Consider the following 125,689-nt stretch of genomic DNA (forward strand, 5'->3'; position numbering starts at 1 on the left):
TCCCAGGGTCCTGGGATCGAGCCCCGCATCGGGCTCCCTGTTTGCCCCTAAACTTGGTGGATTTTAAACCGGAGACGCTGGGGGCCATGTCTGCTGTCACCTGGAGAGAGCCTACATCAAAGCCAAAGGCAAAGGAAAGCAGCAGATCCAAGGGATAGAAAGAGATTCTCAGTGACTTTATTTGAGCACCTGGATCAAGCTGTTCTGAATTTGGAGTCTACTCCCAATAAGTCCCTTTATTATAAACATAAGCTAGTCAGCTGGATTTTGGACACTAAGCCATCAAAAGAATACTTACCAATGGAGGCAGGGAGGCAAATTCTGGAAAAGGCATTCTGTTAAGTTTGGCAAATTCTCAGATGTTAAAGTTATAGTTTGTGAACATGTAGAAAAAATGGTGGTCACTAGGTACGGACGTGTGTTCAAAAACACAAGCCAGCGACAAAACAAAACAAAACACAAGCCATGCCAAACTGGACACATTTCTGTGAAAATTCACTAGAATGTGACTTGGAGACTGTTGTAGACAATGTATCTAGAGCTTAGCAACACAAACGACTCGCGCTCTCAGTAAGTTCTTATGGGCAAGTCAAGAAATGTGGGCTAGATAATAATGCAGCGGACTAACATCCCGTGGTTACCTGAAGAGACTAATTTACATAGCAAAGCATTTTAATATTGCAACAATTCTGCCCATTCTTTCATTCAACACGCATATGTTCCAGAGTCAGTAAGAGATGCCAGGTGTGACTGTGGACAGCCTTAGTTCCCACCTCTCTCTCAGTGTGAACACCTTACTGCTCTGAGTCTAGCATGTAAATGTGTACTTTCACATAGCATGATCCTTAAGTCAAGTTGACTACGTCAGGTGCTCAACCAAAAGAATGGTGTGTTCCAATGCTATATAACAGAGTACTATGGGAGACAGAGAGGCAGGAGAGAACACTGTTAAGAATTCCACTTTCCTGACTTTGGAACCTGTAGCCAAGTTGATTTGATAGCTGTTGAACAACTAAACCCAGTTGATTGGTTATTTTCTAATCTGGAATGAATGCCTAGATATTCTATTGGATAAAGGCGTAGAAGTTGTAAGTTATGCTTTCCAAATTTATGCCTAACCCAAGCTGGGATGTAGAGATAAAATATGTCTTGAAGATGAAAACTTAGGGGCGCCTGGGTGGCTCAGTCGTTAAGCATCTGCCTTTGGCTCAGGTCATGATCCCGGGGTCCTGGGATCGAGCCCCTCATGGGGCTCCCTGCTCAGACGGAAGCCTGCTTCTTCCTCTCCCACTTCTTCTGCTTGTGTTCCCTCTCTCGCTGTCATTCTCTGTCAAATAAATAAATAAATAAATCTTAAAAAAAAAAAAAGAAGAAGATGAAAACTCAAAAAAAAAAAAAAAAAAACCACAGCAGACTGCAAGGACCAAAATGAACATGAGAACATTCCGTTATAGTCAGAGTTCAGTGCCTGGGTTAAAAAGAATCAACAGTGCAAGTACACAATGGGAAGATTTAATAAGACTGCAGTTTATGTATACAAGGACTCAGTTTTGAGCTGATTGTTAAGACAAATCAACAATGTGCAGGGGAAAGCATCAGAACAAGGGAGGACAGTGGTAGTAGCTCCATAGGGCCTTGCACCAAGACTATGCCTAAACTTTTGTGTTCCCTGTTGGGTGTCTCCAAGCCTGGACAATGAGGGGTTGCAGACTCCTGCTATAGGAGGAACAGCTCAGGGACCGAGCTGTTTCTTTTAGCCGAAAAAAGAGACTTTACAAAGCACCATAGATATTTTGAAATACTCAAAGGGATCTCACACAGAGGAGGGATTAAATTTACTCAGACTTGTTCCAGAAGGCTAAACAAGAACCAATATATGGGGGAAGTTAGTTAGGGGATGTGGATTCAGCCTAGAATGAGCCTGCTTTAATGATTAAAGCTGTCCAAATACAGAACAGCCCGCCTTTTGCAATCTGCATTGCTCTACAGGAGGGCTGTAGGGGTTTAGGAAGTTGGCTGGGGCCTCCTTTCCAGGTCACTCTTTTTTACTGGGCCTTTTCTGTCTGCCCAGCGTTTGAAACTAGCCTGCCTCTGCCTATCACTAGCTAATGTTCTCCTTTATTAATTCCTTTGAGGTTCTTTGATCAAATCAGCCATCATTCTGAATCACTATTTCTCTTTTTCCTCTCCCTGTCCCCAATTGCTTGAAAATAGCTGCAATCTTTGGTAGACAATAGAGTACTTCCAAAACCCATTCTTACTTTTGTTTTTAACCTTGTTCACGAGAAGCATGTGTGTAGTTCAATGCACAAAATAAATTGAACATAAGTTTATTTCTACATAAGAGAAACTTGACCTTTCTGCCCTTGGGAGTCTGGGTTTATGCTAAATTTTGGCAACCTATGAACGAAAAGTTTCAGAGACACCCACAGGTTGAGGAACCAAGCACATAAATGGTATGACATAAAAGGGGCCAACTCCAGGCTAAAAATCACAGTTTCGGTTTAAAGGAGTATTCCCACCTCCAGTAGATAGCAGACTTGCAAAGAACAGTCTAGGAGGTGATGACAATGTGGTAACAGCCCCAATGTGCACTTACACATCACTCGTCTCTGAGAAACCTTTAATGCTGCCTCTTTTTGTATTCGTTAAACCTGATTAACCTTCACAGCCATTCCCATGAGGCAAGTAGCTTGGAGGCCCTCCTGTTTATTTCACAAATTGGAAATCAGTGAACTTGGGTTCAGCAAAAATTTTTTGAGGCTCCTCCCATGGCGAGGCCCTTCGCAAGTCACTGATAGAGCAGGGATGGTGGGACTCATTCATTGCAACAGTAGGCGTTCAATAAAGAAAGTATACCAGGGACCATTCCACGTCCTGAGGATGGACAAGACAGACAAACCCATATTCTCGTGGAGCTTGTATTCTAGTAAGGAGAGACGGACAGTGAACAGCTAAAGAAAAACACAGTATCACAGATAAATGCCCTGAAGAAAATAAAACAATGAGATAGCAAGGGTGACTGGGGAAGGGTAGCCACTTTAAGTAGTCAGCCAAGACAGCTACGAGGAGATGACATTCTCTCTCAAGGTGAGATCTGAATGATAAGATGGAACTAGGCATGTGACAATCCCGAGAAGGCCACCGAGTACAAAAGCCAACGTAGGGAACCCCTTAAAAACCTCATGATCACACCAGAGGCGCTTACAACCCCAAGCATCCACGGAGCCACGGAACAGAGACCCAAAGTCAAATGGCCAAGATAATTTCCAGGCTCAGATAGATAGCAGTCCTCTTGCCTGTCGTGCTTCTATTGTTGCTGAAAGAGGTGAGGCGAGGCAGAAGCAATGGTGTAGACCCGATCTCAGAGGAAAAAGAACCCCAACCCTCCATTACCACACCCCCACCATGCGATCACGTGTCCCTCCTGGAGGAGGCTCCAACAGGGAGCCTGTGACCTGACCAGTTTCCACCTTGCTTCTCTTAGGGCATTGCCATACGCTAGAATTTTGTTTGTTTATTTCGTGCAGGGTTTTGTTGGTCCTGTTCCAAGTATCAATCAAAACTGCATGCCAGCCTCCACTCCTTGGAAATAATTAAATGACGTGCCCGATTTTTTCAGCTGGGTAATATACTGTGATTTGCATCTGCTGAAGGAATTCATCTTAAATCCTGAGACTGCGCCATCTGGGACAACTGAGGTGTTTTTTTCTCTGCTTTGGCTCATGCGGATGGTACACTATTGCCAAACACAAAAGGAGACTAAATGCTTCATTCTGCAACATACTCCCTTAAGAAAGCCGCTCTTTGTGATGCGACCGTGTTCACCTTTTGTTCATGAATTCAACGCAAAGGTCCCTTCCCCCGTTAAGTAATCTAACTTTACATAAGCAAAATGCCCTTTATTTTGCGGTTACCTAGGTTTTGTACAGACTTCTGGAGCAAGTCATCTCTGGTTTAATAGATTTTGGATTAAAGTCCTTTTTCCTATTGGGGAAAGTGGAATCTGGAAAATAGCCTTGATCTTAACGCCCAAGTGAAGCACCTCCTAGCACAATTCTCGTTTTTAGCATTTACGGTGGCATAGCCTGTGACTTCTAGGCAGACACGTATCAAAAGCTGTGTGGGCTATTCAAATTAAAACCTCCCTGCAGTGGGATTCCTTCGGTCAGAGCACAGACCCCGCTGGGGAAGGGCGGACATTGGTGTGAGATGAGCGCTCGGCTGGGGGTGTGGGATGCGGTGCTCCTGAGGCGACAGATGAGGGATTCGGGCCGTGTGGGAAATGAACTGCGGAATTCCTCCCCTCGATTCCCGAAGGGGGCTCTAAAGGAGACAGATTAGGATGCAGAATGTGGCCCGCAAGGCAGAGGGCGAGGGGGCGGGCGAGCCACGGACACCAAGCCGAGCGCGCTTCGGAAGGCCCAGGGCGGACCGGGTTCTCGGGTTCCTCGGCTTCGCCTTCCCAGACACCCACCCCGGCCCCAGGCCAACCCCGAAGGGCAGGCAGTTTTCCTCGGGGCATCGAGTGCAGGGAGCCCGCTGTGAGCCCTCGACCCCTCTGGGCTCTGTGCCCGCGGGTGGGCTGGGATCGAAGGGCTCTAGCCCGGCGTAGGTTAGGTCTCCACCGGCCCGCGGGCCAGGGCGCGCACTGCGCGGGCGCGGCACGGCGCGCGCCGGCCTCTATCCGGGTTCCTGGGGGCGGTGCGCGGGAGGGGGCGGGGCCTGCGCGGCGGCGTGGGCGCGAGTAGCGCGGGAGGGAGGGAGCCGAGGGGAGGGGGCGGGGCCGTGCCGCCCGCGCCGCGCTGGGCCCTCTCGGCCAATGAGCGGCGTCCACATGCCGCGGCGGCGGCGAGAGGGGAGGCAGCGGCGGATAAATGCTATTAGAGCAGCCGCCGCGGAGCCGTCCCCGACGCCACCTCCTTCTCTTTCGCCGCAGTTTCCTCCGCCGTTGTCGGGGGTGCGGAGCTGAGGGAACAGGGCGAGCGCACCGCGCACCACCCCGCCGGCTCGCCGCCCTCGCTCCTTTCTGCTCTCGGGGGTCGGCCGGGCGCCCCCTCCTCCGGCCCGGGAGGGGCCGCGAATCACCTCAGGAAAGCGGGGAGGGGGTTCGGGGGCCGCGGCCTGCGCTCCCGGCGGGCGGTTGAGGGCAAAGGAGGCCCTCCCTTCTGACGAGGGGAGGGAGGGTCAGGAGCCCCCCACCGCCCAGCTGAGTCCGGGGCGTGCGCCGGCGAGGGCCGGGCTGCGAGAGGGGCGGTTGTCTGGGGGAGGGGGCGCGGGGTGATTCAGCGCCCGGCGAGGCGGAAGCGGCCGCAGGAGGAGGAGGAGGAGGGGGAGAGGCCCGTCCGCGCCTGGGCGCCCGGGGTGGCACGAGCCCGCGGCCCGAGTGCGAGGCGGAGGCGAGGAGGCCGCGGGGACTGGAGGCGAGGCCGGCCGGGCCCCCGCAGCCATGGAGAACGCGCACACAAAGACGGTGGAGGAGGTGCTGGGCCACTTCGGCGTCAACGAGAGCACGGGGCTGAGCCTGGAGCAGGTCAAGAAGCTCAAGGAGAGATGGGGTTCCAACGGTAGGTGCCCGGCGCCGGGACTGCAGGGGCCCCGCGCTGCCCGGCGTGGGCCCGAGAGCCAGGGAAGATGGCTGACCGGGCTCCACCTCGTGGGTCTGGGCTCCGCGCCCGCCGAGGGCTGCAGGCGGCGGGTCGAGCCCGCGCCCCGGCCCCGCGGGAGAGGGGCTGCAGGCCGAGGCTCTGGGGTCTTGTCTGTACCTCCAGGACCCCGCGCCTCGAGCCCTTGACCTTCCTCGCACGCAGCAGCCAGCCCCGCTGGAGGAGGGACGAGTCTCCTGCAACTGGGTTGAACCCTGCGAGACATTTTCTTGTCCCTAGCCAGTTTATGAGGCGTCGTTGCAGTTGAGAAAGCCTCTAACCGTTCTCGGACTGCCCAAAGTTACACATCTGGGAGAAGTCATGACATAGCTGAAATGACTCCTTGTTTCGGGAGCCCGGTTCAGTAGGTAGCGATGAGATTTTACGCTTCGGGATACACCTAAGGTATTGGTTATAACAAATGCTGCATATTTTCTTGGGGTACCATTTGGCGTGGTTCCCATTAAAAACGGTTGAAGGTTCATAGATCTAGGTACGTCTTTCGAAGACTGATAATTGTGGCAATTTATAAAGACAATGCTAATTTTTTTTTTTCCCTTCTTGACACGTTGACTGGCGAATTTCTACATTCTGCAGAGTTACCGGCTGAAGAAGGTGAGTGATCTTAACATGGTCTTTTTTTAACCCCTTTGTGTGCTGATGTTAAGATGACATTTACAACAAATGTTTGTTTCTAACAGGAAAAACCTTGCTGGAACTTGTGATTGAGCAGTTTGAAGACTTACTAGTTAGAATTTTATTGCTGGCAGCTTGTATATCTTTTGTAAGTATAAAAAAAACTTTATTTCTCCCCAAAAAGTAGAGACTATTCCAGAGATGAAAAACCAAGAAACAAATGATGTCTATTGGGTGAGGACATTATATTTAGAGATTTCAGCGGTGTCTTCATTTTTTAAAAATCTGGGTATTTTAAAATTATAAACAAAACACTTGAAGCCATTTGTGTGCAAAAAATTAATGCCTGGCATTTACAGTGCAGTTAGAAATTGTTCCTACATGGGGCAGGGTCTTATAAATTTTTGTGGCTTATCAGATTTTAATATTAAAAAGTTCTTTGTCAGAAGGTCTTCTCTGTTTTGGGTTCTTCCATTGTGTAAGATCATCCTAAGATGATGATGGGCCTTTTGTAGTCTGTAAATAGAACTTACAAAAGGAATATTCCAGTTGCTCTCCCTTCCTGGTAATGGCAAGGTGACAGTTGTTTCTGACAGTGACAAGAATGATGACGGCAGTGATGGCACCACTGTTGACCAAATTTGGTCACTGACCTTTAGGGTGGTATATTTATCTAAATTGGACCCCCGTCTTAAGTGACTCCTAGGTAGAGAGCACAAGGTTCAGTACAATTGGTTCTGGATTTTAAAAGAAAAAAAAAAAAAAAAAACCAAAACCTGTTTTTTCTTATGCTGTATGTGGTTACCGACTTGAGTCCTGTATGGTTGCTAAGAAACTGGTGAAATGCAAAGAACTACAGCAGAAAAAGGGTGATGGGTTGGTGAGGATATTTCTAGGTAATTAACATTTTTTTTCCTGTTCAGTATTAATTTTTTACTGCATTTTTTCTTGGGCAGTGGACTTCTTGGTAGTTTTCCTGAAAATGGTCATGAATAGGACACAGATGTTCCTAATCCTAACAGCATGCGATGACTTTTGTTCTTAAATTACAGTATTGTGTTCTTATAATAACCATGATGGGAAGTGAAATTCACCCAGTGCAATACTTCTTCAGGCTTCACAAAATTGACACCGCTTCAAGGTTTCATTTTTGTGTGTTTGTACATTTGAAAGCCCTAGGAATCTACCTCCGTCTTTATGACAACCATATCCTAGAAGGCTGTTTTGAGAACTAAATCAAAAGGAAGCAGTAGGCACTTCTTTAGGTGAGGGGGGAAATTGGCAAGAGGTGAGCTTTTGGAGTAATACTGTATACAGCTTCTGACATGAGACTTTAATATTAATCTATCATGCCATGTTGGCTAAGTGATATGTAGCTATTAATAATAATTCAGTCCTCACGAATCTTTTCTGTGGTTTTCACTGAATAAAACTGAGAGTGTCATAGCAAAGCATTCAGTGTCCTGAATTACTCCATACCTCTTACATGTCTGTCTGTTCTTGATTAATTCAACACCACCCACTCCTCCCCCCTCCCCCCACTCCTCCTAAATGGCTGCTGCTTTTACTGATTAAGATAAAGGACTAGAGCGGTTTGAGTCTCAGTTTCAGAAGTACATTGTCTTGGGGCAAAACAAATAATACGTTTGGGGTAGTGTAATGTTTATGTTTAAGCTAGCTGCATAATTCTGAAGTAGCCTCAGATTTGGCAGTTAAGATACTGGGGTTCAATAAGGTTATCAGGGACATCTTAGAAGTAAATCATTTGGTGTATACAAGGCAGAGATAAAATAAATTTTTATTGAGTTATTCTGTGTAACTTAAGGCTGTGTTGTAACATCAGCATTATTTCCAATAAACAAGCTATTGAATATTTGGGTTTTATAGAATCTCTTGAGTTGCCAGTTTGATGACTTTGTATTAACATTTTGAATTAGTGATGTGTGTGACTTTTATTTTGAAGAAAGGAGTTTATGGTTTTTAGCATTTTTAAGTGGGTTTTAAAATGCTCTAATTTTATCATAGAGTAGGATGTTGGGTTTTTATAGCTTTATAGAACTATATTTTGGAATTGAAATTTGAATTACCTTTTTGGTAACTACTCGGAGTTAATGCTCAGGAAATGAACTGTGTGACATTTTTATTTCATGGGTTGCTAAACAAAAATAATAAAGGTTTAGGAAATACTGTTAGTTTGCTCTGACTTGTTTGATCAAGACATTTTGGATATCAGACCTGTTTTGTTGATTTTCTTCATGTGGAATTGGCGCTATTATTACATTGTTCTTGACCTTTTCATTGTTTCTTTTATCTTTTAAAAGATCACTGAGTCTTTTTTGTGGTAGTTTATTCCTAATTTACAGGAAAATCATGGTAGAATATTCATGTTCTTTTGGAGAATTGATAGTTCCTACAACATGTACATATGGTCAGGTTCTGCTCAAGTTAAAAAGAAATACCAGGCTTTAGTGATTTATTTCAGATATCAAATAAGTAAACTGTTAACTGTAGGAAGCTGCGTTAATGTTCTGTACTCATGACCTGTTGGGATAAAGTGTAATTGCAATATTCGCTAGATAGAAAGAGTTTAAAGTTTACTTGGATTGGAAGAAGTGAGCTATAATCTCTCCCACTACATATAAAGTAACATTAGAAATTCCTTCATTTGACATTCATGACCTGCTATCCTTTCACTGTCTTTACATCCTCCTTGGTCACAACTTTGCCCTTCATTTAATACATCATATGGTTGCTTACTGGAACACCTTTTCTCTCCTTCGCTACTCATTAGGTATTTATTGAACACCTGGGACATGGCACAGACACTGGGGATACAGCCATTTGAACAAAATAGGCAAAGTCTCTTAACCTGGAGCCGACATTCTAGTAGAGACAGATATAAACAAGTAAAATGTTGAGTCTGTTGGACAGTGATATAGTGCTATGGAGAAAAATAAAGCAGGGGGTAAGAGTATGAGGAGGGAGGGTATAGTTTTCACATAGGGTGGTCAGGAAAGTCCTCCAAGAAGGTTACTTTAGAGAAAAGACCTGAAGTTCAGGAGATGAGTAGGAGGGCCATATCTGCCTCATAGGAATTCGTGAAGTCCTCTGTTGAAACATAGTTTGCAAAAGTTGCTCTACCCTCCATCCCCATTTCCCCACCACAGCTACTTGAAGTGATCCTAAAATGCTGCTAAAACGTGGTGAGACCAAGGCACTTCTCATCTTGTCACTTGTATTTGAATGGTGTCTTTTCCTTCCTACTGGACCCTTTAAAAAGGATTCTTCATTTCTTTTAGAGCCTGGGTTAGTGACACTGATAAAACAAATATATTTGAGTGAGCTTGTGTTAGTAGCATTTTCAAAATACATGAGGTCTGGTTTCTTGGTTTTCTTAGTACAATATAGTCAAGAAGTAGTTTATATTATGTAATGATTTTACTTTTTTCCTGTGTTTTCTTTTAACTTTTTTTTTTAAAGGATAAAATGGGTAGTTCACTGATTGGTCTAATTTATTTAGAGCCTTTCTTTAAAATGTTTTGAGAGGTGAATGTGTGTGTGTGTGTGTGTGTGTGTGTTTGCCTGTAGGGTTTTTGTGTTTTTTTAAATTTTTATTTTATTATGTTGTGTATGTGTGTGTTTAAGAAGATTGTATTCTCAAATCGAAAACCAGTATTTTTAAATTTATGTGTGGATCAGAAGAGAATGTAGTCTAATTCATACCTTTTTTTTTTAATGGCTAAAAGAATTTTGGTTTCCCACCCCAGAAAATTGTCATAACATTTATTGTTGATACATTTTCTTTCTTGTGAAATGTTTAACTTTGATTTCCTCTTTAAAACTTTTTTTTTTAATGTAAATTTCCTCATTCATTGAAGTATTTGAGTACCCAGTGTCCTTGCAAGTTTCTAAGGATACAAAGAGGAATGCAGACAGGTGCCCTCAGTCTTAAAAATGTGCTTATGATCTCTCATGTTCTTTTTTTGGATCTCATTGAGTGCTTAGTACATTATCCCCACATGAAGCTAAGATAATGGAGTCACAGAACTGTGACTGTCTCCCATTGGAACACACATTTTTACCTTGGATTAAAATTTGCTTTTATTCATTAAACTCTGCTCTCCAGCATCTTCTGGTTGTCCTGTCAGAAGTTTGTGATTGGCAGAGATCAGTCTTACAGATAATTAGAAGATAGCCTATCCTACCCTATTGAAGCAGTTTAAGATGTAGTTGAGTACTCATTAGTAAGTGGTTACCTTGAATAGGATTGGTAGATTTGAAACTTTGAATTTGCTGGATTCTGTAAGCCCCAGAAGACAAGTGTTGTTACTGTATTAATAGTGCAAAGCAAAGAAGAAACACTGCCTAAAATTAACTGCAGTAGCTTTTTCTTCTACTTTCCTTTGATAGTGTTGATGAAGTTGGTTACTTCTTGCTCTAGATGTTTAAGTTCAGATAGGCCCTCAGGGTCTTGTACCTTACAGGTTATATGAGATTTTGTTTCATTCATTCATGCTTCTGTACAGTAAATAGTGAGCATCATCTGTGTACCAGAGATACTTCTAGGCCCCTGGGGATACAGTGGTGAACAAAAAGCAATACAAATAGGTAATCATTTATGTTCAATGTATTCTCCAATGAAGATTTTTAGAAACATTTACCCCCCCATATGAACATATTTTGTGTAACTTGATAAGCCGTAATTATGAACTCTATGCTATAATGCTAATAAGGCATCTTTCATTTTGGTAATAATGTGTCTCACACACTTCACTCCCTCATCTCCTGGGACCTTTCATTTGTAGCATCATCATCCTATGTACACTAGGTTTCCTTTCAATAGAACAAACCATGAAGGACTCCATAATATGATCTGAACATAATCAACTGGATTGGTTCTTACCAGTTAATGAAATATGGGTTGATCTTCACTTTGGACTGTAGCATTTGATTATTTGGGTTATTTGTGGTTTCAAAATAGACATTTTATTTTTATTTTTATCTTTTAAAAGATTTTATTTACTTATTTGACAGCGTGCAAGCGCACAAGCAGGGGGAGTGGCAGGCAGAGGCAGAGGGAGAAACAGGCTCCCTACAGAGCAGAGGGAGCCCGATGTGGGACCCAGGACCCCGGAACCATGACCTGAGCCAAAGGCAGTGCTTAACCAACTGAGCCACCCAGGCGTCCTCAAAATAGACATTTTAAAAAGTATTCAGGAAATTGATGGTTGATTTTAAATAGGTTCAGCATCAGCCTTCCACACTGAGAAATCTGCCCACTAGTTTCTCATCAACCAGTAATTAATATACTTGTGGAACCTTCAAATAATTACGAATGCTTGGGTTTCTTTTCTTTTCTTTTTTTTTAAAGATTTTATTTATTTGACACCCAGAAAGAGAGAGAAACACAAGTAGGGGGAGTGTGAGAGGGAGAAGCAGGCTTCCCGCGGAGCAGGGAGCCGGATGCGGGGCTCCATCCCAGGACCCTGGGATCATGACCTGAGCCGAAGGCAGACGCTTAACGACTGAGCCACCCAGGCACCCCAGTGCTTGGGTTTCTTACACATAAACATTTGAAGTCCTGTAGTGGAAGAAAAGGTTACTGCATTGTACAGATTAGGATTTTTACATAATTGATAAATTCTACTTCTGCAGAGGAACCACACTTTTTTTTTTTTTTTTTTAAAGTAGAGATTTGCTCTGATAGTCCTGTAACTATTTGCTGTAGTCTTCCCTTTGCTCCAGCTGTTAGGGGATATTTAAGTTTGTTCCTTAGGCCTAGCTGCCAAGAGGGAAGTTCCTACCCTCTTTAACAAGGTGTGAAGCTTATCTTACAGTTGCTAATGCCTCACTGACCTTTTGCATAGGTCCTAGTTGCTCATCAGGTTGAGCGATTTTTCTCCCCCAAGAGCTAATTAAGTTTCTTATTTCTGATATGCTCTCCTTGGCAAATGTTTGAAAGGCTAGTATCAAAGCAGCTGTGATCTTGCATCTATCAAAATTTATAACTTCCTAGGGAAGTTTTCGTTTTGGCACTAGGCCTGGCCTTAACACCAGGAATGCCCTGTTGAAAGTCTGTGGCAACATTTATATTCATTCTGGTTTTCTGCCTGCCCTAGTTCACTAGCTGTCAGTGGTCACTGGTACCTTTCAGGACCCAGTCCTGGTGTCTCCTGGTTTTTTTCCTGCTCAGGTTGATATTTCTTGTTCATTCATCATTCCCTTATCTTACTTGCAAAATTCATGTTAGGCCTTGTCTTACCTCTCTGGTTGTTTACTGTTTGTATAAAAGTTCACCTTATACTATTCCACTAAGTATAAACTTAGGTGGTTTCATTATTGCCGTGAGCCATATCTGACTATTAAAAAGTATCAAAACCAGTGCTTTGATTGTTTACTAAATTGGTCTTTTATTTATTTATTTATTTTTTAAGATTTTTATTTATTGAGAGAGAGAGCATGAGAGGGAGGAGGGTCAGAGAGAATCAGGCCCCCTGCCGAGCAGGGAGCCCGATGCGGGACTCGATCCTGGGACTCCAGGATCATGACCTGAGCCGAAGGCAGTCGCTTAACCAACTGAGCCACCCAGGCGCCCTACTAAATTGGTCTTTTAAAGAAAATATTTTTTGTGAAATATGGAGACATTTTAAGCAATGCTAAAAAACAAAGGCAAATCTTATCTCCCAGATTGAATCATAAGATACGTTTGACATCCTTTCTGGATTGGCAGTTTTTCACAAAAATTAGTTTTTAACTATTTAGATGGCTCTTTTACCATGTTCTTTATCATTCTTAAAGATTCATTTCTTGGTTTCTCTTATCAACTTAAGTTTGCTCAATTATGAAGTTTATCTTCTCTTAACTTGTAGCTTTTACATCCTGACAAGGTTATGGTTGTGTGAGCTAGAAATTAATTTTCTGCTAATTTTCCTTGGGGCAGTGTTCTGTATCCAGTTATAAATAACATTTGTGGACTTCTGTCCTCTCTAAAGTTCTGAATTGCTATACTAGATGTCATATGGAGGATAACCTTCAAAATACATTCCTGATTGCACAACAACCTTGAGTAATTTTGAGATGACCTATAGTGATACCATTGAAAATAACCGGGTTGCTGTTGTACTCTATAATTTTGAGTGCATGATCAAGTGATTTTTACAATGAATTTATGCCTATAGATATTATTTGGTAGGAATATTAAGCAAATCAACAAAGTTGTAGATGATTGCCTTTTACTTTATTTAAGTTTTATTTCTTCTGAATATATCCATGTAAAATGAATGGGATTTATTTCCCAGAAAGTATTTTATTTGGATTTTAAAACAATTAGTATGTGAAAAATAGCTTTTGAAGAATATTAAGAAGTTGTATAGTTTTGATTCTCAAGAATTACTCTGAACAAGGGACATAATAAACTGGTTGTTGCTGTCATTACATTTTGCCACCATTTGTTTCTAGGGACGGTAAGAAGAGAGATTTTATATAGTGCAGTTCCTTTAGTGCCAGCCACTTCTGTTGTCAAGTGGCACTAAGCCTAAAAACACATTACAGTTCTAACACATGCCATTTCTCTTTTAGGTTTTGGCTTGGTTTGAAGAAGGTGAAGAAACAATTACAGCCTTTGTAGAACCCTTTGTAATTTTACTTATATTAGTAGCCAATGCAATTGTGGGTGTATGGCAGGTAAGCAAAAATTCTGCAGTGCTAGAGTTAGCAATTTATATAAGTGATTTAAACTGTGTTAATCTGTTTTTTTTTTTTTCCTGATGTATTGACTAAAAATATCTCTGGAAAATCTACGTGTGCTTTTTCTTTTGTCTGTTTATTTAATGGCAACATTTTAGACCTCTCCTGCATGTATATACTGTTAAAATTGCTCATCCTTCATGCAGCATGGAGTTAAGAATAATGGATGAGAGAAGCTATTTGAGGAAAACCAGGAAATTTGAGATTCAGTATCTGTATATTTCCTAGCTGCTTCCTGTGAAAAGTTTCATAAATTCAATGTCATTTTTATTCTCCTTGGATTTTTTTTTTTTTTTTTAAACTGTAAAAATTGTTTTCCCTTCACAACATACTTCTGGCTGTTTTCCCTCAGTTGCCCGGGCCTTTCTGACTCACAGAATGGAAGCCAGTTTACAGAAACATAATGGGATTCCTACCCACCCCCCCTTCATGTAATTGCTATTCTGTATATATCTAGTTTAGAGGACTTCAAATTTCCTTTTTTTTTTTTTTTTTTTTTAAGATTTTATTTATTTGACGGAGAGAGACACAGCGAGAGAGGGAACACAAACAGGGGGAGTGGGGGAGGGAGAAGCAGGCTTCCCGCCGAGCAGGGAGCTCGATGCGGGGCTTGATCCCAGGACCCTGGGATCATGATGTGAGCTGAAGGCAGACGCTTAACGACTGAGCCACCCAGGCACCCTGAGTGCATCTACATTCTTAAAGTAGAAACATTTTATAAGCATACTTAGTCCTATTAGAATTGTAAACTTCTGGGGTGCCTGGGTGGCTCATTCAGTTAAGCAGCCAACTCTTGATTTGGCCCAGGTCATGATCTCAGGATTATGAGATCCAGCCCTATGTCAGGCTCCCCGCTCCGCAGGGAATCTGCTTGAGGTTCTTCCTCTCCTTTTGCCCTCCCCCCTACCCCCCCCACACACTTGCATTCTGTCTCTAAAATAAATAAGTAAATCTTTAAAAAAAAAAATTGTAAACTTCTGATCTTATTAATAAACATGAAGGCCTTTATGTAGTGGGCTCATACAGAAGGATGGTCTACTTAGAAAAAAATATTGTGCTATATTTCTCTTATTTTAATTTTTTTCTAAAGTTGTTTATATTTAAGTAGAAGTGATCCCCTTGTGAATAATAAAGGCAAAAGAAACAATATACAGCATTAGATTGTCCTTCTCAAGCTAGTAATATATATTTTCCTATTAAATAATTTATGCTAGTTACTAGGTAGGGTACATACATTCCCATGTCATTGTTACAGTGATGTTATAAGACAAATGATATTCCCATTTGACAGATGTGACATTGAGGTTCAGAGTGATTAAGTGACTTCTTAAAGGCTATACAGGTAGTACAGAGTATCTGTGACTTGAATCTAGGCCCAGGCTTGATCCAAATTTGAAGTAAAATTTTACAGCAGTTTTCACAGGACTTTTATATTTATCTTAGTTTAAAAAATAACATTCTTAGGTTTTAATCTCATTTACATAGTATACAGATGGTATGGGCAATACTGAAGAGTTCTTGCTTCTGGAAGTAAGGGAAATTGTAAGAGTGTAAGGTAGTATTGGGAGGTTGCGGGGGGCACATGCTGCTGACCAGTGTCATCAAAGAAGGTGACAAGTGATTGGCAACTAGAGAAATTGAGAATTGTTCCAATTTTAGTATATATGCTGCTGAAGTGAGCACTTGATAGAACCTGTTTGTTTGTTTTTTAATACAGTGTATTATTTCAGGGGTACAGGTCTCTGATTCATCAGTCTTACACAATTCACAGCGCTCTCACCATAGCACATACCCTTCCCAGTGTCCATCACCCAGCCACCCCATCCCTCCCACCCCCCTCCACTCCAGCAACCCTCAGTTTGCTTCCTGAGATTGAGTCTCTTATGGTTTGTCTCCCCCTCCGGTTTTGTCTTGTTTCATTTTTCCCTCCCTTCCCCTATGATCCTGTCTTTTTTCTCAAATTCCTCATATCAGTGAGATCATAAAATAATTGTCTTTCTCTGATTGACTTATTTCACTTAGCATAATACCTTCTAGTTCCATCCACATTGTGCAAATGGCAAGATTTCATACTTTTTTTTTTGATGGCTGCATAATATTCCATTGTATATATATATATACCACGTCTTGTTTATCTATTCATCTGTTGATGGACATCTAGGCTCTTTCCATAGTTTGGCTGTTGTGGACATTGATGCTATAAACATTGGGGTGCACGTGCCCCTTCGGATCACTACATTTGTATCTTTGGGGTAAATACCCAGTAGTGCAATTGCTGGGTCATAGGGTAGCTCTATTTTCAACCTTTTGAGGAACCTCCATACTGTTTCCCAGAGTGGCTGCACCAGCTTGCATCCCCACCAACAGGATATAACCTATTTGAATTTGTGATCATTTGTTTCCCTTTCCCACCCCTACATTCTAAATATTCCTTTTGATCATTTGAGTTGAGAGGAAGCCTTTTAAAGTAGTTTTAATTGGCATTTTTGTCCTTGGGGTCTGAGATAATTTATCTTTAATGCTTCTAATTTAAATGTACTTTCGCTAATTTTGAGTAGAAGTAAAATCCAGTGCTCCTGGGATATCTCTTAACCTTGAGCAATCTAGTTAAACTCTATCTGACATGACCTTGTAGAGGGAGAAAAGGAATTAAAACTGCCACAGTTAACAAATGGGAGAGGTAATTCTATGGAAAAAAGTGTTTCAAATTTGACTAATTGAATAGCAGCAGTGCTGAGAATTTATTCTTTTACAGTATCAGTAGCATTTGAATTTAAGGACCTTATAGCAATGACATTTAATTAGAATTAAATATTCTAGCATTTCTGTTAATTACAAGGTGATACAGACAATATTCTTTAAGCAAATCTGATATGGGGTTGAAATTATTTTTATCATGAGGTTCCCAAATTTAACATATTCTATACTTTTTCACGGATGTAAACATTTAAAGTGAGACTCATGCCATTAGCTTTCAGTTTTAAGCCCTCTAACTTCACTTTAAGCAGATTTTGGGATTTTTTGCGACAGACCATAATTTTTACACTCAGGTAAAAAATGAGATTACAGGGACACCTGGGTGGCTCAGATCTTGATCTCTGGGTCCTGGGATTGAGCTCCGCATTGGGCTTCCTGCTCAGCGGGGAGTCTGTTTCTCTCTCTCCCTCTGCCCCTCCACCCTGCTTGTGTGCTCTCTCTCTCTCGCTCTATCTCAAATAAAATCTTTTTTAAAAAAATGAAATCATGTAGTATTGTGTGTAAATTCTACCCAGATAAGGTTAAATTGAGCTTTGGGGCGCCTGGGTGGTTCAGTCGTTAAGCGTCTGCCTTCGGCTCAGGTCAGGATCCCAGGGTCCTGGGTTCGAGCCCCGCATCAGGCTCCCTGCTCAGCGGGAAGCCTGCTTCTCCCTCTCGCACTCCCCCTGCTTGTGTTCCCTCTATCACTGTCTCTCTCTCTCTGTCAAATAAATAAAATCTTCTAAAAATTTAAAAAAAAAAGGTTAAATTGAGCTTTATATCAGAAGGCAAGAAGTGAGAGAAATGAATCCTTTCCTTTGTGCTTTGAGTAACCTCACCTGGGCATGCACTGTGTAGATTTGCTCCTTGACTTCTAATTGCTTACTCTCCAAAAGGAGAGAAGACAAATTTGGCACATGTGCTTTTCTTTTTCTTTCTTTTTTTTTTTCTTCCCTTAAAGGAACTTTCCTGTAGCTTTTTTTTTTTTAAACATATTTTGATTTCTACATCTTTCATCTCAAAATTTGGAAAGAAAACCTATGTATGATTAAGGTTTGATATATTTGTATACAGTATTACAGTAAATATGTATGCTATGGGACTGGCAGTTTTTGTTTTTTGGTTTTTTAGGGGGAGGTGGAAGGGAGGTAGAGGGAAATCTAATCAGGGTCCACGCCCAGCACAGGGCCCAACAGGGCTTGATTTCACAACCCTGAGATCATGACCTGAGCCAAAATCAAGGGTCAGCTGCTTGGGGAGCCTGGGGGGCTCAGTCAAGCGTCTGACTCTTGGCTTCAGCTCAGGTCATGATCTCAGGTCATGAGTTCTAGCCCCACCTCGGGCTCTGTACTCAGCATGGAGTCTGGTTAAGATTCTCTCTCCCTCTGCCGTCTGCCCTGCCACCCATGCACGTGCATGTTCTTTCTCAAAATAAATGAATCTTAAAGAAAAAGTTGGATATTTAAAATGACTGAGCCACCCAGGCGCCCCAGGACTGACCGTTCTCTGATGAGATTCCAACCATTTATTAGTCTTCACTACTGCAAAGAGATTTCCCAGAATTTGAGATATAACTTGATTTTCTTAATTTTCATCACTCATAACATGTATTATTGGCCAAAACACAGTCTAAATAGTTTGTAAATCCTCATAGCTCTTGCGGTAGTAGTGTTGGTGTCCAGGTTTTGTAGGCACCAAACCTGTGTGTTGTGTAGCTCATGCACAATCACTTAGCTGTTAAGTGGAAAAGCCTGGGGTGAACCTAGGCAGTCCAGCCCCAGACCATCACTTTTCATGTGAGACAGGATCAATTTTCAGTGGTGTGGCTGTGACTGGAGGTGAGGGCCTTGTTACACAGTGGGCTTGGGAACAACAGATTCTGTAACTGCTTTTTCCTGTTAGGATTTTATTCCCTGTTCAGGCCTGTTAGGGTGCTTAATTCTTCATTTTTTAGCACAAAATTGTAAGATCCTGGTGATTTATCATCTTATGTGAATTGTTTATAAGTATCATTAATGTGCATCTTTTGTGTCTTTTTTCCTAAAGTTTAGAAGTCTAAAATTTGATTCCTTGGACTAAAATACTAATTTTCAGTGGCAAGTATGTGTTTACTACTTTTATCTTTTTTATAGGAAAGAAATGCTGAGAATGCAATCGAGGCCCTTAAGGAATATGAGCCTGAAATGGGCAAAGTATATCGACAGGACAGAAAGAGTGTCCAGCGGATTAAAGCTAAAGACATAGTTCCTGGTGATATTGTAGAAATTGCTGGTGAGTTGAGTTTGTCATTTTTGTTTTATTCTAGATTGTGTATCTGAACGCAGTCCTTTTCTCAAGGCTCATAATTGTTTTAAAAATTGTGCTCAGGGACACCTGGGTGGCTCAGTCGGTTAAGCGTCTGCCTTCGGCTCAGGTCATGATCCCAGGGTCCTGGGATCCAGCCCCATATCGGGCTCCCTGCTCAGCGGGGAGCCTGCTTCTCCCTCTGCCTGCTGCTTCCCCTGCCTGTGTTCTCTCTCTCTCTCTGTCAAATAAATTTTTTAAAAAATTATGCTTAGATGTATCAATTATATTAACAGGTTTGGGTGCCTTCCAAACAAATCAAGTTTTCTGTATATTTATTTCTAGGTGTTTGGCACCTCCCCTCGTGTTGATAAAACTTGTTTGTTTTAAACAGTGTTTTGAACTGTTGTACTTAATACTTTTGGTCCGTGGTAGAACACTAGCACTAGTGAAATAATGAACTTAATCTCTTATTTGACAATTAGTTGAAGTGAGCAATTTAGAAGACAAGTTAAGGGCTGCATAGTTTTTCCTGTTTGGATTCTTGATACAAATGTTTAGTCATACTTGCAACTATCAAACTAAGTAGATGGTTAAGGGTAATTTCCCAGCCCTAAAAAGCTCTGCTTTAAAATACTTCTGCATAACACAGAGCCAGGGGTCTCAGCTTCAAAGACCTTCAAAGAGTTTGTGAATTCAGTGCAAGGCCACAGCTCTCCACAGATCTTAAAGGGGTTTGTATTCTCATTGCTCAAGATCAGTACCATGTTTTTAGGCAGCCCTGAATGCCCAGAACCAATAACAGTCTAGTCTTTTTGCTGGAGAGTTATATCAGATTATTCACACTGTCATGGTTTTTCACACCTTGCTGAGCTCCAAATACTTTGTACCAGTTGATCCTTGAACAGTGAAGGAGTTGGGGCGCTCAGGAATCCATGTATAACTTTTGACTTCCCCAAAACTTTACTGCTGGCCTTATATACAGAACATAGTCAGTTAAGACATGTTCTGTATGTTTATATGTTTTATATATTGTATTCTTAAAGTAAGTTAGAGAAAAGAAAATGTTATTAAGAAAATCATAAGGAAGAGAAAATACAGGGGCGCCTGGGTGGCTCAGTCAGTTAAGTGTCTGCCTTCAGCTCAGGTCATTATCTCAGGGTCCTGGGGTGGAGCTCCGAGTCAGGCTCCCTGCTCTGTGGGGAGCCGCCTTCTCCCTCTCCCACTCCCCCTGCTTGTGCTCTCTCTTTTTCTGTCAAATACACAGGATTGTATTATTTTTAAAAATCCATTTTTTAAACTAATTTTGACATTAAGAATATTGTAAGAATAGTAACAGTTCCCACATATCCTTTACCCAGATTCTCAAAGTGTCAATGTTTTATCACATGTGCATTATCCTTTTTCAGTCGATACCTATACGTTCACACATTTTTGTCTGAACTATTTGGGAATATGTCACAGGCATGATGCCTCTTTATCCTTAATACTTGAGAATTTATAAAATCAAGGGCATTCTCTTAGTATAAGTTCCGTACAATTATCAAAATCAGGAAATTGATACAAAACTTGTCTAATCGACAACCTCATTCAGTTTTTTACTTGTCACAGTGGATTTTATAGCAAAAATAAGAATTAGGGAATTCTGGCTGTGATACGGAAAATAGGTCAGAATGGGGAAGGCTAGAGATAGGCTATTTGATAGTCTAGGCCAAAGGTGATGAGGCAAGAGATAATGAGAGCAGTAGCATTAAGAATAACAAGGGAAGAATTTTGAGTTTATGAATAGTGGTTCTTAAGCGGAGGTACACATCAGAATCATCTGGGGGCGCTCTTTAAAGTTTTGACCAGGTCCTGTCCCAAAATAATTGAATCTCCCTTGGGCATGAAATTATGGCCTTTGTAGTTTGACAGATAGTCTCAAATTTCAATGCTGAGTGACAGGTTTTAATAACCAGATGGGGGGCGCCTGGCTGGCTCAGTCGTTAAGCGTCTGCCTTTGGCTCAGGTCATGATCCCAGGGTCCTGGGATCGAGCCCCACATCGGGCTCCCTGCTCCATGGGAAGCCTGTTTCTCCCTCTCCCCCTCCCCCTGCTTGTGTTCCCTCTCTCGCTGTGTCTCTCTCTGTCAAATAAATAAATAAAATCTTAAAAAAAAATAAATAACCAGATGGGTGTATGGAGCTGACTGGGCTTGGGATGTAGAATCAAAGCCACTGGCAGGATTTCTGATTTAGGTGACTGGATGGTGATGGTGCTGGTAATTGAGGAAGGAAACCTCAGAGAAAGATGGTTTGTCTTTCCAGACGTACGTATGTGAGAGGTGCAGTTGCTGATAATGTCACCTAAATTTGTGTATGAGATTCCATTTGACTTCATATGTTTTCCATTTCTCCAGTTTAATCTGGTAATATACTCATATACTCTTCAGCCTCTCGCACTAAAAATATTTTAAGAGTTTTTATGCTAGTTAGGCTATATCAGTATATTGAGTCTATATGAAAAGTTAGGGAGGGGCGTCTGGGTGACTCAGTCGTTAGGTGTCTGCCTTCAGCTCAGGTCATGATCCCAGGGTCCTGGGATCGGGTCCTGTGTCGGGCTTCCTGCTCCACGGGAAGCCTGCTTCTCCCTCTCATGCTCCCCCTGCTTGTGTTCCCTCTCTCACTGTGTCTCTCTCTGTCAAATAAATTTTTAAAAATCTTTTAAAAAAAAGGAAAGTTAGGGCGCCTGGGTGGCTCAGTTGGTTAAGCGACTGCCTTCGGCTCAGGTCATGATCCTGGAGTCCCGGGATCGAGTCCCGCATCGGGCTCCCTGCTCGGCGGGGAGTCTGCTTCTCCCTCTAGCCCTTCCCCCTCTTGCGCTCTCTCTCTCACTCTCTCTCTCTAATAAATAAATTAAAAAAAAAAAATCTTTAAAAAAAGGAAAGTTAAATTACCACCCAGGCGTTTATCCTGAGTTTGCATCAGTAAGTGCAGTGGTAAATAGTGTCAGAGGAAGCTGTAACCTTGACCCTCAAGGCATCTTCCCTTTTGAAGAGATAAAGGCCAGCTACTCTTTGGATTTGTCTTTTCTTCTCAATCTGGTTGCTGTCCAGGCTTTCCTGTTTCAGTACGTCATTCTGACCACCTAATTAGCTGAGAGAAGCTTGGGAGTCATCTTGGTCCTTCATTCTCGTTATCTTTCTCTAAGACCATTTGATTCTGTCTCCAAAACAAACCCAAATTTGTGAATTTGTTTCCTCAGTCACCAGCTCATACTGGGACTGTCCTTGTGTCCTTACTGGGCTCTGGCTTCCTTTGTCACCTTCTTCCAGTCCTTTCTCCACATAGCAGCCGGAGCAGTTTCCTAAAGGTCCTATTGTTCACTCACCTGCTAAAATTGTTCAGTGGCTTCCCGATTGTACCTGAAATATAAAATGCTTTTCACCTAAAAGACCTTGCATCATATGGCTCCTGCTTGCTTCTATGATTTCATCTCATGCCTCTCCTTATGGGCCTCTATTTTTAGTTTTCAATACCACCGAACTTTCCTGGCCTTTTTTAGGAAGTTAAACAAACTTTATATAATTTATTAATTTGCCCAGATCTCACAGTGGCAAAGCTTTGGTTATAGCCCTAATTTACCTGACTTTTCTTGCCCGCTGTGAAATTCTGTTTCCTATAATGTAGTGTTTTGTATGTTTGTATGTGTTTGATGGTTTAGGAAGGACAAATAATGATTGATTCAGTGTGTGTGACCTAAAACTTCCAGTCTACTGGAATACCCTTATTTGTGTATGTTGTGGTAAAATACACAGAATATAAAGTTTACCATTTTAACTGTTTTTAAATGTATAGTTCCATGGCATTAAGCACATTCACATTGTTGTGCGACCATCTCCAGACCATCATCCATCCATCTCCAGAACTTTTTCATTTTCTCAAACTGATCTTCTGTTCCCATTGAACAGTTACTTCCCTTTAAGCCCTTCTCCAGCTTCTGGCAACTACTCCCTTTCTTTTACTATTCAAAAAACAATTGGTTTAATATATATATATATTTTTAAAGATTTTATTTATTTATTTAAGAGAGAGAGAATGAGAGACAGCGTGAGAGGGAGGAGGGTCAGAGGGAGAAGCAGACTCCCCGCTGAGCAGGGATCCCGATGCGGGACTCGATCCCGGGACTCCAGGATCATGACCTGAGCCGAAGGCAGTCGCTTAACCAACTGAGCCACCCAGGCACCCCACAATTGGTTTAATATTAGAAGATGAGTTTAAATCCCTCATCTTAGGTGAATAGACTTAACTAGTAACTATGTTAAGCAAAAAACACGTTTAAACCCCCATTCTGCTTTCACCTCTTTCTGAAACATTTGTGGGGAGTGCGAGCAGTTCTAATAGTTTAATGCTTTTTCCTTCCTACTCTTTCCCCCACTGTACACGGGTTGCTAAAAGCATGTGCGGTGCTTCAACGCTGGGCTCTTGTATACTACTCTTCTTGAATTTTGACCATTCTGAGGGATGCAGAACATTAGCAGTCACTCCCCCTGCCCCTTGCCGTTAGGCCCCAGCAGCCACAGTTTATTCTGGATATTGCATATAAATGGGACCATACAATATATGGCCTTTGAGACTGCCTTCTTCACCTGGTATATTGTTTTTCAGAATTCGTCCATGCGGCATGGGTCACATATTTTTCCATCATGTGTATAATGTATCTCATTACTTTTTATGGCTGAATATCCCATTGTTTGGGTGTACCACATTTTATTTATCCATTCATCAATTCACCAACATTTGGGTTGTTTCCCCTTCTTGGCCATTATGAATAATGCTACTGTGAATATTTGTGTACAAGTTTTTGTGTAAACGTATGCTTTCAATCTCTTAGGTACGCTCTTAGCCATGGCATTGCTGGGGCATATGACTACTCTATGTTTAACATTTTGAGCAACTCCCAATCTGTTATCTGAAGTGGTTGCATTATTTTTCATTTCCACTAGCAACATTTAAGTTCTAGTTTCTCCACATTCTCACCAACACTTGTTATTATCTTTATTTTCTAATTTTAGCCATGAAGTGGTATCTTCCTAATTTCCTAATGATGTTGAGCATCTTGTCCTATGTTTATTTTCTGTTAGTATGTTGTCTTTGGAGAAATGTCTTTTCAAATTCTTATCTATTTAAATTGGGTTATTTGTCTTTTTAGTCATCTGTAAGGTCTTGTCTTGTTTTTACATATCCTGTCTTACCAGATATGGTTTCCGATAATTTTTCCCATTCTGTAGGTTTTCTTTTTACTTTCTTGGTGTCCTTTGTAGCATAAATATTTTTGATTTTGATAAAGTCCCATTTGTCAGTTTTTTTCTTTTGTTGCTTGTGCTTTTGGTGTCCTAAGGTGCTGTTGCCTAATCTAAGGTCACAAAGGTTTTTCTGTGTGGTGTCAGGTGTGTAGGTGTCGGGCTTCCTTCTTTTGCAATTTGGATATCCAGTTGTCTGAGCACCATTTGTTGAAAAGACATTCATTGAATTGTCCTGGCACCCTTGTCAAAAATGAGCTGACCACATTTTCCACTACAAATGGACTATTATTCCATTGATCTGTGTGTCTATCCTTATGCCAACACCACACTGTCTTGGTTACTGTAGCTTTGTGTAGTAAGTTTTGACATCATTGAGTTTGTGTCTTCTCTACTTTGTTGTTTTTCTTTATGGTTTGGAGTATACTGGGTCCCCTGCATTTCCATATAAATTTAAGATTAGCTTGCTATTTTCTCCAAAACAAAAACCTAGGATCTCGGTAAGAGTTATGTTAATTGTATAGATAATTTTGGGGAGTATGGCCACCAACAACATTAAATCTTCCAGTGCAAGAAAATGCCACTTGGATGATAATGTAGGGTCTCTTTCCATTTATTTAGGTCTTTTATTTTAGCATTCTGTTGTTTACATTGTACAAGTCTTGTCTTGTTTATTCGTAAGTATTTTATGTTTTTTTTGTTTGGAAGCTATGTGTAATTGGGATTGTTTTCTCTATTTCATTTTTAGATTATTCTTTGCTGGTGTATAGAAATACAATTGATTTTTGTCTGTATCTTAAACCTTGCAATCTTGCTGGAATCTTACTAGTTTTTCAAGAGCCCTTAAGATTTTCTGTAAATAAGATCATGTTATCTGCAAACAAATATTTCTGTGTCTTTCCCATCTGGGTGCCTTTAGTTTCTTTTTCTTGTTTAATTGCCCTAAATAGAATCCCCAGTAGAATATTGAATAGAAGTGGCAAGAGTAGACATTCTTGTCTTGTTCCTGATCATAGGGGGTAAGTGTAGTCTTTTATCATGAAGTCTTATGTTAGCTGTGGCTTTTGTAGGTGGCCCTTATCATGTTGAAGCCAGATCACAATTTAATTTTTAGGTTGTCAATATATTGTTTGGTCTGTTTGGTGACTTTTCATGGTGGTTGTATATCTATATCCAAATTAGAAATCATAGTTTTGCTCAATTACTAGAACCAGTGGGTCACTGAACTGGGTAACACGTAATCCTAAGACATGTACAAGGATGTATGGAACCTTTTTGGATAAACATACTGTGCTTAACCTGAGCCAGATAAATAAGCGTTTATTTATTAAAACTATACATGTTGAGGCTTTTTTTTTTTTTAATTAAGATTTTATTTATTTGACAGAGATACAGCGAGAGAAAGAACACAAGCAGGGGGAGAGGGAGAGGGAGAAGCAGGCTTCCCGCGGAGCAGGGAACCCGATGTGGGGCTCGATCCCAGGACCCTGGGACCATGACCTGAGCCGAAGGCAGACGCTTAACGACTGAGCCACCCAGGCGCCCCCATGTTGAGGCTTTTTAACTTCTACTTTTATTAGGATTAATAATCTGATTGACTCTGCCATTTGGCATTTAGCACAGTAATTCAGTTCTGTGAACCAAAGAAATGAACTTGAATTTTAAGTGTAGATCCAAATTATTTCTTGGCAGTCAGTCTTATTCTCTACATAGCCTAAGGGATAAATGGCATGATCTGTGCTTTTAGACATGGTAACTTTTATATTTTCATTTAAATTATGAAATTAAGTTTGAGGGATTCTTTGATGAATTGAAAAACTGGAGAATATTGTGAACTGTTTTGGAGATAAAAGCCAAGTGTGGAGTTACTATTTGGATACTTACAGAAAAAGAGATCTTTTTGTAGCCATTTTTTTGGATATAGGGTTCATCTCTTAAATTCAGGTGATAAAGTCCTTTTTGCTAGCTTTTGGATGAGTACAGAGTAGTTTTGCTGAACTTTCTGGAGGCTAGGCTGGACCAGGAGGTTTTTTGAGGGGGAGATATAGGGATTAAGGAATTTAAATTCCAGATGTTGCTATACCAGCTAATAACCTTTCCAAGGAGACATTGTGTAAGCATGCATAGCAGATGCTATGTAAACCTTAGAAGTATCTAGAATATAGGAGCCAAATAAAATTGCTCTGGCAAGTAAAATACAGGGATAGTTACTACATTTTCATCATCTGAAGCCACAGTACTTTTGTATTACCTTAATGCCAGGAAAATATTTGGATGGCTGGAAACCCAAATTCGTAAAATCAGGTATAATTTTATGAGAAACAAACATCCATATTTTTATGTTTTCTGGATTATCTGTTAATCTTATCAAAGTGAATCAAGCTATGGTAGTCATAAAAGTCTTCACTTCAGAATTTTAGGGGTTCTAGTGTATGCCTGGGCGGGTTATTTATTGACTCTCAACGCCTTTGTTTTCAGGATTGTTTAAAACAAACTTTATGGGGGCACCTGGCTGGCTTAGTCGTTAAGCGTCTGCCTTCGGCTCAGGTCATGATTCCAGGGTCCTGGGATCGAGCCCCGCATCGGGCTCCCTGCTCCGCAGGAAGCCTACTTCTCCTTCTCCCACTCCCGCTGCTTGTGTTCCTTCTCTCGTTGTGTCTTTCTCTGTCAAATAAATAAATAAAATCTTTAAAAAAAAAAAAAAAAAACCAACAAACTTTATGTATCTAAGTAACCTGGAGTTGGTGAATAGTACAAAGATAGAAGTATCCTTGATGATTTCTGTCCTATAGTAAGTATACTTGGGAGCAAATCATATCTTAAGATTATGTGATAGAAATGACAGTCTTAACATAAAATTCCATTTGCTTTAGCTTCTAAAGAAATTGATTTATTTCCTAAAATGAAAAGTTAATGTTCAGTAAGTAGTGCCAGCAGTTTTGGGATTTAGTCAATAAAAAAACTAATTCTTAAACTTGGCAGCTATTTAAGGGAAGAAAAGTTCCACTGTTGATAGTCACCTTCCAGTAATGGAAATTAATAACCTGTGAAGCGGTGTTTCCAAGCAGTTGAGGGAAAGGAAAGACAAAGTTGTAAAATACAAAGATGACTGATTGACAGAAGAACCCGGATTATTATTCTAATTCTGCATGACACTGGACAGATTAACCTCTACAGAATTGGGTAATTGGAGTAGACTTTAAAGGCGCTTTCTGGCTTTAGAAGATGTCTGCTTCTGATAACATGGTCTTACCATTTGTTAATGGGGCCATGAGTCCAGGTGTACTTTTGCTTTTGGGAAAAAAAGGATTTGGAGCAGTCTGAAAGCCAGCAGACACTTTAATCCATAACTGCCAAGCTCCCTAACCGCTGATGCAAATACCCAAGATTCTGTGCTATAGAGCAGAGAGGTGTTTTGTTCTGTTTTGTTTTGTTTTGGCATACAGAGCCTTTTAGTAAATATTTGAGGCTCTGTGGGCCCCACACAGTCTCTGCAGAAAAATATATGTAATTTTTAAAATTAAGCCTCTAAAATTGTAAAAATCATTCTTCTCTTACAGGCTCTTTTAAAGATTTTTTTTTCATTTATTTGAGAGAGCATGTGTGTGCACCCACTTGAAGTGGGGACTGGGAGAGGGAGAGAATCTCAAGCAGACTCCATGCTGAGCTCAGAGCCTGACCTGGGGCTCCGTCTCACGACCCTGGGATCATGACCTGAGCCGAAATCAAAAGTCAGACCCTTAACTTGCTGAGCCATCCAGGTGCCCCATTGAGGGCTCTTTTAAAAACAGACAAAAACAGGCCTTCAGATCTGGCTAGCTGCTTAGAGCAATGTTTTTTAAAAGTATGTACTCCATATGATCCAGTAATTCCATTTCTGGGTATATATCTGAAGGAAAAGAAATCACTATCCCAAAGAAATATCTGTACCCCTATGTTACTTGTAGTGTTGTTTACAATAGGCAAGACATGGAAACAACCTAAACATCTGTTGATGGATGAATGGGTAAAGAAATGTGTTATATGTGTGCAGTGGAATATTACTCAGCCATAAAAAAAGGAAATCATGCCAGTTGCAACAACACGGATAGACCTTGAGGGTGTTATGTTAAGTGAAATAAGTCAGAGAAAGGCACATATTGTGTGGTCTCATTTATATGTAGAATCTAAAAACAAACAAACAAACAAAAAACAAAACTCCTAGAAACAGATCAGATTGGTGTTTGCCAGGGACATCCAGGTGAGGTAACTGGGTGAAGGTGGCCAAAAGGTACAAAATTCCAATTGTAAGACAGATGTTCAGGGGATGTAATGTCAAAGATGGTGACTATAGTTAACAACACTGTATATTTGAAAGTTGCTAAAAGCTCTTACCACAAGGAAAAAAAAATTAAAACTATGAGCTGACGGATGTATTAACTAATTGTAGTAATCATTTTGCAGTTTATACATATATCACATCATGTTGTACACCTTAAGCTTATACAGTGTTATATGTTTATTGAGACATATAACTGGGGAGGGGGAAAAGAAGTATAATTAAGTGGTGTAATTAAGTAAAATATTGTTAACCAATTTACATAGTATTGCTGGAACATTGTTAAATAGCTTTTACCTGTTTCTAAAATGATAAACATGGGGTGCCTGACTGCCTTAGTTGATAGAGCATGAGACTCTCTTGATCTTGAGATCATGAGTTTAAGCCCTGACGTTGGGAGTAGAGATTACTTAACCCCCAAAAAACAAAAAACAACAAACCCAAATGCTCTAAAATGATAAACATGGATCAGAGAAGTAGAAGCAAAAATGTATGACCAAATAAGGTGGGGAGCAGGTTTGCTCTCGTGCCTTTTCCCCCATATGGAGTTGTTTTGCAGTGAGAAGGATAGAAGAAGAAAGGGCTATCTGGAGGTGTAAGTCTGAGCCTCTGCATCCAGATAGTGTAGAAATCATTATCTTAGGTGTTCCTATAAGTCATAATTCTGTTTCAGAATCCAAGATGTTAAGTTCTTAATCTTAAGAACTTGTACATAAGCAGAAGAGCAAATAGTCTTATAGAAATCAGTGCAGATGTATTAGAAGCAGAGAGTTTTGAGACCTAGGGCCCTTCATTCATCAGTCAGGGTAGCTAAGACTTTTAAGAACCTGAGAAACAAGGGACTCAGGAAGGTCTCCTTTGACCCATCAGATCACAATGGACTAGTTGATCTTGAAGCCTCACCTAAATCTCCTGGGGCTGGCATTTCCTGATTTCCTGTAATTACCTCCTCCCCATTCCCCATGACTCAGAGGTAGTCACAGTGCCAGTAAGTACCATCTCCATCCATGTCACTCTGATTAAGATTTTGGAAAAATTAGAAGAAAGCACGTTGTATTGGGAACACATTTCCTAAGTGTGATACAGAACTTCCAAGAGCACCAGATTTGACTATGTAAAAATGTAAAACAACTTTGATCTTGAAGATAAAAGAATTTTGAAAAATAAAGTATTCCAGTGCTCAGAAAAATAGAAGATTGAGAATGAAGAAATGGCAGGGATTAAATTTGATGGGAGTGTATGTGGGAAAATTCTGCTTCTATGAATCTGTCCTTCGGAAGTAATCTCAGTGCACAAAGAGGTTTAGCATATAACAGTGTAATAGGAAAAATAAGAAATGCCTAGATGGCCATGAAAATGGTGACTGACTAACTATGTAGTATGGCTATAAACGCTGTGACCTTGAGCAGGTTTGCTTTGTGTGCCTCATTTTCCTCATCTGTAAACTAGGAATGATGATAACCACCTCTTTCTTAAAATTATGAAGGTTGTTAGTAACCCATAACGCCCTTATGGCAGTGGTTGGTACGGAATAAGCAGGCATTCCCCAAATTTTAGTGGGTGTTAGCACTATGCAGCCATTAAAAAAGCATGAGACAGATAAGTATATATTAATGTAAAAGGTTTGTGATTTCTGTTGTAATAAAGTTTTAGTAAGTGTTATCCGTAGAGAGATGCCTAGGAGAGAAAGATGTTAACAGCTGGTATCTATTTGGATGAGGGGACTGAGGAATGGGTTTTCACCTTTTAAAAGCAGGCTTTATTTACTGCCTGGGTGGCTCAGTTGTTAAGCGTCTGCCTTCGGCTCAGGTCATGGTCCCAGGGTCCTGGGATCGAGTCCCACATCGGGCTCTCTGCTCGGCAGGAAGCCTGCTTCTCGCTCTCCCACTCCCCCTGCTTGTGTTCCTGCTCTCACTATCTCTCTCTCTGTCAAATAAATAAATAAAATCTTTAAAAAAAAAAAAAGCAGGCTTTACTTTTGTAATAATGAGAAAACTGTTGGTGGGTATGCCAGATACTGTGTGCTGTAAGCTTGCTTAGTAATGGGCTGCTTCTGCAGCATCTCATGAGCTGTTACCTTACACCTCCAGTCACTGGAAGTTTGGCTCTTTAGGACCAGCTATGCCTTTTTTAGTCTGTTTTATTATAAAATATTTGCTATTACTAGCTACAATATACTCATCTGTTCTGTACATTAGTTTTCCACTTTTTAGTCACACAAAAGTTTGATTCCTCCTGCCATGATAGCCCCGTTAGGTGGGTGAAGGTAAATTCATGGCCCTTTTAGAACCGGAGGGGAGCTTAAATGACTAGAATCTGGAGCAGTGCAGCTTGTCCAGTCGAAAGAGGCAGTTGTGGTGGAACGGGGAGTCTTGAGTGCTAACAGTGTGGTGCATGCTAAAATTTTATTTTATTTTTTAAAGATTTTATTTATTTATCTGAGAGAGAGAGACACAGCACAAGCAGGGGGAGAAGCAGACTCCTCGCTGAGCTGGGAGCCTGATCCCAGGACCTGAAGATCATGACCCAAGCTGTAGGCAGACTCAACCATCTGAGCCACTCAGGCGCCCTATGCTAAAATTTTAATTTCCAAGCTAGTTTTAGCACTTTCAGCTGTTCATGTAATTATTTTCAAACCCTTTACCATCTTGATGGTTTTCTTTGGTGCCCAGACTTAAATGCCATCATGTAAATGGAGTCTGGTTGATAGTCTAGACACTCCTTAGTCTGCTTTTACAGGCTAAGGACACTTCTTTGGCAACCTTCATCGCCTTACCAGCTAAAGCCCTGCTCTCACATGTGCTCTTTCCCCTACACCTCCAATCTCTGCTAGCATACGTGGGTTTTTTGTTGATAGTCTAAATGTAGAATTTAAGTAACAATCACTTGCCTCATTCGGCTCAACCAAGTCTGAGATCTCTTTGGTCCTGACTCTCTTCCTTGTTCTTTTTGTGATGTTCTTCAACTTGATAATATCATAAATCTGTGATGCTGGTTTATTAAAGGAAATAGTGTGTGCAAGTACTTCATTCGTTGACAGATACGTTACCTGGTGTCCACTGTGCACCAGCACAGTGCTTGGGGCTAGGAAATGAGCAGTGACTGAGTAGGAAGACTTACCAAGCACGTGGTGTGAGAGCCTTGGAAAAGGAAAGGACAGCTGTCTGTGGGCACATTGAAAGGGATAGCAACCTAAAGTGGGAGTTCACGGAGAGGCTTGCTGGGTGGGGCCAGGTGGGGTGAAGGAGAAGAGGGTGTGTGAGACTCAGAAAGAACTTTGAGGAATTGGAAACCATTATGTTGTGTTAGAGGAAGGGGATTGTGGTCAGAAGCAAGCAGCAGCCAGGTCCTGGGAAGTCCTGTAAACCACGGTTAAGATACTAACTTGATCTCCGTTCTGGGAGGAAGAAACTGTTGAAACATTTTATTTTATTTTATTTTTAAAGATTTTATTTATTTGAGAGGGGGAGAGAGAGAGAGAGAGAGCAGACATGAGCAGGGGGAGGGAGAAGCAGACACAGGAGCAGGGAGCCCGATGCGGGGCTTGATCCCAGGACCCTGGGATCACAACCGTAGCCGAGGGCAGACGCTTAACGACTGAGCCACCCAGGCGTCCCACTATTGAAACATTTTAAATTTAAATAGGAGTATTACATTTGCTTTTTTTTTTTTTTTTTTTTTTAACATTTGCATTTTTGAAAGATAAGTCTTTTCATGGGTAATACTCCCAAAAAATGGACTGGGAGCAAACTTGGTATTAGCGATTTGTGATGTTCCTTCCCTGCTCACTCTGAGGCCTGGAGAAGGTAGGCAAGTGGGCTTCTCAAGTGAGGAATTTCATTCACTCTGACTATAAAAATCTATGACTCAAATCAGAAACAGAATTAAAATGTTTGAGTCATAGTTAAATGTTTAAGTAATTTAGGTTAATTCTATTACAGCTTGCTTTTCCTAGGAGCCATTTAAACTCAAAAACAATAGTGATATTTAGGAGGTAATTTCTGATCTTATATATAGTTTTTCCTTAGAAAAGACTTGAATAGCTGGTAGAATTTGTCACAGTAAAGTAGTTTTTTTTCCCCCTACATATAACCAATTCATAAAAAGGCCTTTTCTGTGGGGCACCTGGGTCACACGGTTAAGCATCCAACTCTTAGTTTCAGCTCAGGTCTTGATCTCAGGGTCATGAGATCGACCCCTGGGTCAGGCTCTCTGCTTAGTGTGAAGTCTGCTTAAGATTCTCTCTTCCCGGGCGCCTGGGTGGCTCAGTTGGTTAAGCATCTGCCTTCGGCTCAGGTCGTGATCCCAGGGTCCTGGGATCGAGTCCCGCATCGGGCTCCCTGCTCCTTGGGAGCCTGCTTCTCCCTCTGCCTCTCTCTCTCTCTCTGTCTGTCATGAATAAATAAATAAAATCTTAAAAAAAAAAAAAAAAAAAAAATTCTCTCTTCCCCTGCCCCTTCTGCCCTCCCCTACTGCCAACATATGTGTGTGCTCTCTTTATATAAAATAAATATTTTTTAAGGCCTTTTCTAAGTAATGCTGATTTTAACTATCAGCATTCATTCATTTATTTTAAAGTTTATTTAATTTTTTTTAGTAATCTCAACACCCAGCAGGGGCTTGAACTCAGAACCCCGAGATCAAGAACCACATGCTCTACCGACTGAGCCAGCCAGGCGCCCCCATCAGTATTTATTTTTGATGGAATGGTGTAACATCGTTTAAGTACCATGGCTTACGAACATTCTTTCCCAGGTTTTAAGATAAAGTTTGTGTTCATTTCTAAAATGTGGCAGAGTAATTTCCTTTGACTTTTACTTTCATTCTTGGTGACCTAGCATAAAGTATACATTGAGGATTTTGTTCAGAGTGGAAATCCCTATTGTGGTAGCAGATTAAAGAGCTTACGGACTTACGAAGCCAAGAGCTGAATTTGAAAAGTGTCAGATGTTAAACAAATCTAAGGTATTTATAATAGAGTTTATTCTTTTATTACACCACCAGAACCCAAGAGACGGGGAAAAAATTTCAGAGGAAAAAATTGCAGAGCATCCACTTGGCAAGAGTAAGAATTTTCCACTACCACTTGCCCTAAGGGCATTGACATGCCCCATCAGGGAAATATTACTGGGTGTGATCATCAGGAACAGCACTGCCTGCTCCTCACTCACAAAGCCCTCTGTCTGAAATTCATAGAAGCCTGCAGACAAAAGAAAGTTATGTCTTAGTTTGAAAAGTATCCATTGAATCTTACAAATCTTTTCCTTCCTTAGAGTGTGCTTCTTAATGGATTCAATCCTAAATTGACTCTTAGAAAAATACAAAGAGTCACATAGTAGGTTAAGTCTTTCCTTAATTGAAGTTCCTTAGGTGAAACCCCTTTTACTTTGAACTTTAGTTTCCTAACTAAAATGAGGACATGGGTTGATTAAGATGATGTGAGGGTTTTTCTAGCTAAGAGAATACTAGAACATAGGGGGGTTTTTTTGGTTGTTTTTTTTTTAAGTTTAATTCATTCGATACACAGCACATGAGCACGGGGAGGGGCAGAGGGAGAAGCAGGCTCCCTGCTGAGCCAGGAGCCTGATGTGGGGCTTGATCCCAGGACCCTGGGATCGTGACCCAAGCCGAAGGCAGACGCTTAACCGTCTGAGCCACCCAGGCGCCCCCATAGCAGGTTTTTTAAGACCAGTTTGGATTGATGCTTCTATATGGATTTATGCTGCTTTTTCACAGAGATCAGTTACAAATGGAAACAAATGTAAAACTTTATTTGGGAGAGAGCTTGCACCTTTGCAGATGAGCAGGGGGAGGGACAGAGGGTGAGGGAGAGGGAGAGAATTTCAAGCCAACTCTGCTAATCGCAGAGCCCAACGTGGGGCTCAATCCAACGACCCTGAAATCATGACCTGAGCTGAAATCAAGAGTCAAGATGTCTGGGGCGCCTGGGTGGCTCAGTTGTTAAGCATCTGCCTTCAACTCAGGTCATGATCTAAGGTCCTGGGATCGAGCCCCGCATCGGGCTCCCTGCTCGGCTGGAAGCCTGCTTTGCTTCTCTTCTCTCCCACTCCCTCTGCTTGTGTTCCTGCTCGGTCAAGATGCTTAATTGACTGAGCCACCCAGGTGCCTCCAATGTAAAACTTTAAGGTAATAAATTTCTCAGGTGTTGGGGGAATTAAGGTCTTCTTGGCCTAGAGCTGGCATACTTGGCACATGAGAAACAGCACAAAGTAAACAGGCTGTTCTGAATAAGCCCTTCATGGGATCTGAAACCCATTATTATGCTTGGTTATTGTTGTTTCTTGTATTTTTTGTGTTTGGAGAACTTTTTAAAAGGTGGATTCCCATCCCAAATGCATTGAACCAGATTTTTTTTTTTTTAAGATTTTATTTATTTGACAGAGGGAGACATAGTGAGAGAGGGAACACAAGCAGGGGGAGCGGGAGAGGGGGAAGCAGGCTTCCCGCGGAGCAGGGAGCCCAGTGCGGGGCTCAATCCCTGAGATCATGACCTGAGCCGTAGGCAGAAGCTTTTTTTTTTTTTTTTTAGATTTTATTTATTTATTTGACAGAGAGAGAGCGAGAGCAGGAACACAAGCAGGGGGAGTGGGAGAGGGAGAAGTAGGCTTCCCGCCGAGCAGGGAGCCCTATGTGGGACTCGATCCCAGGACCCTGGGATCATGACCTGAGCCGAAGGCAGACGCTCAACAACTGAGCTACCCAGGCGCCCCTTGAACCAGATTCTTGAAGAGTGGGTCCTGAGGTTGTATAGTTTATAAATGGCTCCCAGATGATATTTTTCTTTTAACTCCTAAATATTTAATTCCCTCCCAGTTAGAATGGCTGTTGTCAGATGGAAGAAGAGTTGAGAAAAGCTTGAGGTCAGTTTTTAAGGGCTTCCCAGTTCATTTGTTCTACTAGCATTTGACAGCTGAGTCATTTCTAAATATATGGCCAACAATTAAATTGTATCCATACAATTTCTGTACAGCAAAGAAATTATTTAATATATTTAAAATAGACCTTTGGAGCAGGGGTGCCTGGCTGGCTCAAGTGCAACTCTTGATGTCAGGGTTGTGAGTTTGATTCCCATGTTGGGCATAGAGATGGCTTAAAAATAAAATCTTAAAAAGAAAAACCTTTAGGGGGGAAAGTAGCTGTTTTTTTATAATGCCAGTTTTAATGCTGCATATATATATAGTAATTGATACTGTCTTAAACTAATAGCTAATATGTTCACCATGTTACCCAGGAAAGAAATTTAATGTTGGTATTTATTGCCTCAAAGATACGTTCCACCTATTTTAAATCCTCTGAGCTTCCAGTGAAACACAGCAAAATAAATGCCAAGATACTTCCTTTGATTCTTCTCATAGTTTATCCTCAATTTGAATATTAGATTGGCTTTAAATCTGGTAGGTATATGAGAGTACATGCTGTGGCTTATACATAAAATTGTTGAACTAGAAAAACAGGATGCAACTTTCAGTATAAAATGAAATGTTCTGGGCACTTGGGCGGTTCAGTCAGTTAAGTGTCTGCCTTTAGCTCAGATCATGATCTCAGGGTCTGGGATTGAGCCCCGTATTGGGCTTCCTGCTCAGCGGGGAGTCTGCTTCTGCCTCAGCCCACCCCCCGTGTGTGCTCTCTCTCTTAAATAAATTTTTTAAAAAATGATTTTTATTATTTTTTTTTTAGAGAGCGTAAAACAGGGGGAGCTGCAGGGAGAGGGAGAAGCAGGCTCCCTGCTGAGCACAGCAGATGTTCTGCTTTTAAATTGCTGGTATATGATCAGCTATTGGAGTGCAGAAGTGTCTTAGTACTTAAAGATTGTGGGGACCCCTGTGCCATGTTAGAAATTTTCCTGTGACATAAATTGCCTATGACAGCAAGAAACATTTTCAAGTAAATTTTCCATTTAGGGTCATAGGTTCATCATTGAACCTTATGTTCTTTTCATGTTCCAGATCATGCGTGATCAAGTTAATTATGACATCCAGAAATAATACAGTAAAAAATTTTAAATGGTTTCAAATTTTCATCTTGATGGGGCATTTTAGCTGTTTAGGTCACTGAAGTTTCGTATATGGTTGATTGTAGTAGGAGCAGAATTAAAGTGAAAGGTTCTCATTTATTCAGTCCGGGAGTATTGCTGTTCATTGCATAAGCATTTCCAGCAGGAATTTCACCTTAACCTAATGTGTCCCTGCAGTCAAATGCAAGGATGATCTTTGCCTCTTGAGATTATATACTGACAGTCTGTTTCTGGGCTGCTTTGTGACCACATTTCCTAGTTAGGCTATAGGGCTGTTTGATGAACTGGAGCTCAAAAAGCAAATAAATCATAATCTGAACTTCAGAGCTCTGAAATGCAGAAAAATCAGAGCTAAATTGAAGGCTTAACAGATGAAATGAATCTACTTGGACAGAAGGCTATTTTGCCAGTTTACATATATAACCAGACGGTTAAAATTCAGTATGTAGAGTAATCATGGAAAATGAACATTTGACTTAAAAATACTATATGTAGAGGTGCATAGGTGGCTCAGTCGTTTAAGCATCTGACTTGATTTTGGCTGAGGTCGTAATCTCAGGGTGGTGAGATTCAGCCCTGCATTGGGCTCTGTGGTGGGCATGGAGCCTGCTTAAGATTCTCTGCCTCTCCCACCCACCCCCCACTCCCTCTTAAAAAAAACAAAAACAACAACAACAACAACAACAAAAAACTATATGCAATTCTAGGGGAGAGTGTACTTGTTCTAATTTTTAGCTCTCCCTTATGTCAGACTTGGAAAACTACCATATTTACCTTTCAGAAAGTCAGGGAAAGCTGTTGTACACTTATTTTAATATCCAGTTGTTTTGGTACTGATAAGTATGTGTTCAACAATATTTGAATGTCTACAGTGTTCTGGACACTATTCTCAAGACCATGTAAAACATTGGCTTTATCTGTTCCTGCATCTGCACTGTGGCATTTACTCTATAAAACTAGAGATGTGGACCCTTTAAGAGCTGTTAAAGGAGCTCTTTGGCCCAGGGAAGAAGACTCATTTGACTTACAGATCCTCTTGATGTGATGCAAGAGGTTTATTCATTTATTTGATAAATCAGATTTCAAAAGTACAAAGTGAAAAGTCTCCCTCCACTCCATACCCAGTTACCTAGCATTAAGATTTTGTAATACCTTCCCAAAGGTATTTCCTTATATGAATGACAGTCGATACAGGTGATGCTTCACACTTGTGTTTTCCCCCTTAATATACAGTATATCTTAGAGGAAATTTTCACTTTAGTATGAATGGAGTTGTCTCATCTTTCTACTGTTAATAATAAAACTACGCTGTGACTAAACATATTCTGCTGAGCCTATCTGAAGAGTAAATTCCTTGTAGTGGATTATGTGGGGTAAAAAGATTGTGCTTTGTAGTTTTTTTTTTTAAAGATTTTATTTATTTATTTGACAGAGAGTGAGAGAGGGAACACAAGCAGGGGGAGTGCGAGAGGGGGAAGCAGGTCCCTAGCCGAGCAGGGAGCCGGATGTGGGGCTCGATCCCAGGACCCCCGGATCATGACCTGAGCCGGAGGCAGACGCTTAACGACTGAGCCACCCAGGCGCACCTCTGCTTTGTAGTTTTGATATATATTGTCAAACTGTACTCCAGAGGTTTTATAACATTTTTTTTCTTCATACTCAGCAGCATATAAGGGTGGTCACAAAGTCTGGAAGCAGAGTTGAATTATAAACACTGAATGAACTGTTACTTTTACATAGACCATGTAATGCGTGACATGCATTTAATTTGTCCTTATTAACTGTGCACTAACACAGAATTTCATTGATCTCTGCTCAGGCACTTGCCTCTAAAGTGATTTAGAACTCTGATTTTTTTTTTTCTCCCTATTTACACCAAAATTTCCAGATTTTATAGTCCCCCTATAATAAGAATCCCTATTTCTATACATCTTTATAAACTTGATGCATTTTCTCAACTCTTGTCAATTTGTTTTAAATTTATGTCTCTGTAGTTTTATTTCTCATGATAATTTTATCTCTTCTGAAGATGGGATAAACCATGGTATATACAACTTGATCCCCCTCACCATGCCATGTGTGTGTGTAAGTGTGTAAATAATGTGTCTTTAGAGTTTTTCCCAAGCATTATTCTCTTCCTTCCTGTGTAATTCAAATCCAGTATCTATTTAGCAAGAGTGTTTATGACCCTAAGGAGAAGGTGATTATCTTGCTTAATTTAACAGATTTTTATGTATTTGTGCTGTATACAGGCTATGTATTTTCTTTAAGATGTGTTTTACTTGGAGACAGATTCATCTCTATGAAACATGAATTGCAAAATTGCTTATTTTAGCTGCCTTTTCTCCAACTAGTTGGTGACAAAGTTCCTGCTGATATAAGATTAACTTCCATCAAATCTACTACTCTAAGAGTTGACCAGTCCATTCTCACAGGTAAGCATTATACATTGGAAGTTCTCTGAATGTTGAAGTCCTGCTCAGACCCCATGCTGAGTGAGTTGGCTCCTGCCCCTCCTGTCCCTTTTTAGGGTTTTACCTTAATCCTGTCCAAGATGGTTCATTCTTTTTTTTTTTTTTTTTTAAGATTTTATTTATTTATTTGACAGAGAGACAGCGAGAGAGGGAACACAAGCAGGGGGAGTGGGAGAGGGAGAAACAGGCTCCCGGGGCTCGATCCCAGGACCCTGGGATCATGACCTGAGCCGAAGGCAGACACTTAACGACTAAGCCACCCAGGCGCCTCCAAGATAGTTATTTCTTAGTGCTTTAGAAATCTGGCTTTTTTGCCAATGTATCGGTTTAAAGAAACTTGGCTTTCATCTCATAAGACCTCTATTTGTCTTTTAATTTTATCAAAAATTAGCTTTCAGGGTGCCTGGGTGGCTCAGTTGGGTAAGCGTCTGCCTATGGCTCAGATCATGATCCTGGCGTCCTGGGATTGAGTCCCGCATTGGGCTCCCTGCTCAGTGGGGAGCCTGCTTCTCCCTCTCCCACTCCCCTGCTTGTGCTCAGTCGCTCGCTCTCTCTCTTCCTCTCTCTTGGTCAAATAAATAAATCTTTAAAAAAAAAAATAGCTTTCACCAAAAATCTTTTTTATGTTTTTACTTTCTAAAAAAAGAAGTTACAAATTTCTACATTAGCAGAGGTAATAATCTTAAGGTTGAAGCGTTGTCTCTCTGATTTATGAAAATGAATTAATTACTTAGTGTTCTTTTCCCAGGCAGGAGAGAGAGGTTCCGGAGCTATAATTTTTTTCATTGGAGAAATGCTGATCTTGCATCTAACATGTTTGTAATGATCAAATGTACAGTTAACAAAAGTTAGCACCCTCCAAAAACGGTGAATGTTTTACTGCCTAAAGTTTGCACGCTTAGATTTGAAATTGTTTGGAACATTTTTCCATTTTTGTTTGATAAAGGCACAGTCTAGGGTGGAGGGTTCTAATTAACTGGAAGTAAGGTGGTCAGAAGATTAACTTAACACAATGCTAACCTGAATTAAATAGGATAAATAGAAAACCCAAAGGTAATCAAGATTTATCTGATTATCAGTTTTGAAAAGCAGCGGAAGTCCTAGGAGGTAGTGCTGTGAGTAACCTGGGCTCTTTGTTTCTCTATGAATAGCTTAGTTACTAAAACTCCCATTAGCAGCAACAAGCTGAAAGCTGATTGAGCCATAAAATGTTGGGAAACTGATTAGGTGGTGCATAGAAGATTTTCATAGTATGCCTACAGAAATAATTATCTTTTAAAACCTCTCATAAAACTTATTCAGTGTTTTTTTTGTTAAATAATGATACTGTAGTTTCAGACTAGAGTGAGGAACCAGGTTTGTTCAGATATCGAGAGGGAAGTTGGCTACCTGAAATTTAAATGAACAACTGGAGCCATATTTCATGTTACTCAGACCAACCCCAGTTATATATTTCATAAGCGATGTTAAGTAAGGTTGAAACCAGATTCAATAAGACATTGTAAAAGTTCAAGTAGTCCTTTATCTACCATGTGATGTTTTTAGTGCTGATTGTTTTTCAGTTTTATTTTATTGAAATAGAATGGTCTGATCACTCATTACTAATGAAGATATTTCTAAAACAATGTTTTCATTTCTCATGTCTGGCATTAATGAACAAAAATAGGCTTCCCAGTACATGCTTCTCATTATATGTATAATGTATCTAGTATGTTCATTGTGTTAAGAATAAATATACTTTGACCTTTTTATGAAGTATTAGAGAGTGTGTATACGTAAGTTTACAACAAATATAAATATATATTCACAGTATTATTAGAGTATAAAGTTGATACCTGAAAATAAACTAGATTTGAATAGTTACTCCGGGAAATACAGGCAGTTGACTGGGATTCTATTTCTAAATTTTACTAGTTTTTCTCCTTCAAGCGAATTGGGTCTTTTATCTCCTTTCCTGAGAGTGGTGGTAGCATGAGTGGATGAGGGCTCAGGGTCTAGGTATGAATTAACAATCCCTTCTCACAACCTGCTTAGGTGAGTCTGTATCTGTCATCAAGCACACTGACCCCGTCCCAGACCCACGGGCTGTCAATCAAGATAAAAAGAACATGCTCTTTTCTGTAAGTACTTTGTCAAATGTATTTTTTTTTTTTTTTAAGATTTTATTTATTTATTTGACAGAGAGCGAGAGTAGGAACACAGGCAGGGGGAGTGCAAGAGGGAGAAGCAGGCTTCCTGCCAAGCAGGGAGCCCGATGTGGGGCTCGATCCCAGAACCCTGGGATCATGACCTGAGCCGAAGGCAGACGCTTAACGACTGAGCCACCCAGGGGCCCCGTCAAATGTATTTTTATTTGGAGACATTCTCAGAATTTAAAATCTGCAGGGTTTTAAGTTTGTTTATTTTTAAGTAAACTCTACAGCCAGTGTGGGGCTTGAACTCAAGACCCCCAAGATCAAGAGTCACATGCTCTTCTGACAGAGCCAGCCAGGCTCCCCAGTGTTGTCTGTTTTAATTAGCAAGTTTTTGAGGGGGGGATAAAAGATCAGGTCAAACATCTTTAAATTCTTTATCTGTAAACCTTGAAAAGTAGATTTGTGTGGAAAAGGCTTATTAAAATGATATGGGCGAGGTATGTGTTTAGAGAGAGAGCAGATGTGGCAAACCATTTAATAACGGTGAGTCTGGATGAAAAGCAAAACGGATGTTCATTGTACTACTTCAGTTTTTCTGTTAAATTTTTTTGAAATAAAAAGTTGAGAAATTTGTATATTTTGCTTGTTTGGTATTTTATATGCTATTTCAAGTGGTAGGTTCTGTGGGTTAGTGTCGGAGACTAACCACTCCCAGTAAGTAAAGTGCTACAGAATCACAGTGGAAATAATGAAGTTGTATCATGCCAGCGCTAGGAATTAAAGTGGGGTGGGGAGAGAGCCCTGTACTTGATTTCATTGATTTTTTGAATGCCAGTGCTTGAGTGGAGATCCTCAAGGTAGCACATGGTGCTGGTTGCCCTGCTTATTGTGGGTGATGAAAGTAGGGGAGGTGGGACCATTGGAGCCAGCAGTGGAGAATGCTTAGGGTTGAGGACTGTATGGAGTTTGAAAAATGAGGAACGCAGAGGGGTTAGAGCACTGTTCAAGCCCGAAGCTAGTCTGCAAGCCAGGTTCGGTATGGTGAATAGAGATTCCAGGGGGGTCAGGGTGGAGCTGCTCTGGGCGAGTGGGGACCACATGAAATGCGAATCAAGGAGAGCTGTACCATGCCGCCTGCATCAAGGTTGGGTGGCTGGTTCTCTGAGGAGCAGACCCTCCAAGGCCCAGTAGAATATGACAGTCTGGGTGCTCTAGTCAAAACCCACCCGAGTCTGAGTTTGCTAGTCAGTTTTAAGTTGGGTGCGATGTTAATCTTATAACCAGTTTCCTCTACTTCTGTCGTAGGGTACAAACATTGCTGCTGGCAAAGCCATGGGAGTGGTGGTGGCAACTGGAGTGAACACAGAAATTGGCAAGATCCGGGATGAAATGGTGGCAACAGAGCAGGAGAGAACCCCCCTCCAGCAGAAACTAGACGAGTTTGGGGAACAGCTTTCCAAAGTCATCTCCCTGATTTGCATTGCAGTCTGGATCATAAACATTGGGCACTTCAACGACCCAGTTCATGGAGGCTCCTGGATCAGGGGCGCTATTTACTACTTCAAAATTGCGGTGGCTCTGGCTGTGGCAGCCATTCCTGAAGGTCTGCCTGCTGTCATCACCACCTGCCTGGCTCTTGGAACTCGCAGAATGGCAAAGAAAAATGCTATTGTTCGAAGCCTCCCTTCTGTGGAAACCCTTGGTTGTACTTCCGTTATCTGCTCAGACAAGACTGGTACACTGACGACGAACCAGATGTCTGTGTGCAGGGTAAGTGGGAGTGATTTAAGATTCTTTGCTGGTGGTGGTCATTGGTTCATCCTAGGAATACGCCCTCATGCCATCAAAACCTTGGATTCGTAATTTGATACCTTTTTGAGTGCTTTAAACAAACGGGTTATGTGTATAGCCAGAGCCCAAGGTAATCTGATGCCCCAGAGGAATTAGTCATCGAATTCCTAAAATTAATTCATGGAATAAAGGGTATCTGCATAGTTGATGTGCTTATGTTGGGGAAGGTGACTATAGGCAATCTATTAATGTGTTAGGTGACTATGTTCCCTTTGTATTCCTGCTCCTCTGTCTCTGAGTGCATCGTGTGTTACTGCACTTACAGCCTTAAAGGAAGAGAATCCTATAAAGCAGCTAGTTCCCTCCCTACCTGCCTAGCTAAACTTCTAACTGGTATTTCCATAACACATTGAATGAGACATGCTTTCTTGAAAGTTAAATAATTGCCTTTAACTTGCTTTGTTGTATGTGTTCATCCTTCCTTTCCTAGGTTATTTTGACCATCACTGGGGGGATAAAATAAGAAACTGTTTAAACTTGTCCTTAGAAAAGTAGTAACTACAGAAACAGACACAGCTGAATTATGTTCTCTTCCTAGGTTTTATTTAACAACTTTGTACAAGTCTTTTCAAAGTATAATTTTCCAGAAGGTACACAACTCATAAAAATATTCAGTGGACACTGGGTCAAAGATTGTTTGGCTTGTTAAATAATGAGGGAATCAGTAAAACTGGTTACAAGAGCATGTGAGGAAGTACTCAATAACAGCATAGAATTGCTCTATGTTAGATTGCAAAAACTGGTTAATATCCAGTAGGGCAGTAAAACTACAGGTTATCTTTCCTACAGGACACAAATCCATAATTTCATGTAACATGAGCTCTTAATAGTAAGTAGCACAGTGGAACAATGTTAAATTTTTCTAGAATACTACATCTTGGAGTGAGCCTCTTAAAAGAATGCTTCTGAATGATATTGAAGGGACATGTGGGCATCCTCTTGGCCTTAGCTCCAGGGTTTTGGATAATATTTTTTTGCATTAGAAATTGTTTTTAATACAGTTAAACCCTCTGAATCTTTATCTTGCCAAATTTAAACTCAGGATGATTTTTAGATACACAGTCATCATCGGTGTCCATCCCATCCTCCACCCCCACCCCCCACCCCAGCCAAACTCTGTGTAGTCCAGATCCCGACTTAGAATGAACTGACAGGTGTTTTGTCTCTTAAGTGGTAAGCTGCCAGTCTGTCCTGGGTTTCACCAGAAGTGCAGGGTTTGACTTGGCTACCTAAGTTTTCATTCCTTGGAATCAGAAAAGGTTGCATAAATTAGCTAATAGCTAGTTGGCAACTAATTTCAAACTGTGGCAGAAAATCAAATTTCAAAATAAGAATAAAACAGAGTCTGGGCGCCTGGGTGGCTCAGTTGGTTAAGTGACTGCCTTCGGCTCAGGTCATGATCCTGGAGTCCTGGGATCGAGTCCCGCATCGGGCTCCCTGCTCGGCGGGGAGTCTGCTTCTCCCTCTCCCACTCCCCGTTTGTGTTCCCTCTCTCGCTGTGTCTTTCTCTGTCAAATAAATAAATAAAATCTTTAAAAGAAAAAAAAAATAAAACAGAGTCCATAGGAAAAATTTTTTGTTTTTATATTTTCCCTTAACTGGTTTAAGATGTTTTTTTCTATTAAAGAAACAGCCTAGCTTGCCTCTTTGTTCTGTTCTCCCTGACAGAAAGCTGATGCTAATCAGTATTCTCCAGGAGGTTTCTTGCAGTGGGTTGCATAACTGCCCTTGACTTAAGAGATACTTTCATCATGCAGTTCCTAAATGGTTTACTTGCTCGAAATCTAAAATGTCCACGTGCGTTCAGATTTACTTAATGTGGATTAGAATTCTGAATATCTTAGAATACTTTGGACTTTGGTATAAACCCAAAAAGTTTCACTTTTTATAAACTGTATCATTAAAGAAATGACATGGCATGTAGTAATAATGTTAACTTGCTTTGATATTGCTTAGTACAGTTAATTTGTTTTCTCACATGTGACTTTATTTGAATCATATGGTAATCCTGCTCAAAAGAGGTTTGAAAAACTAAGGCCCTGAGAGGTTAAGTAACATATCCGAGAGTCACACAACTTCTGATAAAAGGGTAAAGTTGGATTTTCTTTGAGATTGGTAGTTAAATCCAGTCCTCTCTTTTCCACTTAATAATTATATAACCTTGAGCACATGCTTTAACCTCTCTGGTCCTTTGTTCCTCTTCTGTAAAATGTCAAACATCTTTGGAAGGAGCCATTTGACAAGCTTCCTTTTTTAGGTGTTGTATCTGTTAGAAAAAAATGTAGGCGTCACTGATCTTGCTGCATGTGACCTTGGACATGAATCTTTTCCTCATTCGACAATGGTTGTATATGTTTGAACTAGAACCTTTTTTATCAGGAGTCCGTTTTAAATCCCATTATATACTTTTTTTTTAAGCCATTTTGTATGTCTTGCTCATGGCTTTAGTTCCATTCCAAGGTTGATTTATATCTAAGTATACTTTTGAAATGAAGCTTTTTGGGCAACTGGCTGACTCAGTCAGCATACAACTCTTGATCTCAAGGGCTGTAAGATCAAGCTCCATGTAGGGTACAGAGATTACTTTTTTCTTTTTTAAGATTTTATTTACTGGGGGCACCTGGGTGGCTCAGTCGTTAATCATCTGCCTTCAGCTTGGGTCACGATCCCAGGGTCCTGGGATCGAGCCCCGCATCGGGCTCCCTGCTCGGCGGGAAGCCTGCTTCTCTCCCGCTCCCCCTGCTTGTGTTCCCTCGCTCACTGTGTCTCCCTCTGTCAAATAAATAAAATCTTAAAAAAAAAAAAAAAAGATTTCATTTACTGGGGCGCCTGGGTGGCTCAGTCGTTAAGCGTCTGCCTTCGGCTCAGGTCATGATCCCAGGGTCCTGGGATCAAGTCCTACATCGGGCTCCCTGCTCCGCGGGAAGCCTGCTTCTCCCTTTCCCCCTCCTTGTGTTCCCTCTCTCGCTGTGTCTCTCTGTCAAATAAAATAAAATCTTAAAAAAAAAAAAAGATTTTATTTATTTATTAGAGAAAGAGAGCGAGAGCACAAGCAGGAAGGAGAGGGAGAAGCGGACTCCACGCTGAGCAGGGAGCCTGATGTGGTGATCCCAGGACCCTGAGATCGTGAACTGAGCTGAAGGCAGACGCTTAACTGACTGAGCCACCCAGGCGCCCCAATCATGTTCTTAACTGTTCATATTTCAGAGGGATTTTGGTGTGACAAAAGTATAGTTGAAATAGCACTTTTGTTCTTGTGTTCTATGGTAAGATTTTACAGTTTAAATTTACATGAAAACACATATCTAAATCTGAGTCTTCTAAACTGGGCTTCTGAATTATGATAGAAACGCAAACCAAGAAAAAAAAAACCTTGTTTTTAAGAAACTAGCTCATGTCACTTTATTGTATAAAATGAAGTGTCCTTTATTTCCTAAGTGCTTCTGTGTGTATTGTCCTGGTAGCATGAGTTCATTCAGCTCTGCAGCCTCCATACTATACACATGGGGTTATGGAGCTTCATAGAAAATGAGCTATTGCCACAATAAAAATAAGTGGGAAGGAGGAGAGAAGTAATTTGTCTTATTTTACTCAGGGAATGTTTATGCAGTTCTGAAATGTGAGTTTATTCTTCCCAGGCTTTTACTATTAGCTCTGAGGCAGGACTACCTAATATTACTTTCTCAGCCAGCCATTTGAAATTTAGAATTCTGAGCACTCTGAAGAGCACTGCTGTGTCTGTGGAGTTGACTGACCGAGAGTCCTCATAACTCGTGTGTCATGTGGGTTGTCTTCTGTGTCTTTGGTGCCCCTGCTGCTGCTTATTTATTCAGCACCTCAGTGATGCTGTTTCTCAGACTCTTGGATGGATGGGGGAGTGATCTTAAATAACGCCTGGTTGGAATAAGGGACAGTACTTCTGTTGCTGAGCTTCCATTTATAAGTTTGTTTTCTTAAATGAGAAATGCTTTTTGTCATAGCAAAGATTGTTTTTTCCAGCATATTTTTATACCTTAAATTTTAAACATTCGTGCCTTTTTTCTGTAGATGTTCATTCTGGACAAAGTTGAAGGTGATGGTTGTTCCCTTAATGAGTTTACCATTACCGGATCAACATACGCCCCTCTTGGAGAAGTGTGAGTAAACCTGCCTTATCGTTGAAAGGATCCATTGTGGCAGTTTGGGACTTGGATAGATTTGTAGTATATCTAAAAAGTTTTCTGAATGTGGCTCATATTAGTTACTGGAGTAGTAATTTTTTTTTTCCTTTTTTTTTTTTAATTTTATTTATTTATTCATGAGAGACAGAGAGAAAGAGAGAGAGAGAGAGAGAGGCAGAGGGAGAAGCAGGCTTCCCGCTGAGCAGGGAGCCCGATGCGGGGCTCGATCCCAGGACCCCGGGATCATGACCTGAGCCGAAGGCAGACACTTAACGACTGAGCCACCCAGGTGCCCCTGGAGCCCAATTTTTCAAGTGGGGTTTCTGTTTGTTCTGTATTAATAACCTGTGGTGGAAGAATTGCATTAACTAAGAACTTCTGGTCTTTACTGATTGATTCCTGATATCAGAGATGCATTCTTTTGTTATCTCCAGCATCAGATTTCTAAGAGCCATCGCTCAAATTCTTTTGAATACTTGCCAAGGCTCTTGTCCACAAAATTATATTGTATAATTAAGTAAAAATCAATAGAGATGACCACACTGTGCTCTAAAAGTGTTTTCTTTTGATAGGCATAAAGATGATAAGCCAGTGAAATGTCATCAATATGATGGTCTTGTGGAATTGGCAACAATTTGTGCTCTTTGTAATGATTCTGCGTTGGATTACAATGAGGTAAGGCTTCTCATAAGTGAGAAAGTAGACCTGGCTGTTCTAGTTCAAGGGTGGGGTGGGTGGAATGAAAATCCAGCCTTCCTTCCTCCCTTTGGAAAGTAAGGGTTCCTGATTTTATTTCCTCTTTCCATTTTATCCGAGTCAGTGTGACCCAGCCAAAGAAAGCGAGAGCCTTTCCTATGTCCCCTGACTGAGCATTGCAGTCACTTTTCTAAGAGAGTGGACGTGGTGGCCCTTCTGCTCTGGTGCAGCTACAGAACATGAGGAAAACCCTAGAACAGGGCATGTTTTCCTGACAGAATAGGATATTGGTCTTTTTTTTTTTTTTTTTTTTTTTTTAAAGATGGGGACTGTTACGTCCTTGACAAGCTGAGGGTTAGAGGGTTGTTTTGATGATCATGATACCAAATTTAACCAACAAAAATCCTTTTTTCCCCTCCCTTCTTAGTGCTGGTTTCTATCTAAAATTAGACAAGCCAGTCCCCAACAGAAACCCCATGTGAACTCTGTGAAATGGTAATAACACACAGTGACACATGCTCTTTGCAAGCTCTGTTTGAATACTGTGACTAGTGGGTTCTCATGGTTAAAGGAAATAAAAAAAACTACTTACTAGAATAGGATAACGTGCTTTGAGTATATTTTTATTATCTGCATCATGTGCTACAGAGTCAGATAAACATGGTCCCTAGAAGAATGATATGAAGAAGTTGTCCTCTGATGGAAAGTCTTTATTAATGAAAAACTTATTTACTACTTTTGCACTTTCTGTGCTTTTAACCAATACAGGCGAAGGGTGTGTATGAAAAAGTTGGAGAAGCTACGGAGACTGCTCTTACCTGCCTAGTAGAGAAGATGAACGTATTTGATACCGAATTGAAGGGTCTTTCTAAAGTAGAGCGAGCAAATGCCTGCAACTCGGTCAGTATTCAAGCTTGGTGTGTTGTCCATGCTGCCCTTTGCTTCCCCCGCTCGTAGACCGCTAAGGTATATGGATATGTACATTATCTCCTCAAACATGCGGCATCTCCTTCCCCACGTTTGCTCTCAGGTCAGATGATCCGGCTGTCTGACCAGGAACATAGGTATCACTAGATACTTTCCACGCACAGTCACCGTGCCTCCAAGGTCTGTCTTCTCAGAGCCCCTGGTGCTGTGAGTGCACTGTCCTCGCTCCCGGCACAGCCCAGCTGCTCCTCGAGCTGCAAGCCCCACCCCCTCTCCTGCGTTACCACTTTTCCGTCTAGTCTCCATGGATCTTTATCAGCATAGGACAAATAGTAGTACGGTTTTTATCTTAAAACTTTCTTTGGACTTTGTTTCCCCCTTTAGCACCCTGCTGCTTTTCTCTTTTAGTAAAATTTCTTAAAGCAGCCATTTTACTGTATTCTTTTTCTGTTTTCTCAAATCCACTCCACTCAAGCTCTTTAAGCATTTTGGTGAGCGCACCAAATCTCAGGCTGTGAAAGGGGCTTCAAGACCATCCAGTCCAGCCTAGCACTTACAGTCAGGGAAACTGAGGCCTTCAGTGACTTGGCGTAGTCTCACAGCGTGGGGCAGAACTGGACTCCTGCTCCCACACCTTTCTTTGCATCATTTGAGGAAGCAAAACTCACACTAGAATTAAGGATGTAGATCTCCACTGAAGTGTACCAATTCACACCTCACCGCCAGCATCTCCTAGTCCCGAGGGTCTTGGGCACGTCCTGTGGCATCCTGCCCTGACATACATGGCTGCCATAGGATGGGAGAAGTCCAAGCCCCTTATCTCCATTTTAGAGAGCTCACTCCCTGACTGGCGGTAAGGGTAGGGGGCGGTGCTGGTCCTTGCAAAGCTACACTGCCTGACCACTCTATTATTGGTTGGTGTGACTAAGTCCCTAAAAGCAACCTGAAGACTTAGCTTCACAGAGATTGAGGGTTAAAATGGTTTGATTCTAGACCTATAACTACTTGATGAAGGGGAAACAAGTAGTATCATGGAGCTGAAAAGTGGTGTGTTAACTGTCATGATGACCACAAATAAGGGCACAGCCATCTGTTCTCTTACCTGCAGACTAAGCATTTTCTTGCTCCACGGCTGCCTTTGCCTCATTTTTTGTCCGCAGCTGAGCAGGGCATGAGGGGGGTGGGCGGGGTCAGAAATGACTGTCATGGGGCTCCTTCACTGAAAATTCCCAGATCCGAACTCATGCCAGTCCCCGGCCGCCAGAAAGGAGGAACCTGTTATAGTTCAGACGTGAAGTGGGCAGGACCCAGCTTTTGAAATAACTACCACTCTGGACCATTCTAATACTGGAAGAAATGGCTTTATTCTTTTCCTCCCCCCGAACCCCCGGATATATCTGGTGCCTAGGTCCACACCTTGTCAGAATCACTACAAGTTCCATCAGTTTTCCTAGAGTATTTGGTACAAATGCTTGATGGAAACTAAACACATAAGAAATATATATGAGTCAGATAATGCAGAATTCAGTGATGGTCTTTTTTCTGCTTGTGGCAGCTCTGGCTGAGAGGGTGGCTGTAATCCACCCAGCCTGGCGGAGAACCCACTGGCGTCAGTCCACTCATCACTGCCCACATTAGATGCTGAGGTTCTTGGGGATTTCTGTAATTATCATTAGCTCTGTGTCTGAGTGGGGGCTAGGGGAGAATCAGGGTCATTCAAATCAAGACAGAAAACCATAAGATTATTAAGTGGATACAGAAAAGGCATCTGATAAAACCTCTGTTCATGATAAAAACTCAGCAGACTTCACCTTCAAGCTGATGGTGCATTTACACAAAGCCTGTAGTGATGTTATACTTAATAGCAACAGAAGTTCTACCTTCCATGTTTCTATTCAGTATTATATTGGCAACCCTAGTCCATGCAATAAGGCAAGAAAAATCAAAGGTTTAAAAGTCAAAAAGGACACAGTATATGTTGTACGTAATTTGATTGTATACACAGTCCAGATCCAAACAGCATCTAAATCTGAAAGGGTAATTTTCAGTCCTCATTTACCCAAGCTGTCAGTCTCTCCCTCCTTGAAACATTCCTTCACTTGTTCTCCTCGCTCCCGGCCCTCTGCCGACTCCCTTGGCTGGATCTTCCACCTCCCACCAGGGGTGGGGAGGCCCCAGGACCCAGTCCTCAACCTATCCTGTTTGCAGTTACTCCCATGAGGTCTTTGGTCACCGTGCTGGAGTGTAATATGGTGGCCGCTGGCTCCCTGAAGCTCTTTAGAATAAAGAAAACAGCGGCTCTTCAAGTGCGTAGTAGCCACACTGGACAGCTACATGAGCAGCTCTGCCAGAACATTCCCACCACAGTAGGAACTTCTGTGAGGCAGCCGTGCTCTGGACCACCTATTTCTGCCCACAGTCGCCATCATCTCTTGGATTATTTGTACTGAGTGGTATACCTTGTCCCCCTTCAGCTCATTCTTAACACAACTGCCAGACCTTGAAACCCTCCCTTATCTTCCATTTTCACTTGTTATAAATGCCTTAAGGTGTTTTTTAACATCCTACAACCTCTTTCTCACCTCTTTCTCTTGCACGATTTTCTAACTCCTCGGCCTGGAGGCCCCTTGAACATGCCGGGTCATGCCAGCCTGCATTCTGCGCTCCCGGCTCACACATCCTTCACGTTTTTACTCAAATGTTGCCTTCTGGCCATTTTATGTAAAGTTTCGATCTGAAAATTTGTGTATACAAATTTTCCATCCCCCTTCCCTGCCTTACTTAAAATTTTTTTCTCCATAGCACTTTGTTTACATTGCAGTGCGTCTTCCCAAACCAGAGGGCAAGTTTAAGCTTCATGAGGGGGAGAACTTACTTGTATTGTTCATTGTCCATTGCTAAACCCCCAGTGCCTGTCACATAATAGGTGCTGAGTGAATATTTGTTGAACAAGTGAGAAACAGAAATTGTCATCCAGTAATATCCCATGTGTGTTCTCCTGTAGGTCATTAAGCAGTTGATGAAAAAGGAATTTACTCTGGAGTTTTCACGTGATAGAAAATCGATGTCAGTTTATTGTACACCAAACAAACCAAGCCGGACGTCGATGAGCAAAATGTTTGTGAAGGCAAGTGCGGCAGATTGCAATTGAGATGTTCTTTCCAGGATTAGCATCCTGGGTGAGCCCAGTAAATAAAATTGTTGACCTAAATCTGTAACATTTCCAGGGTGCTCCTGAAGGTGTCATTGACAGGTGCACCCACATTCGAGTTGGAAGTACTAAAGTTCCTATGACCCCAGGAGTCAAACAGAAGGTCATGTCTGTCATTCGGGAATGGGGTAGTGGCAGCGACACGCTGAGGTGCCTGGCTCTGGCCACTCACGACAACCCACTGAGAAGAGAAGAAATGAACCTTGAGGACTCTGCCAACTTTATTAAATATGAGGTTAGCTAATGACAAGTTTCTTCCCCCACACCCTGCACATTCATTGTGTTCAAACAGTACTCCTTCAGTAAAAGGTCAAATGAGTCCTGCTTTTGCCAAGAAAGGGGTGTGGTTATTTGTTTTTCTGCAGGCCAAGTGCATCACCGTTCCAATTTGGCCTGCTGCTTCCAACCTATGTAGTTAACAGTTTAATACAAGTCTGTTACTTTCAGGATAGAATAATTAAGACTTAAGCTAAATAAACTTGTAAAGCCTATTTTGCAACTCCTCTGTAAATTAAGATGTTTTAACAATTGGGAATGTTTTTAAAACATTCGTGAGTTATTAAAGGTCAAAATATCCAAGTTGAGAGATTCCTTTCACTTGTCTGCTCATAGAATTCTTTCTTACCAGGTATGTGACTTCCTGAAGCACTGCCTGAAAGGAATAAGGAATAACTTGGGTACTATGGGCCCCTAGAGTGGCCGGTAGCAAAATGCTCTTATTCCTTGGTATGTTTTTCTCTTCATTTCAAAGGATTATCATCACAAAAGTTAAAGGATGATTTGGTTACCAGAATGTAGTGCTATTTTTCATCCTTTCCAGCTAATTGGAATTAATACTATTCCTTATTGGATTTATATCTCTATGAATATTAATCTTAGGTAAGAGTCACAGTTACAGAATTTATTATAGGAAAATGCAGAGACTTTTGCTCTTAATGTATAACTGGCCCTGTTCTACACCATGGGAAAAACTAGGATTTCCTGTTTGAACTAAGGTGATTCTTTTGCTGTAGACCAATCTGACTTTCGTTGGCTGCGTGGGCATGCTGGACCCTCCAAGAATTGAAGTGGCCTCTTCTGTGAAGCTGTGCCGGCAGGCAGGCATCCGGGTTATCATGATCACTGGGGACAACAAGGGCACTGCTGTGGCCATCTGTCGGCGTATTGGCATCTTCAGGCAGGATGAGGATGTGACGTCGAAAGCTTTTACGGGTCGGGAGTTTGATGAGCTCAGTCCTTCAGCCCAGAGAGATGCCTGTTTGAATGCCCGATGTTTCGCTCGAGTTGAACCTTCCCACAAGTCAAAAATTGTAGAATTTCTTCAGTCTTTTGATGAGATAACAGCTATGGTGAGTACCTTTGGACTCTCACTATGCAGACAGAGCAGGTTGTAATTTTGACTGTTAAATTTTTAGTAACCGCTCCCAGATTTAGAATATCTTGATTTTTGTCACAATCAGGGCTGTTTCTGTAGGCTTCTGTTGACCCGTAGTTGGTATGACCTGCAGGGAAGATTCTAGAGTAGTTTAAGAAGTAGAAGTATGCCTTCTGAATCACTTGTGGGGAAATATTTGGTGACATCTAGTCTTTAATCTTGGTTAAAGTGTACATGTTTCTTTGTGTTTTAAGATTTTATTTGAGAGAGAGAGAGAGAGAATGAGCCAGGGGGAGGGGCAGAGGGAGAGGGAGAAGCAGACTCCCCACTGAATAGGAAGCCTGATCCTGGACTCGATCCCAGAACCCTGGGATCATAACCTGAGCAGAAGGCAGACGCTTAACTGACTGAGCCACCCAGGCACCCCAAAAGTGTACATGTTTCTATCTATCTCAAGTTTCTAAAAATTGATTCAGGGTTAACTCCTTTGTGTTCTCTAACCCTACCTGAAATTAGATGTACTGGTCAAGCATTAAGAGCTGCCCATGTGCGAGGCATTTCCAGGATTCTTCCCCTAGTGTGAATCTTCACCCAGACACATTCACATTGTGCCATATTTGCTTTCTGTTGCTTGTCTGTAAAACTTTAAGAAACAAAGGTGTTATGTGAAAGCAGATATTACAGATATAACTCCCTTCCCCCTTCCTTCCTCTCTTCCTCTCCCAGAGGGAACCACTGTTCTGAATTCAGTGTTGGGTGTTCAATGTTGGGAATGATAGCTTTGTACCTGTAGACAGTATCTGGTCTTTTTGCATGTTTGTGACCTTCGTAAATATTACAGTTTCCATCTTTTTGCAGTCTGCACCTGTTCTACTTGAGCTTTCTCTGTGTGGATACAAGTGCTGCATCTTAACTGTCATGTGGGTGGTTTTTATTTTGTTTGGTAAAAACATAATAAGATGAATTTTGAAGTCCTCTTTGTTCCACTTCCCTCTGAAGTCTCTTCGGCTCATTGGGTAATTTTACATTTCCCAGGTGAAGTGTGTTTTGTGATGCCACTTTGTAAAAATGAAAATTCTCTGTGTCTGTGCCCAGAGGGCCATGGCTGCATTCGTTCCCTTGCTTCAGGATGGCCCAGCCTTTGTCGGGGGGGTGTGTGTGAGGTGGTGGCAGGTGTGCATAAACCAGCCCTCGCGTTCCCTTTCAGACTGGGGACGGCGTGAATGATGCTCCTGCCCTGAAGAAATCGGAGATCGGCATTGCCATGGGCTCTGGCACTGCAGTGGCTAAAACGGCGTCTGAGATGGTCCTGGCTGACGACAACTTCTCCACCATTGTGGCTGCGGTGGAGGAGGGGCGGGCCATCTACAACAATATGAAGCAGTTTATCCGCTACCTCATCTCGTCGAATGTGGGGGAAGTTGTCTGGTGGGTGCTTGAGAAAGACCACTTGTAGTCCTTTGTCTAAAATCAGGGCTTAGGATGACCAGGTTTCCAGATTTGTGGTTCATATGGCAGCAGCTTTGGTCTTCGTGCATAAGGAGGAAGGTAGAGGTTGTTCCGGCCCTTGGGAGGCTGTCCTGCAGCTGCCCTCGGGTGTAAAGCATGTCCTCGAACATAGAGATGAGTTTAACTACATAAAGTAACGTAAAATTCTTGGCCTTCTAACATTGTACTTTAACTCAAAATTAGGTATAACAAATGTTTTTATGGTGGCCAAAAAGTTACTTCAAGCAGTCATTGTTACTGTCCATTGATTTTTATGGAGGAGGAGAGGGTGCTGATGCTGTGTAAGTAGTGGCCAAAATAATTGGTCTTTCTCTTTCTTCGGGTGGAAACAGTATCTTCCTGACAGCAGCCCTTGGATTTCCTGAGGCTTTAATTCCTGTCCAGCTGCTCTGGGTCAATCTGGTGACAGACGGCCTGCCCGCCACTGCCCTGGGGTTCAACCCTCCCGATCTGGACATCATGAATAAACCACCCCGGAACCCGAAGGAACCCCTGATCAGCGGATGGCTCTTTTTCCGTTATCTGGCCATTGGCTGTGAGTATAGTTTTTATATCGTTGACTTTGAAACAAAACGTTCATGAGCCAACATTTTTGTAAATTCATTCTTTAAAAGCACATTTTTTCTTTTCTGTCCCTGTGTTAGGGTAACGGAAGATGGAGTTTAATAAACTATATACCCAGTTTACAGGAAAGTTGGTCCCTTGTTTTAGTTATCCCTGTCATTCCTTGGGTCTTTGTGAATGAGGTTTTCAGATTTAACCTAAGGGCAAAAGGATACAGGGGTGAGTAAGGGTCAGGCCTTCCATCACCAAGCTATGAAACTAAGCCCCCCTCCCACTAAAGTAGAGGGGGGAGCTCTGCATTCATCTACGGTGCATGGGAGCCACATGGGAGCCCCGGCCACAGGTCGGGTTCCTCATATGTCGTCTCTGGCCCTCCTGCTCCCGCCCGGCTGCCGGTTCTTGTCCTCACTTTAGACCTTAGGAAAGTGGGGCCAGAGAGTTAAAATAACTGCCCTGGGGTTCAACAGGAAGGTGGCTTTTTGTTTGCTTTTTTAGTATGTTCACATGATTTAAAATTCCAGAAGCACACAGTGGCATAAAGTGAGAAGGTTCTCAGCCAGTCAGTTCCCCTCCAATACTGAATTTCTCTTGTGCCTTCCAGATATACTCTAGCAAATAGATCTGTCCTGTGCATATATTTTTCCTAAGCGTTGGTGTGCTACACACACACGTGCTGAACCCTGCATTTCTCCCTATTTGTTGGGAATCGCCACGTCAGTTCGTGTGTGGCTGCCCTGTCCCTGTCCCCTTGTAATTGCCGGCTTCGAGGGAGTGTGCGCTTGTGTCTTCTGGTAGATGCTGCCACACTGGGACCGTCTTCGTGGTGTCCCTGTGTTCTCCGTTACCCTGTTGCTTTGTAATAAACTTGCTCAATTCAGAACTATTTGGTTGGGGGCAGGGGGGCGGGGGAGGTGGTCCCAGAATCGGCTTTGGGCTTTGCCACGTCGCTTGCGTTCTGCACTGACCACGCTGGCAGCATTTCCACGTAACGGTTCTGCCAGGCCTTTGGAGCAAGTAGGTGTCTAACTGGGAGCATCAGTTTTCCTAAAAGTCCTGGGGGGTGTGATCTGGCCCTGCGGCACAGTGAGGCGCTGTGGGGAGGACACATACCTGCAGCGGTAAAGCGTTAGCCTCCAGTTTGAGAGGGGCTTGGCTAGCGTGAAAGTCCAGCCAATTCCAGTAGGTGCTCCTCCTCCCACGCTCTGGAAGAAGAGTTGCCCAGTTTTTCTGTACACACCCCCCTCTGCTTGCAGAAGGCCTCCGTCTAGCTGCTTTGGCCGATGGGAGTGAGCACTTGCCAGTGGCAGCCCAGGCTCTCCTGTACCGTCGTCCTGCCCTGTCTCCTCTTGGCTGGACGCTGGCCTGCGAGGCAGGACCTGCAGGGAAAGCTGTGGGCTGCAGACCCGCCTGTGTCTCTTCCCAGGTTACGTTGGTGCTGCTACCGTGGGTGCGGCTGCGTGGTGGTTCATTGCTGCCGACGGAGGTCCGAGAGTGACTTTCTACCAGCTGGTATGTATCTGCCTTTTCTCCTCTGCCTTAGAGGCAGAGCGTCAGGAGGTCGTCCTTGAGTGCTCTGCAGTTTGGGTGGCTGCCAAATAATCTCAACACTCAAATAATTAGCAGTGGCCTCTAAGAGGATTCTGAAGGACCAGGGCTTCTCTGGGAGATGGGGGGAGATCCTGTGTGGGTCTGTGTCCTGGGCTTCCTGTGGAACGGGGACATGGACCTTGGAAATGTACTTGGCTGATAAAGAACTTGCTTGGACGTTTGTTGCAGAGCCACTTCCTACAGTGTAAAGATGACAACCCGGACTTTGAAGGAGTGGATTGTGCAATCTTTGAGTCCCCGTACCCGATGACAATGGCGCTGTCTGTTCTAGTAACCATAGAGATGTGTAACGCCCTCAACAGGTCAGTGAGTCCTCGACGAGCTGGGGCAAGAGCTCTGCCAGCCAGCACGCCGGGGAACTGGGTGTCGTGGTTGTTGGTTTGCAGGAAAGCTCCTCCCTCCCAGAAAGAAAGGAGAACAAGCAGCACCGGTTTTAAAAGCTTCAGTCGTCATCCCCTCCAGGAAGTAGTGGGAGTGCTTAACCACATGTTCCTTATGAGACAGCGGGGGCCAAAAATAGGGCCTCTCGTGCCCCTGTGTGCCCTTGTCCCCAGGGAAGGCACTCTTGCCCTTTAGCAGTGAGACCAGTGGTATCATCCAATTAAGCCAGTGACAAAAATGGAAATTTCAAAATAGCGTCAGTGTCAAGGGCAATTGAGAGCAGCTCTGAGTCCATTGAAATGGAGTCTGCTGTGCTGAAGCCTAGATTTAAAATTGGAAGTTTGTCCTACATCTGAACATTCTTCCTTTAACTTTGCCACAATAGAAACGTCACCAAGTGGAAGTAGGTCAGTGGGCAACGCCAGGTTAGCCACTGCCCGACTGAAGCATCGTTTGAACGGTCTTGGTCGCTCGTTATAAGGGCCTTTGCCTTTCGGGTGGGCGTATTTCATGTACCTCTCGTCGTTCTGCAGCTTGTCTGAAAACCAGTCCCTGCTGAGGATGCCGCCCTGGGAGAACATCTGGCTCGTGGGCTCCATTTGCCTGTCCATGTCGCTCCACTTCCTCATCCTCTACGTGGAACCTTTGCCAGTAAGCGCTGGGGGGACCAGGACCGAGGCTGGGGCCTCGCTGCCTGTCCCGCAAGTCTGGGGACTTGACAGAGCTTCTTTGTATTTCAGCTTATTTTCCAGATCACACCGCTGAATTTGACCCAGTGGCTGATGGTGCTGAAAATCTCCTTGCCTGTGATTCTAATGGACGAGACACTCAAGTTCGTGGCCCGCAACTACCTGGAACCTGGTAAAGAGTGTGTGCAGCCTGCCACCAAATCCTGCTCGTTCTCGGCATGCACCGATGGGATTTCCTGGCCGTTTGTGCTGCTCATAATGCCCCTGGTGATCTGGGTCTATAGCACAGACACTAACTTTAGTGATATGTTCTGGTCTTGACTGACAGTTTTACATAAAGAAGATGTTTAACTTAATCAATTAATTTTTTTATTGTTTAAAGCAACTGTCTATTTCTGCTGAATTTTCACATGAACATATTGGCTGGTGAAGGAGATTTCATACTCTAGATTTTGTTTTGCTTTTCTGACTCCAGTGGGGCAAGATTTTCCTTTTTTATACACATAATTAAAGTGTCCATTGACATGTACAGAGAACTAACACTATTTTATGCAAATATTTTTTTGTAGATGAAAAAGCATGTACAGTGTTCTGTTTAATAACTCATCCTTGTATAAAAAAATAGTTGAGCCAGCAGACATTGTCAGCAAATTAATTGGCAGCAGATTTTAGGAAATGAATGTGTGTGGTTTTTTTCTAAAACTAAATAGCATGTATTATGTCTTTTGCATGATCATCTGGATTTAATCTGAGATCACAGTCTAATTTTTATTCATAAGCCAATTTTTCTGCACTGAGCAGAGTACTGCTACCTCAGTCAGTATTTTTTGGTTTGCCACTCCCCTCACCCCCCGGCCCCCGTTCACTCCCACCCCCGCTCCCGGCCCCGCTCGGCTGCTTCTCCCGTAGGGTTCCGATGGTTCTGTTTACATCAGTCTTAACAAGAGGTATGCCTGTTCTCGCTTGTGCAGAAAACATTGTTCCAGATTCAATCGACTGGGTTCATGTCCCCCACGTAGTTTTTAAGGTTATTTATTTAAATGTCTAATGTATTTTATTGTTAACAGACATTGTTTTGCCAACATTGCCTATTTCAGTGGCACTTTACAATCTAGTTTAAAAAGGAAAATAAAACATTTTAAATGGACAGAAAAATAACTGTCTTGTTTTTAACTTTTAAGTGGCTTAGCTTAAACTATCAAACAGATGTGTCCAATTTTCTCTTAAGTTCTTAGAACTTGAGTTTTACTGTGCTCGAGGGGAAGGAGGATTGTGTTCTGCTGCAGAGGTAGTTGTAGGAATTAATACATAGGCACCTGCTGTCACCCATGATACTTTTTTGCAAGTTTCTGCTGGCCTGTTTTAGCCTGGTGTAGAGAATATAAGGGGGAGTGTGTGCGTGTTTGTGTGGGGGTATGTGTGTGTGTATGTGTTTTTGTAAAAATCTGTAAATAGCACATGACCAAATGAACATATGTACAGAACTATTTTTATTTGAATGTGGCACTAACCAACACCATGGTTACTATGATAGATGTTTGCGCATGTTCGAGATCAGTCTTACCAACCGTGTGTAAGTCATTAACTGTCCTAACTATGGTGTTTTCCTCCAATGCCTTCCAACATCCATCAACTAACGTGAGTATTCCCTGGCATCCTGATGCTTTAGCCTAAGGGTGACTGCCACCGAGCGAGCTAGCTGGGACACTAACGAAAACATCCCCTGGGTCATGTCCTGCTGTGCTCTGTGTCTTCGAGGGCAGCAAGCGTACGATGCGTGGTACCTGTGCACACGTGGGGTGGGTTAGATGCCCGCAGACTCCATGCACGGCCTTGGACAGTGGCTCAGCCGGATGTTGAGGAGGGCGTGGTGGGAGAGAAGCTCGTTTTGCTCTGGTCCAACTGACAGGCTGAGGGAATGCTGCCTTTGTTAAACTGCCAAGGTGAGGAGTCTCAAAAACTCAGGGTTCTCTGGTGGTTACTAGCTGCAAGGACTCCTCCCTGAGCCTTGCTACCGTGTTTGTTAACAAGTAAAAACCTGGTGAAAGCAAATAATTGAGCAGTGAATTCATATATCCATAGGTTTGTCTCAAATAGGTGGCCACCTTTTTCCACCTTCTGGGTCATATCCTTTGCAGCTGAGACTTGTCTTCTCTTTCTCCAGGGTATGAGAAAGCGCAGTTAGTAGGGCCTGGTTCTGCTAGCAACCAGCCGACCAGTCATGAGCCAGGGTGAGGGAGGCCTAGGCAGCAGCTCCTTCCCTGTGAGGCCCTGACCTTTCTTGTGAAGGGACCGGGGCCGCCCCCAAGATGTGCCATAAAGGCTCAGTGCTTGGGGAAAAGTTAATGGATATTAAGCAGGTCTGAGTATAAGGGGATGGAAGTCCTGGCCTGACTCATCGAGGTCTCTGAGGAAGGGAGGTTGGTTTGTTTGGCAGAGAATATAGGGGGGAGGAGGGTAGGTTTTTGCCGATTTTGGCGTAAAAAGAAGCAGGCTGAGTGGTCGAATGCAAGGAGTGCACCTTGGCTGCAAACCAAGACAGGATGTCTGAGCTTGTTGGGTGTGCTATTCAGTGGAAACCAGACTTACCAGTCAGCTTTTCCTGATCTGGTTCCTTGATGTGGTGGCCTTTACAAAAGAAGCTGAGTGTGGTTTGCTGCTGTCGGAGACGTGCACAGCCCCAGCTGGGCCTGGGCCGGCTCTTGTCTTGTGGTTTCTCCGCTTCGGGCCTGTCCGGCCCATGGAGGTGGTTTAGGCATCCCCTTCCCTCAGCCCGGGCCCCTGGGAGCATCTCCTCGTCGGCTCTGCTCCAGGCTCTGCTGCTGAGAAACAGGCCCCCGTGAGCCCCTGTCCTCAGCCCCTTACTGCTGTGGGCACATCCCTGGCCTCAGGCCTCAGGCCTCCTGTCCCAGACCTAGCCTCACCCAGCACCTGCAGGAAGGCACAGGCGGCCTCTGCTTTTGCCGCCGTCAGGACTAGACAGGGTGGTGTCGTGTTCAGACTCACCAAAACTTGTTCGTGTCCTCACCGACGGGCAGGTAGGCCTTGCACAGCTGCTTTGATGGGGCTTTGCCTGGAAGATGGCGGCCTCACACGTCCCGCAGCTGGGATCCCTCTCCAGCGGCTCATTCTTCATCACAGCACACGTGGCACATGGTGCAGAGCGAGCTGCGTGAGCCCCCGCACCCTCCCCCCCTCAACAAGCAGCTGCTGGCACGCCACCCTCAGACCAGGCCCCGGCCCCCTGAATGTCCTGGAGGTGGTAGACCTCGGGAATAGGAGACCCCAAGCACTAGCTCAGTGTCCGTGAAGCACCTACCCACCGCCGGAGCGGTCTGCAGTGCCGGTGGGCTAAGGCAGCCCTTTTAAGGTCACCACCAATTTTGCCAAAGCCACCACCGTGCAGCTAACAGCGACGGTAATCCCCAGCCTGCCTGCTTCAAAGAGGTGGGTGAGGGCCGCAGCTCCCCTTCTAGGACCAGGCAGGGCTAGGCCCCCTGGGAGGGAAGGGAAGGGAAGGGAAAGGGAGGAGCTGAGGCTTCGCACTGGGCCACACTGCTCACCTCTGCTTCACCTTCCTTACCATCTGCACTGCTAACCGGGAACTTCCCTCCTCTTGCCCATCTCCCTTCTGTTACATCTGAAGCGATTCCATGTCTGCCTGGTGGGGTTCTTCTGTGAGCCAGGGTGACAGGAAGGGCCCATGTCGCCAAGCGAGTGCTTCTGGCTGCTACCCTGTGTAGGCAGCGCCTCAGGGACAGTTAACTAGAAATGCTGGTCCTGAAATCTTAAAAGGTCAAACTGAATGTTCCTTCTCACTATTCCTTGTCACTATTAATCTTAAATAGTTATTCTAACATTTCTTCCCGTATTTCATAAAGCTGATTTCCTCTCTCTTTCCTTTTCAGCAATACTGGAGTAACCGCTTCCTAAACCATTTTGCAGAAATATAAGGGTGTTCGGTTGCGTGCATGTGCGTTTTTAGCAACACATCTACCAGCCCTCTGCATGATTGACGTTGGGGGGAAAAGAAAAGTAGAAAAAAAAGTCCCCAACTCATTGTGTGTTATGTGGAGGAAACGTGTATTACCAACGGGGTTTAGCTTTTAAATCAAAATAATAATTACAAATGTACAATTTAGCTTAATGAATCAGAACGCCTCTCCAGAGAACTTTGGTTTCTTTGCTGCAAGAAGAATGAGGTTCTGAAACCTTATCTAAGAACTTAGAAGCCATCAGCCAAGTCTCCCATGTTTCTCTGTGCAAAATGTCATAGCCTATATAAATGTACCATATTCAATTGTAATGCATGCCTTCAGTTGTAAGTAGCCAGACTGCTCTATGGTGTCATTTAAACATGCTACTTTTTAATTGGCCCTGTACAGTTTGCTTATTTATAAATTTATTGAAAACACTACAGGTGTTGAAAGGTTAGAATGTAGGCCTCCAGTTCATAACTTGTTATTTTTTTGAGTGTGCAAACAGCTATTTTGCACTGTATTAAATGTAACTTATTTAATGAAATCAGAAGCAGTAGACATGTTGGTGCAATACGAATATTGTGATGCATTTATCTTAATAAAATGCTAAACTTCATTTATCACAACGCATGTTTGACTTTAGACTGTAAATAGAGAACAGTTGTCTATTTCTGTGCTGGTAACAACAAGCATTGCACAGACATGGTTTCAGGTAAATAAATCTATTCTACGATAAGTTCACAGTGTGGTGCTGACTGTTCTCCAGCGGGAGGGGTGGGCGGTGGGCACTGAGCGCCTCCAGCCCCGCACCCCGAAGAGTTTTTACCTTCCGGTGGGGGGAAGGTCTTAGACTTGACTTTCTGGGGACAAGGTCTGCTCGTGTGTCACATGACTCAAGTGTGGGGAGAGCTGAGTGGCTTGTCACTGGGTTTTCAGAGATAATCAGATTTTAAAAGTTGTCAGCAGCTTGGAGGTTGTACCGATGGAGAGATGCTTCTCATACTGTTCAGATGGAAAATGTAAAATTCTGCACTCCTACTGTGAGTAGATAAAAGTGAACTGGAGTGGCTGCCGCAGAGAGCAGAATTCCTCCATTTGATGGTTATTTAGTGCTTATCAGGCATGGGTTTGGTGTGGGGCATTTCTCTCTTTTCCAAATTACTGAAGATGATTTATCATTAAAAAAAAAAAGCAGTGAGGCAAGGATAGATGATTTTATAAACCTAATGACAAAAAACACAAGTCCTAGCAACTACAGAGATGGAAGAAATATTTGATAAAAATCTGATAAACTAACATCCATTCCTGACGTAAAGAAAAAAGCAGTCTCCATGATCCCCATTTAATAACTCACTGAAAAATGTACCAGAAGTATTGACACAACCAGAACCCCACTCACCATACGCTAGTGCCCACCACTCATCACTGTCGACAGTCTCTGCAAACCAGCAACCGTTGGGACGATGCCTGCGAGGGAACAAAGAACCCCAAGAGTTCATTAGATCGATGGTAATACCTTGTTCTTAGGAGAGTTTTAATAATTCAGGGAGAATGGACATCTTGAGGTAATATGTAATTCATTTATTAATGATAAAATACCAGCAGACATTTCATTTTATTTATTTTTTAAGATTTTATTTTTTAACACAGAGACAGTGAGAGAGGGAACACAAGCACGGGGAGTGGGAGAGGGAGAAGCAGGCTTCCCGCTGAACAGGGAGCCTGATGTGGGGCTCGAACCCAGGACCCTGGGATCAGGACCTGAGCCGAAGGCAGACGCTTAACGACGGAGCCACCCAGGCGCCCCTACCAGCAGACATTTTAGTCAAACATGAACAAAAGAAAAAGAATAGCAAGTGCAGCAAACCCTCAGACATAAAGCTCCAGTTGTTAAATGCACGGTGTGAGAAAGGTGGTATTCGCTATGTTGTTGGTCAGCTTGAAGAAAACAAAGCTGTATCCCCCTTATGCCCAATCAACTGCAAATGCATCCAAAAAATTTGAAAAATGAAACTATACCCCAAAAGGAAAATGGCTAAATGACCCAGACGAAAGAAAACGTGAATGGCTTATAAATACAAGATGTACAGCCCCACCAGCCAAATCCCGGTGAGATAGCGTTTGTGCCCATCCGCTGACAAATGGGCCGTGGGACACCAAGGAAGTGGAGAACCGCCCTGTACGCTACGCTGCAGAACAAGTAAGTACCTCGATTTGTGCGTGCCCTCACTGTACAGCCCGGCAGGCCCACGCCTGCACCACCTCCAGAGACCCCCTCACATGGGCTGGGAGAGTCACACCAGCGTGTTTATAAAAGCATCGAACAACCGAGGTGACCAAAAAGCAACAGGGAAACAGGTACGTGGCCTTTGAGACAGGTTTAGATCACTCGGCAGCAATGAAAATGAGTAAATTGGAACTGCAAATAACAACAGAAATCTCCCTGCACAGGGGAAACCAAGTGTGGTGTATACAAAGTTCAAAATCTGCAAAAAAAAAAAAAAAGCACTTAAGTGTTACATGTGTGGGTGTTGTTATGCCTGTTTACATGTCTGGGGTTTTTTAAGAACACCATTAAAGTATTAGAGAACATGGAAGATGACAGACAAGCCTTTCCAAGCAGGACACAAAATCCCAGGAGAAAAGGAATAAATTGACTACGTAAAAAGGTAAACATTTGGAACAAAATACCCCTCTTTTGAGTTAGGAAAATACATTTGCTGTGCCTTTGACAAAAAGCGAATTCCTTGCACATGATTGGCAGAAATCGAAGGCTGACGGATATTGATCTCTCCCTTGCAGTGGCATCAGAAAACCATATTCATGCTGATGGGGAGCCTATCAACCGGCCCAGCCTTCGGAGGGCAACGTGACAAATCAGAGGCTTTTTAAACATCCACACCCCTTGATCGAGCACTTTAGTGAAATCCTCCCACATGTTCACAGAAGCAACATAATCCTGCTGTAGGATGATGTAGCCAAAAATTGGAAATAGCCTAGATGCCCATCGATAGGCAAGATGTTGAATAAACTAAGAGCATTAATACCATGGAATATTACGCAGCCTTCAAAAAACACAAGGTAGATCTGTGTGAACCAGCAAGGAATGATACCCAGTCGATGATGTCTGCCAGGGAAACATTCAAGTGCAGAACAGTTTTTTATAATACTCTTTCATTTTTTAAAAACAGGAGGAAGTTAAGAGTTTCCAGTAATGATGGTTGCTGAGAGTAACTGATAAGACTGATACAGATGGCGGATGTTGGGAGCCATTGTTCTCACTGTTGGGAGTGGGAGGTTACAGATAAGCAAGGGGAGAAGGCTAGAAAGATTCATGTAATGAATTACAGCTGGAGATACCAGCATAAATTAATATTTCATTTAATACTGATACAGATGATCCTATACAGAAATATTTCTAGGGGCGCCTGGGTGGCTCAGTCGTTAAGCTGAGATCTGCCTTCTGCTCAGATCATGATCCCAGAGTCCTAGGATTGAGCCCCATGTCAGGCCCCCTGCTCAGTGGGGCATCTGCTTCTCCCTCTCCCTCTCCAGCTCCCCCTGCTTGTGCTCTCTCACTCTCTTTGTCAAACAAAATCTTTTTTAAAAACAAAATATTTCAGAGCGCCTGGGTGGCTCAGTCATTGAGCGTCTGCCTTCGGCTCAGGTCATGATCCCAGGGTCCTGGGATCGAGTCCCACATCGGGCTCCCTGCTCTGCGGGGAGCCTGCTTCTCCCTCTCCCACTCTCCCTGCTTGGGTTCCCTCTCTCACTGTGTTTCTCTCTGTCAAATAAAAATGAAAATAAAATCTTTGGGGAAAAAAAAATAAATATTTCTAGTTAGGTGTATGTACACCTAACATACACCTACATACATGGTATATGTACATAGTATGTATGGTGTGTGTACACAGTCCCTACACCATGTACTTGCACCAGCAACTGAGGGGACCAAGACGCAAGGACACTGCAGTAGCGATGAGCATACTTCCTAGTTTCAGGTTTCTCATACCATTCTTCAGTGAAAGAAATCAAATCTCCTTAGACAAATGGCAGGTTCTAGGGCAAGGGCAGAAAGTGTACAACACGTGCCTGGAGAACACTACTGTCGGGAGTCCGGAAGTACCAAACAAACAAAAAACCGATGAGCAAAGATGGGGTATGTTGAAGGGTCAGAGGAGCCAACTGAAAAGGCTCTGAATGGCCAAAACGGAAACAATTTCCGCAACAAAATCATGGCATACTGGATTATGATCCAAAGTATGAAATAAATATCCACGAGTCTATCCTGACATAAACAGGAGCGACTAGAAATCTCCCATGCAGAAGAAATCCAAATAATTTCTGTAGATAATTCTGCCCTCAGGGAGGTGAACCATAACTCCCACTGGTAAGTATGAGCGGAGCCCAGTGGCCTCCTGCCCTAGAGGACATGTCGCGTGGCTGGGGAAAGTCACCCACAGTAGAGACCCCTGCAGACACTACTTCAGCCAACTGAGGTCATTTTGAGAGCACGTACCCTTGATATGAAGTGACAAGAGGGGCATTTTACCTGTGGTCTTCCTCCCCAAAACACATAACCTCAGTCTAATCAAAGAGAAAACATCTGACAAATTCCAAAGACGATCTGCAAAATGCCCGACCGGTACTCCTTAAAACTGCTGAGGTCATCAAAAACAAGGAAAATCTGAGACACTATGACAGCCAAGAGGAGCCTAAGGACACATGACAATGAAATGTAATATGGGATCCTGGATGGGATCCTGGAACAGAGAGAGGCAAAAACTAAAGAAGTCTGAATGAACTATGAACTTTAGTTAATAACACATAAATATTGGTTTATAATAATATATAAGTACTGTGACGAATGTACCATATTACCGTGAAATGTTAAAATAGGGGAAGTTGGGTCCGGGGTATATGGGAACCTTCTGTGCCATGTGTTCATCTTTCCATATGTCTATAAATATTCTAAAATAAAAAGTTTATCTTAAAATGCTGGGATAAATATATTTTTTTAATCTGCATAGAAGCATCAAAGAACTACAAGATAGTACAGAACTTCCAGGCCAAAATCTAAGCAGCAGCAAGGAGAGAGCATCAGAATCTCCAAGGTCACTTTCCCCTTGTGGCATCTACCTCTCCAAATAAGCTAAGCTGTGAAAACGCGAGCAGGGGTTTTGGGAGCTCACAGGGTGAAAAAGGCAAAGTCAAAAATCCAGGGCCCACCAAAAGTGAGAAGTCTCATAGGCCATTAAGCTGTGACCCCAAAGGGCTAACACCTCAGGATAAAGGCAAACCAGAAATAAAGCTGCCCTCCTTCCCAAAAACTCAAAGCGCTGTAGGCAGCACTGCCACGGTGCAGAGCAGAACCAGGAAAATACACCCACCCCGGAGGGAGTGGAAACACTGGCTCTCAAGGATGTGCAGCCCCAACTGTATCCTAGGGGTGGTCTATGAAGCTTCAAGGCATGAACTTAAAGTCACAGGCAGTACTCCTAAGCCCAGGCGGAAATAAATGTCAATCCTCCCTAGAGGGAGACACCTTCATTTTATGTCTTAGGAGATCCACACGATTATCTTACAAAGCAGCCTACAGTAAAAGCTAACCAAGTACACAAGAAAACAAGGCCCTATGAGTGAGATGCAGCAGAAATAAACATGACAGGTCCATCTAGACTTCACATATTAGAAGTATTAGATATACATCAAAAAACACTCCTGGCTTACTTTGTTTAAAGAAAAATAAACAGGGTGCCTGGGTGGCTCAGTCGTTAAGCGTCTACCTTTGGCTCGGGTCAGGATCCCAGGGTCCTGGGATCGAGCCCCCATCGGGCTCCCTGCTCAGGTTGTCTGCTTCTCTCTCTCCCTCTCTGCCCATCCCCACCGTTCATTCTCTCACTCGAATAAATAAATAAAATTTAAAAAAAAATACAAAATAAAGAACAATAAACCTACTTGAAAATCTGCAGGAGACAGGAAATGATAAAAAGTGAACATAAAGAGCAGATAGGAAAATCAAACAGAATCCTAGAGATGAAAAGCAAATCACCAAAATTAAAAACTGGGTGGGGCTGATGTGGCATCAGAGTGGACACAGCAAAATAATAAAGTGAAAGACAGCTAAGAAATGAACCAGAAAGCAGCAGAGGAAGAAAAAAAAAAAAGCTGCAAAATATGGAAGAAAGATGAAAATACCTGGAAGATAGGCTGAGAAAGGTGACAAAGTCAAACATACATTTAATCGTGACTTCAGATGACAAGAGTGTGAGGAGGGTATTATTTGAAGAGATAACAACCGACAATTTCCCAGAAGTGATAGAAGACAGCAATCCACAGATGTAAGAATCCCAACAAATCCCAAACAGGATGAATAAAAAGAAATCCAGCTGTAGACATGTATGGTGAACAGCAAAAAACCAAAGACAAAGAGAAAATCTTAAAAGCAGCAGAGGGGGGAAAAAAAGCCATTCCCTTTACCTTCACAGGAGTGACACCAATGCCTCTGGCCTGATGGCTTCGTGGGCTGAAAGAAATGACTGAGGGGCATCTGGGTGGCTCAGTTGTTAAGCGTCTGCCTTCGGCTCAGGTCATGATCCCAGGGTCCTGGGATCGAGCCCCGCATCGGGCTCCCTGCTCTGCGGGAGGCCTGCTTCTTCCTCTCCCACTCCTACTGCTTGTGTTCCCTCTCTCACTGTCTCTCTCTCTCTAATAAATAAATAAAATCTTTTTTAAAAATTAGTAGAAATTATAAAGTATATTTTGTAATTTCGGAAACTACTCAAAATGACTTGATTTAGGATTAAGAATATATAAAGTTTAACATTTATATCTCTTTGATATTTATAAATCAGGACCTGCTAAGAAGCCGTCTTTATTGAAAATTAAGAGTCTGGGGGTGCCTGGGTGGCTCAGTTAAGTGTCTGCCTTCAGCTCAGGTCATGATCTCAGGTCCTGGGATCGAGCCCCGTGTCAGGCTCCTTGCTCAGTGGGGAGCCTGCATCTCCCTCTCCCTCTGCTGCTCCGCCTACTTGTGTTTTCTCTCTGTCAAATAAACAAACAAAATCTTAAAAAAGAAAAGAAAATTAAGTTTGCTTTTTTTTTTTTTTTAAGATTTTATTTATTTATTCATGAGAGAGAGAGAGAGCGCAGCAGAGGGAGAAGCAGGCTCCCAAGGAGCAGGGAGCCCGATGCGGGACTCGATCCCAGGATGCTGGGATCATGACCTGAGCCGAAGGCAGACGCTTAACCGTCTGAGCCACCCAGGCGCCCAAGAGTTTGCTTTTTAAATAAAGTCTGCTGATGAACTCTGCAGCTGCAAGAAGTGGGGTGGTATGCACACATAGACTCGGACAACTTCATATTAGTTCTAGAAAAATACGCAGAAAACTATTAACTACAGTCACTTCTAGAGGAGGGAACTGGGAGAAGAAAGGCAGACTGAGGAAATTTTACCATATCCCCTTTTGAAAATTATGAATCTAACTTAAAAAATATATTTGACCCTCTGATACTAACAATTTTATGGAAAGACAGAGAGCTAAAAATACCCAAAGTACTGCTAAGAATAACATCAGGGGGTCTTGCTATTCCAAATACTGACAATTTTTATAAAGCACTAGTAATTAAGACACCATGGTGTAGGTGCTAGGACAGAAATAGACTGACAGTACGGAAGGGAGTGCGGAGACAGATGCACTTCTCTGGGAACACCTGACTTGGGACACAGCTGGCTTCACAGGTTGGTGAGAGAAGCAATTTTGCAATAATTGGTGGTTATGCATGTTTAAACATAAATGAAAAAAATCAAGAAAAATGGATCCCCACCCGCCTGGGTGGCTGAGTCGGTTAAGCGTCTGCCTTTGGCTCGGGTCATGACCCCGGGGTCCTGGGGTGGAGCCCCACATTGGGCTCCCTGCTCAGCGGGGAGCCTGCTTCTCCCTCTGCCTGCCGCTCCCCCTGCTTGTGCTCTCTCTCTGACAAATAAATAAATAAAAATCTTAAAAAAAAAAAAAAATGGATCCCTACCTTACACCATACAAATGGGAGAACAGATTTTTGACCCTGAGATACAGATTTTTTAAAAGTAAGAAAATACAACTATAGGGCGCCGGGGTGTCTCAGTCGGTTAAGCACCCGACTCTTGGTTTCAGCTCAGGTCGTGAGATCGAACCCCACCTCAGGCTCCACGCTCAGCATGGAGTCTGCTTGAGATTCGCTCTCTGCCTCCCCTCTGCCCCTCTCCCCACTCATGCTCTCTCTAAATAAATCTTAAAAAAAAGAGAAAATACAACTATAAAGAAAAAGATATATAATTTACATTAAAATTAAGACCCTGTGTTAATCAAAAGATATTATAAAGAGAATGAAAAGGCAAGCCATAAACTGGAAGATTTTACCACTCCCATTCTGAATTATATCTAGAATATATAAAGAACTTCTGTGAATTAAAAAGAGAAAAATACATGACCCAATAGGAAAGTTGAAGGGGGGGGGAGTTTTATAGAAGAGGAAACACAAATAGTTGCTAAACATATGAAATGATGTTCAATCTTGTCATAAAACGGAAAAACATAAATTAAAATCATTGTATCATCTCACACCTACTCTGTTGCAAAAGTTAAGGATTGATAATATCAAATGCTAGCAAGGAATTGGGACAAGGGACTGCAGTGGTCTTTTTTTTTTTTTTTTAAGATTTTATTTATTTGAGACAGAGAAAGTGAGCACAAGCAGGGAGGAGGATCAGAGGGAGAGGGAGAAGCAGACTCCCCACTGAGCAGGGAGCCCAACGTGAGGACCCTGAGATCATGACCTGAGCCGAAGGTAGACACTTGACCAACTGAGCTACCCAGGTGCCCCCAAAGGACTGCAGTTGTACCTGTAAATGTATAAAACTTCTTTGGAAAACAGTTCGACAATAACTGGTAAAACTGAACATGTCTATACTCTGTACCCACCAATTCTGCCTCTGGGTATAACCCTACAGAAATGTGTGCTTATAAGCCTAAAAGACACATACGAAAGTATTATAGCAACACTGTTTGAAACAAAAGATCAGGAACTGAAATGTCCATCAATGGAACTATTAGTAAGGTGTGTTATAACCATACATTATACACTAGAATATTATATATTATTATATAGCAATGAAATTGTATCACATAGCAATGAAAAATGAATGAGGTACCCTACAAAACCCCTGACCATTCCTCCTCAAAATCATCAAGGTCATCGAAAACAAGTCTGAGAAACTTTCACAGCCAAGAGGAGCCTAAGGAGACATGATAACTACAAGTGATGTACTATCCTGGATGGGATCCTGAAACAAAAAAAGGAAATCAGGTAAAACCTAAGAAAATGTAAATAAACTATGGGCTTTTATTAACAATAATGTATCAGGGCGACTGGGTGGCTAAGTCAGTTAAGCATCTGCCTTCAGCTCAGGTCATCATCCCGGGTCCTGGGATTGAGCTCAGAGTTGGGCTCCGTGCTCAGTGGAGAGTCTGCTTCTTCCTCTTCCTCTGCCCCACCTCCCCCCACCCCACACTCATGCTCTCTCTCTCACTCTCTTGCTAATAAAATCTTCAAAAATAATAATGGATCAATCTTGGTTCATTAATTGTAATCAATGTACCATATTGATATAAGGAGATTGTGCAAGGTAATTGGAAACTCTATGTACTAGCACTCAATTTTTCTATAAATCTAAAAGTGTTCTAAAAATGTCTATTAATTAGGGTACTGGGGTGTACCAGTATCCAACTCTTGGTTTTGGATCAGGTTATGGCCTGTCACTAGCTGTGGTCACAGGTAACTCTCCTGTCATATACCACCAGGCTCAGCAAAGCAACAGCACAGGTTATGATCTCAGGGTTGTGAGATTAAGCCCTGTGTGGGGCTCCGTACTCAGCGAGGAGTCTGCTTGGGGTCCTCTCTTTCCCTTTCCCTCTACCCCCCACTTCCACTTGTGCTCTCACTCTCTCAAATAAAATCTTAAAAATGTCAATTAAAACATGAATGAGTTATAGCAGCATTAACATGGATCAATTTTTTTTTTTTTAAGATTTTATTTATTTATTTGACAGAGAGGGAGACAGCGAGAGAGGGAACACAAGCAGGGGGAGTGGGGAGAGGGAGAAGCAGGCCTCCTGCGGAGCAGGGAGCCCGATGCGGGGCTCGATCCCAGGCCCCCGGGACCACGACCCGAGCCGAAGGCAGACGCTTAACGACTGAGCCACCCAGGCGCCCCATTGCTTGATGTTATTTTTAAAATTGATCCATGTTGGGTGCCTGGGTGGCTCAGTCGTTAAGCGTCTGCCTTCGGCTCAGGTCATGATCCCAGGGTCCTGGGATCGAGCCCCGCATCGGGCTCCCTGCTCAGCGGGAAGCCTGCTTCTCCCTCTCCCACTCCCCCTGCTTGTGTTCCCTCTCTCGCTGTGTCTCTGTCAAATAAATAATAAAAACCTTAAAAAAAAAAAAAAAAAAATCAAGCAAAAGATACCATGGAAAAACAGACATGACTCCACTTACATTAAGTTCAAGACAAGCAAATAAATGTGTTGTTTAAGATATGGTAAAACTACAGCTGAGTAACGGTATTATTTTTGTACAGGTGAGAAAAATTAGCTCACTACTTGCTCAAGGTTCACAAGACCTTCCAGGGCCAGAAAATAAAGGAAGAATAAAAACAAAATTGAGAAGAGTGGTTGCCTCTGGTAAGGGGAGCGTGAAAGGAGGAAGGGAAAGCGTTGTGATCAGGTCTAAGTACATGGCGGGGTTGGGGGGGCTGCTTCTGGGATTGTGAAGCATTCTATTTCTTGTCCTGGGTGGAGTGTACATGTGTGTTCTGTGGTTCTTTAAACACTACATGTTTTCATACACTTCTGTATGTGTGCTATACTTCACAAATTTATGTTTTTATTAAAAAAGAAAAGAAATACTTGTCTGGCCCCGGAGCAGGCTCTGGGCCCTGATGTACTGGCAGAATTATTTTATATAGGAGGCTGCTCTCCTGGACCTCCTTAGGGGTCTCCACATGGCCCTGACCTCCGAGGTAGCTCCCCTTGGATTCCCCTAAGCTGAGGGAAGCTGTCTTCTTCGTCAACGCATGCCTGGCTTAAGTTCATGCTCACCACTCCAAAAAAAGCTCCAGATGGGGACTGTGCATAGGGGTCATCTCTGTCCCTTCCTGTCATATACCACCAGGCTCAGCAAAGCAACAGCACAGGAGTGGGAAGCAGCCTGGGCCTGTGGGATGTTGTGGGTCAGCTTGTTTCAGCCAGTCCAAGATGAGGCTTCAGTCTGGGCACCACCCAGGCCGGAGGGCACAGGCCTCTCTCAGGACAGATGGCTGCTTGCTGACACTCCCACTCAATTCTTGGACCAAAAAATCCCCACTGCCCCAAGGGACTGATAAGAGAGATGGGCCAGTGGGCCAAGTAGGCTGAGGTCACGGATGGAAGATGATCTCTGGGCTACAGAGCATGAAAAACTAAATCTGTCACTGAGAGGGGCTCAGGGCAAATCTGTTGATCCAGCGCCAAAAGGGGTACAGCCTGTAGATCACTGATCCCGTTTATCCCTGGGAGGCTGCTCCCCTCCCACATGCTCCACCCAAGCCTTGAGCACCGATGTCACAAACCGCCCCCTACCCCAACAACAGGGAGACAGAACCAGACTCTGAGTTCTCTTCCAAAGGTACATGGAGGCACAGAGAGCCTGGGAGTTACCTGTGACCACAGCTAGTGACAGGCCATGGACCTTTGGCTTCCAGCTAGTGATGGAGAGGCCCTCCCCTTGAGAGGCTCAGCCCTCCTACTGGGGTGAGTGGGATTCCTTCAATGCGGCATTGAAAGAACATAGGTACTCAGAACACAAGTAGCCATAAACCTTATCAAGTCAGCCCTAGATAGAGCAAGCAAGATCTGATCTCAATCTAGAAAACATTCCCCAACCTAGAGCCAGGAAGGGTTGTTCCATGGGGGAAGGGGCCCCAAATCCCAAAGGCCCAAGAAAGCAAAGGCAGATGCCTTGGCAGACATCACCAGAGTCCACCACAAGCTCTCAACTCCACTGAGAGAAGGGAAAGTTTCAGAGATTAGAGAGCTCCTGGTTCACCCCTAACCTGAAGCCAATAAATGGACTGACACCCTGGGTAGACTGGGATGGCCAGAAGAGGCCACATCGACAGGAGAAGGGGAGGCCACAGCGCCAGCCTTGGCTTACAGATTCACTGAACAGAGAGAGGACCAGCCAACCAGACCCCTTAAACATTCCAAAAAAGATTATGCACTATCACTCTGAAATCCCCCTCCTGGGAATTTGCCCAAATAAGGAAAAAGCTGTGTGCACAAAGGAGGTCACCAGAGGGTTGTTTATAGACAGACACTGGAAGATTTAAGTGACAAACGAGAGAGCTGAGAGCTATGTTGTGATGATGTTGCCCTTGACAGTCTGGCTGGCAAGGTTTAAATGCAGCAAGGCTGAGGACCTTGGTCCATTTTCTCTTTATGCCTCAGGGGTATAATGTTAAGATGTGATAACATAGCAAACGGCTTGCTTGATCACTCAAATTGTAGCTCAAGCAAATAAAAATGATGGAATATTTATCACATCTAAAACTGGTAAGAAAAAAAAACCACGACACTGGTATCAGTGAGAGTGCAGGAAACAAACTATTGGAGAGCAATCTGACAGCATCCATCAAAGCCTTAAATGGACACAGTCTGAGATGCAGAAATTACACTACAAAGAACTTGACCCGTGTCTTTAGATTATGCCAAAATATGTTCACGACAGTGCAGACCGTAATAATTATATACAAAACTGGAAACAAGTGTCCACCAACAGCAGAAGGATTACAGAAATTGTTCCATCCACAGAATGGAGTTCTGTGGAACTGTCAAACAAGAGCACGCAGACAACCTCGGACAGGAATTTCTCAGAGTGACAGCATGACTGCTTTAGTGTAACTTTCATGTACAGATCATTAAGTAAAAGCGCAAAACTTTTTCTAAAGGTAGAACTAGAACATTTATTTTGTAGAGAGGCACTGGGATTCAGTGGGTAGATTTTAATTTTATACCTTTGAATTTTTAAAATTATGTGTACATTCATACAACACATATATAATTACACGTGTTAATGGGGCTGTCTGGATGACAGAATTATAGACCATTTCTTTACTGGTTTTTAGTTATATATATATATACATATAAAAGTATATATATACATAGTACATATGTGTGTGTGTATATATATACATACATATATATATATCTATCTATATATATATATCTCTCTCTAGATATAAAATTTATCATCTTAACCATTTTTCAGATTGGTGGCATTAAGTACATTCATGTTGTGCAACCATCACCACCATCCATCTCCAGAACCTTTTCAACATTCTAAATGGAAACCTTTCCCTGTTAAACACTAATTCCCTATCCCTGCTGCCTGCCCAACTTCCAACCAACATTCCACTCTCTATGAATTTTGGCTTCTCCAGGGATCATGTTACAGTATTTCTTCTTTTGTGACTGGCTTGTCACACTTAGCATGTCCTCAAGGTTCATCCATGTTGTGCCATGTGATAGGACTTTCTTCTTTTAAAGCTCAATTGTATTCCATTGTGTGTATATGTATGTATACATACATACACACACACACATACTGCATTTTTGTTAATCCATTCATCCAACAATATAATACTTAGGTTATTTGCACCTTTTCACTGTTGTGAATAATGTTGCTATGAACAAGGGTGTGCAAGTATCTGGTGAAGATCCTGCTTTAATTCTTTTGGCTATGTACCCAGAAGTGGAATTGCTGGATCATATGGTAATTGTTTAAACGTTTGAAGAACTGCCAGACTGTTTTCCCCACAATGGCTCTATCATTTTACTTTCCTACCAACAATGCATGAGGGTACTCTTAATTTTAAACGGTTTTAATGGCTGCTAAGGAGACCGACTTGGTGGCTTCTGGCTTGTTCCTGGTATTGCTGCTACTGTGATTTGTGAAATAAGTGACATGTTCTGTGTTGCCAATACCTGACATCTTCCACAGTAATCTGGAAAAAAGCCCAAACACCTTGGCCCTGTCTAGTGGTGCAGCCAGAGCAGCTCAGAAGCATCGAGACAACAGAAGCCTGCCATTTTGTGCCCCAAGAGGGAAAGTGGCGGCTGGTATACCACCCCCTCCCCTCCATCCACTGCCCCAGGGCAGAGAGGCTCCGAAGAGAAGTGGAAAACCTTAGTGAGGCACTTACCTCAATGGGCCCTCCCAGTGCCAGGGATTCCTGGCTGGCCTGGCCAAGGCCATGCTCCCGGAGGCCACGGGTGAGGTGCGTGTCGAGTCAGGCCTCACTGCCTGTAGCCAACGGAGAATACAGTTACCATGCAGCAGGCAGAGCCTGTGGCCTCAGGTCTGGCCAGCAGGTCTGGCCATGGCCTCCAAAGACCTGGTCAGACAGCTGTACAGTGAGGCCCCCACAGGCCTTCTGAGGTGAAGCCTACAGCTTCTGGGACCCTCAAGTCCCCTCCCCCAGGTTTCTCAATATTTGGACCACAAAATGCCTGCATCTGAGTAAGAAATCAAGGCGGGAGTGATTGAAGATGCAGATTCCTGGGCCTGAGCCCTGGATTTGGATTCAGGTTTGCTGCTGTGCCTGGTAATCTGCATCATCTATTTGAGAATTACAGATTTTGGCAAAAGCTGGTCTCATTCTCTGAGGAAGAACTCATAGGCAGGAGCATGGCTCCCAAACTAAGGCTGGGAAGGAGCGCTCCTGACATCAACCCTGTACGGGCCATGTCTGCCAGGTCCCTGGCATACAGCAAGGGTTCAGAGTGTGAATGCCCAAGACAGGGGGCAGGAAGCACCCTTCCTTAGGACCCTGCCTCCTTGCTTAGCTGAGGGACCTCCAGGAGAAAAAAGACAAGAAGGCTTCAGTGATACCACCAATCCTCAATTCCTAAGGGAAAGACTGGCAGTCTGGCATTTACCCTGGTAATGGTAATGGGATACACAATGGGCACCATACTGAACTCCTTGTGGGCTGATTCCATCCTCAATCCTGAAGCTATGGGAGCTCAGGCCACGGAAGCGAACTAAATGGCCCCTGACCTGCAGCTCTGACAGTGGGAGAGGAGGGACTTTTAAAGAACCTAGCCTAATTCCAAACTGGTGCTATGAACAAGCTGGAAGCAGTTGGAGGGAAAGGATAGGATTAGTTAAAACATCCTCTTCCTTATTGGTGTGTGAAACTCCAGACACCAGAGGGTACCTGTGGTTGACTACAGGCATTTGAGAGCCCATCCCTGGTCAAGATGCTTCGTCTCCTGGAAGGTGGCTCAACGAGACAGCCAGAGAGCTGGGCAGCCTGATTCTGTTCCTGCTTCCTGGGGCTCCCTGCCCTTATGACGTTTTTTTGTGAGACCAAGTGACAGGAGCAATGCCAGGTGAGATCTTCAGCACCCTTTAAGTCACACTCCTCCCATTCTTTGATGTGGACCAAGAAGGTCTTCAATCCTACATCAGGTGCACTAAAAAATGTAGCTTCAGTTGCCTCTTCCAACCCAGTTTTCACCCTAACATGGCCAGGATAGAAATGCTGGAGCTGCAGGTGGGAGGGGTCAGAGGGATCCAGCCCAGCGTGTTGCTGGGATGGAGGGGCCTGGGATGATCCAGGGGCTAGCAGCAGAGCTGAGGGCCAGCCCAGGAAAGGGGAGGAACATGCTGGTGCTGACAGAAGGTAATACACAGGGCGTGGGCTCCAAGGCACATCCTGACCCCATGGGAATCTCAGGGTTAACAGCGACAAGCCTGGCACGCGGCAACATGTAGGCTGGGTGTGGCTGGGCTTCTTCCCCAAGCCAGGGAAATGGCAAAGAGGTTTCACCTTTTTTCCCAACGCACTGACTTGTAACAGCTGCTAAGAGGAAGCCGAAGGCCATGAAGCTACATCCAGAGCAAGCACCGAGGCCAATGAGCAGTGTCTTCTCCCGGCAGCATGCTCCCCTGGAACAACCCCAACTGCTAGCTGGGCTCTTTAAACACTGTCTGATCAAATGGTGGCTGCCCAGGCTTTGCGTCTCATACTGAAAGATACTCGAACAATAACATTTTTGCCCACTTGAAGTTGTAGTTATCATGTTCTGAGCTCCTAAACTACTGCACACTTCCACTGTTTTTACACTTTGGACAGAACTTACCATTTGTATCAAAATCACATTTTGTATCACCTTTGACTAATCTTGTTTTAGTGAGTATTTGGGGTTAACTGTGCCATTCTCCCCACCTTCACCTCCAAGTTAAGGATACAGTGAAAAGCATGGCATCTTAAGAAACAAGAGGGTAGGTGAAAGCTCCCAGCACCAAGCCCAGGGAATGCACCCCCTGCTGACCCCGTGACAGAATGCTGTAACCAGACACCGATTTGTTTAGTGCCCTCGACAGAAGTGAGCAGAACCAGCTACAATCAGGCCAAAGTCTCTCCCCCAGGGGAATTTAACCAATCAAAAATGCAAATAGATGAACCAGCTCAGTGTTATCCAAAGTTCCCAATCTTCCTGGCTCCCAACACTCTGGGAAGAAAGGGAGTGTATTTATGGCAAATAATTCTGGGGCTGAATCAATGCATTGTGAATCAGAGACACCCCCCCCCCCCCGCCAATAAGAATCTATAAAGGGCTTCCATTCTGATCAACCCAACACCATTACTGTACAAAAAACAGTTTTATTAGTTAATTACCCCAAGTGTGCCTTTGTTCATGCTCTAGGTCACACCCGTTTCTCAGATCCGGCCCAGGCTCATAGGCAAGTTACCAGATTAGCAAATAAGAAAATTGTTCTGCAAAATAGCAACTGTCAGCTTAAGGCATTACTAACATTGCAGAAGGAAGCAAGGTTACTAGGGAAGTCTGGACAGCTCAGGATGATTTCCGGAACAGGAAACCCTCTCTGAAAGGGCCAGCCCATGCTGCTGTCTGACATGGCAGAGGACACTCTTGCTCTGGGTGATAGGTCACTCCTTTAAACTCACCCACAATGTCAGAGACAGAACTGTCTATTCCTCAAGCTTTCAGATTTAGAAATTAGTTATATAAAAAGCACTCTGTCCCAGAAGCCCTGGCACGTCTGCAGGCCCCCCAGAGAGCTCACTCGATCCTCCCTGACTGGAGCAGGGGAGGACAGAGATATATGTAAGGTCGGTCAGGCTCAGTTTTTAAAAATGAATTCACTACTAGAAATAGGGAGCAAGGGGTAGAGACCCCTGCTGCAATTACATGCGGAATCATTGTCCTCCCAGAGAGCGGGCTCCTCCGGGCTCCTTCAGTCCACAGAAGTGCTCAGAGCAGGGCAGGCCAGTGTGGCCACAGAGCTGCCGCCTGCCTCACTGCATGCCGAACCACTGCTCCTGGTCAGCCCACTGGGCCGCCTCACTGTCGCTGCCCTCCAGGTCCCCTTCTTCCCCACTCCCTTCCATGTCGTCCACATCCTCCTCCTGAGTGGCATCCGTGGGACTCTCCTCCTTCTCCATCTTCTGCATCCCCTCTAGAGACTTCTGGTCATTGGGGTCCAAACTAGGGGACAACAAAACAAAGGAGAGGCCTGAATCTCTGCCTTGCTTCTTGCGGGCTGATGCGTCATCTCCCTGGTACGGCAGTGAAATGACCACCCAGTCACAGAGAAACTGCTAACGCCTGGCCTCTCCAAACAACTCTGGTTCCACAGGCGAGATCCAGGGAGTCCACCACTAGAAGTGAAAAAAGGTGTCTTGTCCTAATTTTTAGAATTCTCAATTTGAGTTTTTCTCCACGTATTTCTTAAACGTTTTCACACTTATTACCCCAGCGTTCTGCTGGAGGAAGATACTAGATAACACAAATGAAAAAGCAGCAAACAACCTTTAACAGAAAAATTCAAATGTAATTTCTTAACAATATCAGATTTTTAAGCTACAAAGTTACAAAAAAATACTTATTTTTCTGTGAGTGAAGTTGTTTCATGTTATGATGTAATTAACCACATCAGCATTTCAGTAGTCAACCAAAATTGTCATGCTTACCATGGAACACATCTGTCAACTCCTAGGTTAGACCCCAGGACCCAAAGCTACCTCTGCCTGGGCACACGAGTTTAGCAGCTAAGAATCATTACACATGCCAAAATCCCCAAAGTTCAGAGGCTCCAGAACATTTATTTACTTGGCTTCTAAACAATTCTTCCTCTAGCCTTTGTGATTACCATCAAGGCCAGGAGGTGTCCAATCTCCAGCAAATTCCACCTCTACTTATGTAACTGTAGACTGATTGGTAACCTCTTCTCTGAAACCTTCCATACAGTTCTCACCCACACCCAGGGCTCCCCACCCTTGGGACTCCCACCTTGCCTTCTAGAGACTGCTATGAAAGCACTTAGGATGTGGCATCCATCAGTCTACATGCCTGAGACTGAGAGCTCCCAGAATCGCAGCATACCCAGTGGTTACTGAGATGCCAGGTGCTCAACTGCTGAACAAATAAATGGATGTGATCAGACTCGATTAAAGACAGGCCTTCACCATAACCTTACAGACACACAGACAACCCTCAAAGAAATCACTTCTATATTAAACAGTAAGAATACCACTATTTATTTAGTATTTACTATGTACCAGACACAGCACTAAGAGCTTTACATGGAATAATAATTTAATCCTCATTTAACCATTTAATACCTAATAAGGTAGATATAGACAAATTAGTAACTTGCCCAAGATAACAGGTGAAGGTAATATTCAAACTTCAGAGCTTAAGTTCTTTACTACAGTAGGTAGAAACATGGGAAAGTACTTACAATACTTTGATTTGAAAAAGCAGAATATAAAATATATACTACATATACCCTATAAAAATATGTTTATGTGTGGGCAAGGCCAGGAAGATGATCTATACAAATGAAAACAGGTGATATAGTGATATGGGCTGGTTATGAGTGAAACAGTTCAATGTTGCTTATACTTTATGAATTTTTTTTTAGAACTCACAAATAACTCTTCTACCATTACTATTATTACTCTGTTTTCAACCATGGGCACAAAAGTGTGTGTTTCCAGAATTCCTATTACATAGTTCCCTGACTCCTCTTCCCCTCATTGACCTTCCCCCCATGGGAGGCTAAGTGCCTACCTTAGTGCTATACTATATTGGTCCATTGCCTCCTGATACTCATTGACAGCTACAAGGAAATCTCCTAGGATCCGATGCAGGACACAGTCACTCTGATTAGCTAGTGCGTTCCTCAGCAAAGCAATTCCATCTTCGTATTTCTGTTCTCTGCCTAAAAAGAAAAAAGATCCTCATTTCCCCACTTAACACAACATTTTGAAAATACACTCCCATCTCAAATCATATACACAAAACCACAACAATGATCACAATCCAATAATCTCTTTGTAGATGTCCTTAAGAGAATAGTGGTATGGCAAGAAAGAAGAAAAAGCTCATATGAATTCCTATTCCATTAAGAAATGTGGAGCTTGGGCGCCTGGGTGGCTCAGTCGGTTAAGCGACTGCCTTCGGCTCAGGTCATGATCCCAGGGTCCTGGGATCGAGTCCCACATCAGGCTCCCTGCTCTGCGGGGAGCCTGCTTCTCCCTCTCCCACTCCCCCTGCTTGTGTTCCCTCTCTCGCTGTGTCTGTCAAATAAATAAAATCTTTAAAAAAAAAAAAAAATGTGGAGCTTGAGTTCTAATTTTTTAAATTATACTCTTAACCTAAGTTCAAATAAAAAGCCAAAATGCATTTTATTTGCCAAACTAGCCCAATCCCAGGATTTCATCATAAATCAGGACTAAAAAAACCAAAGCTAAAAGGAAAGTCATAAGCAAATCAAGATGGGTTGAAATAGTTCAAGCTGGCTAAAACCAGTTCTATTCAGCCCAAACTAGTTCAGGAAAACCAAAACCAGATCAAAGTGATCTGAACAGGTACCAACCAAGTGTAGCTGGTTTGAGCCACTCAAAAAGTGAGTCACTGCCAATCCAAGCCGGTCTAAGCCATCTACATTTGGTTGTGCTAAATATACACCAATTCATATAGGCTCAAATCTACTACAAAAGGCACACACCTGTCTGGTCATCTGTAACCAGCTGGGACCAGGAACTCCAAATGAGATCAGATTTTATACAATTAACAACAAAAGGGAAGTAAATAAGATACACTTACTAAGTAGTTCTGCTTTTTTCACCACAGCCTTAATGTAATCCGGCCTTTGGGTCAGGGCTTTATCTAATAAAGTTTTGGCTTTCTCCTGTGTCACTGGGTCTTCAAGACAAACAGTGGCTAAAAGGGTAAGGGTCTGTGCATTTGCTCCTAGAGTTTTGTAAACGTTGTTAGCCATTACCATTGCTTCACGAATACTGTTGGAAGCCAAGTAGCATTCAATGAGACCTGAAAAAATAGAAAGTTCAACCACATTACTATTCTAAGCAATGCTTCCACTCTGACAGCCTTCCAAACTGCAAACCTTCAAAGCTTCAGACAAAGGGCAGGCCAGGGGAAAACTCTGATGACATGGGACTAGAGAGTATGTTGATGCAATAAGAAGTGCTCTTCCCCAGGGCACTTCAGGGATGTAGAAAAAGGCTGCATGCATTGCAAAGCCTCCTTTAGTTAGCAAAGGAAACAAACACGCATAAGTAAAATGAAGCAGGTAGGCAGCCCAGCTGAATGTCAGAGGAATAAGACCTTAATCATTACTTGAAATAGAGATGACGTTGACAACAAAGCGCAAGGTTCCATTGCCTCTTAACGAGCTATTAATTTCTGGCTGTATTCAGTCACCTTTAGTCCTAGGCTTATGTGGAAGAGCTTTACAGTTCCAAGTGAATGTCCGGTTCTACAAAACTACTAGTTTAGTGTAATTTCTAGTAATGGACCTACGGAAGAACCTAAGAAGAAAGGACAACTTTTCATTTGAAACATAAAAGTTATCTCGAAAGACATTTGCTGAGGGTTTCCCTAACCTAGGTGGAAAACGCTTGTCAGATGGACCAAATACACAGAGACTGGCAGCTCCTGCCTCTTACCATGCCCACCAGATGCCCTATGGGGACACCTCAAGCAGAGACAACTCTCAACTCTTCTTGCCAAGAACTTGAGAACAGAGGAAGTACTTTTTGACAGAAAGCTCTCATCAAAACAGAAAAACAGCTTAAACCCCAAACCCACGCATCCCTGGCAGATTTTCTCTATGCACTCCTCCACCCTAGCAGCATTTATAATATTTGTGCACATTCTACCACACACTATGGTTACTTAACCAGAAATTACTTAACTCTTCAGGCCAACGTGCTGGATTCAGAATATAGTTGTTTGCAACTACTTATTGAGCAGTTTTATTTCCCTGCTAAAGTCCCTCTTGGAACTTCAGAAGGAAATGGAAAGAATGTTCTTCACTACTCCAATGCCTCCGCCAATAAAGGAAGCTCAGAGGGGGTTACAAGAAGCACCAGAGAGCATAATCAGTTACCCTACTTCAAAACTCCAAATGGTAGCTTGAGTGCAGGCAACCCATGAAGCCTCACTGGCCTGAGAAAGGTCCTCTGCTCCCAAAGACTCTAACCATCCTCTGCCCAAGCATTGTGGAGTTCATTATTCAACTGCAATCCTGGGCTCTTGTGAAACAGGCATGCAGCAGAAAGGAATTAGTGTGATAAAAGCAGCTGAGAGGCTAGGTAGGTAGTTTCAGGATCAAAAATTTAATCTGGAACCAAAATCTTGGTTTGCTGGGGATACTTTAAGAACAAATCCACAATATGCATAGTTCTCTATCTAAGCAGATTTGTTCTTTACCCCAACTTCCAAATTTTCTCAAATCTGAACTCATCTTCCTGTTAAGAGCAAGTCACTCTAGACTCCTGGGTTTATTTTTAAATTCTTATAAAAATATGCTTTGGAGGAACTGCATCTTTTAAGATCTATTTTAACATCTGTGACTGAGTCACCAAATGTTGCTGAAGCTGGCATGCATCCTTTGAACTCCTAGGGTCAGTTCACACGAACTTAAAATAGTACGTAACAAAACAAAGTTTGACCCTGATCATGCCCACTCAGGAGGTCACAATGAACTGACTAGTTCCCACAACCAACACTGTCCTATGGATATGAAGTTACCCTCTTGAGTAATATTTCTGACCCAAGGTAAAACAACTGTTAAAAAAGAATAAAGACAAAACCAAGCGATCTAGCACAGTGCCAGCACAGATTCACATTAAGGAGTGGGCCATGTCTGAGAAATAAAAATAGGACAAAAGACCATCCCCAACTACTCCCTCACCAAAAACCAGGAAAAGAGAGTGAAAAAAATATATTCTGAAGGTCCAGTGAAAGCCATAAATGATTTTTTAAATGCCTAATGCAGTGATTCCCAAACTCATCCACGTACTGGCAATACCTGGGGTCTTCAAAAAAATACTGGTGTCTATCTCCCAACCACAATATTCTGATTTAGATAGTATTGGAGTGACCTGGCATGAGGATTTTTAAAAATGCCCCCAGAGGATTCTAACATGCAAGAGAGTTTGGGAACTGCTGGCCTCACAAAACCTTCCATCCGGGGGCGCCTGGGTGGCTCAGTAAGTTAAGCATCCCAACTCTTGATTTCGGCTCCGGTCATAATCTCAGGGTTGTGAGATCAAGCCCCCATGCTGGGTGTGGAACCTGCTTAAGATTCTCTATCTCCCTCTGCCTCTTCCCCCTATAACTCGTGAGCGCATATGCTCTCTCTCTCAAAAAAGCAAAAATTAAAACCTTCCATCTGAGAGCTAATGCTACACACCTAGAGATTCACACCATCCATCTCTATTTTTCATCTTACCTTCATAACAATCTAAGCGACAAGGTGCAAGCCGTATAGCCTCCCGAAAGTGGATTATTGCTTCTTGGACTCTGCCCATGTTTCTAAGTGCTGCTCCCTTAAGTAGCAAAGCTTGAACACTATTACTATTCAGCTGAATGGCCTTGGCTCCTAAATAGAGGGCCCGAGAATAGCGTTTGCTATAAAAGCTATGACACCTGGAGAAAAAAAAACAATGCAACATTACCTGCGAGAAAATGGTAAAGAAACTTCATTCAGAACCAAACAGAAGGACCTCTACCTGATCCTTATTACAAAGCAAACTTACAGCTTTACCTGAGATATTAGCGGGGGGGGGGGGATGACAAAAAAAAAATCTAAACGTTTATTTTGAAGGGGAAATATTGATATGGAAGGGAAAAGTTATGGGAAAGAACCTGATATCTGGATATGTTATTATATTCAGAGAAATCTGTAAAGCCATGGTAAATAACAAAGCAGCAGCTTCTGGCCTGTTCGCTGATGGCTTCCAGTGCTGAGCACGATGCACTATCTCAGTGGATACCTACCCCATGAAAGTCTGAGAAAAGACTCAGTGAGTTAACTAATGTGTCCAAAGTCAAAGAGCTTGATCTGAATTCTAAGTCTGATTATCTCTTAAACCTGTGTTTTCAACCTATATGCTATTTGGGAGGAACCACAATTTCCCAAAGAGTGTACTGAAAACTGGAGAGAAAAAAAGAATGCATAAACATACCCAGAGACCACCCACGGTTCTGCATGCTGATCAGAAATATTGAAAAGGCGGCAGCCAAGGTTCTCCACATCCTCTAGCCGCCCTTCTCTTGCCAGGAGGTAGCCATATACATCCATTCCTGGAAAGGAAGAGGCGTTTTTAAAAAGCAGCAGGTGTCCTTTATTAAAGAGCAACAGCCTTCATCAGAGCCCCACTCAAGCCCCAGCTCCAGCGTGGTCTGAGCCCTTTCCACCAGCATGAGCTCCTCCCACCAGCATTCTCACTTTCCTACAATATGACTATTAAAGGGGCACCTGAGTGACTCAGTCAGTTGGGAGTCTGACTCTTGATTTCCTGAGTCATGATCTCAGGATGGTGAGATCAAGCCCCACGAGGCTCTGTGCTCATTGGGGAGTCTGCTCCCAGCAGGGCTCCCTCTGCCCCTCCCCCCACTATGGCTTATGAGCTCTCTCTCCCTCCCTAAAATAAATAGATAAATCTTAAATTAAAAAAATGACTTTTTAAAAAGAGATTTTATTTATTTGTCAGAGAGAGCGCGCACACCAGCAGGGGGAGTGGCAGGCAGAGGGAGAAGCAGGCTCTCCCCTGAGCAAGAAGCCCAACACGGGACTTGATCCCAGGACCCTGGGATCGTGACCTGAGCCAAAGGCAGACGTTTAACCGACTGAGCCACCCAGGTGTCCCGAAAAAAATGACTATTAAAAAGACAAAACACATCCAAAAAGTTTAAAAAGCAAAGGAGTAGAAGGGTCTACAACTCACAATTTGAAAGCCAATTATTTTTGGGAACTGTTTGTCCTGTGACATGATATACAGTTATCCTAACTCATAACCAGGAAAGGCCCAAAAAGGCATCACGTAATTTCTTTTCTTCAAGAAGCCTGGGCACAGTCCAGAGTACATACTTAATATGCTGGTTAGTCTCAGAAAAAGTAGCCTATTCCAGAAAAAGCAACTAGTTCTTTTGGAGTCCAGCTGATTTAAGATCACCCCACTCCCTGCTTATTCTTACTCGTGTTCTATAAAAAGGGTCCCATGCTTGCTGTCATCCATCTCTTACCACCATCCCCTTCATTCCTTGTTACCCCTTCAAACTCCCAGGAAAATGTCTCTCTTGCCAAGATCACTGCAATACTCCCTGCTGGCCCCCAAACTCGGGCCTGAGCTTTCAACTCCAAGCTGCCAACTACTGCCAGACTAGTATTTCTAATACACCATTTTCATCATGGGCACAGGCAAAACTCAGAGAAGAGAAATAAGCACTGGGCAGGAGGGAGACCTTGGGCAAACAATTTCATCTTTCTGGATCTGTTCTCTCATCTCCCTGCTCTGTAGTTCTCATTGCTTAAGAGTCTACAGGACTAACTACTGTCACAAGGCCATATTTTTCTGATGGCCTCTTCTGGGACTTTATAAGCAGATTCCAGCCTGTCAGACTTTATTTCCTACTACCCATCACTCACTGCCAGTCACTGGACACTCATCCTTTGGAAGTCCCTATAGCTCACCCCTTCAGCTACAGTCTTTGAAATCAATTTTTTGTTGTTGTTCATTCCTAATTACTTCCTTTAGTCACCTCACTCCTTACTTAATGCCTGTTCACTTACTCCCTTTTAAGTATACTAAGGATACAGTAAAGCTAAATCCCCTAAAAGGATATTATGGTTTTGGGGATGCCATCCAAATTCTCAGTCAGGCACACCAGAAATTTAAAAATCGTAAGGAAGGGCTATCACCCTTCCCCCCAAAAAAGCCAAATAATGATCTGCCTGGAGATGACACTTGAATTCAAGCAAAAACAACTACTCAAAATGGAATTACTCAAGTGTTAGAGACATGTATCAGACGTAAAAAATGGTAAAAGGCTACTAGAACAAGTTTCACAAAGTATTTCTATGAAAATGGTATCAGAATATTATGCTACTGGGGCGCCTGGGTGGCTCAGTCGTTAAGCGTCTGCCTTCGGCTCAGGTCATGACTTTTTAAAAAAAGATTTTATTTATTTGTCAGAGAGAGAGCGCGCACCAGCAGGGGGAGTGGCAGGCAGAGGGAGAAGCAGGCTCTCCCCTGAGCAAGAAGCCCAATACGGGACTTGATCCCAGGACCCTGGGATCGTGACCTGAGCCGAAGGCAGACGTTTAACCGACTGAGCCACCCAGGTGGGATCGAGCCCCGCATTGGGCTCCCCGCTCAGCGGGAAGCCTGCTTCTCCCTCTCCCACTCCCCCTGCTTGTGTTCCCTCTCTCACTGTGTCTCCCTCTGTCAAATAAATAAATAAAATCTTAAAAAAAAAAAAAGAATATTATGCTACTTTGTCTCCCTTTCTTTTCTGATCCTCCCCTCTGCAGCCACTTCCACCATGCCTCAAGAATTACTTACCTTTTATCAAATAAGGATCCAACATCTGTGCCTGTTCAAACTTGAGGACAGAGTTTTTATTGTCTCCAGCTCTGAAGTACAGATCTGCTAAGCTTCCCAGCAGGTCCACGTTATCTCGCAATAAGGACTTTTTCTCTAGTGAACTTCAAAATATTAAACATTGACCCTTAAGATTTATTATGAATCCTCTTAGTTTCTGAATCTGGGTGACAGGCATATAAGCACTATTTTCTTGGCATACATACGACATTTTTCATAATAAGCTTTTCAAACAAACCATATACACTAGATTTTCTTATTCTGAGCTTATGATTTAAAGAAAGTTATACACAATAAGAAAGTCAATATACAGAATGATGCAGAATTCTCTCTCATTACTGAGAACTTTCTGGTTGCAGGTTTTCAGAGGACAACATGGTGCTAAAGGTAATGTCATTCAAAAGTGACTTTGCATAACACAAAACCCAGTCTCTTATCCTTGGACTTCAATTGACTAGAAAGAAAATCCCAGTCCTAAAGAGGCAACCCAAGTCAGATGCTGCAATCTATGCTTCTAGGACATCCAAAAAGCTGTTCTTCCAGGTTCCAGCATGAAAACTGACGCAGCCGGCTGTGCAAGGGTTACCACTTTTGCAAATACAGAGCTGAACTCGGTCAAAGTTTACATTTAACAGGTCCTCACAGCAGAGATATTATCCTTAGGACCATTAAGTACATTAAGAGACTAGGGGCGCCTGGGTGGCTTAGTCGTTAAGCATCTGCCTTCGGCTCGGGTCATGACCCCAGGGTCCTGGGATCGAGCCCCGCATCGGGCTCCCTGCTCTGCGGGAAGCCTGCTTCTCCCTCTCCCACTCCCCCTGCTTGTGTTCCCTCTCTATGTCTCTCGCTGTCAAATAAATAAAATCTTTAAAAAAAAAAAAAAAAAAAACTACATTAAGAGACTAAAGCAAGCCTGAGGACAACAGGCTGCAACACCAAGAAATAAGCATCTCATACTTCTATTTTGCTAATTTCTATTTCACACCAGACCTCCATAAAGGACAGGGCCTCAAGAACACTGAATTAACTTTGTGGCTCTCACCAGATGGTATTGATTGCTCTCGAGTTGTCACCAGTATGCACAAAAGCATATGCTTTGATCCACACAGAGAGCCAATCCAAGTTAGGCACAGTCTGGATCACATTCATTGTCATCGATGCCACCTCTGCGCCTTTTACAGAAAGGGAAAGCAAACCTAATCCAACAGAAAACAGGAGAAATAAGGTGAAGCATAGCATCCCTCTTCCACAATGCAGGAAGCATTAGGCTACTCTTTCTGTTGGCAACGAGGTAACCCTTCTGCTATTCTCAGCAAGATGCAGATGACGAAACAACCATAATTTAATGTTTCTTGATCTGTGAAAAATACATGACAACAGTAATCTACTGAATCACTCTCTGGAAGTTAGGCAGGGGCAAATTTTTTTTTTTAATTTGCCTTTTTAGTAAATCTCTACACTCAACATGGGGCTTGAACTCATGCCCTGAGATCAAGAGTCGCAAGCTCTTCCAACTGAGCCAGCCAGGTGCCCTGGCACATACAGATTCTAATGTACAGCTAAGAATGAGAACTACCATCTCAGAGAGTAAACATCCATAGAAATAGGCTGAGAATGACCTGTACCTAGTATGGCATCAAGGGCTAAAGGGCACTGCCTCAGCACTTCCTTATAGCTGGTGACTGAAGGGCGCTCCTGACCAGCCTTCTTGTACAGGTTCGCCAGCATCATGTTTATCTGTAATAAACAAAAACAAAAGACAGTAAGATACGCGCATATTGCAAAGAAAATATCTCACCGCCAATTAAGTCCTGATTTTTTTATTACCAGCTACTATTCTACTTTTTCCTGGAAAATCTACCCACAGCCCTGTGGAAATAAATGAAGACCAATCCCACTCTTCAAACCAAAGAGAAATTACTACCTTCGCTCTTCCTACATCCTTCCATTTCTAAGAGGAAAGTCAAATTCCTCTCACTTACCCAACCAAAAGGTCCCGTACTATCTGGACCAAAGATGCTGTCTCTGGAAATGGGAGTAATATTTATTTGAGAAATGTTACAGAATTCTAATTACCTTGATTCTTTCTTGATCTTAAGAAAGAAGATGAACTACCCTAGAAGTGCTCAAGTTTACATATTTTAAATGCAATTAATATCAAGACATAAGAAAATGAGGAATTCTTAACATAGCTTGTTAAGAAAGAGCAGATGAATTTTCCCCAAAAAGAAAACGACAGATACAGAATTAAATACTTGGATTCTCTCTGACAATTATCCTGGCAGCTAGACTCTAGCTTTTCTAACACTGAAAGCATGGACCCACAGGTACTATCTGACTCATCAAAGTGATGCTACAAAAATCAAACTCTAACTCACCTCTGGAGGTACAATGATCCAGAGATGAGCTACATCATTTAAATCCAGTAAATACATTTTTAGCACAATTCAAATTTGTAACTCAGTAGAGCTCTTTTAAAATAACCCTTTCTAAAACACAACAAGGAAAATCTAGGAAAACCTAAAAGTTCCAAAGAACGTAGAAGTTACAAGGAAAAGTAAATGATCTTAATAGTACAGAGAGAAAAAAAGAACATTCCAATTTAAAATTAATAAATCTTAAACAAAGCAGTGTTTGCCAGATCATTAACCTACGGAAGCAGTCAACATGAGGATATACAAAAAAAGCCAATCCCCAATCTCTTTGGTTATTTGTAGCCTGTACGCCAGATATTTACTCAAAAGAGGGCTCTGAAGATGAAGAACTCTGTTCCAATTATGACTTACAGTATATAAAACAATCTAGTATGGCATTAATCCATACTGATGATTCAAATAATGAAATAATGAAATACTAGAAATAAAACTTTATTTGGCCTCAGCTTTTCCATTTTAGGCTATGTTGAAAATGCAAAAGAAAATACTTAAAGGAAAACTCCAGTATTAGTGTCAATACTTGAAAAGAATAAAAGGTTAAATTTAAGATCCTTTCTTGACTGCTTGTGATTAACAAACTATGACCTAGAGACCATCTGTCTCAACAAATATTAAAATTCCCTTTAAACTACCTGTCACTTCAAAAGAATGAGTTTTGGGTACTACCTATGAGAAAGTCAATTCTCTTTAGAACAGATCCTTACTTGGGAACATCACAAAGCCATATTCCACCAGTTAGAAACATAAGCAGTCATCTTTTTCTTAAAACTGAGTGAGAAATTTTATGTTGATATGTTTACTCTTGAAAGTTGAAGATTTACCAAGTTATAATAATCTCACACTGGAATTTTCCTTTAAAATGTGAAGAAATGTGTGGTGGTGTTTACCATACATTAACAGACGTTCATTTAGACGTATTTTGACTCACTTCCTTGTCCTTTACACAGACTGAGAAGCCAGTTAACTCCCTAACGGACAAGAAAGAAAAACTGTAAATATTATAGGTTTATGTTTGAGGCACACATCTTTGTTTGTTCCTGGCTACAACAGCTCTACAGAATGAAGGATATGTACTCCTAACAAATGTGGACTCCTCCAGTCCCTCTTAAAATGATGGCTTTAAACACCAAAGCGTTGGATACCACAAACTGAGCTTATCTGCCATTACTCATTTTCAAAAAATGTCCCCACCCTCAAGTCATTGAGGAAATTGTGGTACATTTCCAATAAGATAAGGAAAAGGCATCATTCAAGTTTATAATCAAAATGGCATCTTCCAAAAGGAAGACACTCTTCACATATGTAAAAAAATTATACTTGGGATAAGTCTTTCATAGTGTATCAGAAAACAATTTAGTATAAAGCATGCAAGCTTATTTTGAGACAGGTTAGTCTATAATATGCTTCCAAATGTTCTTAATAGCATAAAATAAACTAAGGAAAGAGCTTAGTTTTTAACATACTCAGAAAATAGTAAATAAATTCTCAATATAAGGAGATGCTTAAACACATTCTCATCAAGTTTTGGTTACTTTTAAAACTCAGCAACACTTAGGTGAAAAAACACTAAATATTACCACTGCTTAGATTCCTTTTCTTTTAAGGGCAGGAGAATGTACACAGACATCTTACATATAAAATTCCTCATTGTTAAGCACAAGTTGCACCGAATGGTTCTTCAATGAAGTGAGGAAGGCAGGCGACATGAGAGCAGATGTTAGAATATTAACTACTGATGTGAATTCAATACTAAGAGCAAGGATTCTCATTGTTCTTTTAAGACTCAAAACAAACTGTAATCAAAGATATCCAATATAATACTCCTTACAGAATAGTATTTTAAAAAGTATTCTTTCACATATGAACTTATTTATTTTTCCAAAGGTCAGCAAAGTATTATTAACCTCATTTTATAAATTAAAAAAAAAAAGTAAAGTTCAGATTGGTAACTTGCTCAAGTTCACACTACACAGTACACAGCTTGTATGCCCTAAACTCAGACAAGATACCAGATCTCTTGATTTCAGTTGAAGGTGTTCTACTGATTATAATATGTTGCCAAATCAAACACAAATATATATCCCACATACAAATAAGTAAAGATCTTGTAATCTTGGATTTTTAAAACAAAGGGATTAATAAGCTCATTCACATTATCAAATGGAGGCGCCTACAGCATGCAAAACATGAGTTCTAAAAAAAGTACCATTGCCACCTGGAAGCATTTGCAAATTATTACTTCCTATGGTAAGAAATACCAAAGAATGAGCACTTGTAGTATTCTCCAGCTATCATTTTCATCAGCTGAATTTTCAGGGTTTCCTAAGAAAGTAATTCTTCTATCTCTCTGAACCTCATCCACTCCATTAACAGGGGAACAAAGTGAGTCAAGAGTAAAATGTTCAGATGGACTCCCTAAGGCATGGAGAAAACATGGAGGAAGTGGGTTGGAAGGACCGGGTAGATGAATATTATGTAACAAATTGTTAATTCAACTTACTTTGGGAGTCCTTTGTCTTGAAGGGATCCCATCAAGTATAGCAATGGCATCTTTATCTTGTTTTAGCATTGTATAACATTCAGCCATTTTGTATTTCACTTCAATTTCAGATGGAAGACACTAAGAGGCAATGAAGACATTTCTTCAAAATACTACTTCAAAATATGGCAGTTCTTTAAAATGTTATACACAGAGTTACCATATGAGCCCGCAATTCTGCTCCCGCACATACAGCCAAGAGAACTAAAAACCTATGTCTGCACAAAAACCTACACACAAATGTTGGGGTGCCTGGGTGGCTCAATCAGTTAAGCATCCGACTCTTGATTTCAGCTCAGGTCATGGAGCCTACTTAAAAACAAAACAAAAAACCTGCACACAAATGTCCACACCAACATTATTAATGATAGACAAAAAGTGGAAGTAATGTCCGTCAACTAATGAATACATAAAATATGGCATATCCATACAATGGAGTTTTTTTTTAAGATTTATTTATTTGCAAGAGCAAGAGAGTGAGCACGAATGGGGGGGAGGCGGCAGAGGGAAAGAAGCAGACTCCCCACTGAGTAGGGAGTCTGACTCGAGGCTCGATCCCAGGACCCTAAGATCATGACCTGAGCCAAAGGCAGATGCGTAACTGACTGAGCCACCCAGGCACTCCCATACAATGGAATATTATGTGGCAATAAAAAGGAAAGAACAAAGAACTGATTCATGCTATAACATGGATCAAACTTGAAAAAATTATGCTAAAGTAAAAGAAGCCAGACACAAAAGGTCACATGTTGTATGATTCCATTCATATGAAATGTCCAGAACATGCAAATCCATAGACAGAGGGGTTAGTGATTCCCAGAGGCTGAGGAGGTAACAGGCATGGGAATTTTCTAGGGTGATAAAAATGTTCTGGAATTCAACAGCGGTGACAGTTGTGCAATTTTGTGAACATACTAAAACCTACTGAATTGTTAATTTTATGACATTATATCTTAATTTTTGAAAAATTCCTGGGGCGCCTGGGTGGCTCAGTCGTTGGGCGACTGCCTTTGGCTCAGGTCATGATCCCAGGGTCCTGGGATCAAGCCCCACATCGGGCTTCCTGCTCCGCGGGAAGCCTGCTTCTCCCTCTCCCAATCCCCCTGCTTGTGTTCCCTCTCTTGCTGTGTCTCTCTCTGTAAAATAAATAAATAGAAAATCTTAAAAAAAAAAAAAAAGAAAAAAAATTCCTTAAAGATTAATTATAGAGAACTGATAGTTACCAGAGGGGAAGGAGGTGAGGGGAGGGGTTAAGTAGGTGATGAGCATTAAGGAATGCACTAGTCATGATGAGCACAGGGTGATGTATGCAAGTGTTGAATTACTATATTGTATACCTGAAAATAATATGGCACTGTAATGGTAACCAACTGGAATTAAAACAAAAACTCAAAAAAAAAAATTTTTTTTAATGTGAGATCAAAAAAATTCCTTAAAAATTAAATGTATTTAATTAACATGAAAGGTTTAGCATGGTGCTTGGCATACTGAATACTAAAAAGTTAGCTACTTCTATGAATGACCCTATGTGGATAATATACATGACTTCCATTCAGTGCCAGAAAACAGAAAATCCTGGGGTGCCTCGCTGGCTCAGTCAGTGGAGCATGCAACTCTTGATCTTGGGGTTGTGAGTTTGAGCCCCACACTGGGTATATAGAGTACTTTAAAAAAATAAAATAGGGGCACCTGGGTGGCTCAGTCAGCTAAGCATCTGACTCTTGATTTCGGCTCGGGTCATGACCTCAGGGTCCTGGGAGAGAGCCCGGCACCAGGCTTGCTGCTCAGCAGGGAGTCTTGCTTGTCTCCCTCTGACTCTCTTTCTCTCTCTCTCTCAAATAAATAAATCTTAAAAATAAAATAAACAAAAATAAAAGAAAAAAAGAAAACAAAGAAAATCCTGGCAATCAGCTCTTAACAAAACTCAAATGTTTTAAAGAGACAAGATGAAAATCAAGAGGCTTTAAAAATAGAGCAACTAATTTGTCTTTTTACAAAATGTGGAAAAATACAAAGTAGAAAAAACATGACTTATAATTTCACTCCCAGCTCATTCTACTGACATTTCTTCTATTGTATGTACGTACATCTGTATGTATGTATTTATTAATTTTTACTGACATTCCTTTTTTTTTTTTTAAAGATTTTATTTATTTATTTGACAGAGAGAGACACAGCGAGAGAGGGAACACAAGCAGGGGGAGTGGAAGAGGGAGAAGCAGGCTTCCCGCAGAGCATGGAGCCCGATGCGGGGCTCGATCCCAGGACCCTGGGATCATGACCTGAGCCAAAGGCAGACACTTAACGCTCTGAGCCACCCAGGTGCCCCACTGACATTCCTTTTAAATATAAGTTGCACATGTAATTTAAACTTAAAGACAGGGTCAAATTGCAAGGTAAAAGTTTCCCTCTCCCTAAAGCTTTCTACCATTAAATTGCTTTCCTTCAAACACACAAAATCTTTCATGCATATTACCAGTGTGTGTGTGTGTGTATACATATATATTAGGCATATACCAGGATATATTTATATATCTATAAACTATCCCCTTTAAACAGAAAGCATTGAAACATTTCTTCAAACCGTATTTTCCTTACTAATATATATAATTCTTTCCAAATCAGCATGTGCACCTCTATCTCATTTTTCATTTAAGTAATAGTTCCATCACATTCCATCTTATGGCTATGCTCTAATTTAACGAGACCTTACTGATGAAAACTTTTGCTTCTAGTTTCTTACCATTAAAATTGCTGCAATAAGCAGCCTTGGTTATATGATATACCCTGTAAACCTGCGAGTCTAATAGGGGTAATTTCTAGCAACTGGACGACTCTGTCAAATCAGAGGACTCTGTGAAATTACAATTTTCCCCTTCATTTATTTAATTATCAAGCTACTGAAACTGCAGAAGTTCTTGGAATATTTCCCATAAATTTCCCTAGGTACTCACAATCTTAATAATTGAGTTACATTTTAAAATTTGTACTTTAATTAAAATTATAAAAACACTTTAGATTTTGAATTGTTTGTATAAAAGGGAGGAACAATGCAGAACTTCAGTGAACCCATATAATTCATGTTTAACTCCATATTTAGCTCATCCAGAGTGAATTTTGCATCCTTGCTCTAAGTGATTTTTCATCTTTGTTTCTCCAGTCAGCTCCCCTTTAAAATTACTTATTTTTTCCATCTTCTACATCTAATCAGCAGTCTTGTAAATTCCTTCAGTCTCTCTCTCAAAAAAAAATCACACTTCCATCTCCATTTACCTGACTTTGTGGAGTAGATGCAGAATTACCAGTTGAAGGTCTCACTTTTGAAGTTTTACTTAGGGCTTTCTTCTGCTGTAACGCCATGGTATACTTACTCACAGCATTCCGATATTCCTTATCATGAAAGAGAGAATCTGCATGATACACCAAAAGCTGGTACTTCTGAGATGGGGAGAATAACTCACTAGAAAACAAAGAAAATATACCCCCTACATGGGTTATTTTGAAATGTTAGACACCCTCCTTAGTGTGCACCCACATAAGTCTACCATAAAGCCTCGTGTAATGACAGCTTACAAAAGTCACTGTATCCTAAGTGCTAGTCCCTAAAATGAGAGGCATAAGAGTTGTACTCTGTGCTAATATGGTCAATACATCCAGGCAACTGCTTTAAATTACTGTTTTAATATGCTTTTCTCCTTTATTTACTATAAAAGTAAGGATACCTCTAAATCAAATTCAATAATACACAGATATACAAAGAGAAATGTTATACATCTTCTCCTTCCCTTCTTTAGCCCAAACCCTCTTTATTTTTTTTTAAAGAGAGAGAGAGTGCAAGAGCGTGTGCAAGTGGAGTGGTTGGGGAGAAAGAGAGGGAGAGAATCTTAAGCAGGTTCCATGCTCAGCATGGAGTCCAGTGCAAGGCTCAATCTTACCACCATGAGATCATGACCTGAGCCGAAATCCAGAGTTGGACACTTAACCAACTGAGCCACCCAGGCGCCCCCCAAAGCCCTCTTAATTTAACAGTTTGATATATATCCATACTTTCTTACATTAGCATCAATTTTTAGCATAATATAGACAAAGGAGAGAAACAATGATTTAATTAATACTACCAAAGAAGGGCTGAAGAACCTGGAAAAGTGAGACCTCACCGCTTTGAAACATTTTTAGGAAAGTGCTGTAAAAAAGAGGCTTCAAAGGAACTGAAAACTCTTCAAATACTGCAAATGGGAATATAAAAAGCTGAAGAATGGGAATAGAATAGGACAAGCCAATGAGATAAAGTGGGATAGAAAGAGGATTAGCCTTATTTGATGAAAGTTTTTTTTAAATTTTACATACAAAAGTAAATTTCATTTTTAAAATTTTTTTAAAGATTTCTTATTTATTTATTTGAGAGAGAGCACAGAGGGAGGGTGAGAGGGAGAAGCAGACTCCCAGCCGAGCAGGAAGCCCAACATGGGGCCCGATCCCAGGACCAGGATCATGACCCAAACTGAAGGCAGATGACCAACCAACTGAGCCACCCAGGCGCCTCAAAAGTAAATTTATTAACACTAAAAGAATTTTTATCTCCTTGAGTCTCAGGGGTTTGAGGACAGAGTAAAACAACGTTTCAAAACTTTTTCATTAATGTTGAACATTGCTCACAAGCATTGTAACTGCCTCCAAGCTGGCCACCATTCTTAATGGGAAACATATATTTTTAATCTCCAATTCCACTCCCCCCTCATTGCCCTGACTCCTGCCAAATTAAGAGGAATTTACACGTTTTTCTTTGACAGGTAAAAGCTATAGCCACTTAAAATGAAAGAACAGTCACAGTCAACTCTGTAAACAGTTAATTTGTCAACAAATGAAGGATACTCAAGAATAGGTACCAGAGATTACTGGTTGCCAGGGGCTGGAGGAAGTGGGATTAGGGGTGCTTACTAATAGATGCGGGGTTTCTTTTGGGGATAATGAACATGTTTGGAATAGATATGGTGATGGTTGTACAACTGTGAATATACTCAAAACCACAGAAATGTATTCTTTAAAAGGAGAATCTAATGGTATGTCAATTTTTTAAAAAAAGATTTTATTTAGGGGGCGCCTGAGTGGCTCAGTCGGTTAAGCGTCTGCCTTCGGCTCAAGTCATGATCCCAGGGTCCTGGGATCGAGCCCCGCGTCGGGCTCCTTGTTGAGCGGAGAGTCTGCTTCTCCCTCTGCCACTCCCCCTGCTTGTGTTCCCTCTCTCGCTGTGTCTCTCTCTGTCAAGTAAATAAAATCTTAAAAAATAAATAAATAAACTTTATAAAGGAAATTCAAGGACTAAAGGTATAGTCCAGACACTTAAGATCTCTTCCAACTCTGAGATTCTACATACTTACTGAGAAATAAGATTTGACAGAAAATACTGCTACACTCAGAGAATGCATTCAGACATTTATATATTGTAACACATGCCTACTTATGCACCCATAAATTATCTTTGGAATGATACGGGAGACACTGTTACTGGTTGTTGCCTGGAGAATGGAAATGGTGGGGTAAGGTTCAAGATCAGGGACAGACACTTATCTGCACACCTCTTCTGTACTATCTGAATTTTTCATACTGTGTATAGTGCCAATTCAGTAAGAACATTTAATAATACATGGTAAAGGTCAGAATTTAAACTGACCTCCCTGAAGCTAGGAAACTGCCAGTTTAACCTAATAGAAAGAAATATGGGCTAAGCCGAGTCAGAGGATTAAACTGCTTCTATCCTGTAACATCTTCAAGAACCAAGAGTAATGACTAACTGGTGCACAAATTCCCAATGGTGGAAAGTGTGCCTTGACCAATCACTCAAAACCAACTGAAAGGCTCCAGAATAAACACAGAAGGCTGAAAGAGACCAGGGCTCGTCACTGTCAACACTAAGTGGATGGTGGTGAAATGATGGGTCTCGTGTAGCAAGGTCCACAAGCACACTAATGGAAATAAAATATCAGCAGCTGCATTACAGGCACTTAAGGGGCTTTTCCTTTCTGACCTAGACAGCTTCTAAAGCAGGCCAAATGCAAATGGATCCACCCTGAGTAGAAAATTCAATTATGCCACTTAGAAGTAGCAGAATGTGGTGGGTCTAAAGTTTTCAGAATCAGAAGGACCAACGCCCAGACATCATGGCTCCTCCACTTACTAAATGTGTGAATTTGGACAGTTTTACCTACCTAAGGTACATACTTCCTTAGCACATTTAATAAACATGTGAGTGCTCATTGCACAAAGGCACTGTGCTGACTTCCTTAGGTGTTAAGAGTGATGCAGAATACAGATCTTAAAAAAGTTCTTGTCAGTCTGGGTGGCTAAACTGGTTGGGCATCAGACTCTGGATTTCCGCCCTGGTCATGATCTCGGGGCTGTGAGATTAGCCGAGTTGGACTCAGCGCTCAGGGCGGAGTCTGCCTGTCCTTCTCCCTTCGTTCCTCCCCCCATTCACTCTCTCTCTCTCTCTGTCAAATAAATAAACGAAAATAAAACCTTTAAAAGTTCTCACCGTAAGAAAAAAACCATGTGGTGGTGGATGTTAACTAGACTTACTGTGATCATTTCACAATATATTGATACAATTAACAAGTCATGTTGCACACCTGAAATATGTCAATTATATCTCAATTTAAAAAGAGTGATGCAGAATACAGAACAGGGCAAAGGGATGAACAGTGAGGGTCAGGGGCAATTCTGACAGTTATAGAAGCTGCTCCCTAGAAGAGGTTATCTGAGCCGAAACCTGACTGAGGATACAGTTCACTGACGTGTACGCCAAGCCAAACAGCAAACGCAAAGCCCTTAGTTAAGAACGAGCCTGGTGGGTTCAAGTAACAGAAGGAACTGCCTGCAAGGCTGAAGTACAGTGAGCCGAGGGCATGAAATGAGGTCAGGGAGAAAAATGTTTGGCCTCCGAGGCCTTGGGAAGGAATTTTAATTTAAGTACAATGGAGGAGGGGCGCCTGGGTGGCTCAGTCCTTAAGCCTCTGCCTTCGGCTCAGGTCATGGTCCCGGGGTCCTGGGATCGAGCCCCGCATCGGGCTCCCTGCTCCGCGGGAAGCCTGCTTCTCCCTCTCCCACTCCCCCTGCTTGTGTTCCCTCTCTCGCTGTGTCTCTCTCTGTCAAATAAGTGAATAAAATCTTAAAAAAAAAAAGTAAGTACAATGGAGGAAGGAAAGCAGGGGAGCAACGCGCACTCGAGGCTGGAAACAGCCCTGTGCTGCATCCGTCACTGGACTCAATCAAACAAGAAAGGGGCACTGCGTGTCCTTAAAAGGGCGCCACTCCCACCCGTCTAAGGGGTCTCCCGTTTTCAGGGGTTTTGGAGGCCAGAACGTGGATCCTTCTGACACACTGAAGGGGAAAAATCAATCTCAGATGGGGGACGAAGGTATAAGACCGGGTGGACCTCCTGCAGCTGCGGCGAGCGATAAAACGTTCTTCGGGAAAGAGCCAGGAAGAGAGTCGGCCCAGCGAAGTGACAGTCGCTGTGCCCGGCGACAGGTGCCTCAGGAAACCCTCCGCTCACAACTTTCGGGAAACCCTAGCCAGGCTCGCCCTCAGGGCCTCCGCCTTCCATTTCTCGAAGCCGCCGCTCGCCACCTCTCCCTCAGGGAGCTCACCCCAGCGTCTGGTACAGCGCAGAGACCGAGTCAACTCAACTCGCGTCCCTAGATCGGCTCCGCCCGACGATGCCGTCGCTGACCCCGAAGCCTCAGCTGAGGCCTGCGGGCGCTCCTTCCCGCCAGTTCCCAGGCCCCCTCAGCCCCCGCTCCCAAACCGGCGCCGCTTTCTCCTCAGCCCCAGGCCGCTCCCCGCCTCAACTCACGGGTTGTTATTACTCATTGTAAGTAACAAGCTGCTGAGGAGCCGCACGTTGGAGTGCAGCCCCGCGGCCGCCATGTCCCGCACGTGGTCTATCACATTCATCCTGCCCGGCAAGGCCGCGGGCAGCGGCGGCAGCGGCGGCAGCGGCGCGAAAAGCCAGTGGAAGCTCCTTAGGGAAGACTCCAAAATGGCGGCCTCACCGGGGTCCATGGGGTCCACAAGCGGCACCGCCCCCGGGAAAATAGGCAACTACTGAAGTGCCTGAGGGAAAAAAAAAAAACTCCGTTCCTTCCCCCAGGCACCCTATGAAGTGGGATGATTTGGTTTTGTTTTATTTTGTTTTGTTTTAGCAAAAGTTATGTCACTCTATGGTGCAAACTTTATTGAGGGCTTACAATGGGGCTGGGGACAAAAGGCACTTCAGTATGAATACATGCTCAATTGAAATAAGATGACTCGGAGAGAAATTTCTGTCTCAAAAATTAATAAAAACGTATGGTCACTTACCATAAATAAGTTAATATAGTAGAGTTAGTGGAATCTCCAACAGCCGGAGATAAATATTTTAATCAGGCGGCTAGGGGCAGTCCTAACTGCTTTTACAGTCGGGCTTGCGCACTAGGCTGAAGGCACCACGCCCCCTTTTCTTAGGTATTGTGTGTTCCTGCAGAAATCAAGCTTCACCCTTTGGATAGCATCCTTGAGTGCAAAAGGGCATATTTTTACCCTTTAAAATGACTCACCAGCTCAGAGTGAATAAAGGCTAGGTTGAGTTTTAGCCATCCTAATATCTGTGTAGTGGTAACTTACTGTTTTAATTTGCAATTCCCTAATGACGTATGAGTTGAGCATCGTATTTGCTATCTGTAGATCTTCTTTGGTGAGATATCTATGCAAATCTTTAGCCAATTTTTTTATTTGAGTTGTTCTTTTTTTTCCTATTTTAAAAAAAAGTTTTATTTAAGTAATCTTTACACCCTACGTGGGGCTCAAACTCACAACCCCGAGATCGAGTCGCATGCTCTTCTAAGTCAGCCAGGAGCCCCTGGGTTGTTCGTTTTCTTATCGTAGAGTTTTAAGGGTTCTTTGTATATCTTGGATAACAGTCCTTTATCAGATACATGTTTTATAAATATTTTCTCCCAGTCTGTGATTTGTCTTCTCATTCTCTTGACCACCCCATCTCCGTTAGGAAAAAAGTACTTTCAGTAATAATCCTGAAATGAAATGACTAGTAGTGGCCAGAAAATAAACTGTGAAAATATTATCTTATTAAACTTTAAACTTCATCTAAATATGATGCTAGTTTGTGGTCCATTGAAAAAAAACAATAAGATGCCAGTAAATTTTTTAATTAAAAATAAAACCAGTATTGCAGTACAAAGGGTAAGAGATTAATACTTTTTTTTAAAGATTTTATTTATTTATTTGACAGAGAGAGACACAGCGAGAGAGGCAACACAAGCAGGAGGAGTGGGAGAGGGAGAAGCAGGCTTCCCGCAGAGCAGGGAGCCCGATGCGGGGCTCGATCCCAGGACCCTGGGATCATGACCTGAGCCGAAGGCAGACGCTTAACGACTGAGCCACTCAGGCGCCCCGAGATTAATACTTTTTAAATTACAAAAATGTATCTTAAGAACTTTTATCCTACATATTGGATTGGTAAAGGAATGAATGATACAGTTTCTGCAAATTTGTCAATGGCTGTCAAGACTGATCATCTTTGCATATTTGTGTTCCATAAGCAGTATAATCAGATTTGTCAATTGCTGGAGCACAGCCATGAAAAGACATGGAGGAAATATAAGTTCATACTATTAAGTGGAAGAAGCCAATCTGAAAAGGCTACATACTATGATTCCAATTACATGACATTCTGGAAAAGATGAGACTGGGGAAAAGATCATTGGTTGCCAGAGTTTGGGAGGTTGGGAGGAATAGGTGGAGCACAGGGGATTTTTTCAGGCAGTGAAACTTCTATATGATACAGTAATGGCAGATATGTCATTAAACATTTGTCAAAACTCATAATGTACAACAGTCCAAGAAATCTAACAGTATGCCATGGACTTTGGGTGATAATGATGTGTCAGTGTAGGTACATCAGTTGTAACAACGTCCCATGCTGGTGTGGGAGGTTGATGGTGTGGGAGGCTGTGCCTGTGAAGGACAGAAGGTATATGAGAACTCTCTGTATATCACACTCAATTTTGCTCTGAAACTAAAACTGCTCTAAAAAAATAAAGTTTACCCAAAAAAGAAGAAAGAAGTGGAGAGGATGTAAAAATTGACCTGCTGTGCGTGTCAGACATGCTAGATACACCGCTGTATCTAACATACTTAGAATAATGGCTAGCACATAGTAAACACCATACAAAGGCCTGCTTTTATACTGTTTTCTACATTTGAAATATTTCGTAATTAAAACCACATCTAGGGGCGCCTTGGTGGCTCAGTCGGTTAAGTGTCTGCCTTCGGCTCAGTCATGATACTAGGGTCGTTTGACCGAGTCCCACATCAGCCTCCCTGCTCCGCGGGAAGCCTGCTTCTCCATCTGCCTGCCACTCCCCCTGCTTGTGCTCTTGCTCTGTCAAATAAATAAAATCTTTTAAAACAAAACCAAACATAACTGGCTTCAGCACACAGTTAACCCCGGGGCATCCTGCCATTAAGTGGTGAGAGAGAAGAGGAAAAACCAGCAAAAGAGACAAGGAACAGCCGATGAGGTGGAAAGGAAAGTAAGACAGTGGTGTCCTGGAATCCAAATGAAGAATATGGTTCCAAGAAGGTGGGAATAATCAGTTGTGTGTATACATCAAGTGCTAGTGAGAGGTTAAGTAAGATGTTGAGAAATGGCCATCCGGTTAACAGCATGGAGGTCACTGATGTCCTTGAGAGTATTTTCAGGGAGTGGTCAAGAGGGGATGGGAGGAGATAAAAGTGAGAGTACAGATAGAGCTTTCCTTTGCTGCAGAGCAATGGTTCTCAAATGGGGAGGATTTTGCTTCTAGGGTACAATTTGGTAATGTCTGCAGACCTTTTTTTTTGAGGCGGGGTGCAACTGGCATCTGGGGGTAGAAACCAGGAATGTTGCTAAACATCCTGAAATGCACAGGACAGACGCCCACAATAAAGTGGAGCAGAAATTTAAATATCGAGTCTAAAATGTCAAAGTCGAGGTTGAGAAACCGTTGTTGTAAAGGGAAGGAGGAAATATGTGGTAGCAGATGAGAAAAGTAGAATAAAGAGGATTTTAAGAAAGGAGAACTAACTTGTTAATATATTGATAGGAATGAAGCAGAACGTATCACTGGCTAAACAGCAGGAGAAAAGTTGATAATTTCTGTAAAGAAAGAGTGCTAAAACAAACCTGTGCAGTTGACAAACTCACAGAAAGAGTGCACAAAGCAAAATATTTATAGAGAAAAAGAAAGAGGTAAAAGAGAATCTTCTTTGGAAAGTTTTTTACAATCCTTTTTTTTTTTTTTAAATATTTTATTTATTTGACAGAGAGAGATACAATGAGAGAGGGAACACAAGCAGGGGGAATGGGAGAGGGAGAAGCAGGCTTCCCGTGGAGCAGGGAGCCTGATGCGGGGCTCGATCCCAGGACCCTGGGATCATGACCTGAGCCAAAGGCAGACGCTTAATGACTGAGCCACCCAGTCGCCCCTACAATCCTTTTTTTTTTTTTTTTAAGAGTTTATTTATTTGACAGAGAGCGAGCAAGCACAAGCAGGGGGAGCAGCAGAGGGAGAGGGAGAAGCAGGCTTCCCGCCGAAGTGGCAGCCAGATGCCGGGCTCGATCCCAGGACCCCTGGAATTACGACCGGATCAGAAGGCAGACGCTTAACAACTGAGCCACCCAGGCGCATCTACAATCCTTTTTAAAATCAACCCAAAGTAAGATTCATGGTCAAGTTCCATTAACCTAATAAAAGTCAAATCATACTGGGGCACCTGGGTGGTGCAGTTGATTGAGCGTCCAGCTCTTGGCTTTGGCTTGATGATCTTGGGGTTGTGGGATTGGCCCACATCAAGCTCCACACTCAGCGAGGAGTCTGCTTGGGATCCTCTCTCCCTCTCCCTCTTTGCTCCCCCCAACTTGAGTGCATGCTCTCTCTCTCAGCTAACTAAATAAATCTTTTTATTTTATTTATTTATTTATTTAAAGATTTTATTTATTTATTTGACAGAGAGAGAGACAGCGAGAGAGGGAACACAAGCAGGAGGAGCGGGAGAGGGAGAAGCAGTCTTCCTGCCGAGCAGGGCCCCGATGCAGGGCTCGATCCCAGGACCCCGAGATCATGACCTGAGCTGAAGGCAGTCGCTTAACCAACTGAGCCACCCAGGCGCCCCTAAATAAATCTTTTTAAAAAAGAGATCATACTGATTTTAATATTATTTAAAGAACATGTATAATGTTAAACTCACTTAGGACACTCAAGAGATATACCCAAGGGGACCAGGCCCCCTCCTTCTTATGGAATCATCTTCTAAAATGATAATTTTGGAACTGAAGGGGACTTTAGAAGTCATCTCACTTTTAATTTCCATTTTATTGGTGAGGAAACTGAGGCTCTGGGATGCTAGTTGATGTGAACAGTTACACGGCTGGCCCTGAACTTTTAGGTAAGCCGCTTAGATGCTGAATGATGTGGATACCATAGACACTGTGGAGTGTTGAAACAGATACATTAGAGGGACAATTTATAAATGTAAATGTTCTGCTTCACTTAAGTTCATTTCTAAAATGTTCAGCAGCCTCCTAAGAATGAAAATCTTTCCCAGCTGCATTACACATTTTTCTTAGATCTGTCTTTTGTACAAGGGGAAAAACACAACACTTGCAAATTGTTCTGAGGGAAACATTACTTAACATCCCTTAAGTGTCTCCTGGCAGTGACAGCCTTCCTTTCAAGTGGAAAAGTAACTTCGGGTCAAAGAACTTGGAGGGAATACATAAGGCCATCTTTCAAATGATTTCCCCCCTTTTCAGTAAAAGTGGCTGGCAAGGGAATATTCTGGGGTTCTAAGGTGTCCATTTTATTTATGAAATGGTCAGATAAGTAAGGCTAGAACAACTAACTCATTCAAACACAAATGCAAAATCAAGAGAGCTTGCCTTAGTCAGTGTTCAATTGCCATAAAATAGTTTTCTGTCGATTTTAATACTAGTAACAACCTCCTCCAAGAAATTCCTCTCTCTGATTCCCATGCTTTATTGATCAACCTTTCATTCTGACTAACCTTAGACTGATTCTCTGCTGATTCCTTCCGACTTCCTGATTCATAACTGCTGATTTGTCTCAGAGATCAGATTCTGGAATTTCCCAATTCCACTAGAAGTCTTTATTTCTATTCCTGATCTTTCACATATATTTGTACTTGCTCCTGGATTTCACCCAAGCCATCAGCTGCCCTCTCAAACTCAGTGTGCTTGGAATTAAACTCATCTCCCACTTCCCTTCCAAAGGACTCCAAGCCCAAATCCTTGTTTATGACTCCTGTCCCAAAAGAATTAACCATAGCATGCTCTTTTACACGTAAGAGTTTGGATGACAAATTATATTGTCACTCAACCTATTTTCATGAAAGGCACTGCTATTTTTCAAGTCAACTAGATTCAAAACCTCAACCTAACCTTTAGCTGCTAAATCCAATGTAGTAGAATCCTCTTTTAGAATGTCCTTCAAATCTCCCCTTATTCTTGCATTCCCAGTAACACCCACTAAAACCTTACTTCGGGATCATTAATAAAGCTTCTTACTCCCTGGTATCTCTCTCTCCCATCTTCCTACCCTCCAATGCATCTAGTATAAGTAATTAACTCAATCTTATAAGAATCCTGATTTTATCCTCTCACCTCTCTGCTTAAAAATTTAAATGTAATAATTCAGTGAATATATACAGTATTTATTATGTGAGAAGCAGTCAGTCTTGGCCCTCAGAAAGCTTCATTCATTCAATATATATTTGAGTGCCTACTGTATGCACCTCACCTCTGTAGGCATGGAAGCACAGTGATGATAGGCATGGCCCATGACCATGTAAAAAAGCTTCAATAGCAATATAAGACAGCCAGTTAGAGAGAAGTCTTAAGGGGACATGTGATGAAATGGGAAATGAGTGATTTTTTTTAAAGCACCCTAAGAAACAGGAACTTGAACAGATACCTACACACTGATGTTCATTACAGCATTATTCAAAATGGCGAAAAGGTAGAGACAGCCCACCAAGAGATGAATGGATAAACAAAATGTGGTCCATCCATACAATAGATTATTATACATAAAAAGCCATAAAAAGAGATTGAGTTCTGATACATGTTGCAATATAGATGAACCTCTAAATCATCACACTAAGTAAAAGAACCCAGTCACAAAAGGAGAAAAATTGTATGATTCCCCTTATATGAAATATCTAGAATAAGCAAATTCAGAGACAGAAAGTAGTTAAGAGGTTACCAGGGGTTGAGAGGAAGGGGAATGGGGAGTTAGTGTTTAATGGGTACAGAGTTTTGGAAATAGCCATGATGGTTGCACATTATTAGTGTAATTAATGCCACCAAATTACTCTTAAAATGGCTAAAATGGGAGATTTTATGTTATATATAAAAATTAATGTAATATGCTAAAAACCATTGAATTGTATGTTTCAAGTGGGTGAATTATATAAAATTTAAATTATATGTCAATAAAACTATTTTTAAAAAAGCACTTGAGGAGCACCTGGGTGGTGCTGTCAGTTAAGCGTCCAACTCTTTTGGTTTCCACTCTGGTTGTGATCTTGGGGTAATGAGATTGGGCCCTGCTCCAGGCATGGGGCTCTGCACTCATTGCAGCGTCAGCTTGGGACCCTCTCTCCTTCTCCCTTTGTCCTCCCCCCACCCCCTGCACTCGTGCTCTCTGTCTCTCTCAAACAAACGAATAAATAAATCTTTTTTTTAAAAGATTTTATTTATTTATTTGACAGAGAGAGAATGAGAGAGAGAGCACATGAGAGGGGGGAGGATCAGAGGGAGAAGCAGACTCCCCGCCGAGCAGGGAGCCTGATGAGGGACTTGATCCTGGGACTCCAGGATCATGACCTGAGCCGAAGGCAGTCGCTTAACCAACTGAGCCACCCAGGCGCCCTAAATCTTTTTTTAAAAAAAGCACTTGAGAGGGGCTGAGAGTTGAAAAATAAATCAACCTTCTCCCTCAAAAATAAATAAATAAATAAATGCACCTGAGAGTCAAGTGCAGAAACTGGAATGGTTTGGAAAAGAAACAAGAGCAGGAAAAGTGATGGTTGCTCAGGCAAATGTTTGTCATGGTGGTAGATAAAAGCAAAATGGTGCCCTGGCATGGAGAATCTGTCCTGTTGTCTTGCTAATAGAATAAAATTTAAAGGTCTAAGCTTGACTTTGGCTCTCAAAAATGTGAAACATACCTCCTGCTAAGACACCTGCTTCTCTACCGTATTCTTCGCCCTAAGGTTTCCTTCACAGCAGGCTTGGTCGTGCCATGTAGCTGGCTCAGGATACCCTTTTCTCATCACCCTTCTCTCACCTGCCCAATCTGGCTCCCTTGTTCTGAAGTCAGTTAAATGCCATCTACATGAAATCTCCAACTGACCTTAGCAATAACAGCCTGTCCTTTCTCTGAGCTTCTATAGCCCTAGGCAGTCACGCCAGTCTCTGTGTTTCTTGGTTCTATCTTGTTATACACATTTCTCATCAGATGGTTAAGGTCTTGGAGAGCAGAGTTCATATTTACATTTCTCGTACGTACTTCCAGTAGCTGGCACAGTAGAACAAATACAGCAATTCCCCAGTCTTGTTGCCAGAATGCATTACTTAAAAGTTGCAGAGTAGCAGAACAACCACCTTATAATGGCCAAGAGGGACAGCCCTGGGTTCAGAAAGACTCAGGTTTAATTGCCAATTTTGCCAACTTCCAGGTGTGTGAGTTTGGTCAAGTTATTTCATTTCTGTGCACTTCAGCCTCTTCTCCTGGAAAAGGGGAGAGTGCTTGTACCTGCCACAACAGTTCTTGCAAGGGTTAAACAGGATTTTAAAATGTGAAGTGTTTAGCACACTGCCAGATTACCTATAAATTGGAACGACAGTGTAAAAAGCAAAGAGGAAAATCATGACTGATGATTTATCTTAAAATCAACACAGAACAGATGTAGCCCTAAAATTATACTCTCTTAATGAAACGCTCTTCCAAATTTCTATAAACAAAATGAACGGAGAAACAAACCAAATGGCTTTTGGTATAATGGAATCACATCCCTTTCTGGACATAGATCTGAACTCACTAAGGTCTTCAGGACTGATAATTTTGGAGAAAAGAAAAATGCAAAATAAAATAATTCTCATAAGTCTTGTTCAAGTATTTTCATGTAATCTTTCTACACATCTGATAGTAATTAGTGGCATATTAAAATGATAAATGTAAACAGGATACTTAAGAAAAGACAAGGTGACTGTCGTCCTTAGCCTATTTTTGGCTGTTAATTTTTTCTAATATTTCATTTTTTATCAATTTTTTTTAAAAAAAGTAGTCATTTAAGGTAACACATACATGACTGAATTATAGTATGTATGACTTGGAAGGGACAAGCCTTTTTGGTTCTGCCCCAAGATAATCACTGTTAACAGTTTGGTGTATGTGCTCCCATAATTTTTCCTGGAGTACATACAATTAAATCAATAAAGATGGAATCACACATTGGGGCACCTGGGTGGCTCAGTCGTTAAGCGTCTACCTTCGGCTCAGGTCATGATCCCAGAGTTCTGGGATCGAGTCCCACATCGGGCTCTCTGCTCAGCGGGAAGCCTGCTTCTCCCTCTCCCACTCCCCCTGCTTGTGTTCCTGCTCTCGCTGTCTCTGTCTCTGTCAAATAAATAGATAAAATCTTTAAAAAGAAAAAAAAGATGGAATCACACTATAATACTGTCCTCTGTTTTTTTTTTTTTTTGACTCAATGAAGTATACTAAGATATCTTCCCATGACAGAAGATAGAATCTTTTATTATTTTTAATGGCTACATATTTCATTTTATGGAGGTACCACAATTTATCCAATTCTCTATGAAAAGATGACTCCAGGTGTGTGTGTGTGTTTCAGCATTCAAAAATGCTTGAAGTTGAGTTGCTGTATCACAAAGAATGAACATTTAAAACTCTGATACAAATTTAAAAAGAAAAAAATTAATTATTACAAAATTGCCTTCCCTAAAGAGCCATGCATACTTTGTAACAATCTTTTTTTTTTTAAAGATTTTATTTATTTATTTGACAGAGATAGAGAGCACAAGTAGGCAGAGAGGCAGGCAGAGGGAGAGGGAGAAGCAGGCTCCCTGCTGAGCAAGGAGCCCGACGTGGGGCTTGATCCCAGGACCCTGGGATCATGACCTGAGCCGAAGGCAGCTGCTTAACCAACTGAGCCACCCAGGTGCCCCTGAAAGCTGTATTTTAAAACTCACTATGCTAAGGGCGCCTGGTGGCTCAGTCAGTTAAGCAGCTGCCTTCAGCCCAGGTTGTGATTCTGGGGTCCTGGGATCAAGTCCCATGTCGGGCTCCCTGTTGAGTGGGGAGCCTGCTTCTCCCTCTCCCTCTACCTGCTCCTCCCCCTGCTTGTACTCTCTCTAATAAAAAATAAAAAATCTTAAAAAAAAAAAAAAAAACTCACTATGCTACCCTTCATGTATAATTTATTCTGGATTCTTTGGAGACTGTTCTCTTGGGTGCATTAAAAACAAACAAACAAACAAACTTCCTACTACCAATGGAAAGTTTTTAGAAGCCAGGTTTTAGCTCTAATTGTCTGCGAGTCCCCTGCCAACACTAATGGAACAAGCACCATAGTGAGTGGTTGCTATCAGAAAGGTTCCACAATTTAAAAAAACAAACAAACAGGGGCACCTGGGTGGCTCAGATGGTTAAGCGTCTGCCTTCAGCTCAGGTCATGATCCCAGGGTCCTGGGATCGAGTCCCACATCCGGCTCCTGGCTCAGCAGGGAGTCTGCTTCTCCTCTCCCTCTGCCTCTCCCACTGCTCATGCTCTCTCTCTCTCTGTATCTCTGTGTCTCAAATGAATAAATAAAATCTTAAAAAAAATAAAAAAACAAACAAACAAAAACTCATCTGTTATAATCTTGATATGAATCACTGTGGTTTTCTTTCTTTCTTTCTGACATGTGTCTGAGTTTGTAACAGAAGTTCAAACCCAAACGCCCAGAATCTGATTTTATTTTATTTATTTAATATTTTATTTATTTATTTGAGAGAGAGAGAGAGAGAGCGAGAAAGAGAGAACATGAGCAGGGACAGAGGGGAAGGGAGAAGCGGACTCCTCTGCTGAGCAGGAGAGCCCAACACGGTGCTCAATCCCAGAACCTTGGAATCATGACCTGATTCCTGAAGGCAGATGCTTAATCAATGAACCATGCAGGTGCCCCTGGAATCTAATTTTAGATAACAATTTTAATTATAAAACAAAAACATAAACCAATAAAAACACTCTTTTGGCTTTAAGACTGTGCTTTCATGCCTCTGTGGAGTATGTTTTTACATACCCATACTCCTGAGTATGTGAAATTGGTACTTAGTCCATAACTCAGATCTTCAGTGAACAAGATGGCTCAAGTACATTTAACTCATACATTACAATTATATTATAACCCATAAAACCAAAATGGAAATATAGTTGACCCTTGAACAACATGGGGGTTAGGGACACTGACCTCCCCCACCCCAGTCAAAAATCTGTATAACTTTTGACTCCCAGAAAACTTAACTACTAATAGCCTACTGTGGCCTGGAAGCCTTACCAATACCATAAACCATCAACTAAGATGTATTTTGTGTATGTACTTTATACTATATTCTTATAATAAAGTAAGCTAGAGAAAATGTTTTAAAGAAAATCATAAGGAAGGGAAAATAATATTTACCGTATTGTACTTGTAAAAAATCTGCATGTAAATGGACCCAAGCAGTTCAAACCCATGTTTAAGGGTCAACTCTAGTCGATCAAGTAACACCATCAAGCTCCAATTTTAATACAATTTGAAACTTAGTTCTGCATCTATATATCCTTCCCTTTGTCCTTAGCATCACAACACAAATAATCAGGGTAGCAACATGCTTTAAAATTTTTCTTCTTTCCAGACTCCTTGTAGCTAAATGCAAAGGAGACATAGCACAAGTTGCTGGACAGGATTTCTGGGAAAGATATTTAAGGTGGTGCTCAGCTGGTATGTCGTTCAGTCCTCATGCTCTCCCCACTTCTTCCTGCCCAGCCCAGAGGTGCAGGAGCATCTAGAGATGCTAGACATGTGGCATGTAAAGAAGGGTAGAGCAAGGAAATTGGAGGAGACTGCGTCTCCAATGACATCTTTAAATGGCTCCCCATTCAGGGACTACTTCCAGAAACAAAAGAAAAATAAGACACCCAATGCACTGCAAATTGGGTTTTCTGTGCTTGGGGCCAAATATAATCCCAAAGTAGATACAGAAACAACTGCCTCTTAAAATAAAAGCCAAACACATATAGGTTTAATAGAGATGGGAGGGCAGTAACTTTGTATCTAAAGGACTCAAGGCACTTTCTGAATTATCTAATTTATAACTTTAACATACCAGGAAATATATGGTCCCATAAGTATTTGGAACAACTCACATAATAGCTGCCTTTTTTTTTTTTTTGAAGATTTTATTTATTTATTTGACAGAGAGAGACACAGCGAGAGAGGGAACACAAGCAGGGGGAGTGGGAGAGGGAGAAGCAGGCCTCCCACAGAGCAGGGAGCCCGATGTGGGGCTCGATCCCAGGACCCTAGGATCATGACCTGAGCCGAAGGTAGACGCTTAACGACTGAGCCACCCAGGCGCCCCATAATAGCTGCTTTTGTCAGCCAAATAATGAAAACCTCTTAAATGCTAAAAAGTGGCCAAATATAAAAGTGAATGTCACTAAGACAATAGAGTCTAGAAAGAAACCCATACATTTACAGTCACCTGATTTTTGACAAGGGAGCCAATTCAAAAGAGAAAGGATAGTCTTTTCAACAAATGATACTGCAAAAGAGGATAGCTGTGTCCAAAAGAATAAAGCTGGACCTCTATCTCACATCATATATAAAAAGGAGCTCAAAATGGATCAAAAACCCAAATGTAAGAGCTAAAAGTAGAAAACACTTAGGAAATCAATAGTTAGGTGTCGACTGATGCTTTGGATACACTATGGTTCTTTAGACATAACACTAAAAGCACGAATGACCAAAGAAAAAATAGACAAATGATAATTCACCAAAATTAAAAACCTCTGTGCTGGGGCACCTGGGTGGCTCAGTCAGTTGGGCATTTGCCTTTGGCTCCGATCAAAATCTTGGGTTCCTGGGATTGGCCCCGCATCAGGTTCCCTGCTCAGTGTGGAGTCTGCTTCTTCTTTTCCCTCTTTCTGTCTCTCCCCTCCACCTGTGCTCTCTCAAATAAATAAATAAAATCTTTTAAAAACAAAACAAAACATTGGGGCGCCTGGGTGGCTCAGTTGGATAAGTGTCTGCCTTTGGACCAGGTCATGATCCCAGGGTCCTGGGATCGAGTCCCACATCGGGCTCCCTGCTCAGCGGAGAGTCTGCTTGTTCCTCTCCCTCTGCCCTGCTCGCGCTCTCTCTCAAATAAATAAAATCTTTAAAACAAAACAGAACAAAACAAAAACCTCTGTGCTTTAAAGGACGTAAGTGAAAAAACCCTATAGAAATGGGGGAAATTTTCTGCAAATCATGTATCTGATAAGGGCCTAGTATTCAGAATACATATAAAGAACTCTTACAACTCGACAAAAGATAAATAATTCAAGTTAAAAAATGGGCAAAGAATATAGGTATAGAACCAAGAGAAATGGAAACCTATGTCTTTCCACAAAAATTTGTATAGGAATGTCCTGCAACATTGTTCGTAACAGCCCAAACTTGGAAACCATCCAGATGTCCATAAACTGATGGATAAACAAAATGGGATATAAATATATATTATATATATATAAAACTACATATAATATATATAATATTCCATTGTATGTCCAGTGTGTATACTGGAATATTATTCAGCCATAAAAAGGAATGAAGCATTGACACTGGCTGAAACATAGATGAATCTTGAAGACATTATGCTAAGTAGAAGAAGCCAGATATGAAAAGGACAAATGTTGTTGGATTCCACTTATATGAGGTGCCGTAATAGGCAAATTTAGAGGTTGAAAGTAGAGTAGAGATAACCAGGAGCTGGGGGTTACAGTCACCAGTAGTTTAATGGCTAGTGTTTCTGTTTGGGGTACTGAGAAAGTTTTGGAAATGCATAGTGGTGATGGTTGCACAGCATTGTGAATGTAATTAATACCAGTGAACTACACTTAAAAATGGTTAAAATGGTAATGTTATGTATGTTTTACCACAATAAAGAAAAAAGGAAAGGAATGGAGAACTATTAGTTCTCCACTATTAGTAACATGGATGAACCTTGAGAACATTATTCTAAGTGAAAGAAACCAGAACAAAAAGGCCACATGTTATATGATCCCATTATGCGAAATGTCCAGAAGAGGCAGATCCATAGAGACAGAAAGTAGATCAGTGGTTGCTGGGGGCTGAGGGGTGGGTAGTCAGGGGGAGAGGAAAAGAATGGGGGGGGGGTGACTGCCATTGAATTGTATGTATGTATGTATTTAAGTAGGCTCCACACCCCCAGCATGGAGCCCAGTGCGGGGCTTGAACTCATGACCCTGAGATCAAGACCTGAATTGAGATCAAGAGTCAGATGCTTAGCCAACTGAGCCACCCAGGCACCCCTGAATTGTACACTTTAAAAGGGTGAATATTATCTCAAAAAATTTTTAAGTGAATGTCAAAGATAAGCAATAAAGTTTTTTGACATGGAATGTTAGAAATTTCTTTATTCTTACTTATTTTTATTAAGCACCAGCTTAATACTGCAGAAAATTTCAAATCACCCATTTTTCCCTCCCTCACCCAAATTCTTGATAAAGAGCTCTTCAAGTGAAGACATGCTCTCTTCTCTCTTCTGTATAAAACTTTATCAAATAAAGGCAAATAACTGTGTACATCTTGCTGTAAAATGCTGCCCACGGCTGTGGAAAGTGTCTGCTCAGGCTCCTTTCACTGTCCAGGTCCTGAAAGACTCTTGTTCATGAACTGCCTCTTCACAAAGCAAGTCCACCACTAGCAAGAGGGGATAAAACAGAAGGAACAGTGGTGGTCAAATCACAATGCAAGTTCAAGGTAAGGTCAGAATAGGAATTTATGTAATAACAAAATTTAATCTTGGTCTGTCATCCCTTATTTTATAAACTTCTTGACAACACGTTAAAAAATGTTTTTTTGACTCACAAGTCAAAATAATGACGACAAAAAAAGTAATACATTTAAGATATCTCACACAAAAAATCTGCCCTATGGGTTTACAATGCCCTAACATAAGAACAAACAACCAAAAATGTTTATTATATGCAATTCATTATGTAGTGTGACTCAGTGAATCCCTACCGTGTAGTTAAGCAACACTGCAATGCAGAAACTCAAAGTATTCTCGCCATAGAAAACCTTAGTTTGTTTAATAGTAGCTACATGATAAAAGGTTATTTACCAACTAAATAGGTAAAGAAGAGGGTCTTACCTTGCTAGGTTTATCATTCTGAGGGTCAAAAACTTTCTCACAAAGTCTCAGTCCAGTCTCTTGTCTCAGCTGCTGTAAGTAGGCCCTCATCACCTCTAAAATAAGGAACAGGCAGAACAATAAAAAAAATCCTGAGAATGCATCCCTCATGTGCTGGTCGCTGGTCTGCACAATGACGTTGGCAATACACTTCTACACATTCAAACAGGATTAAGAAACAGAAATGACAGTCCCAATGGTTTTATAACTATTTTGGTTCAAAAGATTCTCTATGTGTTATACTTGTTACCAAGAATCTTTTTTTCTTTTTTTTTAAGATTTTATTAGAGAGAGAGAGAGAGAGAGCACGCAAGCAAGGGGAGAGGCAGGCAGAGGGAGAAGCAGACTCGCCACTGAGCAGGGAGCCTGATGTGGGACTCGATCCCCAGACTCTGGGATCATGACCTGAGCTGAAGGCAGTGGCTCAACCTACTGAGCCACCCAGGTGTCCCGCCAAGAATGTTTTGAGAGAGTGACTGGTAAGATATTATCCGTGCTATGATTCCACTCTCGACGTGTACACCAATCAAGACAAGCAAAGAAGGGGGGTAAAAAGTCAAATGGAGGAGATCTTGTGCCATAGAGAGGAAGGAAGAAACCCTGTTCTTACCATCTTCCTGTTTGTTTGCAGGTTTGGCATAAATTGCATTAAGTGGAAAACCAGGCTCTCCAGGAATGGGAAAATTAGTGATTCCCAGCGTATACATTTCTTTTTCACCTTGGCTTTTGGAATTGCACTAAAAAAAATTATACACACACACACATACTTTACAGAGAAAAGGATAATAACATCCAATTTGTAATTGTTTTAGTCTAAGTAGATATGCCTGGGATTACTAATGTATTTGGGTACCCTTCTGCAATCTAGGGAAGTCTGTGGACTCCTCAGAATAATGTTTTATTCATTTATTTATTGTTTTACTTATTTATTTAAAATATTTTATTCATTTATTTGTCAGAGAGAGAGCGTGCATGAACAGGGGGAGCGGCAGAGGGAGAAGCAGGCCCCCCACCGAGCAAGGAGCCTGATATGGGACTCGATCCCAGGACCCTGGGATGATGACCTGAGCCAAAGGCAGATGCTTAACTGACGGAGCCACCTACGCATCCCCAGAATAATGTTTTAAATGAATTAAATAAAATACACAAAATTATAAAAGAAATCAATTATGGTCAAACACAGTAATTACAGTATTAAAAAGCCAAATTTATGACACACACATGCATGTGCTTCTTTATTAACACAATGGGCCTAATAACTAAAATTTGAAGTAGTAATGAGTGAAAATAAAATTTCAAAATAACTTCAACTCTAAATGTAAAATGAAAATGCTGTCGGGGCGGGGAGCCTGCTTCTCCCTCTCCCACTTCCCCTGCTTGTGCTCTCTCTGTCAAATAAATAAATAAAATCTTAAAAAAAAAAAAAAGGAAAATGCTGTGATTTTTCCTGGAGAAAAAGTTACAGGTATGGCTAATGCTACTGTGGGTTGTTGCCTACATTAATAATTAAAGTAAATGCTAAATCTCAGTTACAAGTTAGTGAAAAGAAAGACGTAATCTTTTTCCCACTCAAGCTCATGAACCGTTGAATTATATCCTTGGCTCAGAGGTTCTTAACCTGGGGCTGAGGAAGATTTCTGTCTTGGGAAAATACATGCAAAGCCTTAAAACACCAGCCCCTTATCTTCTCATTAGTCAACTAAACTACTGTTTAGAATCCACATTCAGATTTTCCTCTTAGGTACATGCTCTAAGTGGGAGGAAGTATTATCTACTTGTCCTTAAAGTCTCAACAAGTCCAGATAGCTGGGAGGGTGAACATGTATCAGTATTGTGTTTTTCTGATAGACAATCATCCAAGTTTAATTACCTTCTGGAGTTTCTTTAGACACTCAGAAATGTAGAGAGTTATATATATCAAGGTTCTATCAGCTTCATTCTGCAGGGGCCGGGGTGAAGGGGGGAGGAGGAGGGAGGGAGGAACAAAAGTTAAAAACAGTCCTGATTAAAACATAACTATCACGTGTAATAAATGAATTCAAGCTTTGTCTTTTGAGTATCAACTGAAAACTGTGCAAATGTAGTTCCTACAGCATCAACAGTTCCCATTCGCCAAATGCAGTCTTCCCAAGCCACCTTTCTGTCCACTCCGGGGCAGGGAGCCACCTCCTGCAATCCAGAGCTGTGGGGCGGCCCTGCCTCTGGGTCCCAGGATGCTGTGCCAACAGCCCCTCCCTCCGTGTAGGAAGGAGAGTTTAACAGAGCTGCTTGGAAAGCCTGAGGTGTACCATATGGTCGGCTAACTTTTAAAACCTCCTCACTTCAGGATCTCTGCCGAGAACAAAAGCACTCCTGACTCTAAAGGAGGAAACAGCTATTTCACGTGTTTCTTGTTCCTGAAGAGCTCCAAGAGCCCAACTCTTGATCTAACCAAAAGGAAAATGTGAAGACTGGAGGTCAGATTTTACACAGATTTACAGTTAAAAAAAACAAACAAACTACACCTGCCCCTATTTTTAAGGGCATAGGATATTCAGGAGAGAATGAAATGTGGCAGAATTACATTTATTTACACCTACTACACACTTAGACCGAGCGTTAAATACAAAAAACACCATGAATGTCATAGGATGTTTAGACTACAACTTGTAAACCAAGAGCCTGCAAAAAAGATTTCACACCCTTTTGATTCCAAAAGGTCAAAGTTTGTCAAGGAGAGGCTGAAGTTCCATATTCTAGAATATTATCAAGAAAAGTTGTTGACATTCCTGTAACTTGCTCATAGGATGAACTCAGAAAAGTTCTTTTTTTTCCTATTTCTCCCTCTCCTTTTCTGCCACCCTCCTTCTAAACTTCCTTTTGACCTCATTCCTCACAAGAGCTAAGAGCAGAAAGGAAGAAAAGGTAGCTGAGGGAAGGGTCAGGATCACTGAACTTTATTTCTCCATCTCAGGTCCAGGACATAAAAATATATAAAAATAACATAGCTACAATGTAGAATTTTTTTTAGTTTTGGACTGGTACATAAGAAAGCACATAGTAGGTGCTTTATTAATGTTGAATGAATAAAAGCGTCTACATCATGGGTTGGCAAACTTCCTCTAGAGAAGACCAGATATTAAATATTTTCGGTTTTGTAGGCCAGTCTTTGTCACAACTATTCAACCCAGCTGCTGTGGCATGAAAGCAGCCATAGACAATATATTACAAAATGAATGTGGCTGTGTTCCAATAAAACTTTATTTAGAAAAAGAGGCAGTGGGCCAGATTTGGCCCTCAGGCTATAGTTTGCTGATCCATGGTATACACTTTGGAGGAAAAACGAGAAACTAATACTGATACAGAGTCTAATACTAAGTACTATTCTGGGTTTTTAAGGTCATGCAAACTCATTCAATTTTATTTACTCCTCAGAACAACCCTGACTGCCAGGTAGATTATTATCCCCATCAGAATACTAAATTAAATATTAAAAGCTCTGTACTTTACCTTAATTTCATAGTTTTTGAAGAAGACATTGGCCTTAAAATAATAGATGGCTTCATCCACAATATCTGTATCTTTTGCTAAACAGGACACAAGGGGAGAAAGGCAGAGAACATTAGCTAAATGTAAAAATAACACTTAACAAAGCTATAGAGAAAAAAAAAAAACAGCTCCATGGTCAAAAGTCTTGGAGTTGAGTGAAATAAAATGAGGCCATTGAAACATAAGGTCTTCAGAAACAATTTCTAGAAAAATAAGCACATGGTTTATTCTAATAGCTCTACTGTTTTTATAAAAAGTCTACTCATTAGAAACAAATTAATCAGTACAGAAAAAATATTTTATTGTCACCCTAAATCTCACTACCTAGAAATAACTACTATTAACATTTCGTGAACATCATTCCAGACATCTCTCAATGCACTTATAAAAATAGACTGAGACAGACTAACTTTGATAAAATCCTGTTTAAAAATAAAAAGTGTTCAATGTAATTTTATATGAATTAACATACTGCAGTTTCAGGGGGGAAAAAAAATCTCAATTGTCATTTAGGAACACACTGGGTTCACACATACGTCTTTCTTTTTATGAAAACTGTGACTTAAAATATACTTGTACAAGCTGTTCTAGGTGGCTGGAGACTGAGAAAAGCCAGAAATACTGTTGTGACAAAGATAGATCTCATTATACAATTTCTTGGGCAGTTTTTTGTTTTCCTTTTCTTATTTCAAAAAGGTCAAAATCCCAGGGTCTTGATATCCGGCAGGCGGCTGCAGCAATGCAGAGACAGTTTTGTTTTTGTTTTTCAGAGAGTTATTTATATTTCTTGTCCATAACCGCTATCCCTCTCACACCGCAGAAATGCAAAGTAATCCTGGAGGTTTAGTACTCTGAGTTAGCTGTCTTTAACCCTGCTCATTCCCCTGCTAAAGAATTTCAACAGAATTCTAACTCTAGACTCCTCTGTTCTTGCAATTTTCTTATCTGCAGAAAGGACACTTCCTCAGAGGATTCAGTGTTTACAAAACCAGTTAGTTCTAAACGTAACAATGTGGGGGTAGGGGGTGGGCTACAAGATTTGGAACCTAGAAGGGTGTTTGGCACACAAAGGTGTTAAAAAGGTGTCTGATGAATGTAAATAAATGAACCTGATTAATGCTAACAGTTATTTAGCTCCAGCATAGGCTTGTACTCCTTCATGATTCCAGTTCATTCTAATCCTGCCCCCTGGGGAAGAGTAACAGGTCATTCCCTGTCTACAGAAACCATGAAGATCTGGTTTCTTGGGGTCCTGTTCTCCCTCAAGGGCCCATGAATTGTTGCAGAGGTGGTAATTAGATAAACTCCATCCTTGGTCAATTGCATCTTCTGATATGCTACATGGTATTCTGTAAAGATCTGGAAGGATTCTCAAGGAATCTGGGACAATATTATTTTTTAATCTTTCTTTGCACTGTATTTCTTTTAGATTATTTTTCTTCTTTTTGGTCTTTTTTTTTTTTTTTCCATCTGTTCCTTTTCCTTCATCTTGGAATCAAGTAAAAACTGTGGTGATTTACCAAATTTATTTAGTTTACTGAACTTTCAACTGATGTTGAAAACAAAATTAAAAAGAGGTCATGTCAAATAGTCTGGCAGAGGAATGAAGATGGGTCAGTACAAAATTGGTAATGAAAACCACGGTCTTAAAAACCTTGAATGGAACTCTGATGCAGATGCTTGAATGGAACATGGTTCAGGGAAACCATGTCTAATATAATACAAATTATACTGTTGGCAGAACATCTCAGAATGTGTCAGAAGAGTCTAAAAAGAATGGGGCTTTCTAAACAGTAAGAAATGGTTCGAAAAAAGAGAAAGTGAGTACCAAAAAAGAAAGCAAAGATATAAAATTGAGAAAAGCAAGAGAAAGAATGTGTAATGTTACACAGGACACTTAAGATTTAAGATCGAGGTACTGCTGAAAATGAAGATCCTGAAGAATGAATAAGGGAAGTAGATATAGATGGGGGAAGGGGTTAAAATGTCTTGGGTTTTTTTTCTCCAGCCTTATGACAGAAAAAGGATGGGGACATGGTATTCTATAGAAGTAGCAGCATTAGATCACTTTGTAAGAACCAAGAGTGATGACAGAACAGTGTCGAGAATTAAGCACATTTCCTCTTCCCTCTCAAAAAAATATCCAAGAGAACTCAGCAGCAATAATACACTTTCTTACTCAATACAACATACATGACCTTGAAAGGCCTAGAGGGGCAATATCTATCAAGCAAACAGAAAATACAAGAGCAGTGTGAGACAGAGGACTGAGCTAAGAATTTGCCTGATGTGATAATGTCAGAGAGTTGCTAGATGTTTCCTACTAAAATCTGAAAATAATGGAAAGAAGTTTCAACTTACTCTCTCTAGGGGCAGGTCCTTTGAACTGACTTCTGATAGGCAACAGTGCCATGTTTCCAATGAGTTTGGTGTCAGGGTCCATGAGAGAAGAGTGGTAAGCCTGTAAGGTCAAGCCAGGTAAAAATACGGAGACAAAGAGAGCAAACGTCAGCGGGGCAGACAAGTAACATTTTTACAACGGAAAAAAAGAGGAACCCACCCAAGACTAACTAGGAGAGGAGGAAAAAGGGATGGTAGCAGCGATTTCCTGGAGCTGGCTTTTACTGCCTCATGAAAACTGAATGTTAAATTTTGTTTTGTTTTTTTGTTTTTTTTTTAAAGATTTTATTTATTTGACAGAGAGAGATACAGCGAGAGAGGGAACACAAGCAGCGAGAGTGGGAGAGGGAGAAGCAGGCTTCCCGCAGAGCAGGGAGCCCGATGCGGGGCTCGATCCCAGGACCCTGGGATCATGACCTGAGCCGAAGGCAGACGCTTAACGACTGAGCCACCCAGGCGCCCCAAGAAAACTGAATGTTAAATTTTGAGCAATTTTTAAATTTTTATTTATTTTACTATTTTATTTTATATTTTTTAAAGATTTATTTACTTGAGAGTGAGAGAGCACAAGCGGGGGAGAGGGGAGCAGCAAAGGGAGAGGGAGAAGCAGGCTCCTCACCAAGTAGAGAGCCCAATGTGGGGCTTGATCCCAGGACCCCGAGATCATGACCAGAGCTGAAGGCAGACGCCTAACTGACTGAGCCACCCAGGCACCCCTTGAGCAATTTTTAAAATATTTTTATTTATTTAAGTAATCTCTACACCCCACATGGGGCTCGAATTCACAATCCTGAGATCAAGAGTTACATGAAGACTGAGCCAGCCAGGCGCCCTTAAATTCTGAGGAATTTTGACAAATTTTGAGGCAAGCTGTTGTTAAACACAGCCATTACTAAAAATTAAATTATATAAATTTGTGATTAATTATATTAAAAACAAAGGTAATACTCAAAATTCATTACTTCCTATTTTAAATTTATTTATTTTTTTAAGACTTTATTTATTTGCGAGAGAGACAATGAGACAGAGAGCATGAGAGGGAGGAGGGTCAGAGGGAGAAGCAGACTCCCCGCCGAGCAGGGAGCCCGATGCGGGACTCGATCCCGGGACTCCAGGATCATGACCTGAGCCGAAGGCAGTCGCTTAACCAACTGAGCCACCCAGGCGCCCTACTTCCTATTTTAAAAAATTATTTTACTATTGTCTGTGATCCTAAGGTTATTTATAACTTTTGTATCTTTGTGGCGGAAATACTATGCAATGGTGTGCTACTGTGCATCTTCCAATTCCATGTTCAGTGACATTACATTGGTAACTGATGGGAGTATTTACACTATAGAAATAGGCAGACACTATAAGAAATCAGGAGTACACCGCCCCCCCCCCCGCCCCCCCAGCTATAGTTAAACCAGAACTCAAGCACTGGCTTTTTAGTTCTACCACTTCCTGGCTATGTTTGACCAAGACATCACTTTTCTTCTCTTAGCCTGTTTCCCAATTTATAAAATGAAGAGTTATCTACTGCCCTCATTGGGTAGGTGTGAATTAAAGGAGCAGGGGAAATCGAATTTATGAGAGCAATCTGTATGCTGATTCCTAGTTCTGCTTTTTACAAGATGTCTGGCTTTTTAGTAACACAAGAAGCATACCTGTGCTTCATTCATATATTCACATATTCATTCATCCACCAAACGATTATCAAACACCTTCTATGTGCAAGGCATGGTGATAAATGGTATGCAAGACCAGTAAGATCTCTGCCCTTGAAGAACCTTCAAGCTAATGGAAGAGGCAGGTATTAAATAAGAAATCACAGCAAAGTCCAGGAATGAGCACAGGACTTTATAAAGTCCTAGCTTAAAATCTGACTTTACCACTAGTACCGAAACCTTGGGTAAGTTACTGTACTTCTCTGAGCCTCAATTTCCTCCTCTGCAAAATGGGAACAATGAGTATCTACTTCACAGGGTCACTGCGAGGATTAAATGGGATAATTTACATGCAATGTGTAGCTCAGCGCCTGTCTGGCACGTATCAGGTATCGAATGGTACCAACGGGATTCATTAAGTAAGTATCTCTAACTATGGCTTGCTCCTTTCTGTCACAGGTATGCTTCATCTAAAGCAGCCTCCACTCTCACCTTCACCAGCTGTCTTGTTACCCATCTATTTCCTTCATCACATTTGTCACTATCTGAAACTATCTTAGGGGTGCCTGGGTGGCTCAGTCGGTTAAGCCAGAGACTCTTGATTTAGGCTCAGGTCAGGATCTCAGGTGGTGGGATAGAGCCCCCCTGGGGGCTCCGGGCACTGCGCTCAGCGGTGGAGTCTGCTTGTCCCTCTCTCTCTGCTCCCCCGCCCCCAGCGTGCTCCCACTCTCTCTCTCTCTCTCAAAAACAAACAAAAAAACCCAACAACTTTAAAACTATCTTTTTTCTTTATTTCCGTTTACATGTTTGTCTGTCTCCCCATTAGAAGGTAAACTCCTTGAGCGTAGGGATTTGTTGGCCTTATTCACTGCTGTGACAGTACTTGGCATGCAGCAGGTGCTCAGTAATATTTTTTGTGTGAGTAATCACGTTACTGAAGCTCCTTTTCCTCATCTGCAAAATGGAGACCATGATGGCGATAAATTCACCCCACCAGACTGGCTGTCAGAAATGAAGGACAACCAGACTACAGTCAGTTTTACTCCTGCTCTGATGCACACGAAAACAGAAACATTTGGAAACCAGGAGCGGGCCCTGCATCTGCTCCGGCGGCCCCTACACCCAGCAGCGAAGGGTGGCCACCACTGCCGGGGCGACAGAGAAGGAGTCCGGGAAGTGGAGTATGACAGTGATAAGCAGCGGGAGGGACCCGCCCCCTGGGGTTGAGGAGGAAGTGGGCCTGCGGCGGGGACAAAAAGAAGCCGGACCCCAGACTTGAGAAATTAAAAATAAAAAGCACAGCCCTTGGCTTCTCAGCTCTAGCGAATCTTCGGGGATCCTGCTGGAGTGGGGGGAGTACAGAAAGAGCGAGAGAAGGGGTCGGCACTGGAACGGAGGGGGCGAGCGGGGACGAGGCAGCCTCCTCTGCACGCTCAGGGTCTCTGGCCCACTCTGCCGCGGCCCCGTCCCCCCTGGCCGACACCCCCGGGCCGACCCAGTCCTACAGCGACCGGCCCCCTTTCCTGCTTCTCCCCTTCTCAGGCCCCGCTTCTTCTCTGCCCTCCTCCGCCCGCTTCTCTCAGCTCACGCACGATTTCTCGCTGCTCCCCCCCAGCTCTCGCCATCTCCCCACACCGCGAATTGGGCCCCCGTACCGGCATCTTGGCGGCGCTGGTGTTTCAAGATAGACGAGGAGGTTGGGGTTCAAGCGCGGCGCTTCCGGTCCGGGGGCCCGGGCGGGGTAGGCGGAAGTTAGGCGGAAGGGGAGGGTGAGGGGAGGACGCGGCACTTCCGGTCCTGCTGTCCCGCCGCAGGCAGCTGCGGCTGCGCACAGTCGAAGGGACGGCAGAGGGCGCCCGAGCACTAGGCAGGGGCTGAGTGCTGCGCATGCGTAAAGGGTGCGCGAAAACGGGGCTACATTTTTGGGTTACAGAATCCTTGGTTTTTCCTCAGAGTTCATTTTTTCAGTGAATCATTCTCTGGATCACGCTATTTTAAATTCAATCCCACTCCACTCCCCTGCGTCATCCTTATTTCCCTCTTTTTTCCTTAGTTATGATTCTTTTATTATTTAGCTTTTGGTATTTGTTTCCCCATCCATGTGAACGTCAAAAAGGCTGGGATTTTGTCCGTTTGGTACAATATTGCATCCCCTGCGCCTGTAATAGTGATATACATAGTAAACATCAATAAATATTTGATGAGTGAATGAACCCAACTGGTTCGTTCTGGATTTTACAATGGGTAAAGGGGAGCTCTCTGAGAAGGGATTTATGTATTACTCTGTACTGCAGG

The 125,689-nt window shown here is 42.2% G+C and overlaps 3 protein-coding genes across 5 annotated transcripts; 1 reads left to right on the plus strand and 2 right to left on the minus strand.

Moving 5' to 3' along the window:
• The first annotated feature begins 5,259 nt into the window (after nucleotides 1–5,259).
• ATP2A2 (ATPase sarcoplasmic/endoplasmic reticulum Ca2+ transporting 2) lies at nucleotides 5,260–62,976 on the plus strand. Of its 2 annotated transcripts, XM_035016981.1 has the most exons (21): nucleotides 5,260–5,567; nucleotides 6,243–6,260; nucleotides 6,347–6,429; nucleotides 13,860–13,964; nucleotides 18,896–19,034; nucleotides 39,035–39,115; nucleotides 41,189–41,274; nucleotides 42,595–43,059; nucleotides 47,188–47,276; nucleotides 47,873–47,975; nucleotides 48,765–48,896; nucleotides 51,928–52,050; nucleotides 52,151–52,369; nucleotides 53,148–53,483; nucleotides 54,717–54,937; nucleotides 55,351–55,553; nucleotides 57,006–57,091; nucleotides 57,359–57,492; nucleotides 58,105–58,222; nucleotides 58,312–58,432; nucleotides 62,169–62,976. In XM_035016981.1, the coding sequence occupies exons 1-21, from the start codon at nucleotides 5,450–5,452 to the stop codon at nucleotides 62,180–62,182; spliced, it is 2,994 nt and encodes a 997-aa protein (XP_034872872.1). In that variant the 5' UTR covers nucleotides 5,260–5,449; the 3' UTR covers nucleotides 62,183–62,976. The 2 variants fall into 2 exon arrangements, with proteins under 2 accessions (XP_034872872.1, XP_034872871.1); XM_035016980.1 differs by lacking the exon at nucleotides 62,169–62,976 and having other exon boundaries at nucleotides 5,316–5,567; nucleotides 58,312–59,781.
• A 13,984-nt stretch (nucleotides 62,977–76,960) lies between these two features.
• Nucleotides 76,961–101,298, minus strand: ANAPC7 (anaphase promoting complex subunit 7). The gene is made up of 11 exons (XM_035016982.1): nucleotides 101,090–101,298; nucleotides 96,511–96,697; nucleotides 93,199–93,318; nucleotides 89,889–90,000; nucleotides 89,306–89,459; nucleotides 88,225–88,367; nucleotides 85,846–85,963; nucleotides 85,110–85,306; nucleotides 82,457–82,681; nucleotides 81,419–81,569; nucleotides 76,961–79,831 (listed from the first exon to the last, which is right to left on the minus strand). The coding sequence occupies exons 1-11, from the start codon at nucleotides 101,296–101,298 to the stop codon at nucleotides 79,642–79,644; spliced, it is 1,806 nt and encodes a 601-aa protein (XP_034872873.1). The 3' UTR covers nucleotides 76,961–79,641.
• A 13,710-nt stretch (nucleotides 101,299–115,008) lies between these two features.
• Nucleotides 115,009–125,180, minus strand: ARPC3 (actin related protein 2/3 complex subunit 3). Of its 2 annotated transcripts, none has more exons than XM_035016983.1 (7): nucleotides 124,987–125,079; nucleotides 121,707–121,806; nucleotides 119,307–119,383; nucleotides 117,688–117,756; nucleotides 116,428–116,554; nucleotides 115,779–115,873; nucleotides 115,009–115,324 (listed from the first exon to the last, which is right to left on the minus strand). In XM_035016983.1, the coding sequence occupies exons 1-7, from the start codon at nucleotides 125,053–125,055 to the stop codon at nucleotides 115,262–115,264; spliced, it is 600 nt and encodes a 199-aa protein (XP_034872874.1). In that variant the 5' UTR covers nucleotides 125,056–125,079; the 3' UTR covers nucleotides 115,009–115,261. The 2 variants fall into 2 exon arrangements, with proteins under 2 accessions (XP_034872874.1, XP_034872875.1); XM_035016984.1 differs by having other exon boundaries at nucleotides 115,024–115,324; nucleotides 125,050–125,180.
• Between the last annotated feature and the right edge of the window lie 509 nt (nucleotides 125,181–125,689).

This window comes from Mirounga leonina, unplaced genomic scaffold (genome assembly GCF_011800145.1).
Source record: "Mirounga leonina isolate KUSES-001 unplaced genomic scaffold, KU_Mleo_1.0 Mir_171, whole genome shotgun sequence".
In the NCBI taxonomy this organism is placed as follows: domain Eukaryota; kingdom Metazoa; phylum Chordata; class Mammalia; order Carnivora; family Phocidae; genus Mirounga; species Mirounga leonina.

Bases quoted from the DNA above. Each gene is read 5' to 3' on its own strand.
- ATP2A2 (XM_035016980.1), top strand. From the start codon at position 5,450: ATGGAGAACGCGCACACAAAGACGGTGGAGGAGGTGCTGGGCCACTTC. The intron at 19,035-39,034 runs GTGAGTTGAGTT...TTCTCCAACTAG, and splicing joins TGATATTGTAGAAATTGCTG to TTGGTGACAAAGTTCCTGCT. The intron at 41,275-42,594 runs GTAAGTACTTTG...CTTCTGTCGTAG, and splicing joins AAAAGAACATGCTCTTTTCT to GGTACAAACATTGCTGCTGG.
- ANAPC7 (XM_035016982.1), bottom strand. From the start codon at position 101,298: ATGGACCCCGGTGAGGCCGCCATTTTGGAGTCTTCCCTAAGGAGCTTC. The intron at 89,460-89,888 runs GTACAGGTCATT...CTGTTGGATTAG, and splicing joins AGCCCTTGATGCCATACTAG to GTTTGCTTTCCCTTTCTGTA. The intron at 85,964-88,224 runs GTAAGTAATTCT...CTTCCTTTCCAG, and splicing joins GGATCCTTATTTGATAAAAG to GAATGGATGTATATGGCTAC.
- ARPC3 (XM_035016983.1), bottom strand. From the start codon at position 125,055: ATGCCGGTACGGGGGCCCAATTCGCGGTGTGGGGAGATGGCGAGAGCT. The intron at 121,807-124,986 runs GTGCGTGAGCTG...TTGACCTTACAG, and splicing joins GGGGGGAGCAGCGAGAAATC to GCTTACCACTCTTCTCTCAT. The intron at 116,555-117,687 runs GTAATTAAACTT...AATTTTTTTTAG, and splicing joins GTCTAAAGAAACTCCAGAAG to TGCAATTCCAAAAGCCAAGG.